The sequence below is a fragment of the Neoarius graeffei genome, chromosome 22 (genome assembly GCF_027579695.1).
Source record: "Neoarius graeffei isolate fNeoGra1 chromosome 22, fNeoGra1.pri, whole genome shotgun sequence".
Lineage (NCBI taxonomy): Eukaryota > Metazoa > Chordata > Actinopteri > Siluriformes > Ariidae > Neoarius > Neoarius graeffei.
Genome location: NC_083590.1, coordinates 57,299,480 through 57,421,375, shown reverse-complemented (window position 1 = coordinate 57,421,375; position 121,896 = coordinate 57,299,480). Strand labels below are relative to the sequence as shown.

The 121,896-nt window shown below is 43.7% G+C and overlaps 2 protein-coding genes across 5 annotated transcripts; one reads left to right on the top strand and one right to left on the bottom strand.

Annotated features, from left to right (window-relative positions):
* Positions 1-576: 576 nt before the first annotated feature.
* LOC132870975 (zinc finger protein 850-like) lies at positions 577-72,751 on the bottom strand. 3 transcript variants are annotated; one of them, XM_060905021.1, is made up of 6 exons: positions 72,635-72,751; positions 34,783-34,954; positions 23,835-24,106; positions 10,788-10,855; positions 10,450-10,619; positions 577-5,933 (listed from the first exon to the last, which is right to left on the bottom strand). In XM_060905021.1, exons 2-6 carry the CDS (start codon positions 34,940-34,942, stop codon positions 3,664-3,666), a joined length of 2,940 nt encoding a protein of 979 aa, XP_060761004.1. In that variant the 5' UTR covers positions 34,943-34,954; positions 72,635-72,751; the 3' UTR covers positions 577-3,663. The 3 variants fall into 3 exon arrangements, with proteins under 3 accessions (XP_060761004.1, XP_060761005.1, XP_060761006.1); XM_060905022.1 differs by lacking the exons at positions 34,783-34,954; positions 72,635-72,751 and adding an exon at positions 27,117-27,229 and having other exon boundaries at positions 23,835-24,037; XM_060905023.1 differs by lacking the exons at positions 23,835-24,106; positions 72,635-72,751 and having other exon boundaries at positions 34,783-34,940.
* Positions 72,752-93,049: 20,298 nt separating this feature from the next.
* Positions 93,050-96,351, top strand: LOC132870981 (uncharacterized). 2 transcript variants are annotated; one of them, XR_009651236.1, is made up of 7 exons: positions 93,050-93,255; positions 93,696-94,375; positions 94,742-94,787; positions 95,117-95,208; positions 95,343-95,453; positions 95,591-95,858; positions 96,075-96,351. XR_009651236.1 is itself a non-coding variant. In XM_060905045.1 (6 exons), exons 3-6 carry the CDS (start codon positions 94,771-94,773, stop codon positions 96,288-96,290), a joined length of 612 nt encoding a protein of 203 aa, XP_060761028.1. In that variant the 5' UTR covers positions 93,050-93,255; positions 93,696-94,375; positions 94,742-94,770; the 3' UTR covers positions 96,291-96,351. The 2 variants fall into 2 exon arrangements, 1 of the variants encoding a protein (XP_060761028.1); XM_060905045.1 differs by lacking the exon at positions 95,117-95,208.
* The last annotated feature ends 25,545 nt before the right edge of the window (positions 96,352-121,896 follow it).

The window sequence follows — 121,896 nt, the reverse complement described above, 5'->3', positions numbered from 1 at the left end:
TACATTATATTAGTATGAAGAACTTCAAATGTATTAAATTTGTAACCAGGTTTGTGTGTTACACCTAGGTAATCATTATAAATAACCGCGATGCCTCCTCCTCTGCCAGTGAAACGAGGCTGGTGTATATAACCGTATCCAGGAGGACTCGTTTCATTTAATGCTATATATTCATTTGGCTTAATCCATGTTTCAGTTAAACAAAGTACATTAAACTTCTTATCAGTAATGAGTTCATTAACCATTAGCGCTTTAGATGTAAGAGATCTAATATTTAACAGCCCCAAATTGAGATCAAAGGTGCTGGCAGCGGCTGTACAGTCAGTATGATCTAATTGTATATTGATTAGGCTACTGGAACAAATTCGCTGAATATTTCTACTTTTTTGTTGATTACATGCTTTCGCCTCACCAGGCCCTCTCTTTCCACCCCCAAACTCCAATAGGCCTGCGCATAGCAGTTATTCCACAACCCCTACCCTAGACTAACACTATACCTTACCCCAAAATTAACCCTCACCCTAAAACCCAACCCTAACCCCTAAAACCTTACCATAACCCATCACCTCACCTTCATTGTTTCCCTCTTCCCTACTCACAATCTTAAAATAAACCCTCCCCCAAGAAAAACCCAAATGCAACATGGGGATGACTGCATGGCATTGGTGGAATATCGAGGAGAAGCCCTAGGAGGGACAGTGCACAACACGGCCTCCATGAAACTGAACCCTAACCACTTAACCCTAGACTTAAACTGTCTTGAGTCATGAACACTACTTGGAAGGCTGATCCATAAATATGGGGCTTTGTAAGTGAAAGCTCTGCCCCTGATGTAGCCTTTTCTACTTGAAGTGCCAAAAAATAGCCTATACCTATTGATCTTAGGAGGCATGGCAGATATTCACTCAGGTACTGTGGCTCGAGACCATTCAGTGCTTTAAAGGTCAATAGTAGTATTTTATAATCAATATGAAATTAGATTGGGAGCCAGTACAATGTGGATAAGACAGGGTTGATGTGGTCATATCTTCTAGTTCTTGTAAGGACTCTTGCTGTTGCATTTTGAACTAACTGGAGCATGTTTATGCACCAACTGGAACATCCAGACAGTAAGGCATTACAACAATCCAACCTAGAACTAATAAAAGCATGAACTAGTTTTCCTGCATCATGTAGTTACAGGATTACTTTTTTTTTTGCAATATTTCTGAGCTGAAAGGTGGCTATCCAAGCAATATTATCTGCATGGGCTTCAAATGAAAGACTGGAGCCAATAATCACACCAGTCTTTTACTGCTGCCCACGAAGAAATAGAAAGGCCATCTCGAGTTACTATTTAATCAGAAAATGTACTTCTAGCTGCATGTGGTCCTAGTACAAGTACTAGTAATGTCTTGCCAGAATTAAGTAGAAGGAAGTTAATAAGCATCCAGTGTCGAATGTCCTTTACACATTCCTTAATTTTATTAAGCTGGTGTCTCATCTGGCTTTGCTGAAACATACAACTGTGCCCACAGCATAACAGTGGAAAGTAATACTATGCTTACAAATAATATTACCCAGAGGTAGCATATTTTAAGAAAAAAGCAATGGGCCAAAGACGGCACCTTGTGGAACACCAAACTTTTCTGTATGCATGCTAGTCACCATTTACTTGTAGCAACTGACAATAATCAGTTAAATAAGACCTGAAATACCAGAGGACCGTTCCTTTAACACCAATGACATTTTCTAGACCATCAAGGAGAACAGTATGATCAGTGGTATCAAAAGCTGCACTAAGATCAAGCAGCACAAGCAAGAAGACACAACCCTAATCAGGAGCCAGTAGTCGGTCATTTACTACTTTAACCAGTGCTGTCGCTGTGCTATGATGAGGTCTAAATCCTGATTGATACCTTTGAGGGATGTTACTTCCATGTAGATATGAGCATAACTCTTATGCCACAGTTTTTTCGAGGATCTTGGAGATGAGAAGTTTGATATTGGCCTATACTGGGACAGCTGACAAGGGTTGAGGTGAGGTTCTTTAATCAAGGGTCTGACAACTGCTAGGTTAAAGGATTTAGGTACACAGCCATTGCTAAAAGAATAATTGATTGTTTTTCAAAGAGGTTTGATTGCTTCTGGTGTTATCCGTTTAAAATAAATCATATAGGTAAGTACACAGGTTGAAGATTTTGATGAGGAAATAAGTGAAATTAGTTCAGTCTCTCTAAGGGGTGTAAAACAAATTGTTGCTGTGATGTAGTTATACTGTTCTCTCAGGGGTACTTATCAAACTGTCTAGTTTTAAATTAATAGTTTGATATTTTTGCCTGATATTTTCAATTTTGCCATTGAAAAAACTTCATCAACACTACATATTGAAGGTATGTTTCTGTGTTACGTTTCTGTGTTTTTCTTACTAAAGTATTCCATGACTTAAGATTATTTTTATCATCTATTAGGGTGGAGAAAATTGTTGATCAAGCAGCATTAAAAGCTTGTCCATGTAGTTCCAGAGGCTCTCCTTCCATGCCAATTGGAATACTATCAATTTTGTTTGATGCCATTTTCTAATTTTATGTTTTAAGGCGCATGTGTGATTGTTATACCAGGGTGCTAGTTTTTTTTTCTCCTGAATTATTTTCTTTTAAGTTGAGCTACATTAAAGTAGAGCAGAATATTGACTCTCAGCATTCAGTTAGCTGATCAAGTTCTGTGGGGTCTGACTGTGAGCCAATCAAAAGTTGATAACTTTGAAGACTACTGATAAAACTTTATGCAGTCGTTGACGTGAATGTACTTTTGACGCGATGGTGTGCAAGGTACACATAGCATTGCTAAAACATTTCAAAAGAGAGGAGATAATGATCTGAGGGAGCTTCAGACTGTGGAAGTGATGATATTTCCTATGCTTAATATAAATACAAGTATTAGATTGAGAGTGTGACCACTAGGAATCATACAAAAACCTGAACAAAAATAGGGTTAGGTCCTATGACATCCTGATTAACCCCTACTGAATCTAGAATGGACACGAATGCTGTTCTCAGAGTCTTCCAGGTGATCAAAACAAATAATGTCTAACAATTAATTCGTTGTCTAAAGAAATCCGCAAATTCAGAAAGAACTTCAGAATATAGACCACGGGTCTATAAATAATAATGAGCTGAATCAACTGCATAGACTTTTTTAGCTACATACGTTAGGATAAAGAACTTCAAACAGACTGAATTTTTGTTCAGGTTTTTGTACGACTCCTAGATTATGATTATAAATAACCGATGCCATCTCCTCTCCCAGTGAGACAAGGCGGATGCATATAACTGGACAAGCTTCATTTCACTGCTCCATAGTCATTTGGTTTGATCCACATTTAAGTTAAACATAGTAATGTTAAACTCCTGTTCAGTAATAATTCCATTAACAATTAGTCTCATGCTGTAGCACTACACTGATGAGAATTGCAGTTTAATCGTTACTTGTATAGTGGTAATTAATGATTACTTAAGGTCAAAAGAAAAGATTAATAATCTTGTTTTAAACATCACTATAAAGGTACATATTTTAAAACAGTCAAGTAACATGAACAATACATTTCAAATTACAGGTCATTTTCAGCCGAAACAATCATAATAACCATATTTAATGTGACTACTTTAAACTTTTTTTTTTTTTTCAGTGATGCAGCGTCTCTCCTGTGTGAATGCACTGGTGTCGTTGGAGATCACTCTGTCCAGTAAAACTCTTCCCACACTGTGAGCAGTGATGTGGCTTCTCTCCTGTGTGAATGCGCTGGTGTTGCTGGAGATTACTCTGCTGAGTAAAACTCTTCCCACACTGTGAGCAGTGATACGGCTTCTCTCCTGTGTGAATGCGCTGGTGTCGTCGGAGAGCACTCTGTCCAGTAAAACTCTTCCCACACTGTGAGCAGTGATACGGCTTCTCTCCTGTGTGAATGCGCTGGTGTTTTTGGAGAGCACTCTGCTGAGTAAAACTCTTCCCACACTGTGAGCAGTGATACGGCTTCTCTCCTGTGTGAATGCGCTGGTGTCGATGGAGATCACTCTGTCCAGTAAAACTCTTCCCACACTCTGAGCAGTGATATGGCTTCGCTCCTGTGTGAATGCGCTGGTGTTGTTGGAGAGCACTCTGTCCAGTAAAACTCTTCCCACACTCTGAGCAGTGATACGGCTTCTCTCCTGTGTGGATGCGCTGGTGTCGTCGGAGAGCACTCTGGTGAGTAAAACTCTTCCCACACTGTGAGCAGTGATACGGCTTCTCTCCTGTGTGAATGCGCTGGTGTCGTTGGAGAGCACTCTGTCCAGTAAAACGCTTACCACACTGTGAGCAGTGATACGGCTTCTCTCCTGTGTGAATGCGCTGGTGTTGTTGGAGATTACTCTGCCAAGTAAAACTCTTCCCACACTGTGAGCAGTGATACGGCTTCTCTACTGTGTGAATGTGCTGGTGTTGTTGGAGAGCGCTCTGCTGAGTAAAACTCTTCCCACACTGTGAGCAGTGATACGGCTTCGCTCCTGTGTGAATGCGCTGGTGTCGTTGGAGGTGACTCCGATGAGTAAAACTCTTCCCACACTGTGAGCAGTGATACGGCTTCTCTCCTGTGTGAATACGCTGGTGTTGTTGGAGATGATTCTGCAGAGTAAAACTCTTCCCACACTGTGAGCAGTGATACGGCTTCTCTCCTGTGTGAATACGCTGGTGTCGTCGGAAAGCACTCTGGTGAGTAAAACTCTTCCCACACTGTGAGCAGTGATACGGCTTCGCTCCTGTGTGAATGCGCTGGTGTCGTCGGAAAGCACTCTGGTGAGTAAAACTCTTCCCACACTGTGAGCAGTGATACGGCTTCTCTCCTGTGTGAATACGCTGGTGTTGTTGGAGATGATTCTGCAGAGTAAAACTCTTCCCACACTGTGAGCAGTGATACGGCTTCTCTCCTGTGTGAATACGCTGGTGTCGTCGGAAAGCACTCTGGTGAGTAAAACTCTTCCCACACTGTGAGCAGTGATACGGCTTCGCTCCTGTGTGAATGCGCTGGTGTTGTTGGAGATTACTCCGCCGAGTAAAACTCTTCCCACACTGTGAGCAGTGATACGGCTTCTCTCCTGTGTGAATGCGCTGGTGTTGTTTGAGATGACCTTGCAGAGTAAAACTCTTCCCACACTGTGAGCAGTGATACGGCTTCTCTCCTGTGTGAATGCGCTGGTGTTGTTGGAGATCACCTTGCCGAGTAAAACTCTTCCCACACTGTGAGCAGTGATACGGCTTCTCTCCTGTGTGAATGCGCTGGTGTTGTTTGAGATGACCTTGCAGAGTAAAACTCTTCCCACACTGTGAGCAGTGATACGGCTTCTCTCCTGTGTGAATGCGCTGGTGTTGTTGGAGATCACCTTGCAGAGTAAAACTCTTCCCACACTGTGAGCAGTGATGCGGCTTCTCTCCTGTGTGAATGCGCTGGTGTCGTCGGAGAGCACTCTGGTGAGTAAAACTCTTCCCACACAGTGAGCAGTGATACGGCTTCTCTCCTGTGTGAATGCGCTGGTGTTGTTGGAGAGCACTCTGTCCAGTAAAACTTTTTCCACAGTGTGAGCAGTGATGTGGCTTTCCTCCTGTGTGAATGCGCTGGTGCGTCTTGAATGCATCCTGATAACCAAAACTCTTTCCACAGTCTGAGCAGTGGTGAATTTCCTTCTGTATACCATTATGAGAAGTGTCAGAACTGAGAGTATTAGCTGATGTTGGCTGACATCTGGAGGGGATCTCAAGCTCACATTTAATCTCTCCTGATTCCCGTAGTCGCACATACACGTTATAGTGGCATCTCTGGATGTGTTTGTCGAGGTAAATTTGAGATGTATAGGAACGAGGACATGTGGAGCAGGAAAAGACTTGTAGCAGTGCGTTCTTTACTTCAGTGTTCTTTACTTCTGGAGAAACAAAAGGACAAAAATAGCAGAAATTGAACATGAAATGCAACAAGATTATAAACTAACAACACGAACCCAATGTAAGGTAGCATTTTTACTGAACCTCAAACATTCAAGATTCTACATGAATAAAGACAGACAAAAAAAAAGTTTGAGGACTGTGGCAGCAGGGGCGTGGCCAAGCGGTGGTCTGTGAATGGAGGCAGTCAGGGAAGGTAAGTGGTGGAATCATTGCACCTGATGGGAATTAATTTGTGTTTGTGTGTCTTCCCCAGTGACCACACCCTTTAAAAGGACAGAGAGAGGGAGAGCAAGGAGAGAGAGAGGGAGAGCAGGGAGAAAGAGAGGGAGAGCAGGGAAAGGGAGCTCTTTCCCCAACCAGAGCACTGCGTGCGTGTGTGGCTGGGAGTGTGTGGAAAGCTGAAAAGCTAAAAATAAGTTTTTGTGAACTCAATTCTAGCCTGCCGTGCTTCTGTGCTCCACCTACCTGGTCAGATGCAACAGTGGTGCCAAAACCCAGGAACGAGTGCAGAAGGGAACGGCCACATGGAGTCCTCCCCCTTCAAGGACCTGGTCCATGCCCTCGCCACGGCCCAACAGAGCCAGCACCAGGTGCTGATCGCCCTCTGGAAGGAGCAGCAACAACAGTTCGAAGCCCTGGTGCTGGCGCAACAGGAAGATCACCAGGCATTCCGGCACCTGCTCGCGTCGGTGGGGTCCACCACCGTCACGGACTCTCCACACCTCACCCTAACGAAGATGGGTCCGCATGACGACCCGGAAGCCTTCCTCGCTCTTTTTGAGCAGGCAGCAGAGGCGTGGGGTTGGCCAGTGGAACAGCGCACGGCGTGCCTTCTCCCCCTGCTAATGGGCAAGGCGCAGCTGACCGCGCTACAGCTCCCCGCCGACAGCCGGCTGGTCTATGCGGACCTCCGCAGGGCCATCCTCCAACGCGTGGGTCGCACCCCGGAACAACAACGGTAGTGCGTTCGCGCTTGGCCAGCAACTCCAAGACGCCTGCTGGCAGTGGCTGAGAGTCGACAACTGCGACGCAGAGGGAATCATCGATCTGGTGGCACTGGAACAATTTGTCACCTGACTTCCAGAAAGAACAGTGGAGTGGGTCCAGTGCCATCGCCCGGCGTCGCTGGATCAGGCCATCGAGCTAGCGGAGGACTACATGGTGGCCGTTCCAACTGCAGGACAGCGTGTCTCCCCTTCTTCCCTCTCTTCTCCCTCTGTTTCTTGTCCTCGCCCAATTCCCCCACCGTGGAGGCGGGGGCCGGCTCCAGCCCAGCCAGCCCGCCGCACCCGCGGTGCCCTACCGTTTCCTGCTTCCTTGTCTGTCTTCCATCCCTCAGGTGAGCGATCTCCGGAACACCGGTGCAGAGAGAGAGCCTGGGCCAGTATGCTGGCGCTGCGGGGAACCGGGGCACCTCCAGCATGAGTGCTCGGCGATGGAGGTGGGCGTGATGGTCCGGATCCCCAACGCGCCAGGGACCGCCCTCGATCGGGCCAGAGCGTATCGCATACCGGTGAGTATCCAAGGGGATACGTATCTCGCTTTGGTGGACTTCGGCTGTAATCAGACCTCAATCCACCAAAGCCTGGTGCAAGACGAGGTATTGGGAAGAGCATAATTGGTGAAGGTGTTGTGTGTGCACAGGGATGTTCACAACTACCCTTTAGTGTCAGTCCACATTCTATTTCGAGGGGAAAAATTTAGAGTAAAGGTGGCAGTTAACCCTCGCCTTACCCACTCGATAATTTTGGGGCCCGATTGGCCAGGATTTCGGGAATTAATGACGCATTTAGTGAAGAGTGGGGCCTGCCATAGTTCAGCGGGGGGAGGTCCCAGTGTGGCATTGGAGGGAGCAGCTGTCACAGAGATGTCTACGTCATCACCTCGTCAGAGTGAGGAGCAGCATGCTCCTCCCTCTCTCGGGGATTCCCTCTCGGATTTCCCGTTAGAGCAGTCGTGAGACGAGACTCTGCGGCATGTGTTTGACCAAGTGAGAGTAATCGATGGTCTAACTCTCCAGCCAAACGCCACACCATCCTTACCCTATTTTTCCGTTATTAAGGAGAGATTATACTGAGTGACGCAGGACACTCAGACTAAGGAACAAATAACACAGCTTTTAATCCCAAAGAGCCGCAGGGAATTTATATTCCAGGTGGCTCACTTTAATCCCATGGCCGGACACTTGGGGGAGGATAAGACACTAGCCCAAATAATGGCCCGGTTCTATTGGCCAGGGACTTGCGGCGATGTCTGTAGGTGGTGTACGGCGTGCCGTGAATGCCAGTTAGTAAATCCCGTGGCCATTCCAAAAGCGCCTTTGCACCCTCTGCCATTAATCAAGACTCCGTTCGAAAGAATTGGGATGGATCTTGTCGGGCCATTAGATCGGTCAACACGAGGATATCGCTTTTAGTTCTGGTGGACTATGCAAAGCGATATCCGGAAGCAGTGCCTCTTTGCAATATCAGCACGTAGTATTGCAGAAGCGCTCTTCCACATCACCTCCCGAGTCGGAATCCCCAAAGAGATTCTGACTGATCAAGGTACTACGTTTATGTCACGCACACTGCGCCAACTGTATGGGTGACTGGGAATTAAGCCTATCCACACCCGCGTTTATCACCCACAAACAGATGGCTTCGTCAAACGGTTTAATCGCACCCTCAAAAACGTAATTAGAAAATTTGTAAGCGAAGACGCACGCAAGTGGGATTAATGGCTTGAGCCCGTTATTCGCAGTGCGAGAGGTCCCGCAAGCCTCCACGGGGTTCTCCCCGTTTGAATTATTATACGGGCATAAGCCGCATGGCATTCTGGATGTGCTACGGGAAAACTGGGAGGAGGGACCTTCGACCAGTAAAAACGAAATTCTATACATTATCGACCTGCGCACCAAACTCCACACCCTCACGCACCTAACCCAGGAGAATTTGCGGCAGGCCCAAGAACGTCAAGTCCGTCTGTATGACAGGGGCACACGCCTTTGGGAATTCACACGGGGAGATAAAGTACTCGTGTCGTTGCCCACATCGAGCTCCAAATTGATCGCCAGGTGGCAAGGACACTTTGAGGTCACACTGCGAGTTGGGGACGTCGACTATGAGGTGAGGCGAACAGATAGGGGTGGGGCATTACAGATATACCACCTCAATCTACTAAAACTTTGGAATGAGGAGGTCCCTGTGGTGTTGGTGTCAGTGGTTCTGGAGAAAGCGGAGCTGGGGCCAGAGGTTCAAAAAAGAAAATTGGCATCACCCACCGCTCTGGTCCCCTGTGGAGACCACCTCTCCCCGACCCAGTTCACGGAGGTCGCCCAGTTGCAAACAGAATTTTCTGATGGGTTCTCACCGCTGCCCGGCCACACCCACCTCACAGAACACCACATTGAGATGCCCCCGGGGGTAGTAGTACGCAGCCACCCTTACAGACTGCCCAAACATTTAAAAAAAAAAAAAAAGGTGGTTCGGGAAGAACTCGAGGCCATGCTCAAAATGGGCATCGTCAAAGAGTCCCACAGTGACTGGAGCAGCCCAGTGGTAGAATTGATAATTTTAGAGAGCAGTGATCTTTAGAAAGGTAAGCTTCAGAGACATTGTCTCTCATGTTGATATAAGATAAAGAATGTTTTTGTGACACATTATTCTATTCTGCAAGGTTATCTGAAGCATGTGTATATGCAAGATAGCAGAAAATATGCCCCTGACTGTGAAAGGAGATAAAAAAGGGAGCATCTGATATGTCAGTCATGTTAAGCTGTATAAAGAGTGCGCATGATATCAAAAGGGCGCTTCTCTGGGTGAAACGCTTTGTGATTTTCATTGTGGAGAAGCCAGCTCTCACAAGGAGTATAATAAACTCATATTTCTGTCTGCTTTTTCCTAAGTCTCGAGGTGTTGAATTATTACGCTTTTCCACTGCAGTGCTCTCACACACCCATGACTGGCTAGTGTAATTGACCGAACAGGGAAGAGAAAGCATGCCAGCTCTCCCTCCCAGAGAGCCCAGACAATTTTGCTCCCTTAAGTGCCCAACCACAGATGACTGTGACATCATCAAGATTCGAAAGTGGCAATATCTGGATGACAGGGAGGATGATGGGGACAACACTTTCCTGCTGTGCCACTCGGGATCCACAGGGCATGCATTTTATGCTACTTCTGGTTAAATTGTGCATGATGAATAAAACTCCAACAGTATTTTGTGGTTTACTATACAGTCAGTTTCGCAATAACAAGATATGCAGTGGGCTGACTTCACATGTCACAAAGGAAGCCGATAGACTTCACCCTCTCTGGTTGGTCATTGTCACATGATAGAGAAGACCTACCTGGTTGGTGGAACAGGCCAAAATGAGTTCTCTGGGAGTGTGCTCTGGTTATTGTAGACTGCACTGTACAACAGCTTTCATCCCAGAAATACTGTTCGACTCAGAAATGTGTCACTAGATGATACAGGAAATAACCTCTATAACCTCTTAGACAAAAGTAACACCTTGCTGTCTGGTTGTTCCTGTAGGTGCAGGACTGAGTTCTTCCTCTTCATACCACACCAAGAGCTCATGTCCTGGGTTAATGGGTCGACAGCAACGATACAGAATTCCCCCTCGATACCGAAATGCCACAAGATTCTGTTCTTCTTCATTACGGGCACAATTCACATACCTAAAAGAGTGAGGAAACATTCCAGAAAAGGTAAAAATCAGATCAGAGTCACAGACTTGGAGAAAGCAAGGCAGAGATATCAGTGACATGAAGATAAAGTTCTTCCAACAAATGAGGAGCTGTAAAATCAAATCACTAAAACGACCCAACAACTGGTGCATTCCTCACCTCATCCAATTCACATGCATCTCTCTTTTGGCATCAATGTATTGTTCACACTGCATGCTCCTGTATACCTGTAGAAAAATACCACATTTACATTTTTCTTCACTAAATCAATCTACTGCTTTAAATTAGGTATACAGAAACGAGAGCAATGGCTCATGCCAATATTATATTAAGCCTCATGAAGGCTGAAGTAAAAGGTTCTTGACTGCATCTTAAGGTTCACAAAACGGCTGACAAGCTCCAAGGTGAATTTAGTCACTGTAGAAAAATGCAGGCAAAGCTTTTTCAGAATTTAGGCAAAGGAAAGGTTCATCATGAAAGGCTTTATGTCAGACATGGCAAAGCTGTGCTGTGAATCAGACCTCTCTGATAAATATCCATCTCTTGTTTTTTGGTCTCTAAACAGAAAGTTACAAAAATGCGCAACTTTAAAGTCAGTTCTGTCACTAAATGGGTTTTATATAAAATATTTTGGATTTGTACAAGTAATATTTATTTGCCATAAGTGTTTGGGAGATAATGTTGGTTTAGTTCAGTGTAGCAGTGTTCATTTTTAATTTAAAGAATTTTAAATTTACTTTTAGTCTTAGTTGTGTACTGAAAATTGCAGTTACATTTTAATCTTTTTTTTTAATCAAGATTTAATTAGTGGAACTCAATTTTAATTTTAGTCTAATTCTAGTTTAGTCATAATTTTCTCAGATAGTTGCATGGTATTTGTAAAATGTGCCCTGTAGTTTAAAAGGAGAACTGAAGGCAAATTTATCATCAAAATTCTATTTCTCATTTTATAAAATGTAGGAATGTATTTCTGATAGCTATTTTGTCACTGCTATAGCAAGTTATGAGTGTTTGAAATATGCTATGTAATATATCAGTCCATATGTCAAAACAATGGCTGTAAATGAGATTCGCAGAGACCTGTGCGAGACTTCATAGGACGGAAGTAAAACGTACAGCAGAAATCCAAGTGACCGGCTAGGGAGCATGCCTTGCGAGCAGACGTGTCTACCGGAACTCCTGCAAAATCTTATTAAACTCATATATTGTGAACCTTACAATAATTTAGACATATGGCCACCTCGGGCATAAAGTGTTCAATCATATTTCTACAATGTCAAAGTCCTCTAAAGAGCTGAGAGAATGCCAATCGACGACGAGAAACACTGCCAACTCTACGGCTAACTCTGAAGCAGATGCTAATACTAAGAACATGGAGACGCTTACAAAAGCAGTTGGTGCAATACAAGCTTCAATCGACTCATTTCCTGAGGAAAATCGTGCATCCATTGCCTCTCTACAAACAACGCTAAATGCACTTGGCCAGAGAATCGCGAGTGTGGAGAAGGGAGTGAATGAACTTGATAAAAGAATGGGCTGTGTCGAGCTAGCACAAGCCACCCTAGCTAAAGAGAATGGTGTGCTGAGAGACAAGGTAACGTACTTGGAAAATTACACAAGAAGACAGAACATTCGAATTGTAGGGATTAAAGAAAATGTGGCAGGGCCAAAGCCAACAGAGTTCATTACTAAACTTCTTCTGGAATTGTTGGGAGAAGACAACTTTCAACCGCAATTGTGCCTGGATAGAGCCCACAGGAGCTTAGCCCCCAAGCCTGGGGAGGGCGACAGACCACGACCATTCGTTGTAAAGCTACATCACTTCCAGACCAAAGAGCGGATACTGCAGCTTGCCCGGGAGAAAGGTACGCTTACCTACAATGGATCGAGAGTCCATATTTTCCCCGACTTCAGCCCAGATGTCAGCAAACGACGCGCCGCCTTCTCCGAATCCAAACAGATGCTTCACACAGCCAAGATCAAGTTCGCTATGTACTACCCGGCCACACTGCAGTTCAGCCACAACAATAAGAATATGAGGTTCACCGATCCCCGGGAGGCTCTTGCTTTCATCAGCAACAACATCGCTGGGTCTTCTCAGTCTCCAGCTTCAGGTCTTCCCGAGGACAATTAAGGTGACGGGTCAAATATAAGATTGATATGCTAGGCTACTACTACCTAGCTTGACCAGGGGGAAAGGAAATATTTCGTTCTGTTTTATTATGTTCCATGAACCACGACCGGCCTTCATGCAATTGATTAAGACATTTATGTTATGAGCATACGGTCAAAGACTTTTTCCTCTCCACTGTAATAACTAGATTTGTACGATAGCGATTTAGTAGGCTTCATTGACAGATGTCAGACGGCGTTCGAGGTTCACAATGTTAAATGCTTGTTAAACAGCAGGAGGGATGCAAATGAGAGTTTGCGGAAATTCAACGTGTTTGGGGGGGGGGGGTTGTCATTTTATGGCATTAGGGTTTTGTTCATTACATGTGCATTGTTACTATGCGTGTTTTCTGTATGTTTTTAATTTCTTTTGTGCATCCATTAATATCTTAAAATCATTCAAGATGGATCAACATTGATATATTTCAAGTGTTTAGCCCTAATGACACATGATACTTCCAATTCAATCTCAGGTAACAGGGATGTGAATATTATAAGTTGGAATGTGAAGGGTCTCAATCATATGGTAAAAAGGAAAAAGGTTCTCACATCTACAACATCTTGGTGTGGGGATAGCAATGCTACAGGAAACTCATCTTCGAAATAGAGATCTTAGGATTCATAAAGATTGGGTTGGACAGATGTTTCATTCAAAATTTGACAGTGAAAGTAGAGGAGCAGCCATCCTTATTCATAAAAATATTCAATTTAATGTCACGAACACTATTTCTGATCCAAATGGTAGATATGTGATGGTGGTAGGAAAGCTATTTCAACTCCCTGTCATATTAGTTAATATTTATGCCCCCAACAGTGATGAGTGTTTTTTTAAAAGGATGCTAAGCTCTATTCCTAACCTAGACACTCACCATCTTGTGTTATCTGGGGATTACAATCTGGTAATGGACCCAGATTGGGATCATTCACCTCACTCTGTCTCTAGACCAACTAAATCAGTAAAAGTAGTGCAAGCATTTATGGACATGCATAAATTGATAGACCCATGGAGATTTAAAAATCCCACCAAGAGGGAGTATTCTTTTTTCTCTAATGTACACAAATCTTTTTCCAGAATAGATTTTTTTAGTGGATCCTTTTCTCCTAAATGCCATTTCTGATTGTAAATATAATCCAATTATGATTTCCGATCATGCCCCTGAGAGTATGACTAGGGATGTTAACCGATGACCGTTTGACCGATGGTTGACCGAATCAACGTCAACCAGTTAATTTTTTTTTTTGGTTGTCGGTTAAAAAAAAAATCAATCATTTTGAAGCTGCCGATTTTGGAGCGGAGAACCTGGAATTTTGTGTTGTAAACGCTTGGGGCATGCCATGCGGTGCAAGGACGACAGCTGACAAATCAGAAACACCCATTCAGTCATGTCCCGCCCTCCCGCCCCAGTTGAAGACAGCTGCCACTCGGCGAAAGAAAAGTGTAGACAGAGGCTTTTTAGCTAACAAATTACTATTCTGTTTTTTTTTTAAATTATTATTAGAAGGCACATCGAGTTTAGTCCTGCCTTGGCCAGTGCATTCTGAAAGTATGTTTCGGTCTGTAGCCAACAATGCATGTTATTGCAGATCAGATCTCTCCACACAAACTAAAGGCGCAGATGCTGACTTTTGGAGGGAAGGGGAGAGGATGAAATGACAGCGGTGTCTGGAGGGGGAGTGACAAACGCAGCTTTTATGTCTGTGAGCCAAGTCAGTGACGGCTTCAGAGCAACTTCAATACCATGCAGTAATGGCGTGTTGATATTGGTAACGGCGTTATAACGATTGTAGCTAATTAATTAGATTACCCGGCGTTATAACAGCCTTTATTTTAACGCCGTTATTCCCATCACTGAATGTTCTGTACTTCTTCTAGCACTTTATTTTCAACGCCATCATGGCCAACTGAAACTGTCTAAGCTGGAGCCATTTGTCCTCCGCTCCAATACAAACCCCTCGACATCAGTGCCGCGTTTGACTAAATGTTTCGCGCTGTAGAAAAGGTAATGTTAAGGGCAGCGACTGGGACTGAATGTGCGGATGCTCGCGGGTAGATTTAGAATAGATTCTAATAATTCCAATTCCAGAATTTTAAACTCATTGGTTCACTGACTTTAACCAGCTAATGAGGCTCGGTGGTCGGTCAAGATTTTTTTTTTTAGTTTTCGCCATCTCTAAGTATGACCATAAAACTCCCATCTCAAAGGCCAAGACGGACATGGCGACTTGATCCTCTGCTGCTTGCTGACGATGTTTTTGTGCAGTTTGTTTCAGAACAAATAGATATCTACTTGGATATAAACATGACTGATGACATTTCAGCATCAACTTTATGAGAGGCACTTAAGGCACATCTTAGAGGACAGATCATTGCCCATAGTACATATACAGGCATGTGAAAAAATTAGGACACCTCATGAAATCCTGTGTATTTTAAAATATATTTGGACATATGGGTATTTAATGTAAATTTTAATTAAAATGAGGGATCCAAGTAATATAACTAAACAATAAAAAAATAAGAAAAGCCTTTTTAAAACTTTCTGTAAAATTTAATTAAAAAATAATGCAATTTCTGGTGAGGAATAAATTAGGACACCCCCCTATATTATCCCTCTTAAAATGTTGAAAATCCCAAACAGGTGCATCACGTCAGGTGCACATGATTAGTACATCGTTACCCAGCATTTGAATGGAGCCTTGCCCTATTTAAACCTCAAATTTAGTTTGGTGTGGCCCTGACAGTTGGGATGTTGAGGTGAGCGCCATGGTGAGGTCTAAAGAGCTTCCTGATGCCCTCAGAAAGAAGATTGTGGCCGCTTACGACTCTGGTAAAGGATTCAAAAAGATTTCAAAAGCATTTAACATTAGCCATTCCACCATTCGCAAAATTATTTACAAGTGGAGGACATTTAAAACAACTGCCACCATGCCAAGATCTGGCCGTCCGAGCAAGTTTACCCCAAGAGCAGAACGCAAGATGGTCAAAGAGGTCCTGAAAAATCCTAAAGTGTCATCAAGGGAATTACAGCAGGTTCTGGCAACTGTCAATGTGAAAGTGCACGACTCTACCATCAGAAAGAGACTGCACAAGTGTGACTTGCATGGGAGGTGTGCAAGGAAGAAACCTTTGCTCTCTAAAAAAAACATCAAGGCCAGACTGAAGTTTGCCAGAGAGAACATAGACAAAGACCACGACTTCTGGAATAAGGTTCTTTGGACAGATGAGTCTAAAATTGAATTATTTGGACACCAGAACAGAAGACATGTTTGGCGTAAACCAAATACAGCCTTCCAAGAAAAGAACCTCATACCAACTGTAAAGCATGGAGGGGGCAGTGTCATGGTTTGGGGATGCTTTGCTGCAGCAGGACCTGGCCAACTCACCATCATAGAATCCACCATGAATTCTACTGTGTATCAGAGGGTGCTTGAAGAAAATGTGAAACCATCTGTCAAAAAATTAAAGCTGAAGCGTAACTGGATACTGCAACAAGACAATGACCCAAAGCATACCAGCAAATCCACCAAGGACTGGCTAAAAAAGAAGAAGTGGAGAGTCCTGGAATGGCCAAGTCAAAGCCCTGATCTTAATCCCATCGAAATGCTGTGGGGTGACTTGAAACGGGCTGTACATGCAAGACACCCCTCAAACATCTCACAGCTAAAAGAATTCTGCATTGAGGAGTGGGCCAAACTTTCTCCTGATCGATGTCAGAGACTGGTAAAAGGCTACAAAATGCGTCTCGTTGAAGTTATATCAGCCAAAGGGGGCAACACTAGCTACTAGGGGGTAGGGTGTCCTAACTTTTTCCTCCATTGAAATACATACTTTATTTTTTTTCTTTTTTTGGATTTGTCAAACAATGTTCATTTTTGTTGTTAAATTGCAATCAAATCACTTTCTTTTTGAAAAATACATAAAAACATGCCTGGATATTGGTATGTGTACCATTTCTAAATAAAAAGCTGATTATTTAATGGGGTGTCCTAATTTTCTCACATGCCTGTACTAGGAAAGTCCACCAAAATAACATTACAGATCTGTCCTCTAGAATTAAAGCTTTGGATAGCCTTATATCTAGCTCTCCAACCCCCGATAGGATGAAAGCGAGAGTTAGCTTACAGACTGAAGCTGATCTTCTATTAACTACTGAGGCAGAAAGGCTAATCTTTAAGTCCCGTAGTCGATTTTATGAAGAGGGTGATAAACCTTCCAAACTATTGGCCAGTCAGCTTCGTCAAAAAGCAGCATCCCATGTCATTTCACAAATTAGATTACCTGATGGTGTATTAAGTGAGGATCGTCAAACCATCAACAATAATTTTCAAGAGTTCTACTCCAAATTATATTCGTCAGATTTAGATCTAGATCAGCAACAATGAGACACTTTTTTCTGTAACTTAAACATCCCCACTATTGACTGATACAGAAGAAAAATTAGAACAACCTATCATTATAGAAGAAATCATCACTGCAATAACGTCTCTACAAAGTGGTAAAGCCCCTTGTCCTGACGGATTCCCCAACGAATTTTATAAAAAATTTAAGGAACAATTGGCCCCACTTCTTCTTTTAGTTTATAAAGAATCGGTAAAAAAAAAAAAAGTTCTCCCACCCACACTCCGTCAATCATCCATCACACTACTACTGAAAAAAAAAAACAAGGATCCACTTGATTGCGCATCATACAGACCCATCAGTTTAACAAACTGTGATGGTAAAATATTTTCTAAAGTCATTGCACTTCGCCTTGAGTCAGTCCTTCCTTACTTAATATCTGAGGACCAGACTGGATTTATCCAGGATAGGCAGTCCTATTTTAACTTGAGGCGCCTGTTCAATATCATATATACTAAGCCCAATAAACCAACCCCAGAAGACATTATATCACTTGATGCTGAAAAGGCATTTGATATGGTCGAGTGGGATTATCTCTTCCATACACTGCGAAGATTTGGATTTGGCTGCAAGTTTATTAAATTGATAAAGTTGATATACACAGATTCAACTGCATCAGTTTGCACCAATTCAATCTCTTCTGATTATTTTTCTCTTCACAGAGGTACCAAACAAGGTGACCCATTAAGTCCATTACTTTTTGTTTTAGCTATAGAGTCATTGTCAATAGCTTTAAGAAACAATGGTAACATAAAAGGTATAGAACATGGGAGCCTAACTCACACTGTCTCACTATATGCTGATGACCTATTATTGTACATCACCAACCCCATCACAGGCATACCCGAGGTCCTAACTGTCCTGGAAAACTTTGGAAAAATATCAGGCTACAAACTCAATTATAGTAAAAGCAAGTACTTTCCCATTAACAAAGGTGCTGAAACATATCCGAACTTACCATTTAAGCTCTCAATTCACTCCTTTACATATCTGGGGATAAAGGTTACCAAATCATATCTTTTTAAGAATAATTTTGCTGCTCTTCTAGAACATACCAAAAACAGACATCAAACGCTGGTCCACCCTACCATTATCTCTCATCAGGAGAATAAACTCTGTAAAGATGAATGTAATACCTAAATCCCATCTCGTCTCCTTCCGCTTTATCCGGGACCGGGTCGTGGAGGCAGCAGTCTAAGCATGGAAGCCCAAACTTCCCTTTCCCCAGACACCTCGGCCAGCTCCACAGGAAGAACATCGAGGCGTTCCCAGGCCAGCCGAGAGACATAGTCCCTCCAGCGTGTCCTGGGTCTTCCCCGGGGCCTCCTCCCAGGGGGACATGCCTGGAACACCTCCCCAGGGAGGCGTCCAGGAGGCATCCGAAAAAGATGCCCGAGCCACCTCAGCTGATTCCTCTCCATGTGGAGGAGCAGCGGCTCTACTCCGAGCTCCTCCCGAGTGACTGTGCTTCTCACCCTCTCTCTAAGGGAGCACCCAGCCACCCTGCGAAGGAAACTCATTTCAGCCGCTTGTATCCGCGATCTTGTTCTTTCGGTCATTACCCAAAGCTCATGACCATAGGTGAGAGTCGGAACGTAGATCGACCGGTAAATTGAGAGCTTCGCCTTTTGGCTCAGCTCCATCTGCACCACGACGGACCAGTAAAGCGACCGCATCACTGCGGAGGCTGCACCGATCCGCCTGTCGATCTCACGCTCCATCCTTCCCTCACTCGTGAACAAGATCCCAAGATACTTAAACTCTTCCACTTGAGGCAAGACTTCTCCACCAACATGGAGAGGGCAAGCCACCCTTTTCCGGTCAAGAACCATGGCCATGGACTTGGAGGTGCTGATTCTCATCCCAGCCGCTTCACACTCGACTGTAAACCGCCCCAGTGCATGCTGAAGGTCCTGGTTTGAAGAAGCCAACAGGACAACATCCGCAAAAAGCAGAGATGAAATCCTGTGGTTCCCAAACAGGATTCCTTCCGGCCCCTGGCTGCGCCTAGAAATTCTGTCCATAAAAATTAATGAACAGAACCGGTGACAAAGGGCAGCCCTGTCGGAGTCCAACATGCACTGCGAACAGGTCTGACTTACTGCCGGCAATGCGAACCAGACTCTTGCTCCGTTCGTACAGGGACCGGACAGCCCTTAGCAAAGAGCCCCGAACCCCATACTCCCGAAGCACCCCCCACAGAATACCACGGGGGACACGGTTGAATGCCTTCTCCAGATCCACAAAGCACATGTGGACTGGTTGGGCAAACTCCCATGAACCCTCGAGCACCCTATGAAGGGTATAGAGCTGGTCGAGTGTTCCGCGACTAGGACGAAAACCACATTGTTCCTCCTGGATCCGAGGATCGACTATTGGTCGAATTCTCCTCTCCAGTACCCTGGAGTAAACCTTCCCCGGGAGGCTGAGAAGTGTGATTCCCCTAAAATTGGAGCACACTCTCCGGTCCCCTTTCTTAAAAAGAGGGACCACCACCCCAGTCTGCCACTCCAGAGGCACTGTCCCCGACCGCCACGCGATGTTGCAGAGGCCTGTCAACCAAGACAGCCCCACAACATCCAGAGACTTGAGATACTCAGGGCGGATCTCATCCACCCCCGGTGCCTTGCCACTGAGGAGCTTGCAAACCACCTCAGTGACTTCGGCTTGGGTAATGGACGAGTCCACCTCTGAGTCATCAGCCTCAGTCTCCTCAATAGAAAACATGATGGTGGGATTGAGAAGATCCTCAAAGTATTCCTTCCACCGCCCGACAATGTCCCCAGTCGAGGTCAACAGCTCCCCACCCACACTGTAAACAGTGTTGGCAGAGTACTGCTTCCCCCTCTGGAGGCGCCAGATGGTTTGCCAGAATTTCTTCGAGGCCGACTGATAGTCCTTCTCCATGGCCTCCCCGAACTCCTCCCAGTTCCGAGTTTTTGCCTCTGCAACTGCCCGAGCTGCAGCACGCCTGGCCTGCTGATACCCGTCAGCTGCCTCAGGAGTCCCGGAGGTCAACATGGCCCGATAGGACTCCTTCTTCAGCTTGACGGCATTCCTTACCTTCTGGTGTCCACCACCGGGTTCGGGGATTGCCACCACGACAGGCATCGGAGACCTTGCGGCCACAGCTCCGAACAGCTGCGTCCACAATGGAGGTAGAGAACATGGTCCACTCAGACTCAATGTCCCCCGCCTCCCTTGGAAGCTGGGAAAAGCTCTCCCGGAGGTGGGAGTTAAAGACCTCCTCAACAGAGTGCTCGGCCAGACGTTCCCAGCAGACCCTCACCATACGTTTGGGCCTGCCAGGTATGTCCAGCTTCTTCCTCCGCCAGCAGATCCAACTCACCACCAGGTGGTGATCAGTTGACAGCTCAGCCCCTCTCTTCACCCGAGTGTCCAAGACATAGGGTCGGAGATCAGATGAAACGACAAAGTCTATCATCGACCTCCGACCTCGGAGGTCGATGTAATACCTAAATATCTTTATTTATTTCAAGCTATACCTATTTTCATACCACTTTCATTTTTTAAGTTGTTCAATCAGGCTGTTTCCCCCTTTTATTTGGCATAATAAATCAGTACGCATACGGAAAGAATTTTTGGAGAGACGAAAAACCTGTGGTGGACTCTCTTTACCAAATCTTCGTTCATATTATTGGGCTGCAAACCTGAATACTATCTCCCTATGGTTAAAGGACTGGAATGGCAGGTACCCAGCATGGCTTCAGATCAGGGCTCTACACTAACACTTTTTTTCAGGAGCACACGTGCTCCTAAGTTAAAAATTTTAGGAGCACAGGGAAAAAAAATGGGGGCACAAGCAGGTTTTCATTTTAAAGGTTTATTGCAGCGCAAACCTTAGACACACCAACACATAAAACGCAAAATTCAATTGAGAATGAATGAATGAACGAACGAATGAATGAACAAACAAATGAATGAATGAACAAACAGTAGCTAAACAGAGAGCAGAGCTCAGCAGAGCTCAGCAGAGCTAACAACATCATCAAGGACAGCTCCCACCCTGGCTCTGAGTTCTTTGACTTGCTGCCCTCAGGCAGGCGTTACAGGTGCTTCAAAGCAAGGACCAACAGACTCAAAAACAGTTTTTTCCCCACAGGCCATAACCACCTTGAACAATTAAGCCTTTTTCACATTACGTCACTTACAGGGCAACTCGTATCCATTTTCAGCCTTTTGAATGTTAGAAGAGGTATACGGCGACAACATGTGTTAACAAAACCGTGTCATTCACAGATAAGATTGATAATAATATTGCGCATTGTTGTTTATCATTATGTATTGTTAGCGACCATTCCAGTCACCTATCTGCCTTGTTTTGGAAAGGAAGTTTCCTGACTTTCTATGGTTGCTACTTGTTAGCCAGCAGATTAGCATGCCGCCTCTTCTTCCATTCAAAAGGCTGAAAATGGATGCGAGGTTCTTCTGCAAGTGACGTAATGTGAAAAAGGCTAATTACATGCACTGACTGATGCCACTTCTGGCAGGTGCAACAATGCACCAACAAGGACCTAAAAGGACAGTAGTCTCACACTTACCTGATACAGTGCAATACTTATTACAGTGCAACCTCACAGAGCAACTTTTTAGTTTTTATAGCTTTTGTATATTTTATATTTCTATACTTTTACATCCATACCCAATACAATACCAAATACAGTGCAATATCCTGAGTTTTGTAGCTGAACTGAGTTTCTATAACTAATGTGCAATTAACATCTGCAACTCAACACGCCCAGTTGTATATATATTCTTTGTTTTTCTGCTGTGTTGTGACATGCACCATTTGTATATACTGTATATTATTTGTTTTTCTGCTGTGTTGTACGTTTCCATGTAAATGTTTGCACTGGGGTGTGTGCTTTCCATCTCATTATATAATTTTCCCACACCTTCTCCCGTCGTTCTAGCTTTCTTCACTACACTTTCTTCCTCATCCGTTCTTTTATTCTTGTTTCCACCATCATTGCTTTTAAAAAAACGCCGTTATTCTCTGTATAGCGAATATATTTCTCAGCTCGGTCCGAACAAGCTCTCAGTTATCTCTCAGTTGAATGATCTGATGAATCCCTAAAAAGCACTTTTCCCACTTTGAGGGTTGCATCGTACCAGCGTGCAAGACTCAACAGGTTTCTCTGCCACCGTTGGTATGGGCTCCTCACCAATGTAAAAGCGTTGCTCGAACAGCTTCCCTCTGACGACTGATATGCTCCTGGACTTGCTTGGATTTATTTTCATTCTAGCCCACTCGATGTTCTCTTGGAGCTTCTTCAGTAGTCGCCTAGTGCAGGGCTTGCTTGTTGTAAGTATGGTCATATCATCCATGTATGCCCTGATAGGAAGGAGTCGGGAGACCAGGTTTGAGCTGGTCTCCTACCACCCACCGAGAGACCCGGATGATGACCTCCATGGCCATGGTGAAAGCGAGCAAGGAGATGGTGCATCCTGCCATGAGGCCAATTTCCAGACACTGCCATGCTGTAGTGAATTCATCAGTTGTAAGGCAAAGCTGTATGCCCTGGAAATAGGATTTGACTAGGGCTGTGATGGGCTCTGGGACACTGAAGTAACTGAAAGCAGACGAAAGGAGATTGTGAGGGACTAAGCCAAAGGCAGTGACGAGGTCCAGGAATACAACATGGAGGTCTCTTCCATCTTTTTTGGCGGCTTGGATTTGATGCAAGATCATGTTTGCATGCTCCAAAACACCCAGAGAAGCCTGGGATCCCCGCCTTCTAAACAGACATGTCGATGTAGTAGTTCTTCTCGAGGTAGGCTGTCAGCCTGTGAGCCAAAATGCTGAAGAAAACCTTCCCTTCAAATGTTCAAAAGACTGATGTGGCAAAACTGGTTGATGATAGCAGAATCTTTTCGCTTTGGAATTAGGACACCCCCTGCCCTCCTCCAGGCTGTGGGTATTCCTGGTTTCTGCCACAACCACCCTCATCAGTCCCTACAGGAACCGTAAAACATCTTGAAGCATTCTTGTAAAGCCTGTATGGTACTCTGTTGGGCCCAGAGGACGATGCAGCTATTGACCGACGTACAGTTGTTACTACCTCACTCCACTTGGGAGGGCTGATGTCTAGCTGACGTCCAGGGGAAGGTATTGGTGGCATGTCGGGTGGGAGGATGATCTGTTCGCAATGCCAGCTGTCCATGTGGATTCCTTGAAGGTGAGCCTCAAGGTTTTTTTTGATGCAAGTTTGCCACTTTTCTCCTTTATAAAGTTTGTCAATATGTTTGTCATGCTTGTATGATAAAAAAATTCTAAAATATTTATCTAAATACATGACCTAGTCATTCTAAACCTGTTGAGTTTGCCGACGAAGCTCTCAACCCCAGAGAGATAAATTATACAATAAAGAAATATTTGCTTGACCATTATTCAGGTGTTACTAGTATTTCTATTATTAACAGGTGAATTTCCACCACACTGGCAAAAAGAACTGATGTAGGATCGCATTGTGATCAAATTTGTGATTTCACCACTACTCCACTTATCACTGACAAAAAGAAACTGATATTAATTGGAGACACCTTCATCTAGTCATCATATTTTCTTACTTAAATATATACAGTCTTCATAATAAATTGATGACAAAACTCACAACCAAGGAGTCTCCACTGTTCCCGGCTTCCTCTCCGTTTACAAACTCTCCCTGGTAGGGTCCGAAGTGTGCACCTACTGGAACAGTACCCCCCTTATTAAACACTCCCAGGCCTGCATCAGGGATACTGGACTTCCGGATTTCTAGCCCAGGAGGAAGAGTTTGTCTGGCTCGGTCAGGGACTCCCATGGGAACAAGAGTATCTGGGATGAAGAGGGGCAGTCCATGAATCTCACATTTGTTGAGGAAGAAGGATTTGCAAACTTCGCAGTCTGGGAGTAGAGAAAAAACAACAGGAAGAAATGAGGCCAAAATGTGTGTGTATATCTAAGACTATATACAGTAGGGGTGGGCAAAAATATCGATACGGCGATATATCGCGATACTTTGTCTTCCGATTCAATATCGATACTCAAAATTTGAAGATCGATATTTTTTCAAATAATAAATCATGTTTCAGACGGGTTGTAAATCCAGTACGACTTCTGCACCTCCGCTCCGCAAGGTGTCGCTGTGCCGCTACCTCACTGCAAGGCACTCTTCGTCTTCTCTTTTTTTCCCGGTGGTTGCAGTGCGGAAAAAAAAACAAGTAAGCATGGCTGTTAATGTAAACCTAGAGACGCCGCCGAACTTTAAGGCAGATGTTTGGAGGCACTTTGGATTCCAAAGGAAAGGAGAAAAAAAAACAGTGAGCTGGACAAAGAGTACTCACTTTGCAAAACCTGTTTCGCTCCAATTAGATACTCAGGTAACACAACAAACTTGCGAACTTACTTAGCACAACACCACCCCGACATATTAGCTCAGCCGGAGCCACCGAAACCTGACCTGAAGCAAACTACACTGGACAGCGCCAAAGTCCTCCCGTCTACTTCAGTGATGTGTGACTTACTGTAACTGTGAACTGAATTTTGTCATTTAAGACCAAAGGCAAGAAGCTGCACTTTATTTTGCATTTTCAATTTTAGTGTGTGTGAGACACTGCATTTTATTTTGAGTATTTACTCAAAGTTCAGAAGAAACATGATTCACTGAGGTTTCAATTCAGTTTCAGTGTGTGGACACTGACCCACACTGCACTTTGTTTCATAATTGTGCTCAGGGAGACTAAGATGCATACATGTCAACCTCTACGGAATGTCCGTATTTTATACGGATTTGATTCAATAAACGTAGTATACGGGGTATGAACAAAGTTATACGGATTTAAAAAAAAAAAACTTCAATATTTATTTAGAGCTATAATCAATTCCCACGATAAAATAGCGCATAACATTTACAAACGTACTGTACACTACAGAAAGCACAGACAGCCAGTAACGAGTCTTATGAAATCGCACGTTATCTTGTAGTAGCGAGACTTCGTTCCACTTCTGATCATGCGCACACCGCATTGCGAGAATCCCGCCAACCCGGAAGTAGCATTTTCACCTGAGCGACTTTCACTAGCGACTGAAAAGATTCTGAATGGGCACTCCGGCAAGATCAACACAGACACTTGCTGTGACATGCAGCCTAGTGAGGTATTGGTGCAGAGCACTAAAAAAGCTGTCATAGAGTACAATTCAGAACATTAGAGTGACACTGTGTTTTTGTCAAACATTGGAGCTTTGTATTCATTCTGAAGGTTTATTGTTATTAATATTGAATAAAAAGTAACTTGGATATATCATTGTTAATTATCATTCAAATTTTAGGCAAATTATTTTAATTTGCATCTTATACAGATTTTATAAGGGAAATACAGATTTTGGAGGTTGGTTAAACAGGTTTAAGTGACCAAAGGTTGACATGTATGAAGATGCACACTGCACTTTTCAATGTGTTCCAGACAGTGTGTTGTTCCTGCAAATATGTTGTAACTTGCGCTTGTATAGTTACAATAAAATGGCATGGATAATTAGAATTATATTGTTTGGACTCAGTTTGTCCCATGAATTATCACTATCATCTGATGTACATACAACTCTGATTTTAAGATGCATAATGCGTTTACATTTTTCAGTGAACTATGTAGAATATCGCAATATATCGCAGTATCGTATCGTGACTCAAGTATCGTGATGCGTATCGTATCGTGAGGTCCTTGGCAATACCCACCCCTAATATACAGTATGTGAGTACTGTACAAAGATTACTCAAAGAAAGCTTGCCAGTAAGGTTTACTGAATAGTTGAGATGAGAGGTGTCCATCAGGACTGAGATCACACAGGATAACAAGGTACACAAGTACGAATTTTTTTACTTCCTTGTGGGAGTAAACAAGAGGTCAGGTATGGAGCTTACAGGGCAAAATAAAACAATGTTCATTAACATTACTGTGGCACTGTATGATATATTTGCAGTATTCTTAGGACTTGCCTGGTCAGGCTCATGCTCATTTTAAATTTGGTTACTTGTTTGCTTATCTTCTGGGAAACAGAATATCCTAAATTTGTTATGAAATCACATGCAGGTACAAACAAAATGAACTGTCCACACAGTAAGTAAGTAAGTAAATAAATAGTCCAACACACCTCTCTATTTGAGCTTGCTGACAATTCTGGCATTTCTCGATCTAGGCATTTTTCACCCAATGCCATACATCTCGGATTCAGATTTAATTAAAAGAAAAAAAAATCACTTAGTGGCAATTTAAGCATAACCAATTTGCTGAAGAAGAAACCAGTGGACCCAGAGGAACTCCCGTCAGCGTGGGTGAGAACTTGTAAAACTTCACACAGACAGCAACCCGAGCTTAGAATTGAATCCAAGATCCTGGAGTTGCACCACTGACGGCCCTAAATCCATACACAAATATTTGGACTCCTGTCTCTCACACCCATATGTGCTTAGTGAACATCCCATTCCAGGGTCATGCTGAAGGGCATACTCTTTGGCCCCTATTAAATCGCAGCCGGTTGGGGTCTTCTGCAAGCTCATGCATGTGGGGAAGAGAGCACATAGCACTTTCCTCCAGGTGTGTTTTGCTATCCTGTGATGTAGCATGGGCTGCATTTGTAAAAGAGGAGTATGGCAGTGGGGGTGTGGCCAAGTGTCAGTTTGTGAATGGAGGGCAGGGCTGGGGAAGGTGAGTGGCAAAGTCAATATACCTGTTGTCAAATAATGTTTTCTGCGTGCATGCGTGCGTGCGCGCTGCAGTGATGATGGAGGATAGAAAAGGAGGGGAAGAGCAAAGAGAAGAAAGCTCCCTGGACCAGAACACAACAGTGTGTGTGTTTCCTAAAATTGAGCGAGTGTGAAGCTGAAAAGCCAAAATAAGTGTGTGTGAATATCTCCCACCTGCCGTGCTTCTGTACTCCACCCACATCAGGGACTTGTTACAGTGGTGCTGAAACCCAGAAGTACGGAAGGGAACCACCACATGGAGTCCTCGCCATTCAAAGATCTCATCCATGCCCTCACTACTGCCCAGCAGAACAAGCAGTGATCGCTCTATGGAAAAAGCAAGAACAATGCTTCAAAGTCTTGATGCTGGCCCAGCAGGAAGATCCCCAGGCGTTCTGGCACTTGCTCGCATCGGCAGGGTCCTCGACCGCCACCACAGCAGACCCTCCCTACATCACCCTCACGACAATCTGGAAGCCTTTATAGCACTCTTTGAGCAAGCGGCCAAAGCGTGAGGGTGGCTGGTGTTCTGCTACTGATTGGAGAGGCACAGCTCGCCACCGACAGCCTACTCGTATAAGACGACATGCAGTATACTGGCCGCTCCCCGGAACATTGCCAGTGCTTCCGGACACTGACATGAGAGGAGGCCGGCCGGCCATTTGCATTTGGCCAACAGCTCCGGGATGCCTGCCGGTGATGGCAGAGGGCAGATGACCGCGATGCAGAGGGGATCATCGACCTGGTGACACTGGAACACTTCATTGTGCAACTTCTGAAAGGAATGGCGGAGTGGGTCCAGTGTCATCACCCGGTGTCGCTGGATCAAGCCATCAAGCTGGCGAAGGACCATCTGGAGGCAGTTCCGAAGGCAGGCGGATGAGTCACCTCTTCCCTTTTTCTCTCTCCTCTCCCCTTCCCTTCCCCCAATGAGGAGGTGGAGGCCCATCTTCCCCTTCCATGTCGGACCCCCCCAAGATGAGTGATGCCTTTTACGCCGGTGCAGAGGGGAAGCCTGGACTAGTGTGCTGGCACTGCGGGGAGCCCAGACATCTCCAGAGTCAGTGTTCCGCAATGGAGGTGGGAGCTGTGGTCCGGATCCCCGACACGCCAGAGACCATCGGGCTGGAGCGCATCGTATACCGGTAAGTGTTCAAGGGGATACAGTACATATCACACGTTGGTGGATTCCGGCAGTAATCAGACCTCAATCAAACAAAGGCTGATGCAAGGTGAGGCATTGGGCAAGTGGTGGGGGTTCTGTGTGCACAGGGATATTCACAACTACTCATTAGTGTCCGTCCACATTCTATTTAGGGGAGAAAAGCATAGAAGAAAGGTGCTGGTTAATCCTCGTCTCACCCACCCGCTGATTTTGGGAACTGATTGGCTGAGATTCAAAGGCTTAATGGAACACATAGTAAAGAGTGGGTCCTGCAATAGTACATCACGGGGAGATCCTGGTGTGGCGTTGACTGGGGAAGCAGTCACAGAGCCACACTGCACGAACTGTATGGGTTATTGGGAATTAAATCTATCCGCACCAGCGTCTATCACCCACAAATAGATGGCTTAGTGGAACGATTCAACCAGACACTCAAAAACTTAAATCGGAAATTTGTCAGTGAAGATTGCACATAATTGGGATAAATGGCTCGAGCCACTGTTATTTGCAGTACGAGAGGTCCCGCAAGCCTCCACGGGATTTTCACCATTTGAATTATATGGGCGTAAGCCTCGTGGCATTTTGGATGCGCTGCAAGAAAATTGGGAGGAGGGACCTTCACCTAGTAAAAACAAAATTCAATATGCTCTCGGCCTGCGCACAAAACTCCACATCCTCACACACACACAACCCAAGAGAATTTACAACAGGCACAAGAACATTATGTCTGGCCATACGACAGGGGCACGCGCCTTAGAGATTTCATACCGGGAGACAAAGTACTTGTGTTATTACCCACGTTGAGCTCCAAATTGCCAAGTGGCAAGTGTCCTTTGAGGTCACATGGCGAGTCAGGGACATGGACTGTGAGGTGAGGCAAGCGGATAAGGGCGGGGTACTGCAAATATACCACCTCAATCTGTTAAAACATTGGAACAAGGAGGTCCTTGTTGCATTGGCATTGGTAGTTCCGGAGAAGGCGGACCTGGGGCCAGAGGTAAAAACAAAAATAATGATTCAAACTGCTCCTGTCCCTTGTGGAGACCACCTCCATGGGTGCAAGTATAAAATTTTCAAACACCTGAAGTCTGACAAGGTCAGACGTGCAATGGTGCAGCCATGCGGGGGGGGGGGGGGGGGGGGTTTACAAAGGGAGGTGAGTCCCCCTTAGGGCTCGGAAAAAAATTTAAATTACAAGTTAAAATGGTTGTCTCTCATGCAATCTCATGCAAACATTTATAATATTAATAGTTATATGATTTGCATATTCACATCAAATGTTTAATCAGATCCTCCAGGATTTCACGATGTTGCAATTTGCAACTTCAACGCAAATTCAACCAATCCCCGCAAATTCAGGGCGGTGTTGCAATTATATCCAATCACCGCAACTTTCCCGCAAATTTGACCAATCTTTGGCGTCGTCTTGAGGTGACGTCGACAAACTACCTACCTTCCGCCTTACTTCCGTGTATACGTTCAAGAGAAGCAGCATGTGCTAGTCAGTGTTCATGTAAGCTTAAATTCTGCTACTGAAAGTGTTATGTTTACAGTGAAGGACTGTGTGCACTTTATATTTTTACTTAATACAAGAAATGAATGGATACCAACATTTTTGCCAAAATGGCATTTTATTTTCCATTGTTTAGGCAGCTTCAGCATCATACTGTGAGATTATGTTCAAATTGTTTTTTTTCTTCGATGAAGCCTGAGCCATTTATTTTATCAGTTTATAATTCTTGTTTAATTTAGTCTTCAGGAGAGACTGCCTGCACATAGTACTAGCATTAATAGGTTTTTTCTTACATGAAAGCTGAGGCATTTATATTATATTTTAAGGTAACTTCATGTTGTACTGTGAGGTTCTATGCACTTTAACTTTTGAACCAACAGGTGCAGTTGGATAAGTAAAGCCTATTTTTCTGCATTTTTGTAGTCCTGGTAATCTTTTATATTGGTAAAGTTGTTTATAGGACCATTTCTCAGTGTCTTTGTTTTTTTAATCAATAGTTTTTCAGTAATGACTTAATATTTAACATATCACTCAATCATAAAAAGAGAAAATCGCAACAATTTCTCGCAACTTTCACTTCCTCCCACAATGTAATCGCAACAAAAACCTAAAAAACACTGCAACTTTCATCGCAATTTTTTTGGAAACCCCCCCTGCAACATCAGACATTTTAGCCCACAACAATCACAAAAAAGGCCTGTGAAATCCTGGGGGGACTGATTAATACATTTTATCAATTCATCTGAAATAATCTTTCAAGTACAAGGCTTGATATTTCAAAACATCTCGCAACTACTAATTTAAAATGTTGAAACAACCATTTTTAACATGCTTTTGCTGTGATACCTTTTTTACAATATATACACTGGAATAGCTGTGTTGATTTGGTCGAACAACGTGCTATGTGCGTGAAACATGATATCACACATGTATAACACCATGAAACAACGGGCTAGTCAGGACCGCTTGTCGGTGAGCGGCGTATAAATTGAATGAGGTTTGTGGCAAAGACGAGATGAAAAGATTCGTCTCGTGCAGAGACTGTACCGCGGTAACCCGATAATACGCTGAGAGTAGAGTCAATGATTTTCCGTTTCAAAATCTGGCTTTTTCCGTTTTGGACAATGATAAATTCCGTTTCAATTCCGTTTCACAATTTCAGTTCAAAATTGTTGTGTTTGGCTCCAATTTAGTAATTCTGGCTGGCATAATTTTACTTGGGTTTCAAAGTATTGCATCTCTAGACACAAATGGTCCTTTGCATCATGAAGTCATTCATGAAAAAAATATATAAAAACAATTACACTGACAGTAAACTGATAAATTGCATTAATAAAAAAAAATTGAAGTGGGATCACAGATTGAGACAACTCAAAATATTTTACTTGACATACTGATAACAGATAAATCAAGAAACTAGGATCACCGTTAACTAAAACCCCATCTCATATATATGCAATATAATAGCATATATAATCTCAATATAATATTGAGAGTACTGATAAATTAATAGGGATAAATTAATATTCAGTAATACTTACTGAGCCTGTAATGACAATACTCATAACTGACTGTTTAAAAATATTACTCTATATCCATCTTTTTTAGTACACCACAAACTCATGAAACAATGTTTCCTAACAGAACACAGAACACACTCTCAAACAGACAAGAATAGTTTAACTTTGATTGTAATGACAGTCCTGAATATTCCTTGCAGATCAATCATTGAGCACTCTGAGTACCTAGAAACGCTGCTCGATATTGCCATTATGATAGAGCATCATAAGTTGTTTAGTGTTGGTCTCTATGAGACTGAATCTTCTGTCATTTAGAAGAGGTTTATACATGGAAAAGGAGCGCTCAACGTCCACACTCGCCACTGGTAACCATATGGCATCCTTGGCCACCAGACGCATTCGTTTATTTTTCGCGGTCGCCATTCTGGTTGCGACGCGGGGAGCGAATCTGTAAACAAGCAGCTCATTGGCAAGCGAAGTGTGCCACAAGCCAATCACAATCACCGACAAAGCTGCCTTGACCGGAAAGGCATGTCTGCTTGGGCGTTAGCGGCAGTTACGCAGAAGCCTTCTGCGGCAGTTACACTTTGACACGCGAGCAATGTTACACGATAAAAATTCCGTAATTTCCATCTGTTTTCCGCGATCGCGGAAAATCATTGGCCCTATGAGAGTGAGACAGTGAGGGCCACCCCCCCTCCGAAAATCATAACGGATTTACACGATTTGGAAAAATGACTTTCAGAGGGCGGCACGGTGGTGTAGTGGTTAGCGCTGTCGCCTCACAGCAAAAAGGTCTGGGTTCGAGCCCCATGGCCGACGAGGGCCTTTCTGTGCGGAGTTTGCATGTTCTCCCCGTGTCCGCGTGGGTTTCCTCCGGGTGCTCCGGTTTCCCCCACAGTCCAAAGACATGCAGGTTAGGTTAACTGGTGACTCCAAATTGACCGTAGGTGTGAATGTGTGTGTGAATGGTCGTCTGTGTCAGCCCTGTGATGACCTGGCAACTTGTCCAGGGTGTACCCCGCCTTTCACCCGTAGTCAGCTGGGATAGGCTCCAGCTTGCCTGCGACACTGTAGAACAGGATAAAGCGGCTAGAGATAATGAGATGAGACTTTTTCAGAACCGAAAAAACCGGAGCTTCCGGCACATGCCAGAAAACTTGCACCCATGGATTTAACAAAGGAATATTAGCAGACCCACTTGACTCCTCTATCCTGAGAGAAAACGGCCTTTTCTACACTGTCTGGATTACACGAATTCGTCACGTTTCCTTTTGGGTTATTTGGGGCACTCGCTACATTCCAGCAACTCATGGACAAGATCCTCTGCCCCCACACTCCCTCTGCGTCAGCTTCCCTCAGTGACATCAATATTTATAGCAACGATTGGCTGCGGCACCTCAAAACACTTTAGGGCCATCCTAGAGTTACTGAGGCGTGCAGATCTCACAGCTAACCCGAAAAAGTGTGTAATTGGGTGGGTGGAAGTACGGTATCTGGGTTTCCACTTGGGTCATGGGCAGATGCGTCCCCAAATTGACAAGATTGCAGCCTGCCCGAAACCCAAAAATGAAAAAGGGGGTGAGACAGTTCCGGGGATGGCTGGCTACTATCGTAGGTTCATACCTAATTATTCGGATGTCACCAGCCCTCTGACTGATCTCACTAAAAACGGAGCACCAGATCCAGTCCAGTGGACAGAGCAGTCAACAGGTTTTCACTAAAGGTAAAAGCTGCACAGTGTGTGTTTGGAGAGGGGGGCATTTCTACACTCCCCTAACTTCTCTCTCCCCTTTATTTTGCAGATGGATGCGTCGGACAGAGGGCTGGGGGCCATTTTGTCCCAGAAGGTGGAGAGCGAGGAACATCCCGTGCTGTACATCAGCCACAAAATCTCAATGCATGAAATTAAGTCCAGCACCATCGAAAAGTAGTGCTTGGCCATCAAGTGTGCGGTCCTCACTCTCTGATACTACCTGCTGGGGCACCCTCTCACCCTCTGTTCGGACCACATACCCCTCCAGTGGCTCCAACACATGAAGGATGCCAATGCGCAGATCACCTGTCGGTATCTCGCCCTCCAGCCGTTTAAATTTGAGGTGGTCCACAGGCCAGGGGTGCAGATGATGGTGCCGGAATTCCTGTCCCATGGGGGGGGGGAGGAGTACACTGCAGTCTGGACGGCTCCAGTGAGTTGGGCAGGGGTATGTGGCAGTGAGGGCATGGCCAAGTGTCAGTTTGTGAATGGAGGGCGGGGCCAATGAATGTGAGTGCCAAAGTCATTACACCTATTGTCGATTAATGTTGTGTGTGTTGCAGTGACAGTGGAGGATAGAAAAGGAGGAGGAGAGCAAAGAGAAGAGAGCTCCCTGGACCAGAACACAACTGTGTGCACGCGTGTCCGTGTCCTAAAATCGAGCGATTGTGAAGCTGAAAAGCCAAAATAAACGTGTGTGTGTGTAAATATCATCTCCCGCCTGCCGTGCTTCTGTACTCAATCCACATCATGGACTTGTTACAAGGCATTTGATGGCTTTACATGTCTTGGAGGAATCACGTGTTAGCCTTCACTCACATGGTTAGAGAGACTTGGCAAGTAGGTGGATACTAGCAGGTGACCACATTAGAAAGGAAAATGGGTGGAAGAAAAAAAAACAACTATAATCTTCTAATGTGGTGAAGACATAAAGACATGTTTATTTAACGTTTATGGGAGGAGATCCAGGTATCAGTCATTAAGTTTCCCCATGATGGGAAAGTCTTCAGGACAGAGGAGTTTGTGCTTTCTGGTTTCTCAGTCACACAACCACTTGCATTTTTTTTTTGTCTCAGAAGAAAACACATGAGTGGCTGGAGAGAATGGCAGACATTCTGTAACATTAAATGCAAACAGAAATATTCATTAATAAATTAAAAATGATAATCATAGGCAAATCAGTGCAGTATGAGGTGAATAATACGCTTTGGGCTGTGCTGTTATCTGAAAATAAATCACCCGGCATAGATTTTTATCTAACAGCATGACCCATCGTGTGATATTCCATACTTATTTGGTTCAGGTTAACATCATTGGTTTATAATGACTAATATATTTTCAGGAAATAAATGGGCAGCACGGTGATGTAGTGGTTAGCACTGTCGCCTCACAGCAAGAAGGTTCTGGGATCAAGCCCAGCGGCTGGTGGGGGACCTTTCTGTGTAGAGTTTGTATGTTCTCCCGTGTCTGCATTGGTTTCCTCCAGGTGCTCTGGCTTCCCTCATGGTTCAAAGACATGCAGTTAGGTTAACATGGGATGGCCTTGGGCTGAAGTGCCCAAGAGTGGCGGCACGCATGTACGCAGTGGCTTTGCTCTCCTATGATGAACTAAATTTTGTTGTACATTTGTGCAGCGACAATAAAGGCATTCTATTCTAAATAAATAAAAATCTTTAGTTTCTCTCACTCCTTGCTACCATATTTTACACTCTATAAACAAGGTTCATACTTTATCAATAAAAATATCAAGTTCAATTTTTTGATTAAATTATCAGACTGAGGCTGCATCCCAAATGTACTGTATTGCACTTTTAGTGCACCAGAAAGTGTGGAGGGTAGAATAAACAGTGAGTGTTACTGAGCACCAGAGTGGGCTGATGTCTTACAGAGGTAGTCTTTATTGTCAGGATCTTCCACTTTAACAGAGAGACCATCAGGTGGATTATCGAGGTCGTCTCCATGGTTGTAGATTTTCAGCTCCAGCGTCTCCTCTTTCTTCACACGGACTTCTGACGTCCCTCCATCCCTGGATATCTCGGTTTTCATGTCCTCACACAACTAAAGATCAAAAAACAAATCTGTTAGGGCGGGACGGTATTCATCCCACTCGGGAAGATGCTGCTCTCATTTCTCACAGCGTAGCTCATATTCTCAGTAGAGGCCTAGTTAATCTCTGACAATCCAGAGCCAAGGCCAGGGAGTAGACGAACAGGCTAAACTGACTTTTGTGTCAAGAATAGTGGTAATCCTGAGTCTTTCATCTTTTTTTCCAAATAGAATTACTTCTGTTTTATCTGTGTTCAGCTGAAGAAAATTTTGTGACATTCAGTTGTTGATTTGATCGATACACTGGTAGAGACATTCAAGGGGGGCATAATCATTAGGTGATAAAGCAAAATAAATTTGGGTGTCATCTGCATAGCAGTGATACAAAATTGAATTGTTATTGATAATTTGCCCAAGTGGGAGCATATAAAGGTTGAAAAGTAATGGTCCAAGAATCGACCCCTGGGGGACACCACAGGTCAAGGACATTGACATTGAGGAACAATTTCCCATGGTAACATAGAAGCTTCTATCTTTTAAGTATGAATTTAACCAATTGATAACTTTACCAGTCAATCCAACCCAGTGTTGGATTGAGGCCTAGTTAATCTGTGACAATCCAGAGCCAAGGCCAGGGAGTAGACGAACAGGCTAAACTGACTGTCTGCAAGCTGCACAGAGTCATCACTCAGGGTCCACTATATAGAGACTGTGTTTCCCAAGCTAAACGAAAAACTAGTAGTAACACTCAGAGGTTGTTCTCGTAACTTAGATAATATAAAATTGCATCATACTGACTGTACAGCCACTGCCAGCACCTTTGATCTAAAGGTAGGACTACTAAATATGAGATCTCTTGCATTTAAAGGAACAGTCCACCGTACTTCCATAATGAAATATGTTCTTCTCTGAATTGAGACGAGCTGATCCGTACCTCTCCGAGCTTTGTGCGACCTCCCAGTCAGTCAGACGCGCTGTTACTCCTGTTTGCAATGTAGCTAGGCTCAGCATGGCCAATGGTATTTTTTGGGGCTGTAGTTAGATGCGACCAAACTCTTCCACGTTTTTCCTGTTTACATAGGTTTATATGACCAGTGACATGAAACAAAGTTCAGTTACACAAATTGAAACCTGGCGATTTTCTATGCTATGGAAAGTCCGCACTATAATGACAGGCGTACTAACACCTTCTGCGCGCTTCGACAGCGCATTGATACCTTCACTCGTCTTCGGGCACGGCCAGGCAGGCGAATGCCCTGGTCCGTCCGCCCTGTCTAAAAAAAATGGTACAACTCGAGCCCCATGGTAAAATTGGGATTTTGTCATTTTTCCGCATGAGGCCCATGGTAAAACCACACTTCCAGGAGGGGCTGCCGTCTGCCTCCCAAGCCGGCCGAGAGCGCTCCTCGTCAGGCATGGCCAGGCGGGTGAATGCCCTGGTCTGTCCGCCCTGTCTAAAAAAAAAAATAGTACAACTCCGAGTGAAGGTATCAATGCGCTGTTGAAGCGCGCAGAAGGTGTTAGTATGCCTGTCATTATAGTGCGGACTTTCCATAGCATAGAAAATCGCCACGTTTCAATTTGTGTAACTGAACTTTGTTTCATGCCACTGGTCATATAAACCTATGTAAACAGGAAAAACGTGGAAGAGTTTGGTCGCATCTAACTACAGCCCCAAAAAATACCATTGGCCATGCTGAGCCTAGCTACTAGAGCCCTGCACTCCCGCGGGAGTCCCGCGGGACCCGCCGCAAAGCAGTGCGGCATGGGACAAATTTTGAAAGCTCATTGCGGGCGCAGGCGGGACCGGAAGTGCACATATGCGCGCGCAGGTGGGAGTAGGAGTGCACATATGTGGCGCGGGCGGGAGCGGTGATAAGCTGCAGTCCCGCTAACTAAAAATGTGTTTGAAATAAAATGTATAAATTATTAATTCATGTCTATCATATATAATTTGTGCTGGAGGAACAATTTGGCATTAATAAAAACGTTTTAAGATGCCTAAATTTGCAGAGAGAGTCAGATTGCCAGTGGAATGGCATTTTAAGTTTGCCATTGATCATCCTAACGGGAAATCCTTTGATCACTCTAACGACTCGCAGTTCACACCCAGCTAGCAAGAGAACCATGAGTGAAGTGATTTACGGCTTGCGTTAGTCTACAACTTTAGTCAGAGAGACATGTTACACAGTGACGGTAGGCTTGACTCAATGCTATCCCAGAAATCCTTCCTGTAATATGCAAATTTGGCTGTCCAATCAGAGGCGGCTAAATTTGCATATTACAGGAAGGATTTCTGGGATAGCATTGAGTCAAGCCTACCGTCACTGTGTAACATGTCTCTCTGACTAAAGTTGTAGACTAACTCAAAAAATAAATCAATTCACTTCTCTTACTAGCTCTGCTTTGCAATAAAAAAAAAAAAAGATTGCTACAAAGCAAGCCAATTCACTTTTTTATGCTGATCAGAGAATTGCAATGGTTTCTCATGTGATAAAAATGTGTGATTCGCGATTAAATATTTTAATTGTTTGATAGCACTAATTATTATTAGAGAGAGTACATGCTGAATTCCAAAACAAGGTAAATAATAACATGAGCTGTAGATATTTATGCTAAAATCCATTCGAAGTAGGGGGCGAGGCACCATCACGCTGTGTCAAGACAAGAACTTTCCTGAGAAATAACGCGAACGTCTGCATCATGCGGGATTTGCGGGCGGGAGCGGGACAAAATATGTCAGGCGCGGGCGGGAGCGGGACTGAAAATCATAATTTTTTTGTGGGCGCGAGCGGGAGCGGGACTGAAAATCATAAGTCTTTGCGGGCGCGGGCGGGAGTGGGACTGCACAATATGGGCGCGGGCGGGACTGAAAAATCCGACCCGCGCAGACCTCTACTAGCTACACTGCTAACAGGAGTAACAGCGCGTCTGACTGACTGGGATGTCGCACAAAGCTCGGAGAGGTATGGATCAGCTCGTCTCAATTCAGAGAAGAACATATTTCATTATGGAAGTACGGTGGACTGTTCCTTTAAAGCACTAATTGTTAATGAACTTATTACTGATCAGAAGTTTAATGTACTGTGTTTAAGAGAAACATGGATTAAACCATGCATTAAATGAAACTAGTCCTCCTGGTTACAGTTACGATATACACCAGCCTCACCTAACTGGCAGAAGAGGCGGTGTCGTGGTTATTTATAATGATTATCTCGGCATAACACAACAACCTGGACAGTTAGTATGAAGAACTTCAAACGTATTGAATTCTTGTTATGCATTGCAGTTAAATTAATTTAATTACTGTTTAAAGATTGCATTTGGTACACATCTGCATCGTACCGCAAATCGTCCGGTACAAATATATGTACCATCACACCCCTACAAGATGGTAAACTGGAGTACAGATTGGGCAGCATGGTGGTGTAAGTGGTGAGCACTATCTCACAGCAAGAAGGTTCCAGGTTCGAGCCCAGCGGCCGGCGGGGGCCTTTCTGTGCAGAGTTTGCATGTTCTCCCTGTGTCTGGTGGGTTTCCTCCGGGTGCTCTGGTTTCCCCCACAGTTCAAAGACATGCAGAGAGGTTAATATGGGACGGCCTTGGGCTGAGGTGCCCTTGAGCGAGGCACCGAACTCCCAACTGCTCCCCGGGCACTGTTAGCATGGCTGCCCACTGCTCTGGGTATGTGCATGTGCTCATTGCTCACGTGTGTGCAGGTGTGTGTTCACTGCTTCAGATGGGTTAAATGCAGAGAGGAATTTTACAAGTGTGTGATGAATAAAGTTGTGCTTTCTTCTTTTTCTTTTCACAGCAGGAGGCAGACATAAGAAGCTGTTATCTCCAATCAGCCACACCTGGGGCCTCATTTATAAAACTTTGCGCAGGATTTACACCAGAAGATGGCGTGCGCACGAAACTCAATGTGCGTGCGCACAGAAATATTCTGATTTATAAAACCGTGCGCACGCATGTTCCACGCCAATTTTCCTTTATAAATCACAATCCACTCTAAATTTGCGGCACCTGTGCGTACCTCAAGACACACCCACAATTGTCTATAAATATTCAGCAAAACGCCCTTAATGAACATTGATATCTGTGGACAACATGCCCAAAACAGAAGGAAAGACAAAGAAGCGCAACTTCACCGACTGTGAAGTTGAAGTGCTAGTAGATGAAGTGGAGCAGCGTCGAGCCGTTTTGTTTGGAGGCCATAGTACGGGAGTTACAAATGCGAAAAAAAACGTGTGAATGGCAGCATGTGGCCGATGCGTTCAATTCTGTAGCTTCACAAGGCCGTACTATGGCAGAGGTTTAAAAAAAAAAAATGGTCCGACATAAAGGTGAACGCCAAGAAGAGGATCAAGGCACACCGTCAAAGCATCTGTGCAATGGGCGGGGGGAAGGGGGAGCCGGAGCTCACCCCACTGGATCAAAAACTGGCTGGCATTATAGGGGAAACCCTCCTGAGTGGAGTTGTGCATGAGGAGGAGGGTGACACCGATGCTTGGCCACATGAACCAGCCGAGGACTCGGGTATGTAATTTTTTTTGGTTGTGTATCAAGGAACCACCTTACATTGCACATGTGCCCCCCTTGTTTGAAATGGGTGTGAAATTAATTGAAATGAGTCTTCATCCAGAAAAAGTATTTTATTAGCAAAAAAATTCTCTTGCAGTTGCTGGGTGTGCCAGTGAGGCCAGCAGTGTGTCGGCTGCGGCAGCGGAGGTCCCAAGGACGTCCACGGCCTCCGATGCATGTGCATCCATGCTGAAACCAGCCACCAGCACCCGTATCCTAACAGATTCAGTGCTGCAGGTGCAGCCGGAACATGAGGATGCCGTCCGCGAGGTCACCCGGGAGTTAAAAGAAATTAAAAAATGAGCTGTCTGCATTAAATGCCAGCATTAAAGTATTTTTAAAAAGTAATCATTTGTTTCCAGACCTAATTATTTACAAGCGGTGCATCACCTCCTCACGCTGGTGCACGGTTCCTGCGTTTGGGTGGAATGCCTGGGGATAGGGATCGGGGTCGAGGTCAAGGTTGACCTCTTCAGCTTGCAAAGGCACGTTTTGTAGCTGTGCCACATTGTGCAGCACAGCACAGGCCCTAACAATCCGACAGACCTTTTCGGGTCTGTAACATAGCGCTCCCCCCGTGGCATCCAGACAATGCCATCTGCCCTTCAGGAGCCCGATGGTGCGCTCCACAACAGCGCGCGCCTGGCTGTGGCGCAGGTTGTAAGTGGTCTCCTCAGGCGTTTGGAGGTTCATAAATGGCGTGAGCAGCCACCGTTTCAGCAGATACCCACTGTCACATACAACATAACTGAATGAGTAAAGGGTTGAATATTTAGAAATGGTCCAAGAATGGTTACAAATACTTTCAGGATTTATGCATTAAATCACCTGCACCCAGAAGCCAACCATCGCGCACAGCTCCAGCATCCAGTCTCTGCCCAACGCTGCTATGTCTCAATATAAATGAATCATGGGTTGAACCAGGCCACCGGGCGACAACATTTGTGAGGACCATGTCCGCGTCACATATAACTTGGACATTGAGGGAATGAAAATGCTTCCTGTTAACAAAGGCAAATTCATTTTCACTCGGTGCCCCCATAGCAATATGAGTGCAGTCAATAGCACCGATCACATTTGGGAAATCGGACTTTGCTGCAAATTGCGCCTTTTTATTTGCCTGTTCACCCACCATGTAAGGAAACTTGATGTAGTTTGGTGATAAACCAATTCCACCTCCTAACACTTCTGGCAAAATGCGGCTGAAGGTTGGCTGCGATATCCCAGACCGGTCAGCCAGTTCTCGCTGAAAAGTGCCAGTGGCCGATGCAAAGCCGATGCAAGTCAGCACTTGCAGCGAGACTGGGATGGCATGATTCCAGCGGGTACCTCTCTCCAACGCTGGGCCCAACTCAGCTATCAGGTGTAAAAGGACAGCTCGTGGCAATCTGAATCGGCTCATGAGCCACTCATCGTCATTGACCAACAAAGGTCTCTGAAGACTCGCTCTCTCCTAATACTTCCATTTGCCACATCCTCCAGCAATGCCAAATACGCCATAGTGCATCATAAGACCTACCACGGCAAATCCCTCTTATATACTATTTACAGAGTAGGCAACCTAACAAGCAACATGTGTGATAGCCTAATGATCAATATTGAAAAATGACAACATGCATGAAAGCCATAAGTGGATAATTAACAAAACTTAGCCTACTGCTTATGTTGCAAAAACGTACAACGTATAGCCTATCAATTTGTCTTTATTGCCTTAAATAAGATGTTATTTTTGACAAGTGCACAAAATTAAGGATTATAAATGTTAAGTCAGTCACGTCTTTGATGCGCGATATTATGTTTGTGTTAAACTTCGATTATTGAACCAATTTCGGGTCGTTCTCCCCATTTCCTCCTGAGGTCGCACTTTCCGTGTTTCCCTTTTTTTGTGCGTACGCATGGATCAGAGCTTGCGTGGAGGTGCGCACATTTTACCGTCAAGTTCACTTTTTATAAATACCGAAGCTTGCGTAGAACGTGGCGTACGCATTCTTTTGTGCGTACGCATCGTTTATAAATGAGGCCCCTGGTCCTTTGAGTAGTATCTCACTGGGCTGCGACAGCCCGCAACTAGTTGGAGACACAACCATTGCGATAAAATATGTGAATTAGCGACAATTTTCACTTGGAATCACACTGAATTGATATTCGCATATTTTGAGAGAAATTTTGGTCGCACAAATTTTTTGGACATGTTCAAAATTTCAGCGACGAAGGAGCGACACTTTGCGACTTATGCGAGGAAATTGAGAAGCCCCGCAAATGTTTCAAGACACTTTTGAAGCTCTCTCGCAAATGTCGTTTGCAATTTGTCGTAAGCTGTTGCAGCCCAGTGAGATACTAGCTTTTCCTGGCCAGGTATTTATCATCCCCCTGGACACAGTATCCTCCAGGCCTGTAGAGGGTGCGCACACACTAACACAAAGGGTTAATACTGGCTCCAACATGCATCATTGCTCACAGTGTGGAAAGAGTTTTATGACGCAGAGTCATCTCGAAATACACCAGTACAACCCCGATTCCAAAAAAAGTTGGGACAAAGTACAAATTGTAAATAAAAACGGAATGCAATAATTTACAAATCTCAAAAACTGATATTGTATTCACAATAGAACCTAGACAACATCTCAAACGTCGAAATTGAGACACTTTGAAATTTCATGCCAAATATTGGCTCATTTGAAATTTCATGACAGCAACACATCTCAAAAAAGTTGGGACAGGGGCAAGAAGAGGCTGGAAAAGTTAAAGGTACAAAAAAAGGAACAGCTGGAGGACCAAATTGCAACTCAGGGCTCAAAATTCGTGGTGGTCCGGTCACCCGAGGTGACTTAATTTGCCATTTGGAGGGTAATTCCTGTCACTAGGCAGCCCGGCCGGCTAGTTGAAAATAAAAAATACATATGAAGCGAAGATTCAGACTAGGGCTGTGCGATATATCGAATATACTCGATATATCTCTGAAAATTCTGTGTGAGATACATAAAATTATTATATCGTAACTATCGAGTATTTTATGGTCATCTGCCGACTTGCGTTTGTTTCGTGTTTGTTGCGTTTGTTTAAAACCTTTTCCGGTGGTTTTCTCCCTGTCCCTCAGGCAGTAACATGAGAGGCTGCCTAAGGATAAAAAAAAACCAACGTCACGCACTCGCCAACCAATCCCGGGCGACATCTCGTTGCTGAAAGGAACTTGCGGGAAGATTTTCTAGTTTCGATTTACGGCGCTGACTCACTTCGTGCAATCGCTGGTGTTGCATAGGCTACCGTGTAAGCTCCGTCAATTTCAGCGACAAATTAAAAATGGAAGCGGACGAATTGGTTCCTAAAAGAACTAGTAAGGGGTCAGTCATCTGGCATTTTTTTGGATTATATTATGGTGCTCTGTGTTGTTCTCATTTATGTCTTTAACAGTATCAAAATACTCGGGTCTTGAAATAAATGCACATTAGTCATGAACAATGGTAACTACTCTCTTTTGCATTATTTTTGACAGAAGTAAAATTCATACATGAACAAATTTTGGTGAGTTGATTTTCTGTTTGGCTAGTTACTTTTTTTTTCACTTTAGTTTTTATTCAATTTTAACATTTACAACAGACCAACAAGGAGCATCAACAGCAAAAGGATATAATAATAATAATAATAATAATAATAATAATAAGGTAGTAATACTAATTGTCCTGTGGGAGCTACATTCTTCTTTATCCATCAATTCTCGCAGTTTCGTCCTCTATATCAATTGTCTTTTCATTTGTCTGTCACTATCCAAGGTCCTCCAATTAGTCCACTTCAGCCACTTGTCTTCGAGCTGTGTTTCTTGCAATCTCAGATGGTGTGTCAGTTTTTCCATTGTATAGATTTCCTCTATTATTTCTATCCATTGTTTCCTGGTCGGAAGATCCACTTTGCCCCATTTCCTTGTTATCGCCTTTTTACTAGCTATTAACAGTATTTTTGTAAGGTACCTATCTCCTGCGTGTATATTGCCCTCTGTGAAATTACACAGATAAGAGTACCGTGCAGCTCATGGGAATGCCATACCTCAGTATCTCTTGCAGAGTTACATGTACAATTCTCCAAAACATCACATGGCATTTCCAAAATACATGTGCATGGTCTGCATTTAATATTCCACATTCTCTCCAACATGGTAAGTTTACATTCAGATATTTACTCTTGACCTTGGGTGTGATAAAAAATCTAATTAGATTTTTCCAGGAGAATTCCCTCCATATCCGCGAATTGGTGGATGTTTGATGTATTTTCAACTCATTATCTGAGATTTTTGTGTTGAGCTCCAATTCCCATTTTTCTTTTATATAATTAGTTGGATTTTTGCTTATTGTCAATTTTTGGTACAGTGAAGATATTATTCTGACTTTTGTGCCTTTATACGTATTGATTATGATTTGTATCACACCATTCACTACCATGGAGGGACCTGTCCTGATTTCCTTCCTGTAGTAATCTCTTATTTGTAAGTACCTATAGAATTCGTTTACACCCAGATCATATTTGTCGCTCATATTCTGGAAACTCTCCATCTCTCTCTCTCTAGAGTACACCATGCTGTAATTCCTTTAGTTTCCCACTGTTTAAATCCCTTGTCGTATGTGGCTGGTTTAAAGTTACTATCAAATGCAACCCACCTTAACAGATTACTATCCTTTACCCCATGTTTAACGATTCTAAACCATAATTCCAAAGTAAACAATGTAATCGGATCAAGTTGTTTCTTTATTTTGTTGTATACTTTATCTCCAATCACATTCTGAATTGGGTGCCCTCTGAACTATTTTTCCATGTCTTTCCACTTAGCTGTGTCGTCTGGTTGACACCAGCATATCAAATATCTAAGCTGGACTGCATAGAAATATTCCCCGAGTTTTGGGAGACCCATTCCCCCTCTGTCTTTTGGCAGCTGGAGAGTCCCATACTTAATTCTGGGTTTCTTGCCTGCCCATATAAACCTTGATATCATCCTGTCCCAGGTCTCAAATTGGGTTTGCGGGATCTCTATAGGTAAAGAATGAAACAGATAAAGAAGCTTGGGTAGTACATTAATTTTAATTATTTCAATCCTCGAACTGAGATCTAGTGTCAGAGTGGACCATTTTTGAATATCTTTCTGTATCTCTTGTGTTATTTTGTTGTAGTTTTCTTTATATAGTTTTGATAATCCTTTAGTAATGGAGACCCCCAGATATTTAATTTTCTTTAAACTCCAATTAAGATCAAAAGATTCCTGTATCTCTCTCAGTGGCGTGTAGTTAAGCGATAACACCTGTGTTTTTGAGATATTAATTTTATATCCCGAGAGGTGTCTATAGGTTTCTAAAAGTTTCATCGGTACTGGGAGTGATTTAGTTGGTTGCTCTAAGAAGGCGATGATGTCGTCAGCAAAAAGTCCTATTTTATGTTCTGTTCCATTTACCATAACTCCCACTAGGTCTGTATTCTGGCGGACTGCCTGTGCCAGCGGTTCCATGGAAACGGCGAATAAAGTGGGTGACGGGCAACATCCCTGTCTGGTTGACCTCTGTAAATTAATTTTGTTAGTCAGATTTCCATTTATCTTGGTTCTAGCAGTGGGCAGTTGGTATAGAGTCTTTATACATTGTACTGATTTACTATTAAATCCCAATCGTTCTTACACTTGATACAAGTATTTCCAATTTACACAGTCGAATGCTTTCTCAGCATCTATGCTTACAAAAACAGTGCTTTGTTTTTTATGTTGGGCTCGAGCTATAATATGCAAGGTTCTTCTGACGTTATCCTGCATTTGTCGCCCTTTTATAAACCCTGTTTGGTCTTCCTCTATAATTTCTGTTATGAAGGGGTTCAATCATTTTGAAATGATTGTTGTATACATTTTATAATCTATGTTTAGTAATGAGATAGGTCTATAATAGAGGTCTGCGCGGGACAGAATTTTCAGTCCCGCTCCCGCCCACTCCCACAAAGAATTATGATTTTCAGTCCCGTTCCCGCCCGCCATATTTTGTCCCGCTCCCGGCCGCAAATCCCGCATGATGCAGACGTTCACGTTATTTCTCACGAAAGTTCTTGTCATTGGCTTAGGGAATTAAACATGCTGAGCTTAGCTGAGCTCTCCACTGACCGATCCTTCATTTATTCTAAGTTTATTGTTTAGACTCTGACATTCTGCTGACACATTCCAAGTTGAGCGCTGCATGCGCTCATGATTGACAGCTCCCGCTTTGATCGACAGCTCTCGCTTTGTGCACTCGCACTCCCGAGTCTGTGGCGTTATGATTCCAACCACGATTTCATTCTCCTCTCATATGAAGTGCTGCGCAACCACAACCAGCTTCTCAGATTATACACTGTCTATTTCTAGCTTTAAATTGAACAATCTGTGCGATACACAATCCTTTGTAATACTAGTTAATACTTTTTAATACTTTTTTAAATACTTTTTAATACTTAGGACTAATACTCTTGACTTTTTAATGGTAAATGTACCTCTTTTTAAAGCAGCACTTGCTTCTGAAGCACTGTGAGCTTCACTAGAGGAGCTCTGCTCTTCTGCCATGATCGGAGATCTCAAACACGGAAGAGCGGAAAGGAATCGGAAACGTACGCGAGATTAGACCACATCCGCAAATTTAGGCATCTTAAAATGTTTTTATTAAGGCCAAATAAAATATCCAGCACAAATTATATATGATAGACATAAATTAATAATTTATAAATTTTATTTTAAACACGTTTTTAGTTAGCGGGACTGCAGCTTATCACCTCTCCCGCCCGCGCCCGCATTGTGCACTCCCCCTCCCGCCCGCAATGAGCTTTCAAAATTTGTCCTGCGCCGCACTGCTTTGCGTCGGGTCCCGCGGGAGTGCAGGGCTCTAGTCTATAATTCTCACAGTTCTCTTTATCTTTCCCTTGTTTGTGAATGACTGTAATTATTGCCTCGTAAAAGGTATCCTTTTCAATTTCAATGATTCAGTGATTTTAGGGGCACCTGTGGTTACTCTCAACCACAGGTGCCCCTAAAATCACTGAATCATTGAAATTGAAAAGGATCCCTCCACCCCTGCACAGGCACTCTCAGGTGATCATGTCAGGGTAAAATTGGCCTTTGGTTATTTACTCTTTACGTTAATGTTATAGAAAAACATATTGCTCTCAATGGTGCATTTTGCCCATGTTCAGGGTGGAAAATAAAAAAGATTCGAATAAGACAAGCCAAATTGGTGTTTTTAAAAAGAAGGGATCATGGAGAATAAAGAAAAAATATTTTAAAAATCTGTGCACATTCCCACAAGGTGTTACGGTGCTCTGAAAATGACATCCAAAATGATTTGTCAGACTTGTGAGGGCTTCTGTTCAAAACACTGATAGAGTTTCCTTTCTGTTTATTGCTTTTTTTGAGTGTGTTTCTACTTATCTCAATAAAGGAAAAAATCAAGAGCCTATGTTGGGTAAAAATGTGTCTTCTGAAGGCCTAAACAGAGCACAGCCAAAAACTCCAATAAAATGTTGATCATCTTTGAGGGAGTGCTATGACCATGCAGGATCATCCAGACCCAAAATGACAGTTTTGCTATATACTATTCCTATTTATGTACCAGCATGCAAAATTTGAGCCTCCTACATGGTTTAGTTCTTGAGCTATGGGCTTGTGAACTTTGACAAAAAAAAAAAAAAGAGTCTGAACAAAATTGACACCCCCCTCCCCCAGTAAAACTGGCTGTAACATGGAAAGTATACATCTTACATTCAAATAAATTTAGTGTTTCTCCTAGGTAACATGGGCACATCTGGGGATTTTTCAGAATTTTTTGAGACCTAAGTGCACAAGCCCTGGTTGAATTGACATGGAATGACCCTTCTCTATCTTTGAGTTCCTTTTCATAGTCAAGTTGAATTGCGTTTGATATTAATGTTAGAACTCCCCTTCTGTGTCCCTCTTTATATGCACTGTAATACAAGTTCCGATAGCCGTATCTTTTTAATTTATCATGCTCTGACTGGGATAAATGGGTCTCTTGCAGGAATAGGATTTGTGCTTTTTCTTTCTTCAGTTTCGTCATAACCCTTTCTCTTTTCATTGGCATATTGAGACCATTTACGTTCAGCGACATGAATTTGACAATATTAGCCATCATTCTGTTTTGTTATTCTCAGAAAATGTGCTCTCAGACAACTCTGAACTAAATTCTCTGAACATTTTTTTTTTAAGATATTTTTTGGGGCTTTTTTCACCTTTATTGTATAGGACAGTGTCAAGACAGGAAATGAGCGGGAGAGAGAGACGGGGAGGGATCGGGAAACGACCTCGGGTCGGAATCGAACCCGGGTCCCTGGATTTATGGTATGGCGCCTTATCCAACTGAGCCACAACGCCCCCAATTCTCTGAACATTTAACATAACATGAAACAAAAAACAAGAAAACTTCCAGAGGTGGAGGGGGGGGGGGGATGTTCCTCCCTCCCCAAGTCCCCGTTGGTGGGTGAAGAGGAAATCCTCATCTCTAGGAGAGGGCCCCTTCCAAGGCCCAGAGCTAACCCAACTTGTGGTGTTCCTAGTGTCTAGACAAGTCCAACTTAAAATTACCTGACCTCTCCCAGTCGGTTCTTAACTCAGATTAAGTAAGTCTTTGAATCAGTCATTTCAACCCACACTGTGGACAAAGTCCCATTCAATGTGCAGAGATATATTCAAATAATGTTTGCTGTGATTAAGGGTTCTCCTCATCTCTTTTCCTCTGTCCTATCTTAATACTTGTCTTTGTCCATACCTGTATTCTCTCTGACCCTCGGTGTTGCCTCTTTTCTTAAGCAAAACATTCTTTACGGTTTCCACTGATAGTTTTGTAGGTTTCCTCTCGCTCGGTTCGCTGTATCTCGGTTCCGTTCTTTCCGTCACTTGCTGCCATCCCGCGGCTCCTCGCATCTCCCCTCCCGTCACAGCTCCGGTGTCCTCCGCTGGCATATCCACGGTGTAGCCCCTTTCCTCCATGTCGTGAGCAGCTTCTCTGGTGCTCCCGTACACCTTCACACAGTCATTCCAGTGAATTTGTATTTTTGTGAGCCATGTCTGGAAACGAATTCCCTTTTAACACTTTTTTGATGCCCACGTGTCTTCCGTTTCTGGACGATTTCAGTAGGGTACTCATGGTCAAAGAAAACTTGTTTACCGCCCACCTATATTTTCTTCTGCCACGCTTTTGTTAAAATAATTTCCTTCATCTCAAACTGTAGAAAGTTGACTATAATTGACCTGGGAACAGCTCCCAGTCCCGGTTTTTGGGCGAGGGCTCTGTGTGCTCTTTGGATCTGGAGATTAGTTCCTTCTGGCAGCTGGAGTTCGGTGCCTAGTAGTTGTTCCAAGTAATTGGCAGCGGAGCTCCCTTCTGTCCCCTCCGGGATGCCTAAGACACAAATATTGTTTCTCCTTGATCTGCTTTCGAGGTCCGTGATCATCTCTTGCATCCGACCTGTCTGCTCCCGCATCTGCGTCAGTGTGTTGTTCGCATCCGCCTGCCACTCTTCCAGCTCCTCTATGCACGTCTGGGCTTCTGTGATGTTCATCTTTTGTGTCTGCAGTTCGCTGTTTTTCTCAGTGAGCTTATGTTCAATTTCTTGTTGGAAGTTGCTGATTTCTTCCTTCACTTCTCTTTTCAGTTTGTCTTTGAGTGTGGTAAACTCATGTCGTAGCTCTTGTTTAAGCTCTGTTATGTCACTTCTTATTATGGCGAGCCCGGCACAGAGCGTCCCCACCTCGCCATGACCGTCTACTTTCTCCACTGCGTCTTCCATCCCGTGTTCACTCGCGCTAGCTTCGTGTTCAGAGATTTCTTCCATTTCGGGTTGTTCAAAACAGTTGTTTAATTTCTTGTTGATTCTCTGGCTTCTTCTCTTTTCTCTTCCTCTCATACCTTGTTTTCATCTGTTGAGTTACATTTGTGTGTGGGTTTATTTTAACCGACTTGGGACAGCTGGGCAAATTGCTGCTACTCACTCCGCCATGTTCCCAGAACTCAACCTTGGCTAGTTACTTTGGAAGGTAACTAGTCCGGCTGGCTGGTGAAAAAATATATGAATTTTGAGCCCTGCAACTCATTAGGTCAATTGGCAATAGGTCATTAACATGACTGGGTATAAAAAGAGCATCTTGGAGTGGCAGCAGCTCTCAGAAGTAAAGATGGGAAGAGGATCACCAATCCCCCTAATTCTGCACCGACAAATAGTGGAGCAATATCAGAAAGGAGTTCGACAGTGTAAAATTGCAAAGAGTTTGAACATATCATCTACAGAGCATAATATCATCAAAAGACTCAGAGAATCTGGAAGGATCTCTGTGCGTAAGGGTCAAGGCCGGAAAACCATACTGGGTGCCAGATGAGACAATAGCTTAATCAAATTGAGAAATGTGTAAAGGACATTAGACACAGGATGCTTATGAATTTCCTTCTAATTAACCTGGACAAGACGGAAGTACCTGTACTAGGACCACATGCAGCTACAAGTAGGTTTTCTGATTACAGAGTAACTCTCAATGGCCTTTGTTTCTTCACATGCAGCAGTAAAAGACCTCGGTGTGATGACTGACTCCAGTCTTTTGTTTGAAACTCATTCTGATAACATTATGTTAGCTTTCTTTCATCTCAGAAATATTGCCAAGTCAAGAAATATAATGTCACTGCATGATGCAGTAAAACTAATTCATGCTTTTTTTCCCTCCAGGTTGGATTATTGTAATGCCTTACTGTCTGGATATTCCAATAAGTGCATAAACAAGCTCCAGTCGGTTCAAAACGCATCAGAAAGAGTCCTTACTAGAACTAGAAAATATGACCCCATCACCCCTGTCTTATCCACACTGCATTGGCTCCCAATCAAATTTTACAGTGTTTATAAAATACTACTATTCATCTTTAAAGCACTGAATAGTCTCACCACAGTACCTGAGCAAACTTCTGGTCCTTTTTGACCCACCATGCCTACTTAGATCAAAAGGTGCAAGCTATCTGCTGGTACCTCATATAGTGAAGGCTACATCAGGGGGCGGAGCCTTTTCTTACAAAGCCCCACAGATATGGAACAGCCTTCCAAGTAGCGTTCAGGACTCAGACACAGTGTCAGTGCTTAAGTCTCCGCTGAAAACATCTCTGTTTAGTCAAGCCTTTTGTTAATAGTTTTTTTATGAGGTAAAGGAGTAGATCTGGAGGGTCCTCAGGCATAGAGTGTTTTGGTAAACTGGGATGTATGGATGCTGTCACCTCCCACTCTCACACATTCACTCAGGTTTGTTGACGGTGGAGTGGCTGGCTGCTTTATGTCCCAGGGCTCCCTTTTAATTATGCTGTCAGTCTTGCCAGCATCCCACCATTTTGCCACTGCAAAATGTATACTGCTACTCATTAGGTGACACCAGGCATACCCAACAACCTGTTCTCTCTCTTGCTCTCTCCTCAGACACCATTAAGATGCTGACCTCTCCTGCCGGGATCAGGACACTTTGATCATTTTGCCCAATGCCATTTCATCCAATAGTTGAGACATTTTGTCCAAACCCTTTTTCATACACACTATCGATTATTTTATATGTGGTGAACATGCCCAAAGTTGACACTCACTGATTCCCATCATTTCTGGTTTTGTTTTCATTTTGCAATGGTGGCCCCCAACATGCGCAAGGAAAGAGCTTTGTCAAATATTTCTTGGATTTTTACATGAATACTAGATAGGTACCCATCGCTTTGACCACACTTGCAAAGAAAGGCGAGCCTAGGACGCTCTTGACTCACCATTAGATTTCACAACTCGCAGTTGGTGAGTGGCAGATGGTTAAACTACACGCTGCAAAAATGTGTTTAGCATCGGTCAAATTCAGGGTTTCCCATACATAGACCATTGTGTGGCGCAGCGCCACACAATGGATTCCTATCGCCACACAATCAGACTCGCGATTTTGAAAAAAAAAATTCCGTTGCGTATCGTTCCATTCATTCATAGTGCTCTTTCTTTTCGTTCACGCACGCGCGCACACACGCACACAGAGACAGAGAGAGAAAGAGAGAGACAAACACAGAGAGGTGTGTACACAGGCCTGCCGTTGCGCATATACCCGGACTGCAAGTAGGCCTGTTAGGCTAATGAAAAATAACACAGCCTTCCCGATTCACCTTCCGACCCCTTATTTTAAAAGGTAGCCTACGTTGTGCTCATGATGAGCTTTATCATAGCCTTCTTGGCTTACATGAAACGGACATCCCTGAGTCAGGCTATAAACCAATTTTGATGCATACAGTAGCAGCTTGACACGAGGAACCGGCCTTATTGCATTATCCCGTTTATCCCGCTTCAGCAATGACTTCCCTTACGATAGAGCACTTGAGGTTTTTTTTTTTTTCAGGAAGCCACGCAGAATTAAATGTTCTGATAGGGCATGCAGGCTTTGCACCAATTAGGGTAATGCTTTTTCATTATTAACCCCGCCGACAGTAGTCGGAGGGGTTATTATTTTCACCTGCGTCAGTCTGTGTGTGTGTGTGTGTGTGTGTGTGTGTGTGTGTGTATCTGTCTGTCTGTGTGTCTGCAAGATATCTCAAGAACCAATGGATCGATTTAGACCAAATTTTGTACGTGTTGCCAATCACCCAGGAAGGAAACCATTAAATTTTGGAGGTCAAAGGTCAAAGGTCATGGCAGAACTTCGAAATTTTCGCCCAATGTATTTTAATAGGGAAAAGGCAGGGTTTGCACTCGTTAGAGTGTCCCTGTCTAGTTGTTAGTTGCCTTGGTGTTACCTTCAGTGGTTTCTTACATCTAATTATGATATTTTATTATTTTGTTGTTACCCTATACTATTTATTTCATTTTAGTATTGGTTGAGGTAAGTGCTGAGCTCAATATTTAAAATAAAAACCTCCAGCTTGTTTTTGCAATTTATTCCTTGAATGTCAACTAAAGAATGATTGAAAGATTGCCACCAAAAAGGCAAAAAAAATAAGGCAAAAACCAGAGATGCACCGATTGACCGGCTACCAATCGGAATCGGCCGATTTTCACGTGATCGGCCATGACCGGCGACCGGCCGGTCAAAACATGCCGATTTTCTGCCGATCAAAACTTGTGTATCACATAGAGATGAAAGTGGAAATACTCATAATTCGCAACTAAAAAAAGACTGCAGCTACACTGGCAGCTTGAACATGCTTTCTAGTGCGATTGTGTTGCGCTTCAGTGTCAGTCCTGCGCGCCGAACGAGCTCCGGCGCGTGCGCCATTAAAAAAAAAAAAAATTTCACTATATTTGGATACCCAAATATAGTGAATTTTTTTTTGTGCCAGATATTGGATGTGAAAAGAAGAAAATGCTTGTGGTTGTGTGAATTTCCCATTACAGGAATTAATATGTTAGCCTATTACCAAACATCTAGTTAGATTTGTACAAAGAGAGAGAGAGAAAAAAAAACATTTCTTTGTTTTACAACCTTGGTTGCACTGGATTCCATTGGAAATTACTCTACAAATACACATTTGACAAAGATGATAGAATGGCTATGGTATAAGTATGACTGGAAATTATTTTTATATTTTGATATTGAATGAAGAAATGGGTTGTTCTATAAGGCATAAGTTTTCAGATCTAAATAGGCTTATGAAAGTGTGTTCCATAGCAGTTGGCAAATATTATATGAGGGGGAAGTTGTTTTTGTGCAAGATATTGGATGGGAAAAGAAAAAATATGTTTGTGTGAATTTCCTATTTCAGGAATTAATATGTTAATACCAAACATGAAGAAAGATTTTACAAAGAACAATGTCTTTGTTTGTTTTCAACCTTTGAGGTTTTGAAAATGTATTATTGAAAATCTGGCAGAATGTTCTAAAAGAAAAGATAAAAAGAAAATAGTCTTTGTGTGTGCTGTGAAGTGGTTTGAAAAAATGAAACCGGTATCGGCAGGTCACACTCCATGGAAAATCGGAATCGGCCCAAAAAATTGCAATCGGAGCATCTCTAGTAAAAACTAAACTTGAACTTCAATTTTGGTGAGTAATTTTCATAAATTTAAAAGACAGGTTTTCCACCAACATCAATCCCAGCAAACTAATGGCCTGCCCTGTAATGTAAAGTTGGGTCGAGGAATGAAACCAGGCAGGGTTCTGGGAAAAATTGTTTTAGCTGTCTTCTCTTAAAGAATTTAAAATAATTTAGATTGAACTGAATAATCTCAAATGCTTCTTGTAGCTTTAAAATAGTCCCAGCAGGTGACTCTGAAGAAAAATACTGTGTTTGAACACCGCCCGCTGTAAACACTTTGCATACACCCCAATGACCGACTCCACCGACCGCCACGACACCACCGCGCACGATTCCCTCATCGGCACAGTGGAGCACCACAAATTGCTACCTGGTCTGTGGGAAACACTGAAATTCCATTGAGAATTCCTCCTCTTTTCAAATAAACATAAGAAATATAAAATAATTAATAGTGCATATGAAAAAGGCTTTGGACGAAACATCTTAGCTATTGAACGAATTGTTCGTTGGACAAAATGGCCTCCATTCCTCCTGCCCCTCAGACCTGCCTGATCCATCCTGATGCCCTACATCTGGTTGGAGTCTCATTGCATTGCCCCTGTGGACGATGACCCTGTATGGACTGTCAAGAGACACACTTAGCAAAACTAAGTGTGTCCAGAGCCATCTTCTATGACAGGTAAGGACTACAATCATCATGATAACTAAGACTGCAGTTGTTCTGAATAGTTTTACACTCAAGTCTCCATCAGTGAACAGCTGCTAACTTCAACAAAACAGACTTCATGTTAAAACTATACATTTCCAGGATACACAGTTGTACTTTGTACACAGCATGACGGATGAAGAATAGCAGCGAGAATAGCATCCTAAAAGAAGCATCAAAGCAGTGGGGATATAAATCACTTCTGGTCACAACTTTAAGAATAATACCAGAACAAAAACAGGATGCAGAGCTTTGCGAGCTGGGCCTTTAGCCTTGAGTTAAAGTAACAGGCTTCGTTACTGCCAGAGCTAATTGCTAGACAGAGTTCTCCCCCTCCAGGGATCAGAGGCTTGGAGCTCAATAGACCACTACCACTGACGTCACCACTACCGGAAGTAATAGCACTCTTTGCCATATCGGAAATACAACAAACTCATGGTTGGGGGGGAACCCACGGGAATAAAGTGGAGTGACAAATGACAAACAAATTTGAGGTGTTTTATTTATGATTTATTGACAACAGTTGACTTGAAAAACCTGTGTGAGATTTTTTTTTTGGGGGGGGAGGAGACAGTGGCTGGTCTGGAGACATGGCAGATTATTTCAAAACCCTGAAGCCTGCTGAAAGGAAGCAATATGTAGAGAAACAGACTGATAGTTTCAAATGAAAGACTGACATCAATAATCACCCCGAGGTCTTTTACTGCTGCACGTGAAGAAACAGAAAGGCCATCCAGAGTTACTGTGTGATCAGAAAACCTACTTCTCGCTGCATGTGGCCTTAGTACAAGTACTTCAGTCTTGTCCAAGTTAAGCAGAAGGAAGTTAATAAGCATCCAGTGTCTGTCCTTCACACATTCCTCAATTCGATTGAGCTGGTGTCTCATATCTGGTTTTGCAGAAACGTACAACTGTGTGTCATCAGCATAACAGTGGAAACTAATACCATGCTAATGAATATCATCACCCAAAGGTTACATTTAAAAAAAAAAAAAAGTGGGCCTGAGACAGAACCTTGTGGAACATCAAACTTTACCTCAGTATGTCTAGAAAAATCACCATTTACATCAACATACTGATACCAATCAATTAAATAAGAGCTGAGCCAGGAGAGGGCCGTTCCCTTAACTCCCACAACGTTTTCTAGTCTATCCAGAAGAATGGAATGATCAATGGTATGAAATGCTGCACTAAGGTCAAGCAACACAAGCAGCGAGACACAGCCCTGATCAGACGCCAACAGTAGGTCGTTTACTACTTTAACCAGAGCTGTCTCTGTGCTATGATGAGGTCTAAATCCTGACTGATACATTTCATGTATATTATTCCTTTGTAAATACGGGCATAACTGCTGTGCCACAGCTTTTTCTAGGATCTCGGAGATAAAGGGGAGGTTTGATATTGGTGTTTCCCACACACTGACGAGACTATGGCGGCCCGCCACAGTCTAATTTGGGCAGCCATAGTCTCAGTCCGCACCCGCCCGCCCGCACACACGGCGACACTGACGCACCCAGCCTGACATTGCATGCGTTGCCTATCTGAGACAGTGTGAGGAGACAACTCTGATAAGCTACATCCTGTCTGCATCTACATATTAAGGTAAGTTTATACAACTTTATGTAGCCTTTGACACGATTGAGGTGGTGACATTTAGGCTACGCTATTGTGCTTTATAGGCATATGGAGAGCGCACTGATCAGACCCTCCAGAATTTCGCCATGTTGCGATTTGCAAATTCAAACAATCCCCACAAATTCAGGGCGGTGTTGCAATTGTATCCAATCACCGCAACTTTCCCGCAAATTTGACCAATCGTCGTCTTGGTGACGTCGACAAACTACCTTCTGCCTTACTTCCATGTATACGTTCAAGAGAAGCAGCATGTGCGCAGTGTTGCCAGATTGGGCGGTTTCCTGCCCAATTGAGCGGTTTTAAGTGGATTTTGAACATATTTTAGGCTGGAAAACGTCAGCAGTATCTGGCAACACTGCATGTGCGAGTCAGTGTTTATATAGGCTTAAATTCTGTTACTGAAAGTGTGTTATGTGTACAGTGAAGGACTGTGTGCACTTTAGTTTTTTTTTTTTTACTTAATACAAGAAATTAATGAATGCCAATGTTTTTGCCAAAATGGTATTTTATTTTCCATTGTTTAGGCAGCTTCAGCATCATACTGTGAGATTCTGTTCAAATTGTTTTTTTTTTCTTCTATGAAGCCTGAGCCATTTATTTTATTAGTTTATAATTCTTGTTTAATTTAGTCTTCAGGAGAGGCTGCCTGCACACAGTACTAGTATTAATAGTTTTTCTTACATGAAAGCTGAGGCATTTATATTATATATATTTTTTTTAAGATATTTTTTTGGGCTTTTTGCACCTTTATTGGATAGGACAGTGTAGAGACAGGAAATGAGTGGGAGAGAGAGAGAGACGGGAAGGGATCGGGAAATGACCTCGGGCCGGAATCGAACCCGGGTCGCCCGCATTCATGGTATGGCGCCTTAACCACCTGAGCCACGACGCCCCCATTTATATTATATTTTAAGGTAACTTCATGTTGTGCTGTGAGATTCTATGCACTAACTTTTGAACCAACAGGTGCATTTGGATAAGTAAAGCCTATTTTTCTGCATTTTTGTAGTCCTGGTAATCTTTTATACTGGTAAAGTTGTTTATAGGACCATGTCTCAGTCTTTGTTTTTTTTAATCAATGGTTTTTCAGTAATAACTTAATATTTAACATACTCAATTTTAATCACAAAAATTTCTCGCAACTTTCACTTCCTCCCGCAATGTAATCACAATAAAAAACCTAAAAAACACCGCAACTTGCATCACAATTTTTTGGAAACCCCCCCGCAACATCAGACATTTTAGCCCACAACAATCACAAAAAAGGCCCGCGAAATCCTGGGGGGACTGATTGATGGATGACGTTAAGTGTATTGTTTCAGTAAAATTACTTTGTCCATTTCGTACTGGCAAACCTACCTTTTCTGTAAGGCAACAGTAGGCTATTTTGAGGCAATATTAGTTAGCCCTACGTAGTTATCTAATTCGTCAAATTAACTTTATCATCCTACCAGGATCAGGTCGTTTCCAAATTCACCGGCGAAGTGCTTCCCGCTTGACATTGTATGTGTGCAGTCTATCCAAGTGATGGAGACGTGAAGTGACAGCAGTGATAAACTAATCTAGGTCTGCATGTACATGTTAAAAGGGAAAAGTAGTCTATTCTAACAGAGAGCGAACTTTGATGCCACTTTTGAGAATTAGTGCTAGTAGCCTTAACATAGGGCTGGGTATTGATCAAAATTTTTCGATTCCGGTTCCAATACCGATAGCTTCATTTCGATATCGGTTCCTGAACGGTACCTTTTTCGATTCCTAATTTATAATATTAATCCTGGAAAAAATGAAAATTTCATTACACATTCTGTTGCACATATTGGAGTATATTTATTCAAGTTATTTCCAGTGCAAAAAGAACACCACACACTATCATATTCACACCACACACACGCCAATGGAATCAACAGTTTTTCTTCAAGAAAATTAACATATCAGCCTTCTCAGAACCACTCATCCGCGGTTACAGCCACATCCCTGACGTCTTTCAAATCGGTCTTGACCCTTTCCTTCTCGGCTGCATACCAGGCAGGTATGCATGTGTTTGCCAGCATGTCTCTGCTGGGGGGCTGATACCTGGGGTTAAGGGTTCTTATCATCTCCCTAATTGACAAACATTAGACAAAACATCAAAAATAACATAGTTATGTTCTCATTGCTTAAAAAAAAACATCACTTAAAATACATCTAGGCTTAATTTAGATAAAGGATTACAGATAAATATAAATGAAGGATTTATTCAACAATATCCTGTACAGCCAACTTACCTAAACCACGGAGTCTCCATTGTAGAAAAAGGCAGCAAACCTTTCACCACAAACTGTGTCACTGCCCTGTAGCACTCGGCTTGTTTTTCTTTGGTCATTTTGGCCTTTTCTGCTAGTGTGAATGGATTTACGGTAGCTGCCTGCCTTTTCCTCCTCACATCAGGGACCTGGGCAGAGGCTGTGAAGTAGTGTTGTGACGTTCGCGAACGAACCGATTCTTTTGAACGGCTCCTAGGCATGAACGATGAGAACCGAGTCTTGAGCTGGGGGAGCCGTTCTTTCTGTCGTTCTTTTTCTGTACTGTGTTTGAGATGAAAAAGCTCCTCCTTTACTCCTCCTCCCTTCACTGAGTTAGGGAAAGAACTTGTGTTCCTTAATGCAAATTTCCCCAAGGACAAGAAGTAGGTGTGGCAGCGGGGGCGTGGTCAAGCGCCGGTCTGTGACAGGAGGGCGGAGTCAGGGAAGGTGAGTGGCAGAATCACTACACCTGAGAGCAATTAACCTGTTTGTGTGTCTTCCCAGTGACCGCGCCCGATTTAAAGAGGGAGAGCTGAGAGCAGAGGGGAGCGGATGGCTGAACGAGACGCTAGTGCGTGTGTGTCTGTGTATATTAAATATACCGATTGTTAGACTGAAAAGTTTGGCAATAAAGCCGTTATTTCCCTCCGATCTCTGTCCTGCCATCCTCTGTGCTCCACCCACACGTAGCGAACCTTACAGTAGGCTAAACAGCATTTGCCTTTTATTTATTCAAGTTTTATCTGTTTGCCTAATAGTTCAAATTGTTTTGTATATAGTTTATAATGTTGTTGTGTGATATTAATGATAATATTGTGGGAAAACTACTTTGCACGGACGTTCATTTAATTTATTCTATCGTCATTTTGTTTGTTCTATTTTTGTGTCTTTTATTTATTTATGTGTTTGTCTAGTTGTATCTATTTTTCTAATATATTTTTTGCATTAGTTTGTTTTTTCCTATTAAAATAATCGTGTTCTTGTTATAACTATTTATCTGACTGTTTAGTTGTATCTATTTTTGTTACAATTTCAATATTTTTAATATAGAAAGTTTGTTTTTTTCTATTAAAATGTTCGTGTGATAACTAGTTCTTGTGTTATATTTATTGTAGTTGTATCTATTTTGTATCTCAGACTTAAATATTTTTGTAAAACAAGTGTTCTTCTATCAAATATTCTTGCGTTCTTGATAACTATGTTCTTGAGTGGGTTCTTTTTTTTTTTTTTTACAGAAAAGCCGTTCTGCATGGACATTCATTGAAGCCCTCATTGTTTTTTAATGGTTATTTATGAGCGTTTAGGGGTTACAATAATGTAAGTCTAGGTTGTTTTATATAAAAGGTATGTCCAGAAATATTGATGTCACTGTCTAAGCAGAGGGATCTGGCTTCTTTAGACGCTGTCTTCTTAAAACTGAATAAATATTTAAAAAGAGCCAAATGAGCCAGTCTTTTGAACGGCTCTTTTCAAAGAACGGATCACAAAGATGCGGATCCCATCAAAGAGCCATAAATCCCATCTTTACTGTGAAGGTTTTATACGTTAAGTTTTTGAGACTAGGGGGAGGTGAATATTTTTTTTAAATAACACTCATGCACGCGCACACGTAGGCAGCCTACCCAATGATGGAGCACATTTTAAAAGCTAGCATTTAGATAACTTTTCACTTGGCTAGTTACATAGCCATTAAACAAAGTTAGGCGCTAATATCTTACTGTACCGTTAGCTATACATAAACTTACAACAACCTAGCTCTTACCGTGACAAACAAAGCAGTTCAACGGAATTCACGGAACAACTTACCAGATGAAATATCAGACACGACGCTGTGCTCGGTACTTTCAGATGAACCCGAGTCTGGTGGTAAAACATCCTGCAGAAAAGTCGGGGGTGGCGAAGGTGCACAAGTTGGTGTGTGAGAGAAGACGATGCAACTCTCCGCTCTCAGATTTATTCCATGCACCGTCAAATGCTTTAGGAAATTTGAAGTGTTGCCTGACTTGCAGGTGATGCTCTTATCGCATATATTGCACCGCGCAGTATTGTTATCGCGCTTGCTAAAATATAACCAAGCTTTCGGCTGCAGCATTTTGTAGGCATTGACGATGCAACAAAGTAGTGTCCCTTACAACATGGGAAACATGCTTATTCATGCACGCGAACGTTTCAGCCAATCACAGGTGGCATTATCGGGTCATAAGCACGCCAGCACGGATCAGAGCCCACTCCACTTTACACGTGATTAACCTCTGGGAACCGAAACGTGGAACCGAAAGGCGAGGCATATTTCAATACCCAGAAGAACCGTAACATTTCGGTCGGTGCCATGAAGGAACCGAATTTCGGTGCCCAGCCCTACCTTAACGCGATTTGTTATTGGTGAGACGGAAGACGTTAAATTATTTTTAGCCTTTTTTAATAGGCTACCTTCTAAAGGTGAAGCTATTAGGCCACATAATTAAGGGAATGTAATGCAAGTTACCTACTTAATTAAATTAACTTCTTGACTCGAATTTGATCGTTTTCAAATTTACTGATGAGTGTTTCTCCACTAACGTAGGCCTTAATGCAACGCGTTGAATGTCAGCTGACGATGTCAGCCTTATTGTAGACGCTACAGCTGTAACAGAAAATCTCCGATCCTTATTAAACTGATGCTAAATTTGTTTTGTTAATTCAGATCATGAGCATTTTGAATTATTTCAAAAAGAGGGATCGTAAAAAGAGGTAGTGACTGAGGTAGGCCTAACATCAACTGCTTGCTGTCTTTGTCAGGATGTCAAATTGGTAGAACACTCCTAGCAAGTGAGTGAGATGAATGGGGGCAGATATACCCATTACTCAGCCACTTAGCAGCGATTGCCCTTGTTGTGCCGGTGTCGAGCGTGAATTGTGAAAGAGACTTTTCCACAATGAACAGGGTAAGGACATCTGCAGGTAAACCAGTGATGTGAATTTCAATTTACATGTACCCATTGTTTTTATGCTCAAATCCCACCTAAGTTCAATCTCACTTTCACTTAATTAAATATTTCAGAGTGAGCCCTACAAATCACATGATTCATTGTAGGAACAAGTTGTTTGCCATTTTAGGTCAGAACAGACCTTTGGAACAGACTGCAAGGAGAGCACCTGGCCGCCTGCTTGAGGATTTCCATTAACGGGCCACAACCAGAAGATATAAATTATGAAAGGGCACTCGAACTCTTTCTCAAAGCCAAGAAAAATCAAATGCACAAGTGCAGGGTGCAGTCTTTGTAAATAGGGCAGGCATTTGTCAGGGTCACTTCTGACATACAGCAGAGCTAGAAGTCCTTGTTTTGTAGGAGTTCAGGGTGTGAAGTATTGTAGGATTTTTGGTTTGGTTTCTATCTGTAATATGTTCTTGTAGGACTGCTCTTTGTAGCAACATGCTAAAATAAAATACAAGGTGTATAACCAATACCAACGAATTTGTTCTTTGTTAGTCTTAGTTTAGTAGTATTAGGAGGCTAAACAACCCCCACGCACCCCTGCAATTCAACCGGGCACGCGCGCCACGCACGCCATGCCCCCCCCCCCCCCCCATGGGCTGCCCCCATAGTCTCCAAAATTTCTGTGGGAAACACTGTAATCCTTAGAGAAGAATTTATTTTTAAAAGTGGTTCAATTACTTCAGGTATTATCTGTTTGAATAGATGTGTAGGTAAGGGATCTAGTACACAAGTTGAGGCTTTTGATGAGATTAATGAAAGTAGTTCAATTTCTCTAAGGGGAGTAAAACATTCTAATTGCTGATCTGATACAGTTATATCGTTAACTACAGGTTCACATTGTCTGACCTTAAATTAGTAGTTTCAATTTTTTGTCGGATAGTTTCAATTTTGTCCTTGAAAAAAAATTCATGAAGTTGTTGCTACTACATACTGCAGGTGTGCATGTGTCTATAGTGGTCTCACTCCTGGTTAATTTTGCTACAGTATGAAATAGGAATCTAGGATTATCATCATCTTCTATTAGGGAGGAGAGATATGTTGATCTAGCAGCACTAAGAGATTTTCTATACTGCAGGAAGCTCTCCTTATAAGCTAATTTGAATGCTACCAATTTTGTTTGATGCCATTTACTTTCCAATTTTCGAGTGGTCAGTTTTAAAGTGCAAGTGTCATCGTGATACCAGGGTGCTAGTTTTTTCTCTTGAATTATTTCCTTTTAAGAGGAGCTACATTATCTAAAGTATGGCAAAACGTTGACTCTAAGCATTTAGTTGCCTGATCAAGTTCTGCAGGGGCTGACGGTGACCCAATCAAAGTTGATAACTCTGGGAGATCATTTATAAAGCTCTGTGCAGTAGCTGACGTGAATGTACGTTTAATACAGTAGTGTGGTGAGGTGCATATATTATTACTCAGACATATTTTGAATGAGATGAGATAATGATCGGCGATAACTTCAGACTGTGGAAGTGTGACCTATATTTTCTATGTTTAACCCAAACATTAGTATTAGATCAAGAGCGTGACCACCATTATGGGTTGGTCCTGACACTGATTAAGCCCTACTGAAACCAAAATGAAAACAAACGCTGTTTTCAAAGGGTCTTCTGGGTTATCAACATGAATATTAAAATCTCAGACAACTAAAGCTCTGTCCAAGGAAATAACCAGGTCTGAGATAAAATCTGCAAATTCAGAAAGAAACTCCGAATATGGCCCCGGGGACCTGTAAATAATTCCGTTACTTATTAACTGGGTAGACTTATTTTTCGAGGCTACATACATTATATTAGTAATGTATAGAAAAAATAAAATTTCCCATGGGAACTAGATTAAATACTTTATACTCTGTCATACACTCCAGAGAAGAACTCACAAACGTTGGATGAACCACCAGTAAAGTTCTTTCATCGGCTTTCATCAATCCAGAAAGTTTTTCAGAGTTACTTGTCGGGGGAGCAGGAGCTCTCTATGGATTACGCCGAAGACGCCGGGGGAAGCGAGCCGGCGCGCTCGTCAGACTGAGGCAGCGGGGGTTTCGCACTGTGCTCCCGTCTATTCACCTGGCTAACGTCCGCTCTCTGGCCAATAAGATGGACGAACTGCTGCTCCTCAACACAATCAACACAGATTTTAACAGATCTGTTGCCTTGTGCTTCACCGAAACCTGGCTCGGTGAGCACATCCCGGACACTTCTCTCCACCTGCCTGGATTTCACCTTCACCGAGCGGACCGCGAAACGGAGCTCACGGGGAAAACGAGGAGGGGCGGAGTCTGCTTTTATATTAACGAAGGTTGGTGTACTGATGTCACAGTTCTAAATAAATCATGCAGTCCTCATCTGGAGACATTATTCATAAACTGCAAACTGTTTTATGCTCCGCGAGAGTTTTCCTCGTTTATTCTGGTTGGAGTTTACATCCCCCCTCAGGTGTGTATAAATGAGGCATTACAACACCTGGCTGACCAGATAAACAACGTGGAGAAAAAACACCCGGACTCATTGCTCATTGTTTTGGGGGACTTTAACAGAGCAAACCTCAGCCACGAACTGCCAAAATATAAACCGCACATTAAGTGTCCCACCAGGGACTCTAACACTCTGGACCATTGTTACACTGTTTTAAAGGACTCATACCACTCTGTCCCCTGTGCAGCCTTGGGACTATCTGATCACTGTATGGTTCATCTTATCCCATCCTACAGGCAGAAGCTGAAATCTGCTAAGCCTGTAGTTAAGACGGTGAGATGGTCTGATGAGGCCAAAGTGGAACTACAAGTCTGCTTTGACTGCACTGATGAGTGCTTTTGAGGTTGCAGCTTCAGACCTTCATGAACTGACTGATACTGTGACATGTTACATCAGTATTTGTGAGGATGTGTGTGTGTGTGCCCACCAAGACCTTCCGCACATACAACAAACCCTGGTTCATCACAAAACTCAGGCAGCTTCGCCAGGCCAAGGAGGAGGCCGACAGAAGTGGGGACAGAGTCCTGTGCAAACAGGCCAGAGAAACACTGACAAAAGAGGTGAAATCAGTTAAGAGGAGCTACGCTGAAAGGATCAAAAACAGCCTTTCAGCCAACGATCCGGCATCAGTGTGGACAGGCCTGAAGAATATCGCTAACTCCAGGAGACCATCCCCCTACACTGCAATGAACCATCAACGGGCTGACGAGTTGAATGTGTTCTACTCCAGATTCGACAAATTCACACCTCCCCCCCCCCAGACATTAAAGACCCATTCACACCTCCTGCTATTCTGCCTCCTCTCGCCTCTGACCCCACACCAGCACTCAAGATCTGTGAAGAGGATGTTTGTCAGCTTTTTCGCAGACAGATCATCAGGAAGGCACCTGGCCCAGATGGTGTGTTACCCTCCTGTCTGAAGGTCTGTGCTGATCAGCTGGCTCCCATCTTCACCCAGATCTTCAATAGATTCCTGGAGCTGTGTGAAGTCCCCTCATGCTTCAAACGCTCCACAATAATCCCGGTTCCCAAGAAAACCACCATCACAGCAGAGACTCAGATTGTTGGCGCGCCCGCGTCTAAGATGCACTATTTCGAATAATGAACGCATTGTCGAGAGGGGCAGGGGCCAATATGGACGCAAGCATTTTATACCCTATTTGGAACATTTCGTGGTGTATTACAGACCCTCCAGGATTTCGCGATGTTGCGATTTGCAACTTCAAAGCAAATTCAACCAATCCCCATGAATTCAGGGCGGTGTTGCAATTATATCCAATCACCGCAACTTTCCCGCAAATTTGACCAATCGGTGTCGCCTTGAGGTGGCGTCGACAAACTACCTTCCGCCTTACTTCCGTGTTTTCGTTCAAGAGAAGCAGCATGTGCGCAGTGTTGCCAGATTGGGCGGTTTCCCGCACACTTGGGCGGTTTTAAAGGGCTGATGACACGAACATGACTCTATGCAATTTCTTAAATAAACTATACAACATGGCAAACATGTTAGATTTCTGTCATAATTACGTGAAAAGAAGCTGTAGTTACGCGAATCTCCAACTTTTAATTGCACAGCGCAAGAAAACTGGGTCCGTGGCTCGCAGCCATGCTGTGATGTCAGCGGAAGAACACGCTGCGGTTCACTGACTGTCTACTCAATGGAAATGGCGCATGAAAACGCCGGTGAACTCTCTAGCTCTTCCTCTTCTGGGAGTCTAGAATTGTGTTGTGAGTGGGATAGATCGGAAGAATCAAGTGATGACGAACACGGGTGCATCCAACCGTACAGGTTTGAACCTGTTACTGTGCAATCTGAGAGCGACTCCGACTCCGAGATGGACAGCGGACAGGCAGACAGCCCAGTATTGAACACCACAAGGTTGGATAACAAGGATTGGTAGGTCAACCTGTATTTGTTCAAAATGTTACGGAATCAATATTTTAATAGTGTGTATTGTTGTCTTGCATGTGTAAACACTGCTTATATCATGTAAGCCGTATGCTACACTGAATACATAGTTCCTAATGGAGCATGCAAACGGTTAACATAATAAGCTTACAACTATGCCTGATCCGTGATACATTTAGGATAATATTGGCAGGCACGTCTTCTAGTTTATGGCTTCTTAGTTTTATCCTTGAATGAAGCAAAATATTTGATAATCTACATCAGCGTAAGCAAATGACAATCTGTAGCCTACTTGTCTGGCTAAGTTAGCTTTCCCTCAGTGTTTGCTTTGAGAAACAAGCTTTCACAAGCAAATACATGACTGATATCACACCGACTTTATGATTACATTTATGATCATCATGAATGTGTACTCTATGATGTGTACTTTATGAGCGCTCTGGAGCGAGTCACTTCCAAGATGGCCACGCAGACCGCATGGTTACTATTTTTAGCATCATGTCGGAGCACTCTATAGCTCTACATACCTTTATCTTATGTCGTTTCACAACATATGTTCTGACAGTTGGACTGTCTTTGGAGGAGTCACCTTGTCCCAGGCGACTGCTGGATCCAACATAGCTACTAGTAGACCCCCTCCGGAATACTGTAGGCACTGCTGATGGTAGCAGCACACGTTTCTGCTGAACTGAACACCCAAGAGATTCCTTTAAGCTGGGAAGGGTGTCAAAACAATCCAAATCGAAGTGTTCAGAGCACAGGACGGATGTTGGTGAGGGCTCCCACTTGTCACGAGTGCGCCTGACTTGCTTCACCCACTTCGCATGCAGCTCAGGATCTCTGGGAAACTTGAATAAACTTACCCCATCCTTGTGGGTTTTGGAACAAAAGCCGGCAACGCAACGCGAAGGCATAATAACTAATATATATAAAAACACTGTATAATAATGTATAATAATAATACTAATAATGATAAACTGAACACCTCTCGCATCAACAACAAACTGGTAAGTGAGGAGGAAGATTCTTTCGCTGACGTCATATAGCCCCTCCTCCTCTTTCGTCGCCTGGGTGCTTACCCAAAATTTACCCAAATAGCCGCGTTTATCATAACTTGTAAAATAGGCGCCTTCATGAATTAATATATAGATCATCGGGAATTACTTTTTATGTTATAAAACATTGCCAAAGATGTCAAAAACGTGTCATCAGAGCTTTAAGTGCATTTTGGTGGGTTTTGAACATGTTTCGGGCTGGAAAACATCAGCAGTATCTGGCAACATTGCATGATGTGCGAGTCAGTGTTTATGTAGGCTTAAATTCTGTTACTGAAAGTGTGTTATGTTTATAGTGAAGGACTGTGCGCACTATTTTTTTTTTTTACTTAATACAAGAAATTAATGGATGCCAACATTTTTGCCAAAATGATATTTTATTTTCCATTGTTTAGGCAGCTTCAGCATCATACTGTGAGATTCTGTTCAAATTGTTTTTTCTTCTATGAAGCCTGAGCCACTTATTTTATTAGTTTATAATTATTGTTTAATTTAGTCTTCAGGAGAGACTGCTTGCACACAGTACTAGTCTCATCTCATCATCTGTAGCCGCTTTATCCTGTTCTACAGGGTCGCAGGCGAGCTGGAACCTATCCCAGCTGACTACGGGCGAAAGGCGGGGTACACCCTGGACAAGTCGCCAGGGCATCTCAGGGCTAATACAGACAACCATTCACACTCATTCACACCTACGCTCAATTTAGAGTCACCAGTTAACCTAACCTGCATGTCTTTGGACTGTGGGGGGAAACTGGAGCACCCGGAGGAAACCCACGCGGACACGGGGAGAACATGCAAACTCCGCACAGAAAGGCCCTCGCCGGACCTTCTTGCTGTGAGGCGACAGCACTAACCACTACACCACCGTGCCGCCACAGTACTAGTATTCATAGTTTTTTTTCTTACATGAAAGCTGAGGCATTTATATTATATTTTAAGGTATGTGCTGTGAGGTTCTCTGCACTTTAACTTTTGAACCAACAGGTGCATTTGGATAAGTAAAGCCTATTTTTCTGCATTTTTGTAGTCCTGGTAATCTTTTATATTGGTAAAGTTGCTTATAGGATCATTTCTCAGTGTCTGTTTTTTTAATCAATAGTTTTTCAAAAATAACTTTACTGTTATTACTGATATTTAACATATCACTCAATTTTAATCACAAAAAGAGAAAATCGCAACAATTTCTCACAACTTTCACTTCCTCCCGCAATGTAATCGCAACAAAAACCTAAAAAACACCGCAACTTTCATCGCAATTTTTTGGAAAAACCCCGCAACAAACATTTTAGCCCGCAACAATCACAAAAAAGGCCCACAAAATCCTGGGGGGACTGGTATTACTTGACTTCATGGTCTCAATATCGAAAATATTGCACAAATATGCAACTTCCAACATAATTATCTGGATATTCAACAGATTTCAGCATCGGATGAATTTGTTTTGACCGCCGCCATATTGAATATACTTCGGACCCGTTCATGTATTTACGCCGCCCCATTTGTAGCGTCCCAAGTGAGTAAAACCTGATCCAAGTCTTTCGCTTGGTGGCGTCTTACGGTCTATGTACAGATATTCAAAGAGACAAGAAAACATGGATAAGAAAAAAAGAAAAAAATACATCTATTTTGTCATTCTTCGGCAGAAAGAGAGTACATTCACCTGAAAAAACTGATACCCAAGGTAGTTATACTAGATTTACAACAACAACAACTACTGCAACATCAACTACCACCACTGTCACTACCACTGGTGACTACTATAGACCTACACCAAACTGAAAACAAGTTAAAATAAATTATAATTTACAAGGAGGAGATAATATAGATGTGATATAGAGTGGCCTGTGGTTGAACTCCAAAATATTGCCACTGATTAAACAATATCTCAATATATTTGGTTGAAGCATTGATTTTTGTCATCTACATTGCTTCATATGGCTTCTAATACAAAAAAAAAACAGAATTGAGAAGAAAAAAAAACAGCCCCTGGGCTGCCCCAGCTGTTCATTGGGCTCGCTTCGCTCACTAGGTTTGCTTCAACTGAAGGATAATCACTGGGCCCCCCATTGTAGAAATGGGCCCGTTTTTTTCCCAGGAGGGGCCCTGTGGGCCCCTTGACCTGCAAAACAATCTGAGTCTCTGTCACAGGACTGAATGACTACAGGCTTGTAGCTCTCACATCTGTAGTCATGAAGTCCTTCGAGAGACTGGTGTTGTCACACCTGAAGGACATCACAGACCCCCTGCTGGACCCCCTGCAGTTTGCCTACCAGGCAAACAGGTCAGCAGATGATGCAATCAATATGGGACTGCACTACATCCTGCAACACCTTGACTCTGCAGGGACATACGCCAGGATTCTGTTCATGGACTTCAGTTCGGCATTCAACACCATTGCTCCAGACATCCTCCACACCAAGCTCACCCAGCTCACTGTGCCCTCCTCCACCTGTCAGTGGATTACAAACTTCCTGACTGACAGGAAGCAGCAGGTGAGGATGGGAAGCATCATATCCAGCACTCGGACTGTCAGGACTGGCGCCCCCCAAGGGTGTGTGCTCTCCCCACTGCTCTTTTCCGTTTATACCAACGACTGCACCTCGAGACCCGTCTGTTAAACTCCTGAAATTTGCAGACGATACAACGGTCATCGGCCTCATCCAGGACGGTGACGAGTCTGCATACAGACGGGAGGTTGAACGGCTGGTCTGGTGGTGCGGTCAGAATAATCTGGAGCTGAACTCGCTCAAAACTATGGAGATGACAGTGGACTTTAGGAGGAACCCCCCCACTCTGCTGCCCATCACCAACAACACTGTGACTGCCGTTGAAAGCTTCAGGTTTCTGGGTTCCACAATCTCTCAGGACTTGAAGTGAGAGACAAACACAGTCACTATCATCAAAAAGGCTCAGCAGAGGTTGTACTTTCTGCACCAGCTCAGGAAACTCAACCAGCCTACGGAGCTGCTGACACAATTCTACTCTGCCATCATTCAGTCTGTTCTTTGCTCTTCCATCACTGTTTGGTTTAGATCGGTCACCAAACAGGAGAACAGACTGCAACGGACAATAAGGACTGCAGAGAAAATTATTGGTGTCAACCTGCCCTCCATCCAAGACTTATACTTGTCCAGAGTCAGGAAACGGGCAGGTAACATCTCTGCGGACCCATCACACCCTGGTCACAATCTGTTTAATCTTCTCCCCTCAGGGAGGCGATATAGATCACTGTATGCTAAAACAACCAGACACAAGAATAGTTCCTTCCCTCAGGCTGTCTCTGTGATGAACAGCTAAAATCCACATTCATATATCAGTAATACCACTTGCAAAATATCTGCACACTCATACTGTCATTCTGTGCTCACTTATTTATATGAGTGATTCCACGCTTATGGGTACTGAAATGGGGACATGAACTTATTTTTAAAAATTCACCTAAAACCATTTCTTTTTTTTTTTTTTACCATCAGGTCACAAAACATGTAATCTTTAATGAATGATATGTTAAAAGATAACTTTAATTTTCTGAGATGTAATAAAAACATATTTATATGCCAAAGTCAGAACATAACAGAAGTGTTGTGGACATATATATTCTCAATTTTAACAATGTAGAATTACTTTTTGAAACATAGGAAGGTGATGTTTTAGCAAATATAATTAATAAACATGTGTAGTAGAATAAACATACACATTCTTTCAATAAGATTAACATGGTATATAGCTAGATTGCAATTAATTTGTAACAGACGCGAGATGGACAATCGTAACAGATGTAACAGACATCATTTTGGAACTCATAGGCTTGACTTTGGCATATAAATATGTTTTTATTACATCTCAGAAAATTAAAGTTATCTTTTAACATATCATTCATTAAAGATTACATGTTTTGTGACCTGATGGTAAAAAAAGAAATGGTTTTAGGTGAATAAGTTCATGTCCCCATTTCAGTACCCATAAGCGTGGAATCACTCATATATATATATATATTTTTTTTTTTACTATTCATCTTTGCACTATGCACCATATTGCATCAAAAGGGATATCTTTCTGTGATGAACAGATAAAATCCAGATTCATATATCAGTAATATCACTTGTAAAATATTTGAACACTTATACAGTCATTCTGTGCACACTGTATACTTTATATAACTATTCCATACTTGACTTACCTGGATTACTTTGCACTATGCACCTATTTTTGTTGTTTGCTTGTTTGTTTTGTGTATACGCTTTATCTGTTTTGTACTATGAGAGCTAAGTGAACCGGAGTCAAATTCCTTGTGTGTGTCCACATACCTGGCAATAAAAGTGTTTCTGATTAAATTATTTTTATGTTTATTAGCAGCAGCATGAGAATGCTCTACAAAAATAATAGGCCTTTATTATTTGCTATATTATTATAAATAAGTTGTTGCTGATTCTATATCGTTAATTTTCTCTGTTTAAATTTTAACAATTTGAAAATATTGAGTTTCAAGTACTGTGGCTTGTGTGAAAATATATTCCACACAGCTAATAATGAACACTTTCTTTTTACATTATGCTAATATAAAAACCTTAAAAATGTGTGGAATATTTTGAAGTACAATTTGTACTGACTACAACTTCCAGTATTCAGTCAACACGAGAGGCCCTGTGAAGTGTGTTTGGGTGCGCCTCTCATTCTGGTCGTCCAATATGGCGGTGCAAACATAAATCACGTGACCCCTGACGTCACACAGTAGCGGTCACCATGCGATTCTTCCAGTAACAATAATGGATGCCATTCCCTCTGGTATCCTAACCCTTCTAAGAGGGGCTGAAAAAACGGTTTGCTTACCATCTCTGGACCCCATATTGACCTCAACGGATCATGTATGCTTCTCTGTCACATCCAAGAACAATAATTGCAATATCCACGCATTATTCCAGACAGATATCATCACTATCCCCTATGTGGTTCAGTACTGGACTGGTCTTGTTGGTGACCTGAACTGGAGCAGTGTGTGGAACCTCCCATACAGATACTTCTTTACAAACAAAGTAAGGGAGGCGTCTTTCAAACTGATTCATAGATACTATCCTGCCAAGCATTATATGCTTAAAAGAGAGACATTTGTGTGGACTGTTCATTGTGTGAGATGGACCCGGAAACAATAACGCACCTGTTCGGGCAACGTCCCTCTACCATCGCATTCTGGACAGAAATAACCCGGTACATTACAGCCAAGCTTGACTCTGATTTTTCTCTGTGTTGGAAATATGTACTGTTTGGTTTCCATAACAACAAAAAATAAAACAAAGAATTATATATAATAAATTTGTTGATCATTTTAGGAAAATACCATATTCATAAAGCCAAGTTTAGTCGCTCAAAACCTTCATTTATAGCCTTCGAAAAGGAAACTGAACAGTATATCAAAATCATCTCTAACTCTAAAAACAAAGCTGCTAAATTCTCATTTGTGCTGATTATTTAATGTTTTTATTTGAAAACTCCCCCTAGCTCTTGCTTTGTTGTTTGTGTGTGTATTAATAACTGTATTTGTATTTTGTTGCTGTTATTTTTAATAAAGATTTAAAAAAAAAAAAAAACGTTCTTCCAGTAACAAGATCTCCCGGTTCGGGAAACCATGATTAAAATACTCCCCTCAGATTTCACTCATTTTCATTCTCAATGTTTCAAGCTTTCGGCTTAACATACTGCAGAGGGGGTAACGCTGCCTGACTGGCTTAATAAACAAACACACACAGAGGAGAAAAAAGTCTGTGAGAAATGAAGCCGGAATTCCGAGAAATAAAAAGTTGGAATTGCGAGGAAGTCGCAAATTAGCAATAAATAAATAAATAAATAAATAGATGGAAATTAACTTGAAGTGAAGATTATTTAAATACTTTAAACATACAATTAAAAAGGTTAGCCAAACTACAACTCTCTCCTGAGTGGATAAATAGTGCACTATCTAGAGTGCACACGGCATTTTTTCAGACTGACCGTAGTTCACTAAAACAGTAAAGTGGACATGTATTTGGGATTCGACCGCACACCTTCAGTTTAACTTACCTCAGGGGGTTTAAATCCTCAGAGCCAGACACAATAATGTGCTTTTATTTTTATAAATCGAGGGGCTAAAGCGGTTCAGACGAGCATCAGCTTTTTCTTCTCCAGTGTTTACTGGCGGTTGGAGAAGCAGCTACTGGACGCGTCACCGCCACCACCTGGACTGGAGTGGAGTTTCAGGGTGGAGGACGCCTATCCCAACCCAACCCTCACACACTTCTACTAATAACAATTATAATGTCATTTTAAAAGTGCAATGTTAAATGCCTGGACCCATTTGATTGTTCTGAACATGTCTGTGCTGGTTTTTTGTTTTGTTTGTTTTTTTGGCCGCTCGAAGCTAAAATTCTCTGGGACTGGTTTGCTTCCAGTAGAACTGGTGCATCGCACAAAGTGGGTGGAATAACAAAGAAGACTCTTTTGAGGCACATAAAGCCAGCAGACTGAATCTATTGCCGCTTTTCCACTACCAACGCGGCTGAGTTGGGCTGAGCCGTGCCGTGCTGAGTTGGGCTGAGTGGGGCTGTTGGAGTTGCATTTTGACTACAACCGCGCTGAACCGTGCTGGCTGGAAGTGGGTGGACACATTGGGTGGAGTTACCGAAAGTGGGTGGACGTCACGTGATGTCGTTAGGCGGCGCAAACAGTGACATCAGTGATCTTTTAAGCGGTAGTCTCACAACCCGGATAGTAAACAATAAACATGGAGGACATGGAGTCGTTAGGCAAGGCAAGTTTATTTATATAGCACATTTCATACACAGTGGCAGTTCAATGTGCTTTACAGAAGTAAAAGCAGAACAGTAAACAATAGAAAATAAAATTACATAAAATAATTGGGGAAGAAAAATAATAAGAATTAAACAATAGTAGAAATAAAATAATAAAATGAAATAAAAGTTCAAAAAAGGAATCAGCCTCGAGATTAATTATTATTATGGGTTTAACTCAAAGCGCTCTCTTCCCGTGGCTCTTCCACGAGGATCACCAAAAATCGTCCCGCAGACAAAATCAACGAGGATCACCAAATAAAATCGTCCCGCAGACAAAATCTACGAGGATCACCAAAAATCGTCCCGCAGACAAAATCTACGAGGATCACAGTAACAAAGAATTAAAGTAAAAGTAAAATCATTAAAATCCAAGATTAAAAAGAAATTAAAATAAAGAAAGTAAAATCATTAAAATCAAAATTAAAAGAAATTATGTTAAAGGAAATTAATTACTTAGGTAAAAATTAATCAAGTGAAAGCATCTGAAAACAGCTTTGTCTTGAGCCTGGATTTAAAACTAACAACAGTAGGAGCATTTTTGATATCATCTGGAAGTTGGTTCCAAAGCTTAGCAGCATAGCAACTAAAGGCTGCTTCACCACACTTCATTTTGACAGCTGGTATTACTAGCAAGTTTTTCTCTTGTGATCTTAGAGACCTAGTTGGTGCATATAATTGAAACATATCCAGTAGGTAGCTGGGTCCCATCCCATTTAATGTTTTAAATAGAAGAAGCAGTGCTTTAAAGTCAATTCTATAGCTCACTGGGAGCCAGTGCAGAGACCTTAGGATTGGAGTGATATGGACTACGCTTTTTGTTCTTGTAAGAACCCTTGCTGCTGCATTTTGGATTAGTTGAAGCTCTTTGATGGTCTTTTTTGGAAGACCTGTGAAAAGGCTATTGCAGTAATCAACCCTACTGGAGATGAAAGCATGAATAAGTTTTTCTAGATCATGTTTTGAACATGTTAGTGTTGCTGGTCTTGGTGCTGTGGCTTGTTGTCACCGACAACGCCAACAGATACTGGCAAGAGCATATAGATGAGGCGAGGCGCATAAGGCTTCAGAAATTCTCGTAATTCCTAATTCTTCTTCCGGGTTTACGGTGTTTACAGATCCCAGCGTGCTCGCGGGGTGTGTGTGAGCATGTGAGGACACTCCTCACCAATCAGTGCACAGGGGAGTGTCTCCTCACGCCCCTAGCCCCACTCAGCTCGGTTTGGCTCGCTTCAGCCCCACTCCAAAACCGTGCGAGTTTTGGGTGCTGAGCAGGCCTGAAGCGAGCTGAGTCGTGCTGCTCTGAGGTAGTCGAAACGCGAGCCGTGTCGGGCTGAAGTGAGCTGAAAAAGGGTAGTGGAAAAGGGCCATATTTGAACTGCTTATCATGCAGCATAACACACCTGCTGTCTACCTACTTCCATATGTCAAGTCAAGTCAAGTTTATTTGTATAGCGCTTTTAACAATAAACATTGTCGCAAAGCAGCTTTACAGAATTTGAACGACTTAAAACATGAGCTAATTTTATCCCTAATCTATCCCCAATGAGCAAGCCTGTGGCGATATGTATATGTCATATGTATGAGCTCACAGACATTTGACTAGTGTTCCTTGCAGTTGACACTCCCTCCCTTCTTGATTTGTGACAGCATCAGGATTTAAACTCACAATCGCCAGATGATAGGGTGAATGCTTTTCTGTTACACCAGTCAGCTTTCTGTCAAAATCTTGTTGACGTCTACAAAAAGTGTCTGTCCAAGGTGATATTTCATCAAAAATAAGGGATGCTGGATGTATAGTTATTATCCTGTAGGTATAATTTTAAGGCATTTTGGTGGTTAGTGCTGTTGCCTCACAGCAAGAAAGTTCTGGGTTCAAGCCCAGTGGTTGGTGGGAAGGGCCTTACTGTGTGGAGTTCACATGCTCTCTCTGTGTGGGTCTCCCCTGGGTGCTCTGGTTTCCTCCAAAGACATGCAATTAGGTTAACTAGTTACTCTAAACTGCCCATAGGTGTGCATGAGTGCACAGAAAGGTGTTACAGAATGTGTGCTGCCACCTGCTGTTGTTTGTGTTACTGCACCTGTGGTTGTTCTATGTGATTACCCACTGTAACTTGCGGTCTCTTGCAACAACACGAATAGTCAAGTACACCCGCACCATCGTGTCCTCGTTCATGAAACATGGTGTCAGAAGTGGCTTAGCTGTTAATAAATGCGACGACTTGACGACGAATTGACAGCTAATGGACAGTGCAATTAAGCAGTGAGTTCATCAGCTATGCATATACCATTTTTTGTTTTATTAGTTTAGCACAGTATCGCTAGCACTACCGGGCAGATTAGCTTCTGTGTAACATAACATTGTGGTCAAGATGGCATTCAACTACCCGATCCCGCCTCCCACTCCAATGAAGCTCAGCGGAGACTGGAGCACGAACTGGGACATCTTCAGCGCTGAATTCGAAGATTACAGTTTAGCAGTGGATTTAACACAGGCATCATCAGCAGTTCAGGCTGCCACGTTGAGGAGTCTAATGGGGCCAGAGTGTCGCCATGTTTACAAGCACAACCTGCAGTTGACGGAGGCAGAACGCAACCACGTGAAGAAAGTTCTGGATAAATTAGGGGAGTACTTCCACCAGTCTAAAAACATAATATATGAGCGCTATGTCTTCGGCTGTTGCAAACAGGAGGATGGTGAGTCCATTGACACTTTCGTTACCCGTTTGAGAGAAAAAGCAGCAACCTGTGACTATGGGGCCCTAAGGGACGAATTAATCAGAGACAAATTAGTACTTGGCATTGCAAATGAGGCCACTCGTAGATGGCTGTTGAGAGAACAAGCTCTAACGCTGGCCAAAGCCTTGGAATTATGCAGAACCGCAGAGCTGACAGACATAACACTAAGATCTATGGAACAAGACAAGCCACAGACAGACAGCGTCAACGCAGCATCCAGACAGCCATCAAATAAAGCTCCCCGTCCTAATTGGAAGCAGCAGAAAAAATACGCCACAGCCATGGCCACAGGCAATGTCTCTGCATGCAGATACTGTGGTGTCCATCATGGAAGAGGGCGAGAGCAATGTTCTGCCTATGGAAAGGTGTGCAAAGCTTACGATACACCCAACCACTTTGCTCGCGTCTGCATGAAAACCAAGGGATCTGAAGCACCTGCTCAGGTTCACTCCATGGACAATCCAATACTTTCCCAGGAAACAGACAGCGGAGATGATCTCTTCACAACTGAATGCATTGGGGCCGTTGGTCCTAAAGGAAAAAAGTGGTTCGCTGCTCTCATACTGAATGGCACTAAGCAAAAGTGCCAGCTTGACTCAGGAGCCACGTGTGACGTTATGAGCCTCAGAGACAAGATGCGAATTGCACCTCAAGAAAAACTCATGCCAAGCAGCACCAAGCTCAAGCTCTACTCGGGTCAGTTGATGACTTCCATGGGTCTGTTCGTGACAGAGTGTGTTGTGCGAGACCGCAAACACACCTTAGAATTTGAGATAGTTAACACCAGCCAGCAGCCACTGCTTTCGGGGTCCATATGCGAGTGCCTCGGACTTATGCAGTTTACTATCCCAGAGGGCCTGAATGCAGTGGACAGTAGCACACAGGATGGGATTTTGAGAAGAGAGACTCTCATCGAGAGGTATCAGGATGTCTTCACCGCGCCAGTAGAATCCGTCCCAGGGGTGGTGCACTTTCAGCTAAATCTAGCAGTTCAGCCAGTCCAGAGTGCCCCCCGCAATGTCCCAGTCGCCATGAGGGCGGCAGTGAAAGCTCAACTGGAAAAATACGAGGTGGAGGGCCACATCACCTCAGTCACAGAGCCGACTGACTGGATCAGCAACATGGTGATCATCAAGAAACCAGACAAACTGCGAATATGCATTGACCCAAAGCACCTCAACCAGGCTCTGCTGCGATCACACTACATCATGCCCACTCTGGAGGACATACTTTACAAGCTCCCCAAAGCCAGGGCCTTCACCTTGGTGGATGCGAGGGATGCCTTTCTACAGTGCAGACTGGACAAACCAAGCAGCTACATGACCACCTTTTGGACACCCTGGGGGCGCAAGTGCTGGCTGAAACTCCCATTCGGCATCTCTGTGGCCCCAGAGGTGTACCAACGGAAACAGCACGAGCTCCTGGTGTGGCTCAATGGGGTGTACCCTATAGCAGATGACATCCTCATCGTGGGCTGCGGGAATTCAGATGAGGAAGCAGGGCGTGACCACGATGCAAAGCTGCTTGCCCTCATGGACAGATGCCGACAAGTCAAACTTCGGCTCAGCATACGGAAGCTCCAGTTTAAAGTGCCAGAGGTTCGCTTTCATGGGCATATCCTTTCGGCACAGGGTCTGAAAGCTGACCCAGAGAAAGTGAAGGCAGTGATGGACATGCCCCTCCCGACAGATGTGAAGGCCATGCAGCGGTTCGTTGGCTTCATGAAATACCTGGCCAAGTTCCTACCACACCTTTCAGAGGTCTGTGAGCCACTGAGGAGACTCACAGATAAAGATGCGGTGTGGCACTGGCTTCCAAAACATGACGCAGCAGTGAAGGAAGTCAAGCAGCTGGTGACTACAACACCAGTGCTGCGTTACTACGACGTGACAAAGGCGGTGACAATCCAGAGCGACACTAGCCAGCATGGTCTGGGCTGTGTGCTGTTGCAGGAAGGCCAACCTGTTGCATTCGCCTCAAGGGCTCTCACGCCAACAAAGCAGAATTACGCCCAAATCGAAAAGGAATGCCTAAGCATTGTATTTGCATGCCAACGCTTTCATCAGTATCTGTACGGGCGCAACAGTGTCACTGCAGAGATGGATCATAAGCCCCTCATTGCCATCTTCAGCAAGCCACTGCCGAATGCCCCGAAGCGCCTACAGAGCATGCTGCTGTCTCTACAGGGCTACAATCTCGCAGTCGTATACAAGCCTGGCCCAGAGATGTATGTGAGTGATACGCTCAGCAGGGCCACCGTGTCAGACACATGCACAAGCTCCAGGATCGGCACACACATAGTCTGCTGTCTGGAAACAGAACAGAGGGAGGTAGAACAAATCAACCAGGCTGACTATCTTAATGTCACAGACAAGAGACTCATTCAAATTCGACAGCACACAGAGAGAGACGAGCAGCTCCAGGCGGTGAAGACAGTGACACTGAAGGGCTGGCCTGATCGCAAAGAAGACGCCAAACTGGAGGTGAGAGAATACTGGGCTTACAAGGAGGAGCTCAGTGTTCAGAATGGAGTGCTGTTCAGGGGAGACAAGGTCGTTATCCTTAAAGCACTGCGCCATGAGATGTTAGTAAGAATACATGCAAGCCACATTGGGGGCGAGGCCTGCTACAGGCAAGCACGCGATACGCTGTATTGGCCAGGGATGCGAGCTGACATCCTAGACTTTGTAGGCAAGTGCACAGTCTGCAATGAGTATGCCATCCATCAGCAGAAAGAGTCAATGATGTCTCACGAACTGCCAACACGCCCATGGCAGATTGTCAGCACTGACCTCTTCCAGCAAAATGGCAAAGACTTTCTCCTGATGGTCGATCATTATTCAGATTTCTGGGAGATTGACCTCCTCCCAGATCTCTCGGCCGAGACAACAATCAAACGCTGCAAGGCACAGTTCGCTTGCCATGGGCAGCCTGACCGTCTAATCTCAGACAATGGCCCTCAGTTCGCATCTCTCCAGTTTAAACAATTCACAGCACAGTGGGAGTTTGAACACATCACCTCATCTCCACATCACCCCAAGGCCAACGGCAAAGCCGAAGCAGCAGTCAAGATAGCAAAGAACTTATGCAAGAAAGCCCACCGTGAGGGCGAGGATGCCTGGAAAGCAATCCTGCAGTGGCGCAACACACCGACCGAAGGAATGGACAGCAGCCCAGCGCAGCACCTGATGTCAAGGCGTCTTAAGACAGCGCTTCCGGTGGCCAGCAAGCTGTTGGAACTGTGTGTGGTGTCCGGAGTGCTGGAGAAGCTGCGTCATAGGAAGCAGGTCGCCAAAGCAACCTATGACAGCTCAGCCAAGGACCTACCTGAGCTCACGGTAGGCCAAGCGGTGCGAATGAAGCCATTGCCTGGCGACCGGACAGGCATCTGGAGACGGGGATCCTGCGTGCAGAGGCTTGCCCCGCGGTCCTACCTGGTCGACATAGAAGGAGCTCTCTACAGCCAAAACAGGGTTGATCTTCAGGCGGCAGAACCAACTACAAGTACACCGCAGATCTCAGACAGCCATGCGCATAGAACTGAGCCAGAGGTAGCTACTGAGGAGCAGGCCAGCCATGCAGCGTGCGCTACCCCACCTCAGCATGTCAACAGCCCAGCTGTTGACATAACATCCACACCAACAAGGCCTCTAGTCACCTCATGCTATGGTCGGCTGACCAGGCCACCAAACAGACTTGATCTTTGAACAGTCTGCTTTGTTCCAAAAAAAAAAAGTGTGGAAAAAAAAAAAGAAAAACCACTTGTATTCTGTTTGTTGCCAAATGTTTATGTTGTTACTGCCGGTATAATGTACAACAATGATAGTTGCCGGTATGATGAAACAAGTTATTTCTATGAGTATTAAGTAGGCCTTGGTTCAAGGTCTCAGTTCCACTGGTAACCCTTGCTTTAATTAAGAAAAGGGAGACGTTACAGGATGTGTGCTGCCACCTGCTGTTGTTTGTGTTACTGCACCTGTGGTTGTTCTATGTGATTACCCACTGTAACTTGCGGTCTCTTGCAACAACACGAATAGTCAAGTACACCCGCACCATCGTGTCCTCATTCATGAAACAAAAGGAACTGGCCACTGAACTGCTACAATTCTAGCCAAGTCAACCAAACATGGCTTGGCTGAAGGCTGCATCAGGTTCAGCAGTTCACTTCATTCATCTCATTATCTCTAGCCGCTTTATCCTTCTACAGGGTCGCAGACAAGCTGGAGCCTATCCCAGCTGACTATGGGCGAAAGGCGGGGTACACCCTGGACAAGTCGCCAGGTCATCACAGGGCTGACACATAGACACAGACAACCATTCACACTCACATTCACACCTACGGTCAATTTAGAGTCACCAGTTAACCTAACCTGCATGTCTTTGGACTGTGGGGGAAACCGGAGCACCCAGAGGAAACCCACGCGGACATGGGGAGAACATGCAAACTCCACACAGAAAGGCCCTCGCCGGCCCCAGGGCTCGAACCCAGGACCTTCTTGCTGTGAGGCGACAGCGCTAACCACTACACCACCGTGCCGCCCAGTTCACTTCAGAAAACCCAAAATAAATTAAACCTTGTGCACAACATTTTAGGGTTTTTTTTCTGTTAAAGATATATGTTGTACCATCATTGTTCCACAGAATACAGTGGTGCTTGAAAGTTTGTGAACCCTTCAGAATTTTCTATATTTCTGCATAAATATGACCAACAACATCATCAGATTTTCACACAAGTCCTAAAAGTAGATAAAGACAACCCAGTAAAACAAATGAGACAAAAATATTATACTTGGTCACTTATTTATTGAGGAAAATGATCCAATATTACATATCTGTGAGTGGCAAAAGTATGTGAACCTTTGCTTTCAGTATCTGGTGTGACCCCCTTGTGCAGCAATAACTGCAACTGAACATTTCCGGTAACTGTTGATCAGTCCTGCACACCGGCTTGGAGGAATTTTAGCCCATTCCTCCATACAGAACAGCTTCAACTCTGGGATGTTGGTGGATTTCCTCACATGAACTGCCCGCTTCAGGTCCTTCCACAAAATTTTGTTTGGATTAAGGTCAGGACTTTGACTTGGCCATTCCAAAAAATTAACTTTATTCTTCTTTAACTATTCTTTGGTAGAATGACTTGTGTGCTTAGGGTCCTTGTCTTGCTGCACGACCCACCTTCTCTTGAGAAGGTGGACAGATGTCCTGATATTTTCCTTTAGAATTTGCTAAAGGAAAATAAAAATTACAGAATCTGAGCACCTCCAGGGGGGAGCCTTGTTACATCTGCACCAGAATCCAGAATGGATTCCACTTCCCACGAATGCCCACAGCCTACTACAGTGGCCCACAAAATCTCCAACTTCTTTTTCTTCTTCTTTGAGGTTTTACAGCAGCTGACATCCACAACGTTGCATTACTGCCATCTATAGATTATTTTCTATGTCCTTATCACATCATATTCAAGCTGCCTTTCCAGTCCAGTTGTTCTTAAAAATGTAAATAACCATTTATTTTTATAAGCAGGGGAGCCTGCTTATTATTATTATTATTATTATTTGCCCTTTCCGGTTTGATCCGAGACTTCTCAACATACACACTTTGTTTTGGATTAAGTGCAAGTGTTTCCCTTTTGTTTCATTATCCCATAACTGTTGCCAATCTTGGTTTACCTTTCTCCTCACTGTGCTTTTCCCCTCTGATTTTGATAATTTGATGCCAACTTCAACAGTTTCTTTTTGATTGCTTCTTTTGCTAGTTTGTCCACTCTCTTGTTCCTCTGGATGCCTGAATGTGCTGGGACTCAAATGAATGTGATATTTTCCCCTTGATTAACCATTCCTGAATTGGTAAACAAGATTTCATAAAGCGGCAGCACAGTGGTGTAGTGGTTAGCACTGTCGCCTCACAGCAAGAAGGTTCTGGGTTCAAGCCCAGCGGCCAATGAGGGCCTTTCTGTGTGGAGTTTGCATGTTCTCTCCGTCTCTGCGTGGGTTTCCTCTGGGTGCTCCAGTTTCCCACAAAGACATGCAGGTTAGGTTAATTGGTGGCTCTAAATTGACTGTAGGTGTGAATGGTTGTTTGTTTGTATGTGTTAGCCCTGTGATGACCTGGCAACTTATCCAGGGTGTACCCTGCCTCTTGCCTATAGTTAGCTGGGATAGGCTCCAGCTTGCCTGCGACCCTGTATTGGATAAGTGGCTACAGATAATGGATGGATGGATTTCATAAAGCAGATCTTGATGACTTCTGGTTGAACCTGTCTTAATCCTTGTACGTGCCGACATGGTATCACTACATATTAATATGTAACAAGAGGGCTAACAAGATTGTAACAAGATTTCATAAAGCAGCAGCATCTGTAGCCACTTATCCAATACAGGGTCGCGCAGGCAAGCTGGAGCCTATCCCAGCTAACTATAGGCAAGAGGCGGGGTACACCCTGGACAAGTTGCCAGGTCATTGCAGGGCTAACACATACAAACAAACAACCACTGCCAAAAAAACCTAACATCAACATCCTGAATGACTACCACCCAGTGGCACTTACACCTGTCATCATGAAGTGCTTTGAGAAACTGGTGTGGAGTCATATCCTTGCCTGCTGAGCTGGATCCTCTTCAATTTGCTTATAAAGCAAAGAGATCCACGGAGGATGCTGTATTCACAGCACTTCACGCTGCACTGACCCACTTGGAGCAGCAGGGGAGCTACACCAAACAAATAACAAACAAATCTTGCCTCATCTACGACCACATACTGGAAAATTGTCTTGATTTGATGTGCATTACTGAGACCTGGCACCAACCTGACAATTTTTTCACTTTAAATGAGAGCTGTCCCCTGGGATATAGCTACCTCCAGAAAGCCCGTAGCTCAGGTCGCGGTGGTGGCCTGGCAGTCTTCCATCGCAGTGATCTGGAGTTATCCCTACAACCACTACCTGCACTTACCTCATTTGAATGTCTTGCTTTTAAATGTAAGCCCCCTTCCCCTGTGCTGTTCCTCCTTGTCTACAGACCACCTAAACCTAACCCCTCCTTCATCCCTGAGATGTCCAATCTCCTCACTACTTTTTGCACCTCTGCTGCTGATGTTGTCATCCTTGGTGACATGAACATTCATGTTGACACTCCCTCCTGTCGTTTTGCTGCTGAATTTCTGCAATTACTGGACTGCTTTAATTTAAAGCAACTTGTTGATGCCTCCACGCACAGCAGGGGGCACACCTTGGACCTGGTCATTACAAACTCTGCCCCTCTCGACAATCTGCTGGTGTATGACCTAGGCATCTCTGATCACAAAGTTATTTCTTTGGATTTGCAGTCCTCATTTGGTTTTTCAAATCCCAAACGAAATATCCGCTTCAGAAATCTCAAAAACATTAATCACGAACACTTGGCAGCAGACTTTCAGCACCTCTTCTCACATTTTTCATCCGCTGATGAAGCAGTTGACTATTATAACAGCCACCTGAGCAACCTGCTGGACCAGCATGCCCCTGTCAAAACCAGAACAGTTACCTTCTCACGCTCAGCTCCTTGGTTTACGGACGAGCTTCGGAAAATGAAGGCAGCAGGGCGCGTCCTTGAGCGGCGCTGCAAGGCCTCTGGCCTCACTGTACACAAGCAGGAATATCGGAAGCACAAACAGCAATATTCAACTTCTCTCAAAGAGGCAAGGTCATTTTTTTACTCCGATGTCATCAGAAATAACCCTGGAAACTCAAAACAGCTCTTCTCCACTGTTAACCACCTTCTCAAGCCTAAATCTTCATCATCTACCGGTGCAACAGAAGAACAGTGCAATCTCCTCATGGACTTTTTCACCTCCAAAATTGCACGTATTCATTCTTCCCTTCCTGGTCCCTCTACAGATACTACACCCCTAATATGTGCCATCACCCAACCCCTCCATTGCTTTCCCCTGGTCACGTCAGAAGAAGTGCAGCACATCATCATGAAGATGAAACCCTCCACCTGTGCTCTGGACCCTCTCCCATCCTCCCTGGTAAAAACCCATAGTACTGCCCTCAAGCCACTGATTACTTCTGTTATCAATCAATCTCTCCAGGCTGGTTTCGTCCCCTCCGCTTTAAAAAGAGCCATTATCAAACCACTCCTTAAAAAGCCCACTCTTGACCCAGAGGTCCTTTCAAATTATAGGCCTATTTCCAATCTCCCTTTCATATCTAAAGTGCTTGAGAAAGCAGTGGCCACCTATCTTCAAAACCATCTAAAACTCAACAACCTCTATGAAAAATTCCAATCCGGCTTTCGCTCCGCCCATAGCACAGAAACTGCCCTTGTAAGAGTCACACATGATCTCCTGATGTCATCTGACGCTGGTTCTCCATCTCTCCTCATCCTCCTGGACCTATCCGCCGCATTTGACACAGTTGATCACAACATCCTACTAAACAGATTCAACCTTACCATCGGAATCTCTGGAACTGTGCTCAGTTGGTTTCAGTCATACCTCACTAACCGGACAGAGTACATCTCCATGGGCCACTCCATCTCAAACCCTCACACAGTCACCTGTGGTGTTCCCCAAGGGTCAGTCTTGGGCCCTATTCTCTTCATTCTTTACCACATTCCCCTTGGTCAGGTCATCAGTCATCATGGTTTTTCATTCCACTGCTACGCTGATGACATACAGCTCTATGTCAATGTCAAACATGCAACTCCACCCTCCTCATCACAACTAGCCCCGTCCCAACTCACCATCTGTCTGGAGGAGATTAAGGCATGGATGGGGCAAAATTTCCTCCAACTCAATAGCACCAGAACTGAAGCCATCCTGGTTGGCACTCCTTACCAGATTCAATCATCACCTATACTCAGCATTGACTTCTCTGGCTCCAACATTCCCCTCTCATAAGTAGTCACCAATCTTGGTGTGAAAATGGACCCCCAACTTACCTTTGAATCCCACATAAACCACCTCTGTAAGACCTCCTTCTACCACCTCAGAAATATCTCCAAACTCCGCCCCATTCTTTCCTTCTCAGATGCCGAAAAGCTAGTCCTTGCCTTTATCTCTTCCAGACTGGACTACTGCAATGCACTTCTCATTGGGATCCCTAGCAAGAGTCTGCAGAGGCTGCAATACATCCAAAACTCTGCAGCTAGGATCCTGATGAGAGTGCGCAAATACGAGCACATCACCCCTATCCTCCATTCACTCCATTGGCTTCCTGTCTCTGCCCGCATCCAATACAAAGTTTCCCTCCTTACACATCAATGTATCCATGGACATGCTCCCCCCTACCTCAAAGAACTTCTTCTCCCACATAGCGCACCACGCTCCCTCCGCTCCATTCACTCAAACTCTCTCCAGATCCCTAGAACCAGGCTGAGGACAATGGGAGACAGGGCCTTCTGCACTGTTGCACCTAGGCTGTGGAATGCCCTCCCTGACACCCTGAGGGCACCACAGTCCACTGACTGTTTTAAAAGACATTTAAAGACATTTCTTTTTAATAAAACTTTTAGTCCCACTTTTTAGTAGCTTCTCTTTTTAGTAGTTTCTCTTTTTAGTAGTTTCTCTTTTTAGACTCTAATTTCTCTTTTTAACCTGTAGCCCTTTGAGATCTTTGGATGTAAAGGGCAATATAAATAAAATGTATTATTATTATTATTATTATTACACCAGAATGCTCTTTGTGGACTTCAGCTTGGTGTTTAACACCATCCTTCCACATCGACTGGTGTCCAAGCTGGCAGACCTTGGGCTTCCACCACTCACCTGCAGCTGGATATTGGACTTTCTGTCAGGCCGCTCCCAGAGAGTCAAGCTGGGTTCCCATACCTCCACTGCTCTCAGCCTGAACACCGGCTTGCCACAGGGTTGTCTACTTAGTCCACTCCTTTACACCCTCTACACGTATGACTGTGTCTCCACCCACCTCAGCAACAAGATTGTCAAGTTCGCAGATGACACGACCATGGTTGGACTCATCTCGGGCGAAGAGGGTGAGCTAGCATACAGGGACGAGGTGGAGCGGCTGTCAGAGTGGTGCAAAGTCAACAATCTGCTCCTCAATACCACCAAAACAAAGGAGCTGGTTATTGACTTTAGGAAAAACAAAGCTGACATCCAGCCACATATCATCAACGGGGCCTGTGTGGAGAGGGTCCCGGTGTTCAGTTTTCTCGGCATTGAGCTGGAGAACGACCTAACCTGGAGTGCCAACACCAATGAGCTGCTGAAGAAGGCGCAGCAGAGACTGTACTTTCTGAGAATCCTCAGAAAGAACTGTCTCCCCCAAAATCTGCTCCGGGCCTTCTATCACTGCTCCATAGAGAGTGTGCTCATGAACGGACTGTGTGTATGGTACAGCAGCTGCACATCCTCAGAGAAGAAGGCGCTCCACAGGGTCGTTAGGGCAGCAGAGAAAACAATAGGCTGTACCCTCCCCACCCTGGAACAGATTTACACCTCCAGATGTCGCAGGAAAGCATTGGATATTTCAAAAGACTCCTCACACCCCGGTCATGGTCTCTTCCAGCTTTTGCCATCAGGCAAGAGATACAGAGCAATGAAAACCAGGACAAACCACCTAAAAAACAGTTTTTATCCCAAAGCAATCATGGCCTTAAACTCAAATGTGCAATAGAACTATTCTTGGCCAATGTGCAAAATATATATGTAATTTTTTTTTTCTTATCAGTGCAATCTTTGTACATACAGAACCAAAACAATTCTGTTTATACTATTTTCAATGCAATCCGTGCACATATAGAACCATACAATAGATTTCTGTTTATATTCTGTTTATGCCATTTTACCAGTGCAACTCTGTATACTTTACTAATTATTTTTATACTTTATTTGTTCTCCCCTTTTTTTTCTTTCTATAACTCATAATGAGTCAACAGCACCTTCAATTTCATTGTACCTTTGGAAAAGTGACAATGACAGGATTAGAGATAATGTCTTTATTATCTCTTTCGCAGTCTATCTGATCAGTCCATTCTAATGCTAACAGTATGGCAAACAATTTCACTGTATATACGCTCGAACAATCAGAAGTTCTCTTACTCATTTGCATCTGGTAACTGGGCACAGCAACTGCAGAACCTATTGCATCTGTTTGTAAATCCTTTGATCCATCTGTAAAAATCTGAATACTGTCTCATATATATATATATATATATATATATATATATATATATATATATACACAGGGCGGCATGGTGGTGTAGTGGTTAGCGCTGTCGCCTCACAGCAAGAAGGTCCTGGGTTCGAGCCCCAGGGCTGGCGAGGGCCTTTCTGTGTGGAGTTTGCATGTTCTCCCCGTGTCCGCGTGGGTTTCCTCCGGGTGCTCCGGTTTCCCCCACAGTCCAAAGACATGCAGGTTAGGTTAACTGGTGACTCTAAATTGACCGTAGGTGTGAATGGTTGTCTGTGTCTATGTGTCAGTCCTGTGATGACCTGGCGACTTGTCCAGGGTGTACCCCGCCTTTCGCCCGTAGTCAGCTGGGATAGGCTCCAGCTTGCCTGCAACCCTGTAGAAGGATAAAGCGGCTAGAGATAATGAGATGAGACACATACACACACACACAGAGTGCCCTCCACAATTATTGGCACCCCTAGTTAAGATGTGTTAAAAACCTGAAAATAAATTCAATTTTTATTGCAGATGCATAATCTCACACTGAAAATTGTAGAAAAATGTAACCCTTAACTCAAGTGAATTAAAAAAAATCCCTGACTAAGAAATAATTATTTTTCATAAAATCACCTGTTCCACAATTATTGGGACCCATAACAATTCCGAGAAAATAAATGTAATTGAAGCATTTCTGTCATTTCTACTGTAGTTTATAAAGGTGATCAGAGTATCTAGGAACCTTTAATTGGTAATTCATCACATCCTGTTTCCCTGGGGTATAAATATGATGTGACACAGAGCCCTATTTCTCTTATCCACTCTTCAACATGGGAAAGACAAGAGAACACACCATTCAAGTAAGGCAGATGTGTTTCGACCTTCATAAGTCAGGCAATGGCTACAAGAAAATAGCCACTTGCCTACCCCTGCCCATATCTAGAGTCAGAGGAATCATCAAGAAGTTTAAAAACAACTGGAACAGTGCCAAACAAGCCTGGACGAGGATGCAAGTTTATCTTGCCACCACGCACAGTGAGGAGGATGGGAAGAGAAAGAAAAAGTTCTCCAAAGCTCACTGTTAGAGAATTGCATCAAAGAGTAGTAGCTTGGGGTCACAAAGTCTCCATAACAACCATCAGGCATCATCTACATGCCAACAAGCTGTTTGGGAGGCATGCACGGAAAAAAACCTTTTCTCACTTACAACCCCGATTCCAAAAAAGTTGGGACAAAGTACAAATTGTAAATAAAAATGGAATGCAATAATTTACAAATCTCAAAAACTGACATTGTATTCACAATAGAACATAGACAACATATCAAATGTCAAAAGTGAGACATTTTTTAATTTCATGCCAAATATTGGCTCATTTGAAATTTCATGACAGCAACACATCTCAAAAAAGTTGGGACTGGGGCAATAAGAGGCTGGAAAAGTTAAAGGTACAAAAAAGGAACAGCTGGAGGATCAAATTGCAACTCATTAGGTCAATTGGCAATAGGTCATTAACATGACTGGCTAGAAAAAGAGCATCTTGGAGTGGCAGCGGCTCTCAGAAGTAAAGATGGGAAGAGGATCACCAATCCCCCTAATTCTGCACCGACAAATAGTGGAGCAATATCAGAAAGGAGTTCGACAGTGTAAAATTGCAAAGAGTTTGAACATATCATCATCTACAGTGCATAATATCATCAAAAGATTCAGAGAATCTGGAAGAATCTCTGTGCGTAAGGGTCAAGGCCAGAAAACCATACTGGATGCCCGTGATCTTCGGGCCCTTAGACGGCACTGCATCACATACAGTCATGCTTCTGTATTGTAAATCAAAAATGGGCTCAGGAATATTTCCAGAGAACATTATCTGTGAACACAATTCACCGTGCCTTCCGCCGTTGCCAGCTAAAACTCTATAGTTCAAAGAAGGAGCTGTATCTAAACGTGATCCAGAAGCGCAGACGTCTTCTCTGGGCCAAGGCTCATTTAAAATGGACTGTGGCAAAGTAGAAAACTGTTCTGTGGTCAGACGAATCAAAATGTGAAGTTCTTTATGGAAATCAGGGACACCGTGTCATTCGGACTAAAGAGGAGAAGGATGACCCAAGTTGTTATCAGCGCTCAGTTCAGAAGCCTGCATCTCTGATGGTATGGGGTTACATTAGTGCGTGTGGCATGGGCAGCTTACACATCTGGAAAGACACCATCAATGCTGAAAGGTATATCCAGCTTTTAGAGCAACATACGCTCCCATCCAGACGACATCTCTTTCAGGGAAGACCTTGCATCTTCCAAAATGACAATGCCAAACCACATACTGCATCTATTACAGCATCACGGCTGCGTAGAAGAAGGGTCCGGGTACTGAACTGGCCAGCCTGCAGTCCAGATCTTTCACCCATAGAAAACATTTGGCGCATTATAAAACGGGAGATACAACAAAAAAGACCTAAGACTGTTGAGCAACTAGAATCCTACATTCGACAAGAATGGGTTAACATTCCTATCCCTAAACTTGAGCTGGGCTTTTCAAGCATGACTGCTATAAAAACTAAAAGAGGAGAGTGACTCATAGCTGTTGAGGAAGATCTTTATGTGTATCTTTCTTCAATTCCTGCGAGTATATCAGCTTTGTGTGCAACTAAACAGGCCCAGGTTTCACACTGAGTAAGTAAATTGAGACTACAGTAGATGATCATAATTCAATATATATACTTTTTGTGACTTTTTTTTTTTTGGTGGTGTGCCGTGGGATTTTTCGAATGTAAAATATGTGCCGTGGCTCAAGAAAGGTTGGGAAACACTGACCTAATCAATAAAAAATTAGATCATGCTGACTGTACAGCCGCTGCCAACACCTTTGATCTAAAGGTGGGGCTATTAAATATTAGATCTCTTACATCTAAAGCACTAATAGTTAATGAACTCATTACTGATCAGGAGTTTAATGTACTTTGTTTGACTGAAACATGGATGAAGCCAAATGAATATATAGCATTAAATGAAGATAGTCCTCCTGGATACAGTTATACAACCCCGATTCCAAAAAAGTTGGGACAAAGTACAAATTGTAAATAAAAACGGAATGCAATGATGTGGAAGTTTCAAAATTCCATATTTTATTCAGAATAGAACATAGATGACATATCAAATGTTTAAACTGAGAAAATGTATCATTTAAAGAGAAAATTTAGGTGATTTTTAAATTTCATGACAACACCACATCTCAAAGTTGGGACAAGGCCATGTTTCCCACTGTGAGACATCCCCTTTTCTCTTTACAACAGTCTGTAAACGTCTGGGGACTGAGGAGACAAGTTGCTCAAGTTTAGGGATAGGAATGTCAACCCATTCTTGTCTAATGTAGGATTCTAGTTGCTCAACTGTCTTAGGTCTTTTTTGTCGTATCTCCCATTTTATAATGTGTCAAATGTTTTCTATGGGTGAAAGATCTGGACTGCAGGCTGGCCAGTTCAGTACCCGGACCCTTCTTCTACACAGCCACGATGCTGTAATTGATGCAGTATGTGGTTTGGCATTGTCATGTTGGAAAATGCAAAGTCTTCCCTGAAAGAGACGTCGTCTGGATGGGAGCATATGTTGCTCTAGAACCTGGATCTACCTTTCAGCATTGATGGTGTCTTTCCAGATGTGTAAGCTGCCCATGCCACACGCACTAATGCAACCCCATACCATCAGAGATGCAGGCTTCTGAACTGAGCACTGATAACAACTTGGGTCGTCCTTCTCCTCTTTAGTCCGAATGACACGGCATCCCTGATTTCCATAAAGAACTTCAAATTTTGATTTGTCTGACCACAGAACAGTTTTCCACTTTGCCACAGTCCATTTTAAATGAGCCTTGGTCCAAAGAAGATGTCTGCACTTCTGGATCATGTTTAGATATGGCTTCTTCTTTGAAGTATAGAGTTTTAGCTGGCAATGGCGGATGGCATGGTGAATTGTGTTCACAGATAATGTTCTCTGGAAATATTCCTGAGCCCATTTTGTGATTTCTAATACAGAAGCATGCCTGTATGTGATGCAGTGCCGTCTAAGGGCCCGAAGATCACGGGCACCCAGTATGGTTTTCCGGCCTGGACCCTTACGCACAGAGATTCTTCCAGATTCTAGCTGTTCCTTTTTTGTACCTTTAACTTTTCCAACTTCTTATTGCCCCTGTCCCAACTTTTTTGAGATGTGTTGCTGTCATGAAATTTCAAATGAGCCAATATTTGGCATAACATTTCAAAATGTTTCACTTTCAACATTTGATATGTTGTCTATGTTCTATTGTAAATACAATATCAGTTTTTGAGATTTGTAAATTGGCGGCACGGTGGTGTAGTGGTTAGCGCTGTCGCCTCACAGCAAGAAGGTCCTGGGTTTGAGCCCCGGGGCCGGCAAGGGCCTTTCTGTGCGGAGTTTGCATGTTCTCCCTGTGTCCGCGTGGGTTTCCTCCGGGTGCTCCGGTTTCCCCCACAGTCCAAAGACATGCAGGTTAGGTTAACTGGTGGCTCTAAATTGAGCGTAGGTGTGAGTGTGAATGGTTGTCTGTGTCTATGTGTCAGCCCTGTGATGACCTGGCGACTTGTCCAGGGTGTACCCCGCCTTTCGCCCGTGGTCAGCTGGGATAGGCTCCAGCTTGCCTGCGACCCTGTAGAAGGATAAAGTGGCTAGAGATGATGAGATGAGATGAGATTTGTAAATTATTGCATTCCATTTTTATTTACAATTTGTACTTTGTCCCAACTTTTTTGGAATCGGGGTTGTAAGAGTGCGTAAGTGGGAGCTCAGTACTCCGACTCTGATGTGATTGAGTAAGGTGACAAGTTTTTTTTATTTCTTCTAATTTAGGTAATTGAAAAAACTTATATTATTTGGTAGTGGGCACATAGGAAAGTGTATAGTTCTATTTTAGGACTAGTTGGTACAATCCCTTGCAGAGTGCACCTACTTGAGCTAACACTGGTGGGGAGGGACGTGCAAACTGAGGTTCTCCAGGTGGGTGCCCTAATGATATTTGGGTGGAATATAGAGGAATAAAGCTTCATTGGGGTCATCAGGTGGGCACCCTCCTTCTTAGGTGTTTCGATGATAGGCCCACAAAGCCTCCAGAGGGCTCATCGGCGAAATCTGGCATCCCAGGTGTGCCCCCCTCTGCTTTAACTCTCACTATTCACCCTAATGGAGCGGCTGTTATTTGGGGGCACAGGTGATGTCTCTCTTCTTAATCCAAAGCCACCGACTGGCCTGTTCGGCGGCACTGGAAAGGGCTTTGATGGCTTGCCATTGGGCTTGACCTCTGACTCCCATGCCCTTAAGCAGCCTGGTGGTTGACTTACCAACAAAACCTCTGCAGCCGACCTCAACTGGGCAGACCCTAGCCTTCCAGCCACATTGCTCAGCATCAGGTGCCAGCTCGGCATACTTCAAGCTTTTGCGCTCATATGCCTTCTCCGCAGCATCCTCCCAGGGCACGGTCAGCTCTGTTATGTAAATGGAGCGAAGTGAGGAGGACTAAATATGGTGTTATTTTTGCCTCATTAATATTTGTAAATGCACAGAAAGTGATCTACAAATAGTCAGGGGTTTGTACATGTGTTTTGATATCCACAAATGAAAATTTAATATTTGTAACTTGTATTTTGGTCTTTGCAAATAAATGTGTACTTGTAAATATACTGTTTTTCATTTGCAAATCAAAAATACATTTGTAAAACTGACAATTCTGTTTGTGAAATGTGAGTCGCATTTGTGGATCAGCAATGACACGCATTCACCGCTTTTCCTCTGTGGCGTATTTTTGAGACACTCTGCAAAATCCACAAATGCAGACAAAATCCACAAATGCAGACAAGATCCACAAATAGCCTCACATGCACATTCACGTCCACTAGATGGCAGTGTGGTAAGACAACGGATCTGACAAGTGCTAAGACAAAGGAAAACGTTGAAATTGCTGAAATTGAAGCGTGCTGAAATGGAAACGTCTGATGGATGGGTATGTTACATTGATGAATTGTCAATAAGGTGTTGTTACTATGTGTTGTTACGAAATTATGTTAGCATACCTCATAGTCTCTTGCTAATGTAACATCAGGTAATGTAAGGTAGGCTAAAGTTTACCCTTAACAATAGTCTCATCAGCTTAATTCTACATTGGCATAAAATATCCAACATTTGCTTTTTTACTGTTTGTCTGTGTAGTTTAAAGCTAGTTTTAGGCTAGAATTATAGATTTAGGCTACAGTGGCTCACAAAATTTAGTAGACCAACACCCCTGACATATTTTACAGACATTTCGCTATAACTTCATAGAACAACACTTTGTAGCCTGTCAGTTCAATTGAATTGAAGTGTTCTTTTTTTTTGCTTGATGTTGAAGAGATCAACACTCATCAACCTCACTTTCAACTCTTTCTTAATGTTTTTCCTTTGTAGGAAACATTAAAACAGCACATCATGGGAAGACTGCATGACAGGGTCTCGCATGCTCTCCAGCAAGCCCCACTTGATCTAGACTACCTAGAATTTGTATGTACGCAGGAAATTGTTTTCCTGGGCATTGTTTCTGAACATGTGCATGTATCCCAGGAAGTTACTGACATATTGTTGCAGCTGAGCCGTGCTCTACAGGATACACGCCAACATCAACAACAAAACCCTCCCCCACCCATTCAATTAGAAAGAACACATGGCAGAGGATGACCAACCATTTCAATTTGTATTGAATATCTGCAACAGCTGGTGGAATTTGGAATCCCAATGGCAACAGTTGCCAACTTTTGGGGGGTTTCCCGTGCCACTGTCTACCGAAGAATGGCTGCAAATAACATCTCTGTCAGGGGACAGTGCAGTACTTGTACTGATGCAGAGCTTGATGGACTTGTCAGTGAAATAAAAAACGTATCTCCACATGCAGGCTATAGATCTGTTAAGGGAATGCTGGAAGGTGCTGGTCATCAACTACAGTAGTACCGTGTGAGAGCTTCAATGCATCGTGTTGACAGCCTGGGGATACTGACAAGAATGAGGGAGCTAGGATGCGTGGTTAGATGGACGTACTCTGTGCCATGCTCCAAGTACCTTGTGCACATAGACACTAACCACAAACTAATCAGGTAAACAGTGTTCTTGTGTGTTTTTCCCCAACTGCTTACACACATTTTCAAAGCTCTAACTTTTTCTCAACGAGTTACACATACATCCATGATATCCTCACAGAGATTTTGGGACCTTTGACAGAAGATAGTTTTGGACTAAACATTGATTATAATGTTAAAGTGTTCTGTGGGGTCCCCTTTCAGTGCCCCTAGAAGATACTCTACATCTTACTATCATTACAATGTTAAGATACATTACATATTACTATCTTGTACATACTATTTCTCTAACTTTTGTTAAAGGTTGTTTAGTTATTAACATGCAGAATAAGACACTTCAATTGTAGCCTACTGTACTGACATTCCTTTTACCTCACTCATCAGGTACAACATGGTGATATTTGGTGGCACTGATGGATATTCACGCAAGGTAAATGTTTTATTCTGTGTCATGTTATATGTTGTATGACCTCCCCATGATGAACATCAATGAATATCGAAAATGTCTAGTAATAATAATAATATATCCTCTTTTCATCCTGTGAGAGAAATTTGGTGTCTGCATTTAACAATTGTGAATTAGTGAAATATACACAGCACACAGTGAAGTAAAGTACACACTTGGAGCAATGGGCTGCATTCTATGGCAGAGCCCGGAGAGCAGGGAGGGGGCACTACAGCCATGGTCCACTAGTAGGGATTTAACACTAACCAGTAGGTTAAAGTCAATTAAATAATTGAGTACATGTAACATTTTAGATAATGTACTTGAAAGCGGCAGACAACCACCGGTCCAACACCAACCTTGCCTTCTTCAGTCAGGCTGTACAGGAGTTTGGCTAGCCACTAAAGTAAGCTTGTAAAACTTGAGTTTGGATATTTTACAATTATTTCAAAATAATAAAATGATATAAGCAGGGAAAGGAAACATTTTTATTTACTGCTATTTTTGAAATGTGACTGTGTATCAACATCTTCACTTTAGAGTCCGAGCAGATCAAGGAGGAGAGAATGTTGACATTGCTAGTTTAATGTTTACTGTGCGCGGACCAGAGAGTGGATGCTTCATAGCTGGAAAAAGTGTCCATAACCAACGGTATGTTTGTTTTGTCTCTGTAATATTGTAATGACATTGAAGAACAGGAAAAAGTCAACCTCTGAAATAAAATGTGCCTGTTTGTCAAGTTATTGATGCATCTGGTTGCATGGTTTCATGCATTTTGTTTTAAACAGAATCGAAAGACTTTGGCGAGATGTTTGGATGGGTGTCACAAATGTGTTCTATCACATTTTCCACACACTGGAAGAAGAGGGCCTCCTTGATTTAAGCAATGGCACTCACTTTTTCTGTTTGCACTACGTGTTTCTGCCACGTCTCCAAGCAAGCTTGGATGTTTTTCGTGAAGGATGGGACAACCACCCCCTGAGGACTGAGCAGAACCTTACTCCAAACCAGCTGTGGGAGATTGGCCAGATGCAACATCCTGTTGTCAATCCAGAGGTATCATTTCAACAACCTTGATTTTAATGAGGGGAAGTGGCAAAGTTAGCCTGGTTGACAATCTGTGAATTCGATTTAAGCTCAGTATGGCCAATAATCTTATTTTCACTTCATTGTTGCTGCTAAACCATACATTGTTGCGTTCACTACTAGATAACACCAATTTCAACTCTCAAACAATGTCATTTTATATCATTTTTTATTTTAACACAAAAGGACATGAACATTCCTGTGATAGACTGGGAGGAGAGTGGGGAGGTCCCAGAGCCACACCTTGGAGTAAATGTTCCACAACTAGAGAGCCCTCTCACTCCTGAACAACTGGAGACATTGAAGAGCCTCATTGACCCTATGCAGCCATCACAGTCCCATGGTGTCGACATTTTCCTGACTACTCTTCAGTATGTTGTAAATATTCTGGAAGAACGTTAAAACAGTGGCTTAATGACTTCACAACAGTGCTTTGGTTTTCACCATATTTCTTTGTTTTGGTTATCCAGTGTGATGGACACAAAATAAAAAACAAACAAATAAAACATGTTAAACATCTCATTTCCTGTGCCTTTGGAGATGATGAATAGTAGACGATGAATAGATTCTGAGGAAAAAAATTGAAATACAAACCACTAAATTAAATCAACCCAAAGCCACTATCCACTGATTTAAGACAAACCATCATGTCAGATTGTAGCGACACAAAACTTCTGTGATGGTCAGGAATGCGCAAGCGTTCGTAGCAAGTGCTTGCTGTTGGCAGGTGGTGACGTCCACGTGACTGCACTACTTCGAGACTGAGGCTTTTAGCAGGCACCTCCCAACCGGTCCAGAATCTCAATAGCTGCCGCAGAACATCGGGGGAGGCTAAACCAGTGAAATAAATAAATTAGAACTGTATGTACAGTACAGGCCAAAAGTTTGGACACACCTTCTCATTCAATGCGTTTCTTTATTTTCACTACTATGTACATTGTAGATTCTCACTGAAGGCAACAAAACTATTAATGAACACAAGTGGAGTTATGCACTTGGTACATAAGGTGAAATAACTGAAAACATGTTTCATATTCTAGTTTCTTCAAAATAACCACCCTTTGCTCTGATTATTTCTTTGCACACTCTTGGCATTCTCTCGATGAGCTTCAAAAGGGAGTCATCTGAAATGGTTTTCCAACAGTCTTGAAGGAGTTCCCAGAGGTGTGTAAGCACTTGTTGGCCCCTGTCCCTTCACTCTGCGGTCCAGATCACCCCAAACCATCTTGATTGGGTTCAGGTCCGGTGACTGAACCAGCATGGCTACCACAGCATCCTGCAGCGACATGCCATCCCATCCGGTTTGCATTTAGTTGGATGATCATTTATTTTTCAACAGGACAATGACCCCAAACACACCTCCAGGCTGTGTAAGGACTATTTGACCAAGAAGGAGAGTTATGGAGTGCTGCAGCAGATGACCTAACCTCCACAGTCACTGGACCTGAACCCAACTGAGATGATTTGGGTGATCTGGACTGCAGAGTGAAGGGACAGGGGCCAACAAGTGCTTAAACACCTCTGCGGACTCCTTCAAGACTGTTGGAAAACCATTTCAGGTGACTACCTTTTGAAGCTCATTGAGAGAATGCCAAGAGTGTGCAAAGAAGTAATCAGAGAAAAGGGTGGCTATTTTGAAGAAACTACAATATAAAGCAAGTTTTCAGTTATTTCACCTTTTTTCTTAAGTACATAACTCCACTTGTGTTCATTAATAGTTTTGATGCCTTCAGTGAGAATCTACAATGTACATAGTCATGGAAATAAAAGAACATATTGAATGAGACAGTGTGTCCAAACTTTTGGCCTGTACTGTATGTATCACAGGTGAATGGTTTGTTATAGAAGGGGAATTTGAAAGTATTGGCAAATTAATAAGTAGTTAGAAGGAAATTTTACTTCCTATTTGTGCATTAATGTCTGACAGATTTTTATAATGTGGCACAACAAACACATATCAACTTAACTTCAGAGTCAGAGGGTTAGTCACAAAAGACAACTGGGAGCTAAATGAAGACTTGAATACAGCAGATATACAACTCAATTCCTGCATTTTCTTGGTGTGCATGAAACTGTTTTTTCACTCTGCTGTATATATTAAGATTTTTATGCAAACTTGTACCTTGCTCAACAAAGGTTCGAAAAAACCCCTGAATGGCGCTGTTTGTAGCTGGTTCCACCTCATCCCCACTGTCATCACTGGAATATTCTTTGGCAAGGGGCCACTGTATGGCTTCAAGGATCATCTAAACAGAGGGAAAACCATGTAATTCCATATGACAGACAGACAGACAGACAGATACTTTGTTTATTATGAAAGACACTGACTTGGGGTTTGAGTTCCACCTCCCACTGCCTGGGGAACAGAAGGGGAACAACGTCTGGTCGCTCAGTAATTAGTGGCCAGATGCCTGTGTCCTTTAACCCCTTCCTGAATTGTTTTATTTGTGCATTTGTTCTCCCAAGTACCTGCAACATATTAGTTGTTGAATGCAAGTTTGTATTAAGGCTAAGACATAATATAACACTAGTGGGAGTGAGGCTGTTCGTAGATATCCTCATGGTTGTGGTTTGACTGCAGGCACGACGCGGAAGACTGTTAATCAACGAGAGCTACATTCACGGCTTAATGCTTAATTCTAAAACAAAGTCCCTATAATATAAAAAAATACAAATAAAATTCACACACAGAATGAGAGAGCATCTGTTGAAACAGCAGAAGCTTGTTTGTCTCCCGCGTTGGCACTGGTAAATACCATTCCAGACAAAGGTTGGTCACCCGCAGCAAGTCCTCCTCACTCCGGTCATCCTTCAGCAACTTGGGGAAGAAAAGTACCATTAGTATAAATCAGTGCATAAAACAGTTTGTGGACATGACTTCACTGATGATCTGACGATTTTTAACTGGTCCATGCCAACATTCTTGTAAGACTGCTTGTTTTTTTTACTCACTAGACTGATGGTTTCTCTCTGATCAATTTCAGGGCAGTCTTCAAGGCAAAGTTAAGATGTTGCCTTTTCCTTTGCCCCACATGTTAGGGCTTCTATTACAGCTAGACTTGGCCCTGACAGAGGTGGACCACCATGAATAGCAGAATGGCCAACCATCCTTCCAGCCATCACAAACAGGTCGCACTCCAGTAGTGCTGCAGACAAACTGGGCACAAGATGGTCTGCCTGCCCCTCAAAAAGTGTCGTTACAGCTGTATTTCCTGGACAATGAGAGAAAATACACAAAACAGGAGGATTAAATCAGAATGTATGTCTTGCAACTCATGCATGTAGGGAAAAGATGTCACTTTAAAATATTGAAAAGCGTACTGTGGGAGAATGGGTAAACGTAATTATATGCAACCCATAGTTATTTAGAATAGAATAGAAGAATAGAATAGAATGCCTTTATTGTCATTATACAAGTATAATGAGATTACAAGCTTCACCATAATGTGCACACATAAATAAACAAAGCAGAGATATGTACAATAAAACTACTATTAAAAAAACTACTAAGTACAAGAATTAACATAAACTGTACAATAACTAATATGAGCTACTGACTGTAAGAAGTTGCATAGACTGTGCATAGACTTGTGCAAAGCCTGGAGGTAAACAGGCACATATCAGCAGCAGGCATGTGAATAAAGTGACTGGAGTGACTGGCAGCATGAATAGATAGAGGTATCAAGGCATTTTCACACACCTATTTCCAGTATGTACAGTAGGCAGCTAAAGAAACAGATGGACTGTCTTGATATTATAGTGCAATGATAATTAACAGATAACAGTGATACAGATAATGTGCAGATAGCAGTAACATAATGGTGCAAAAATGATTACAGTGATAATATAAAATAAATAAATGATAATTACAGTACACAGAGCAATGCCTGTCAGGTTGGCTGTCTTAGAACGTAGTGCAGTGTTACAGTGTTTTTGACATTAGCAGTAGTTAAGTTCCAGTTGAGACATGAGCAGTACAGTGGCAGTTCTTAATGTGAGTTCCAAGTGGTTTGCAGCACATGGTGGTGGTGGCATTTGTCAGTGATGTGCAAGCAAGTCAGTTCCTCAATGTAGGTTAGAGTTGAGTATGGTGACTGCTATTTATTGGTTTAATACAAATGCAAAGACTATTGATATCATTTAGATGACTTATGTTCCATCATGTTTGAATCCTGACAATGTTTTCATAGACACACAACCTGCCAGCCAATCAGAAGTAATTACCCCATTTCTCCAGTAGATAACAATTATTTTACAAACCCATGTTCTTTTGAAATCCATGCTGCAATTTTGATATCACTGAGGATAGAGTGTGCCTCACCACCCCAACACGAACTGCAGCATCCCCTACAATGAAAATGATCATGTTAACAATATGTCAAATTTAAAATTCCACATGAATGTTTTTGTGTGCGGTCCAATACCTAAAATGCGGCAATTGAATGGTGCAGCCCACAGCTTTTTATCCCTTTTGTCTTTATAAAATGAAATCAAAGCACTGTCCCGCTCCTCATCATTATCTCCCGAGTCTAAAGACAGCTGCAGTGGTGGCAAATTTTTCGCTCCCTCTTTCAGTCCCTCGAAGAATTTTGTCATTGCTTCATTGGGGGTTTCTGCAGTTTTCCAATCTATAATGTACAAAGATATGTGAAATAATAACACTTCTACTAAAGGTAACTGTTATCCCAATTCACAAGTTCTATGTACCAATTCTACAGTATGCTACGTGTTACTTTGTTACCTGATGACTGAGCCATGAGCTGAGCTGATGATCCTGGGACATCAAAGTCCAGCTCTATGTTATTGCTGAAGGAGCTTACAATAGAAATAGAAAAAAAAAAAACATTTTTAAAGCATACCACATTTAGCCTGACAAGCCAGACTTTCTCTACTTCATTCCATTCGTACACAAAAGTCTGGTTACAAGATCTTCCGAACCGATTACTGGGTGGGGGAGTGAACTCAGCTCTGGTTTGAAACGATTGGACCTGCTCTTACCCAATCGCGGTCAGGTTTCGATGACATATGTTATGCCAGCAATGAAGTTATTTAAGCAATCCTCTTGTTCTGGCTTAAATGCTGGATATGTGGAAGATTACTCAACACAGATTGAATAGCTAAACTAATATTCGTATTCGCCGCAATTGCCTGCTTCCACAGTTTAAACAACACGCAGATATTTTATGTCATCGTCACCAGCACCTTCCCCTCCCCGCCCTCCAGCCTCTCCCGTTCCCTCATTGGCCAGAGGATTTTCAGCCGGGCGTAATTGCCTCCCATGGCCTTGTAATCAGACCTTCTGTGAAGGTCTGGCTTGTCAGGCTATACCACATTCTGGAAGTGTCACAAACGTGGTCAGATCAGATTCTTTGACTTTAACACTATGCCTGGCAGCTATTGCATTACATACATATTACATGTCCAGCCATAACTTTTGACAACCACTAGGCTTATGGCTTAGCCACCATACTGTTGTGAATTGAACTGAATTGCTTAACTTACCTTTCTGCACACACGCTACCATGATATGGCAGCTCTGAAATGGGGAATTCGTGCTCACATATAGGACACACCTGTTCATAAGAGAATTTTGATAAAATCACATTATTATTTAAACATAATATAAAATAGAAGCCTAACAGTGATGCAACTCACAGACAATGTGAAAACAAATAAAACTAGAAACAAACGACGGCAAAAACATAACCTCCTTGGCAGAGATAATCAATAGTTAGCTGGCAGATAAAGAAGATACATCTCTATGAATTTATATATTACCCCTTGATCCTCTGTTCTGCCAACAGCATCCTCAGCATCCTCTATAGTCACCACATCCTCATCCTCCTGTAATACATATTGTCAGATAATATCATGCCAAAATTAGTTGGAATGTATGCCAGACTTTCATGGCCAGGCTAGCACCGTCATAGTGCCTCCACACAATATTGTATTTTTGCTACAATTACAGTACTGCGTCATCTGGATTCCACAACTATAAATTCTAGCAACCAATTATTGAAATTTCAGGCAGAACTAATAGTAAACCAACAATTTTTGACTATAATGGCAATTTAGAATGTTGTGGAGTAAAGATAGCCAATGCAATCAACTCAGGAAAAGCTTAATACTTCATTACTCTATACACCTCCACTATCAAGAGAGTTTTAAGATAAAATACTTTAGTCGTAGATAACTCTGACTAGTTTTGACTCTTTGGGGCTGGTCCACCAGGCTAACAACTTCATACTTTGAAGCCAAGTATCAGAGTATAACACTTACGACTTCTGCTGTTTCTGCTGGTTTGCAGACCTCTGCATGTAACGTTAACATCTGCAAGAGAATGCTAGCATTGCAGGTATGGCAGGCCACCTGCGGCATCCGTGCAAATGCAACAGAATCATAAGGCAGTGGTGTTGTGTCAAGCTCCTCTTGTAGAAGCGCCAAATACACAGTGTTTTTGCCATTGTTGGATGCAGCTCTCAGCTGCAGGCCAGAATAACCATCAGCATCCAATGGGACAACCATCAGTTTCCTTTGGCCGCTGCCGCCTGAATCAAAAACAGATATCAATACAATACACTAGAGAAACTATGGCCCAGGGGCCAATTGCGACCTGTTGCTTTCCATTTAGTCTTACAATAAAATGTGATGTGGCCCACTGTACATTACATTAGTGGATACATTACTTTATGTACATTACACATCATAATTTCAGTGATTTTAAACAATATTGGGCAGCCGCTGACATTGGTGTCTGAATGAGTGAATGTATATTGCAATCACAAAAGTTTGGGCACCCCTCCAACAGATTATGTGATCATTACCTGATGCCTTATAAAACATCCAGCAACCCTGCAAAGGCTGTAATTTGTAAAATTCATTTTCCATCAGTGCCACAATCTAGAGAGACAAAAAAATGATTTTGTAGCAAAGCAGTTGAGTACCCCACTGAGTAGCACTATCAGCAATGGATAAGATAAAATGTTATTGTAAGTTGTGATCAGTAATTAACAATAAACACCTCAGAATGGTTGTTGTCCTCTGAGACAGTTATCGACCTTTTCCCTAGTCCCACACGGGACAACTCCAAATCTTTGGAGCCCTGTGGAGTGACATTAGCGGGCCCACTTAATGCATAAACAGTGATGTTGAATTTTTTAACAGGAGCAGGGCTCCTTGCAGGGGTACAAAACCTGCCCTTTCCCTGTTTCACCTCCCGTGGCTGGAACATACCAGGAAACTGCCTATAGGTGTGAAACACAAAACATACATAACACAAGGGAACTGTCAGTCAACAGTCATAAATAATGTAATTAATTGAAACATTATTGTACAGATGTAATTAATTTTTAAAGGTTGCTATAAAAGACTTTCAAATGTGGCCTACCTCTTTACAGATTGATTTACCAGAGTAGCCAAGGCAGGCGTAGGGGTGTGAGAGGGCGTAGGGGTTATGTGGGTAGTATGGCTGTGACTGGGGATAGGTTGGATAGTGGTGATGGGGGTAGGAGGGGTTACAGTAGGGTTGTGGGGGGCCTGAGTGGCATTGGGAACCGTGGCTGCCCTGGCTAGTGCGCCCACCAAAGCGTTTGCCATGGTCTCAATCATTCTCTGCAAATTAAAAAGTATACTATTTTCACAAAATTAAAATAAATACACACTCATAATAAGTAAGGGACAACTGCCGACGAGGTGTTCCGATATACAGGAATAATGGACGAGGGGGCGAAGAAGGCCGACGCCATCGGGCTTCCACCAAGTCAGATTCCCGTATATCGGAACACCTCGTTGGCCGTTATCTACTAATAGGTGTCCCGTTACCGGGAAATAATGGGCACCGTGCCAGTAAATCAGAAAGCAGTATTCCCTTTCACTGGGTGATAACTGCAGTTAATTATTCGTCATTGAGAAGAATTGATAGCCCTATTATCTAATGTTAGCTCTGCAATGTTTTTCGCTAGCTAAGTTACTCATTATAACGTTATTTACTGAATGCTAGTGTAATTAACCGAACTACGTTACACTTTGCAAGAGGTGATGTTATCTAGGTTAGCCCTATGTTAGTAAGAGGCAAGGTAAATGTTAGTTTAGCCCCACATCCGATAGTTAGCGTAACTGTACAAAAATACTTTCCCCACAAAGAATACACTGATCCAAAGTATACAGCACTAAAGAACATGGAAATGCAAAGACTTCATGCCATACAGAAGTGCCGACCTAGTATGCTAGCTATTGGCATCAACTGATAGTCTAAACCTTTTAGTCAAAATAAAAAAGAGTTTACTTTATTCGTGATTCACATATTAATCAAAAAGGTCTAGACCTATCTTAATTCAGAACAAGACAAATTGTTTGTACTTACAGTAGGGTATGGTGACTGCTGTCCTTGCTGTCCGTCCATGATTCATCATCTCGATTAAGGTTTTTTGCGCGAATGCTCTAGCTTGTTGCCTCCTGCGACAATTCCTATAACACTGCCATCTAGTGGATGTGAATGTGCATGTGAGGCTATTTGTGGATCTTGTCTGCATTTGTGGATTTTGCCTGCATTTGTGGATTTTGCAGAGTGTCTCAAAAATACGCCACAGAGGAAAAGCGGTGAATGCGTGTCATTGCTGATCCACAAATGCGACTCACATTTCACAAACAGAATTGTCAGTTTTACAAATGTATTTTTGATTTGCAAATGAAAAACAGTATATTTACAAGTACACATTTATTTGCAAATATTAAATTTACATTTGTGGATATCAAAACACATGTACAAACCACTGACTATTTGTAGATCACTTTCTGTGCATTTAAAATATTAATGAGGCAAAAATAACACCATAACTAAAGCACATGGTCTGGTCTGAGATTTGTTTCGGCGATCTCAGCTGGGAAGCAGACCCGCTGGTTCAAGTCCACTGATAGCTTCCAGACTCGTGCCTCACCTAGCTGGCCGATGTGTGGCTTGGATGTATGGGCTTCGTCATATTTTGCTCCTGCACTGACAAATTTTAATTGCAGATGAGCAATAGGCTGATGAAGGAGGAGGTAAGGCATTGATGGATGTCCGCCTGGTCTTCAGCATTGATACAAGGCACTTCAGCACCTGGTCGTGGCGCCAGGTGTAACAGCCTTGTTTCAGGCTTGTTTTGCGGCACATCAGGATGTGCTTCAGGTTGGCCAGAGACTGACAGAGGGGGCATGTATGGTCTTCTCCGTACCACTAGTTGAGGTTGATTGGAGATGGCAGGACATCATAGGTGGCTCGTATGACGAAGCTGCTTTGATGTGCTTCCATGTTCCACAGATCCCTCCAAGAGAATTTTCTTTTCTCAACCCTTCCCATCACATCCACTGCCCTTGCTTTGATTGAGAAGCGGCCTTTGCGCACCTCATTGCTTGTTCTCGGTGGCATACCTCCTCAACTACAAGACCTTGGTGCTGTGATGGTGTTTCTTTGTGCCAGGATATATTGCTTTCTCCAAGCTCAAGGCCTCCTCTCCCTTGCTGCACATGACCAATGATGTCCTGATGCTTAAGGGATGACTTTGCCTGCTGCATAGCTAGTGAAGGGGTTCACTTTCTTCCAGTTTCCAGAATGGGAGCTGTTCAGGCAACATAAGGATCGTGGGATTCTGTCCGTCATTTCCAGCCTAACTTTGGAGCACTTGTATTCCTCTGTTAGAGTGGATACTGGAAGTTCAAGAATACCTTTCCCATACAGGCCTGTGCTGGTAATGCGCCTGGGGAGACCAAGCCATATTTTTGCAAATGAACTAACCAGCCTCTCCAGTTTCTCAATCTTGGAGAGTGGGATCTCATAGGTGGTCAAGGGCCACAACAGCCAGGGGAGGAGACAGAACTGAAAGCACCAGAGCTTCAACCTGCCCAGTAGGAAGGACCTATCAATGCTCTACAGGCCACTGATGGTATCCTACCTAATCTGGTCTGCTTGGTCTACATCTTTGAAGGTTGCCTCATACCAGCGTCCAAGACTCTTAACAGGTTTCTCTGCCACCACTGGTATGGGCTCCTCACCAATGTAAAAGCGTTGCTCGAACAGCTTCCCTCTGACGACTGATATGCTCCTGGACTTGCTTGGATTTATTTTCATTCGAGCCCACTCAATGTTCTCTTGGAGCTTCTTCAGTAGTCAACTAGTGCAGGGCTTGCTTGTTGTAAGTATGGTCATATCATCCATGTATGCCCTGATAGGAGGGAGTCGGAGACCAGGTTTGAGCTGCTCTCCTCCTACCACCCACCGAAAGGCCCAGATGATGACCTGCATGGCCATGGTGAAAGCTAGCAAGTTGATGGTGCATCCTGCCATGAGGCCAATTTCCAGACACTGCCATGCTGTAGTGAATTCATCAGTTGTAAGGCAAAGCTGTATGTCCTGGAAATAGGATGAGACTAGGGCTGTGATGGGCTCTGGGACACTGAAGTAACTGAAAGCAGACCAAAGGAGATTGTGAGGAACTAAGCCAAAGGCAGTGATGAGGTCCAGGAACACAACATGGAGGTCTCTTCCATCTTTTTTGGCGGCTTGGATTTAATGCCAGATCATGTTTGCATGCTCCAAACACCCAGAGAAGCCTGGGATCCCCACCTTCTAAACAGACATGTCAATATAGTAGTAGTTCTTCTCAAGGTAGGCTATCAGCCTGTGAGCCAAAATGCTGAAGAAAACCTTCCCTTCAAATGTTCAAAAGACTGATGTGGCAAAACTGGTTGATGATAGCAGAATCCTTTTGCTTTGGAATTAGGACACCCCCTACCCTCCTCCAGGCTGTGGGTATTGCTTGTTTCTGCCACAACCACCCTCATCAGTCTCCACAGGAACTGTAAAACATCTGGAGCATTCTTGTAAAGCCTGTATGGCACTCTGTTGGGCCCAGGGGACGATGCAGCTCTTGACCGATGTACAGTTGTTACCACCTCACTCCACTTGGGAGGGCTGATGTCCAAGGAAAGGTATTGGTAGCATGTCGGGTGGGAGGATGATCTGTTCACAGTGACAGCTGTCCATGTGGATTTCCTGAAGGTGAGCCACGAGGGTTTTTTTGATTATCTAAGTTTGCCACTTTTCTCCTTTATACTTATAAAGTTTGTCAATATGTTTGTCATGCTTGTACAAAAAAAATTCAAAGATATTTATCTAAATACATGATCTATTCATTCTAAACCTGTCGAGCTTTGCCGATGGAGCTCTCAACCCCAGAGGGATAAATTATACAATAACAAAATATTTGCTTGACCATTATTCAGGTGTCGCTAGTAATTCTATTATTAACAGGTGAATTTCCACCACACTGGCAAAAAAAATTGATGTAGGATCGCATTGTGATTTACACCACTACTCCACACAACACTGACCAGAAGAAACTGATATTAATTGGAAATACCTTCATCTAGTCATCATATTTTCTTACTTAAAAATATACAATCTTTATAATAAATTGATGACAAACTCACAACCAAGGAGTCTCCACTGTTCCTGGCTTCCTCTCCATTTACCAAATCTCCCTGGTAGGGTCCGAAGTGTGCACCTACTGGAACAGTACCCCCCTTATTAAACACTCCCAGGCCTGCATCAGGGATACTGGACTTCTGGATTTCTAGTCCAGGAGGAAGAGTTTGTCTGGCTCAGTCAGGGACTCCCATGGGAACAAAAGTATCTGGGATGAAGAGGGGCGGTCCATGAATCTCACATTTGTTGAGGAAGAAGGATTTGCAAACTTCGCAGTCTGGGAGTAGAGAAAACACAACAGGAAGAAATGAGGCCCAAATGTATGTGTATATCTAAGACCATATACAGTATGTTAGTACTGTATAAAGATTAATAAAAAAAAAAGCTTGCCAGTAAGGTTTACTGAACAGTTGAGATGAGAGTTGTCCATCAGGACTGAGATCACACAGGACAACAAGGTACACGAGTACGAATTCTTTTACTTCCTTGTGGGAGTAAAGAAGTGGTCAGGTATGAAGGCAAAATAAAACAAATGTTCATTAACATGATTGTGGCACTGTATGATGTATTTGCAGTATTCTTAGGACTTGCCTGGTCAGGCTCATTTTAAATTCGGTTACTTATCTTCTGGGAAACAGAATATCCCAAATTTGTTCTTTCTTTCTTTCTTTCTTTCTTTCTTTCTTTCTTTCGGTCGGTCGGTCGGTCGGTCGGTCGGTCGGTCGGTCGGTCGGTCGGTCGGTCGGTCGGTCGGTCGGTCGGTCGGTCGGTCGGTCGGTCGGTCGGTCGGTCGGTCGGTCGGTCGGTCGGTCGGTCGGTCGGTCGGTCGGTCGGTCGGTCGGTCGGTCGGTCGGTCGGTCGGTCGGTCGGTCGGTCGGTCGGTCGGTCGGTCGGTCGGTCGGTCGGTCGGTCGGTCGGTCGGTCGGTCGGTCGGTCGGTCGGTCGGTCGGTCGGTCGGTCGGTCGGTCGGTCGGTCGGTCGGTCGGTCGGTCGGTCGGTCGGTCGGTCGGTCGGTCGGTCGGTCGGTCGGTCGGTCGGTCGGTCGGTCGGTCGGTCGGTCGGTCGGTCGGTCGGTCGGTCGGTCGGTCGGTCGGTCGGTCGGTCGGTCGGTCGGTCGGTCGGTCGGTCGGTCGGTCGGTCGGTCGGTCGGTCGGTCGGTCGGTCGGTCGGTCGGTCGGTCGGTCGGTCGGTCGGTCGGTCGGTCGGTCGGTCGGTCGGTCGGTCGGTCGGTCGGTCGGTCGGTCGGTCGGTCGGTCGGTCGGTCGGTCGGTCGGTCGGTCGGTCGGTCGGTCGGTCGGTCGGTCGGTCGGTCGGTCGGTCGGTCGGTCGGTCGGTCGGTCGGTCGGTCGGTCGGTCGGTCGGTCGGTCGGTCGGTCGGTCGGTCGGTCGGTCGGTCGGTCGGTCGGTCGGTCGGTCGGTCGGTCGGTCGGTCGGTCGGTCGGTCGGTCGGTCGGTCGGTCGGTCGGTCGGTCGGTCGGTCGGTCGGTCGGTCGGTCGGTCGGTCGGTCGGTCGGTCGGTCGGTCGGTCGGTCGGTCGGTCGGTCGGTCGGTCGGTCGGTCGGTCGGTCGGTCGGTCGGTCGGTCGGTCGGTCGGTCGGTCGGTCGGTCGGTCGGTCGGTCGGTCGGTCGGACGGACGGACGGACGGACGGACGTCTCTATTTGAGCTTGCTGACAATTCTGGCATTTCTAGATCTAGGCATTTTTCCCCAATGCCATACATCTCGGATTCGTATTCGTATCGGGGAGATGCTGGTGTGGCATTGACTGGGGAAGCAGTCACAGAGCCATCTACTTCAGCACCACATCAGGGCTATAAGAGGAGTGAGAAGCAGCTTGCCCCTCCTCCATCTCTCTGGGATTCCCTTGAGGATTTCTCATTAGAGCAGTCATGAGATGAGACTCTGCGTCATGCGTCAATGGTGCCTCTCTGCAATATTTCAGCATGCAGTATTGCAGAGGCACTCCTCCATGTTATCTCCTGAGTCTGGATTCTGAAAGAAATCCTGACTGACCGAGGCACTACATTTACGTCACTCACACTACACGAACTGTATGGGTTATTGGGAATTAAATCTATCCACACCAGCATCTATCACCCACAAACAAATGGCTTAGTGGAATGATTCAACCAGACACTCAAAAACTAAATTCAGAAATTTGTAAGTGAAGATGCACATAATTGGGATAAATGGCTCGAGCCACTGTTATTTGCAGTATGAGAGGTCCCGCAAGCCTCCACGGGATTTTCACCATTTGAATTATTATATGGGCATAAGCCACATGGCATTTTGGACGTGCTGCAAGAAAATTGGGAGGAGGGACCTTCACCTAGTAAAAACGAAATTCAATATGTTCTCGACCTGCGCACAAAACTCCACATACTTAACTCAAGGGAATTTATGGCAGGCACAAGAACATCATGTCCGGCTGTACGACAGGGGCACGCGCCTTAGAGAGTTCATACCGGGAGACAAGGTACTTGTGTTATTACCCATGTCGAGCTCCAAATTGCCAAGTGGCAAGGGCCCTTTGAGGTCACACAGCGAGTCAGGGACATCAACTAGGAGGTGAGGCAAGCGGATAGGGGCGGGGCACTGCAAATATACCACCTCAACCTGTTAAAACGTTGGAACAAGGCGGTCCCTGTTGCATTGGCATTGGTAGCTCCAGAGAAGGCGGAGCTGGGGCCAGAGGTAAAAACAAAAATAATGACTCAAACCACTCTGGTCCACCACCTCTCACACCGGCCCAACTCACGGAGGTTGCAAAAGGAATTTTCCGATGCATTATCACCCCCTTCCCGGCTGCACCCACCTCATAAAACACCACACTGAAACACCCCTGGGGTGGTGTGTAGCTGCACTTACTGCTTGCCTGAAAACAAAAGAAAGCAAAACAACAACAACAACAACAACAGGTGGTTCAGGAAAAACTCAAGGCCATGCTCGAAATGGGCATAATCAAGGAGTCGCACAGTGACTGGAGCAGCCCAGTGATCCTGGGTCCCAAGACCAATGGGTCGGTCTGGTTCTTTGTGGACTACAGAAAAGTCAACGTGGTGTCTAAATTTGACACATACCCAATGCCTCGCAGTGAGTTGCTTAATCGATTAGGTGCCACTCACTTTTATCTGACACTTGATTTAACAAAAGGATATTGGCAGACCCCCTTGACTCCTCTATCCCGAGAGAAAACAGCCTTTTCTACACTGTCTGGATTACACCAATTTGTCACATTTCCTTTTGGGTTATTTGGGGCACCCGCTACATTCCAGCAACTCATGGACAAGATCCTCTGCCCCCACGCTCCCTCTGCGTCAGCTAACCTGAAAAAGTGTGCAATTGGGCAGGTGGAAGTACAGTATCTGGGTTTCCATTTGGGTCATGGGCAGATGTGTCCCCAAATTGACAAGACTGCAGCCTGCCCGAAACCCCAAGACCAAAAAGGGGGTGAGACAGTTCCAGGGATGGCTGGCTACTATCATAGTTCATACCTAATTATTCAGATGTCACCAGCCTGCTGACTGATCTCATTAAAAACAGAGCACCAGATCCGGTCCAGTGGACGGAGCAGTCAACAGGTTTTCACTAAAGGTAAAAGCTGCACTGTATGTGTGTTTGGGGGGGCACTTCTAAACTCCCCTAACTTCTCACTCCCCTTTATTTTGCAGACGGATGTGTCAGACAGAGGGCTGGGGGCCGTTTTGTGCCAGAAGATGGAGAGCGAGGAACATCCTGTGCTGTACATCAGCCGCAAGATCTCAATGCATCAAATTAAGTCCAGCACCATCTAAAATGAGTGCTTGGCCATCAAGTGTGCTGTCCTCACTCTCCGATACTACCTGCTGGGGCACCCTTTCACCCTCTGTTCAGACCACATACCCCTCCAGTGGCTCCACCACATGAAGGATGCCAATGCGCAGATCACCTGTCAGTATCTTGCCCTCCAGCCATTTAAATTTGAGGTGGTCCACATGCTGGGGGCACAGATGGCGGTGCCAGAATTCCTGTCTCATGGGGGGGGGGCAGTACGCTGCAGTCTGGATGGCTCCAGTGAGTTGGGCAGGGGTATGTGGCAGTGAGGGCATAGCCCACAAAATTATATTGAAACATCTGCTTAGTGAGGTAGCACCATCTTTGGACCCTTTCCAGTTTGCATACCAGCCAAGGTGGGGGGTGGAGGATGCACTGCTGACTATGACTAATAGCATATTTGAACATCTAGAGGAGGCTTACAGCTTTGTTAAGATTGTTTTCATTGACTTCAGCAGTGCATTCAACACCATCCAACCCCACCTACTAGTAGACAAACTGATCAAGTTAGGTGTTAACCCAAGGCTTATCACATGGATTAACAACTTTCTGTTAAACCGGACTCAGCAGGTCAGATTTAATCAGGCTATCTCAACAGCTAAGGTCATTAATACTGGGGCTCCCCAGGGATGTGTGTTGTCCCCCATACTCTATACACTTTACACCAACGAGTGTCGTGTTCTTGAGACTACACACTCCTACTTTAAGTATGCAGACGACACTGCCCTGGTGGGGTTCTTAAAAACAGGGGAGGCATCAATGGCCAGCTTTGAAGAGGAAGTAGAGAGTTTTATAAAATGGTGTTCTGACAATTTTCTTAATGTTAATGCAAGCAAAACAAAAGAAATGGTTATCGATTTCAGACGTATTACAGAAGTAGTACCAAATACAGTCGTCAATAATACAGTGATAGACAGAGTTAACACCTACAAATATTTGGGGGTTGAGATTGATGATCAGTTGAGGTTTGACAAATGTGCCGCTGTCAAAGTAAAGAAACTTCAGCAAAGAATGGTTTTTTTAAGGAAATTACGTAGTTTTAATGTTGACACCTGCATTTTAGAGTTATTTTATAAGTCTGTACTTCAGAGTGTCTTGTCCTTTGGCCTGGTCTGTGTCTTTGGTAGTATGAGGAAACAAGATCAGGATAAATTGCAACGTATTATTAAAACAGCTAGTAGGATAATTGGATGCAATCTAACATCAGCTGCTCAGCTGTTTCAAGATATAATACGACATAAGGCTGAAAGTATTATTGGAGATACTACCCACCCTTTACATGATAGATTTCAGTTAAGTAAATGTGGTAAGGGGAGATTACTACAAAGAAAAATAAGAACAACTAGGTTCAGCAGGTCATTTGTCCCCTCTGCAATTAGAATTGTTAATGAAGGCCACAGTTCCTTGCAGAGGACTTGATACTGTGATTTGGTGTGTGTGTGTGTGCGTGTGTGTGTATGTGTGGTATGTAGGGGAATAGAATTAGAGGGGGGTATTTATCTATCTTTTTATTTTTCATTTATTTATCTGTTCTTAAGTTTTGTCGATTTTGTCTTACGTCTTGTCTGTATATGTAAGCACCTTGACCACTTGAATTTCCCTTCTGGGATAATAAAGTTTACTTTGACTTTGGCCAAGTGTCAGATTGTGAATGGAGGGCGGGGCCAATGAAGGTCAGTGGCAAAGTCTCATCTCATCTCATTATCTCTAGCCACATTATCCTTCTACAGGGTCGCAGGCAAGCTGGAGCCTATCCCAGCTGACTACGGGCGAAAGGCGGGGTACACCCTGGACAAGTCGCCAGGTCATCACAGGGCTGACACATAGACACAGACAACCATTCACACCTACGGTCAATTTAGAGTCACCAGTTAACCTAACCTGCATGTCTTTGGACTGTGGGGGAAACCGGAGCACCCAGAGGAAACCCACGCGGACACGGGGAGAACATGCAAACTCCACACAGAAAGGCCCTCGCCGGCCCCGGGGCTCGAACCCAGGACCTTCTTGCTGTGAGGCGACAGCGCTAACCACTACACCACCGTGCCGCCCTGCTGTGCTATTATATGAAAATAAAATAACCCGGCATAGATTTTTATCTAACAGCATGACCCATCGTGTGATATTCCATACTTATTTGGTTCAAGTTAACATCATTGGTTTATAACAACTAATATATTTTAAGGAAATAAATGGGCAGCACGGTGGTGTCGTGGTTAGCACCGTCACCTCACAGCAAGAAGGCTCTAGGATCAAGCCCAGCAGCTGATGGGGGACCTTTCTGTGTGGAGTTTGTATGTTCTCCCGTGTCTGCATGGGTTTCCTCCAGGTGCTCTGGCTTCCCTCACAGTTCAAAGACATGCAGTTAGGTTAAAATGGGATGGCCTTGGCCTGAAGTGCCCAAGAGTGGTGGCACGCATGTACGCAGTGGCTTTGTTCCCCTATGACGAACTAAATTTCGTTGTACATTTGTGCAGTGACAATAAAGGCATTCTATTCTATTCAAAATAAATAAATAAACCAATAAATAAAATGTTTAGTTTCTGTCATTCCTTGCTACCAAATTTTACAAAGTTCATACTTTATCAATAAAAATATCAAGTTCAATTTGTTGATTATCAGAGACTGAAGCTACATCCCAAATGTACTGTATTGCACTTTTAGTGCACCAGATAGTGTGGAGGGTAGAATAAACAGTGAGTGTTACTGAGCACCAGAGTGGCCTGATGTCTTACAGAGGTAGTCTTTATTGTCAGGATCTTCCACTTTAACAGAGAGACCTTCAGGTGGATTATCGAGGTCATCTCCATGGTTGTAGATATTCAGCTCCAGTGTCTCCTCTTTCTTCACACAGACTTCTGATGTCCCTCCATCCGTGGATATCTCGGTTTTCATGTCCTCACACAGCTAAAGATCAAACAACAAATCTGTTAGGGCGGGATGGTATTCATCCCCTCGGGAAGGTGCTGCTCTCATTTCTCACAGCGTAGCTCATATTCTCAGTAGAGGCCTAGTTAATCTGTGACAATCCAGAGCCAAGGCCAGGGAGTAGATGAACAGGCTAAACTGACTGTCTGCTAGCTGCACAGAGTCATCACTCAGGGTCCACTACATAGAGACTGTGTTTCCCAAGCTAAACGAAAAACTAGTAGTAATACTCAGAGGTTGTTCTAGTAATCTAGATAATATAAAATTGCATCATACTGACTGTACAGCCACTGCCAGCACCTTTGATCTAAAGGTAGGACTACCAAATATTAGATCTCTTGCATTTAAAGCACTAATTGTTAATTAACTTATGACTGATCAGAAATTTAATGTACTGTGTTTAAGAGAAACATGGATTAAACCATGCATTAAATGAAACTAGTCCTCCTGGTTACAGTTACTATATACACCATCCTCACCTAACTGGCAGAAGAGGCAGTGTCGCGGTTATTTATAATGATTATCTCGGCATAACACAACAACCTGGACAGTTAGTATGAAGAACTTCAAATGTATTGAATTCATGTTATTCATTTCAGTTAAATTTAAGTTAATTACTGTTTAAAGATTGCATTTGGTACACATCTGCATCGTACCGCAATTGGTCCGGTACAAATACATGTACCAGTACACCCTGTGATGTACAAGTGGGTTTTTTTTCCATTTTTATTATTTATTCAGTTATTTATTTCCATTGCAATATGTAAATATCCTGTGTTTGGATGTTAAGAGCATTTCTATATTTCATTGGGGTGATTTTCTGTTATTCTATGATTACTTGTGCATGATGGACATTTCTGATAATCATTATGTTACCCCCCCCACTCGTTTTTGCTTTTGGATAAAGTTCATGAGGGAGACATTCCAGCGAGCTGCAGGTGCCACGCGGTGCCTGGCTGATGTCAATTAAAAGTTCACGTGAACAACTTCAGGCCGAGACGTTGTGGCGACACACTCTTGGATGCGCTCGACACAGCTGGACAGCTCTCAGTGCCCTCGTTTCAGAGACTCTTGTCGATTTTGGATATTTTTCCCTCGCATTGGATTATGCTTTTCGGACTTTTACCTTCATGGATGCCTCTGGAAACACCACTGCTACTTCGGAGGACATTTAAAGACTGTGAACAGTTTGACGGTCAGGGCAATGGGACCTGCTGACCGGCGCTTGCCTAACGTGAGGCACAAAGGGACCATGAGATAAATTTTGTGTCCTTTATATTTTATGTTACGAATATGTCTGTATTTTGATGGGGGTTTTTTTGTGATAACCTCTCACATAACATAATGGGGGCTCGTCTGGGATCCAAGCCGCGGATTCCGAGTCATTTGTAGCTTATTAACATTGTGAAAAGACGAAGTTAGTGTCCAAGCTATTTTTTTTCCCTTTGTCATCATGGCGAAAGTGAATAATTTTCTGGAAAGCCCAACAGTTGCAGGTCTGCAGGAGTTGAAAAAACTGAGTTGCTAGAAGTCACCAAGTCTCTAAATCTAGTTGATGTAACTTCTACTTTGACAAAAGCTAAGATAGCTCTAGCTATTGCTCAGTATTATCATGATGAAGACGTTTTTACAAGTACTGATTTAGCGCAGTTTGCAGAGCCTGAACCTCCCGCTGAACCTAGCTCCGCCATCGACATGGAGAGTAAAATAATGTTACTGCAGTTAGAATTGGAACGAGAGAAAGAACATGCAGAAGAAAGAGAAAAGGAGAGCCAGTTCAAACTGGAGAAATTAAGGTTGGAAAATGAAAGACAGGACAGAGAGAGAGAAAGACAGGAAAGAATGGAAAGAGACCGACTGCAGATGGAAAGAGAAAAATTAGATGTGGAAAGAGAAAAAATAGCAAAGCAAATAGAGTTGGCAAAGTTAGGAAAAGATAAAGAAAATGCAAGTGATTTTGTTGCAAGCAGAGAAGTGAGATTGGTTCCACCATTTGATGAGCTGGAAGTAGATAAATACTTTCAACATTTTGAGAAGGTGGCCGAGAGTTTAAAATGGCCCAAAGATTATTGGCCTTTGATGCTGCAGAGTGTCTTAAGAGGGAAGGCACAGCAAGCATATTCAGCTTTGTCTGTTAATGATGCGACAAAATATGATGTGGTTAAGAAAGCCATATTGACCGCCTACGAATTAGTGCCAGAGGCATACAGGCAGAAATTCAGAGGCCTAAGAAGAAATGAAAATCAAACTCATGTTGAATTTGCACATGATAAGGAGGTGTACTTTGAACGCTGGTGCACGTCTAGGTCTGTTGGTGATGACTTCAAACTGTTAAAGGACTTGATGCTAGTGGAAGAATTTAAACGGTGTGTTAAGGATGATATTAAGTCATATCTCGATGAGAAAGATGCCAAGACACTCCATGAAGCAGCGAAGCTAGCTGATGAGTATTCATTGACGCATAAGTCCAAGTTCGGGGTCCAGGACCGGCAGTCTGCTGTCAAGAAGACTGGTGGCAAACCTGTCGTTGCACATACCACAGACGTGAAAGTCAAAACGACTGAGAACAAAACGAGGAGTGAAGATGCTAAAAAGGAAGCGTTTTCAACTCCTACTTGCTACTATTGCAAGAAACCAGGTCATGTCTTGTCTGAGTGCCTACACCTTAAGAAGATAAAGGAAAGAGAGGTGTCTGCTAGTGGCAATGCTTTAGTGGCGTCTTTGAGGGAAATGCCTCTTGACTTTGGTTCAATGGAGCCATCTTGTCCTCTTGAGACTGAAAGAGTTGAGTCATCTGATCTTCTCAGGAAAGATTTCCTGCCTTTTGTGTCAGAGGGATTTGTTTCTTTAAATGAAAATTCTGCTCCTCAGCCCATTCGAATTCTTCGTGATACTGGGGCTTCCCAGTCACTTTTGTTGAAAGAGGCATTGTCCTCCTGTGAATGTGATGACACCGCTATGGGTGACTTCACTCTGGTTCAGGGTATTGAGGGTTAGCCTGGCTAACGCGACTTCAAAGCTCTCCGAGCTATTGGTCTGGCCAAGATATTAAGCCCAACCATTTCCCAGAGCCCGTGGTTGACCCGCCTCCCTGAAATGCCTCAGTTTGCTACTGGTCGAAGCCAGAAAAGGCTGTGATGAAGCTTAAACCAATCACATCACTCTTTCCTCTGACGTATGCGACGCGACGGGGCTAACTGGTAGATTAAACTCTTACCGAAGCCGGTCGGGAGCAAGCCAAAAACATCCTTCCTTTCAATAAATACCTCCAGGGCTGCTCTTTGCTCTGTTTTTAATGAGAACTTCCCGTTGAATGCTTTCAATACAGCATCTATGCGTAATAGATGCGGAAGCGTGAATGAAGCGCTTCCGGCATAGATTTTGTAAACAATCTATGGCTTCCGGTCACAGTTCTACTACATCAGTGCCTTGAACACGCCTCTACCCAGGGCCATTGGAGATGCTCAAAGTTGATTGGTTCCCGATTTTTCGGGAGCTTTGAAGAGCTGTAGATAGCTTGCCTGGCCAGACTAAGCTCGCAACAGGCCCTCGTGTTGTGTCACACTTAGGATGGGCGGGCCCAGGCTAATTGAGGGTAGGATCATGACCGTACCTCTGCACTCCATGTTCTTGAAGTCAGACTTGGTTACAGGACAAGTTAAGGTGGGCCTCATGTCCAGCCTGCCTATTAAAGGTATTTCTTTGTTGCTAGGCAACAACTTGGCCGGTGGTAAAGTTGTCCCCCTATGCATTTGACTTCTCAGCTGAGTATTATAGAAGAGTCTAATGTGGATTCTGATGTGTTTCCCTCGTGTGCAGTTACTCGAGCTATGGCCAGAAAGGCTAAGGAAGAGGAGGACCATGTGCAATCTAGCACTGTGCTACATCAGGACACTGACAAGTCTGGTCTCAAAGTAGACCATGATTCTAGGGAGAGTGACTGTCCTGACGAGGTGTCAGACACTTTTCTTGAAACACTGTTTGAATAGGATCATAGTAGTTCACCAGTGGACGCTAGTGAAGATCCTCAGGTGTCTGATGAGCTGTCTTTGTCAAGAAAACAGCTAATTACGGAGCAAAGCAATGATGCAGAAATTGCTGAGTTGAGAGGAAAAGTTGTCTCTGAGGACGAAATTGGAAAGGTGCCAGTTGGTTATTACCTGAAAGACAGGGTGTTGATGAGAAAATGGCGCCCCCCTGATATTCCTGCAAGTGAGGACTGGGCAGTCGTCCATCAAGTTGTTGTTCCTAAAGCCTACAGGAATGTCATCCTCACTATGGCCCATTGCTTACCACTAGGTGGTCATCTTGGTGTTAACAAAACTGTTAGCAAGATTATGAAGCAGTTTTTCTGGCCAGGATTACGTAAGGATGTGGCTAACTTTTGCAGGACGTGTCACAGTTGTCAGATGGTTGGCAAACACCAGTTGGATCCTCCCGTAGCTCCTCTTAAACCCATCCCAGCCTTTGGTGAACCGTTCTCCAGAGTGATCGTGGATTGCATGGGACCTTTGCCGAGAACTCGGTCTGGAAACGAGTATATTTTGACTATTATGTGTGCCGCTACAAGGTTCCCTGAAGCAATTGCCCTTCGAAATATCAAAGCAGCTACTGTTTTGAAGGCCTTGATTAAATTCTTCACTTTGTTTGGTCTGCCGAAAGAGATCCAATCAGATCAAGGTAGCAATTTTACCTCTGGACTCTTCCAGCAAGTTGTCTACGAGCTGGGGATCAAGCAGATCACTTCAAGTGCCTATCACCCTGAGAGTCAGAGATCTCTAGAAAGATTTCATGCTACTCTGAAAACAATGATTAGAGCCTACTGCTTTGAGAATGAGAAGGACTAGGATGAAGGAGTTCATTTGTTGCTTTTCGCTGCTAGGGAGTCGGTCCAGAAGTCCCTTGGATTTAGCCCATTTGAATTGGTGTTCGGGCATCAGGTGAGAGGACCGTTGGCCCTATTGTGTGAGCAGTGGACATACAAAGACACCCACGTGAATCTGTTGGATTATGTCTTGAACTTCAAGGAGAGACTTCACAGGGCCTGTGCATTGGCTCGAGAAAAGCTTGAGTCTACCCAAGGAAAGATGAAAACTTGGTATGATCGAAAAGCCAGAGCTAGGACATTCCATCCTGGGGACAAGGTGCTTGTGTTGTTCCCAATGCAGTCCAATCCCTTGCAAGCTTGGTTTCATGGCCCCTATGTAATCCATTCAAAGGTCAATGACCTCAATTACCTTGTGTCCACTCCAGACAGGTGAAAGGCTAGGCAGCTATGCCATATCAACATGTTGAAGCCTTACCATGATAGGCTCATGAAGGTTGTGTCAAATGGTCAATCAGCAGTGTGGTGAGAGCTCTGTAGAGGATGAGGAGTCGCTGAATGAAGAACCCTCAGTCAAGCCTGACATCATTCCTTGTAAACTGTCTAATTCTGATGTACTGCAGAGCCTGGACTCAAAATTATCTCACTTAGAACCTGCTCAACAAGACCAAATGACTGCCTTGATACTCAAGTATCGGGATCTGTTCCCAGATGTTCCTAAGAGAACTCATGTGGCCGTCCATGATGTCGATGTGGGTGAAGCTCCGCCCATCAAGCAACACCCATATAGAATGAGTCCAGAGAAATGCAAACTTGCCAAGAGTGAAGTGCGGTACATGCTGGAGCACAACATCATTCAGCCGTCTCACTCTGACTGGAGCTCACCGTGCGTACTAGTGCCTAAGCCCGATGGTAGTACACGATTTTGTACCGACTATAGAAAAGTAAATGCTGTCAGTAAAACAGATGCTTTTCCAATCCCAAGAGTGGACGATTGCATTGACAAAGTTGGACAAGCAAAGTTTCTCACCAAAGTTGACCTGCTGAAAGGATATTGGTGTGTTCCACTAACAGAGAGAGGTCGAGAAATCTCTGTGTTTGTCACACCGTCGGGGTTGTATGAATACAATGTGCTCCCTTTCGGAATGAAGAATTCCCCTGCCACATTTCAAAGAATGATCCATTCTGTGGTTAAGGGCTTACCCAACACTAGTGCTTACATTGATGACTTAGTTACTGGCAGTGACACATGGGAAGGTCATATCACTGATGTGGAAAAAATGTTTCAGAGACTGTCAGAAGCCAATCTTACAGTTAATCTGGTGAAGAGTGAATTTGGCTGTGCCAGTGTTACTTATCTGGGGCATGTTATTGGCCAAGGCAAGGTGGCCCCTGTTGATGCTAAGATCCAGACTATAGTGTCCTATCCAGTTCCCGGCACTAAGAGAGCCTTGAAACTATTTTTAGGCATGGTAGGATACTACCGTAAGTTCTGCGAGAACTTTGCCGAGGTAGCCCTGCCTCTGACAAATTTGCTTAAGAGAAGTGAGAAGTTTGTGTGGACTGACACCTGCCAGAAGGCACTTGACGAACTGAAATGCTTGTTGTGTCATTACCCTGTTCTCAGTTCCCCTGATTTTGGCAAGCCATTTGCCCTAGCCATGGATGCCAGTGATGATGCAGTAGGTGCCGTGTTATTACAAAACAATGAGAGTGACTGTGTTGAGCATCCTATAGCTTACTTTTCGAAAAAGTTAAACTAGCATCAAAGGAACTATTCAACGATTGAAAAGGAGCTCTTAGCCCTTATTTTGGCAGTTCAACACTTTGAGGTATACGTTTGTACCAGTAAGAAACCTTTGATTATCTATACGGATCATAATCCCTTAGTGTTCTTGGGTAAAATGAAAAACAAGAATAGAAGGCTGTTAAACTGGAGTTTAATTCTTCAAGAGTATGACATTGTAATCAAAGACATAAAAGGTAAAGACAATGTTATTGCTGACTGTCGATCCCGCTGTTGAAAAGTGTAAAAATGGGATGAAGAAGAGAACTTGACTGAAAATTTTGATCTTTAAAATCAAAATTTTCCCTTTAAGAGGGAAGGTGTGATGTACAAGTGTTTTTTTTTCATTTTTATTATTTATTCAGTGTGGCAGCGGGGGCGTGGTCAAGCGCCAGTCTGTGACAGGAGGGCGGAGTTGGGGAAGGTAAGTGGCAGAATCGCTACACCTGAGTATAATTAACCTATGTTTTGTGTGTGTTCTCCCCAGTAAACCGCGCCCTATTTAAGGAGGGAGAGTGAGAGCGGAGGGGAGTGATTATCCAGAGGAGACGACAGTCTGTGTGTGCGCGCACGAGTCAGTCTCTGAGCGATTGAATTGAATGTTAAACTGAAAAGTTTGGCAATAAAAGCCGATTGTTTGCATCCTGATCTCTGTCCTGCCGTCTTCTGTGCTCCACCCACACATTGTACTCGCTACAGTGGTGCCGAAACCCGGGAAGGTGGAGTACCTGTCCTGCAGCCCCATGGAATCCTCCCCGTTCACGGACTTGGTCCACGCCCTCGCCACAGCTCAGCAGAGCCAGCACCAGGCACTCATCACGCTCCGGAAGGAGCAGGAGCGCCGCTTCGAAGCCCTGGTGCTGGCTCAGCAGGAAGACCAAGAGGCGTTCCGGCGCCTCCCCGCGTCGGCGGGGTCCACCAGCGCCCCGGCCGCAGGCCCATCTCCCATCACCTTGACTAAGATGGGCCCGCAGGACGACCCCAAGGCGTTCATCGCGTTGTTCGAGCAGGTCGCCGAAGCCTCAGGGTGGCCGATGGAGCGGCGCGCCTCCTCCCCCTCCTGACGGGAGAGGTGCAGTTAGCCACACTACAGCTCCCCGCCGACCACCGGCTGGCCTACGCCGACCTTCGCCGGGCTGTCCTCCAGCGCGTGGGGCGCACGCCGGAGCAGCAGCGCCAGCGCTTCCGCGCGCTG

What these genes read in the sequence shown, in the direction of transcription:
- LOC132870975 (XM_060905021.1), bottom strand. Translation starts at nt 34,942, where the DNA reads ATGAAAACCGAGATATCCAGGGATGGAGGGACGTCAGAAGTCCGTGTG. An exon ending in ACAGTGGAGACTCCTTGGTT is followed by an intron (nt 10,856 to 23,834) that starts GTGAGTTTTGTC and finishes ATTTTTCTACAG; the next exon opens with GTATACAGGAGCATGCAGTG. An exon ending in AGGAACAACCAGACAGCAAG is followed by an intron (nt 5,934 to 10,449) that starts GTGTTACTTTTG and finishes TTGTTTCTCCAG; the next exon opens with AAGTAAAGAACACTGAAGTA.
- LOC132870981 (XM_060905045.1), top strand. An exon ending in AAAAGTGTCCATAACCAACG is followed by an intron (nt 95,454 to 95,590) that starts GTATGTTTGTTT and finishes TGTTTTAAACAG; the next exon opens with AATCGAAAGACTTTGGCGAG. An exon ending in ATCCTGTTGTCAATCCAGAG is followed by an intron (nt 95,859 to 96,074) that starts GTATCATTTCAA and finishes TTAACACAAAAG; the next exon opens with GACATGAACATTCCTGTGAT.